Source organism: Pavona decussata, unplaced genomic scaffold (genome assembly GCF_977016875.1).
Source record: "Pavona decussata unplaced genomic scaffold, jaPavDecu1.1 SCAFFOLD_133, whole genome shotgun sequence".
In the NCBI taxonomy this organism is placed as follows: domain Eukaryota; kingdom Metazoa; phylum Cnidaria; class Anthozoa; order Scleractinia; family Agariciidae; genus Pavona; species Pavona decussata.
In genome coordinates, this window is record NW_028145546.1 from 506,011 (window position 1) to 649,639 (window position 143,629).

At 38.9% G+C, this 143,629-nt stretch overlaps 6 protein-coding genes, 3 long non-coding RNA genes and 2 other non-coding genes across 17 annotated transcripts; 5 read left to right on the top strand and 6 right to left on the bottom strand.

Moving 5' to 3' along the window:
• Window positions 1-768: 768 nt before the first annotated feature.
• Window positions 769-35,960, top strand: LOC146468019 (ATP-dependent chromatin remodeler CHD1-like). 3 transcript variants are annotated; one of them, XM_085125055.1, is made up of 34 exons: window positions 769-881; window positions 1,569-1,767; window positions 7,461-7,680; window positions 8,456-8,542; window positions 9,928-10,025; window positions 10,775-11,089; window positions 12,346-12,708; window positions 17,395-17,495; window positions 18,330-18,868; window positions 19,757-19,846; window positions 20,386-20,576; window positions 21,923-22,064; window positions 22,384-22,436; window positions 22,692-22,845; window positions 23,546-23,698; window positions 23,874-23,945; window positions 24,171-24,320; window positions 24,472-24,623; window positions 24,861-24,957; window positions 25,126-25,221; window positions 25,832-26,026; window positions 26,808-27,010; window positions 27,411-27,452; window positions 27,816-27,958; window positions 28,449-28,575; window positions 29,210-29,360; window positions 29,978-30,094; window positions 30,940-31,200; window positions 31,921-32,106; window positions 32,796-32,891; window positions 33,385-33,464; window positions 33,560-33,665; window positions 33,946-34,229; window positions 34,523-35,960. In XM_085125055.1, exons 2-34 carry the CDS (start codon window positions 1,577-1,579, stop codon window positions 34,893-34,895), a joined length of 5,628 nt encoding a protein of 1,875 aa, XP_084981181.1. In that variant the 5' UTR covers window positions 769-881; window positions 1,569-1,576; the 3' UTR covers window positions 34,896-35,960. The 3 variants fall into 3 exon arrangements, with proteins under 3 accessions (XP_084981181.1, XP_084981182.1, XP_084981183.1); XM_085125056.1 differs by having other exon boundaries at window positions 810-881; window positions 1,479-1,767; XM_085125057.1 differs by lacking the exons at window positions 769-881; window positions 1,569-1,767 and adding an exon at window positions 2,234-2,292.
• Window positions 35,961-37,551: 1,591 nt separating this feature from the next.
• On the top strand, window positions 37,552-42,640 carry LOC146468020 (cyclic AMP-responsive element-binding protein 3-like protein 2). 2 transcript variants are annotated; one of them, XM_085125058.1, is made up of 9 exons: window positions 37,552-37,813; window positions 38,819-39,047; window positions 39,507-39,679; window positions 40,121-40,207; window positions 40,452-40,499; window positions 40,585-40,643; window positions 40,824-40,892; window positions 41,299-41,477; window positions 41,978-42,640. In XM_085125058.1, exons 1-9 carry the CDS (start codon window positions 37,694-37,696, stop codon window positions 42,196-42,198), a joined length of 1,185 nt encoding a protein of 394 aa, XP_084981184.1. In that variant the 5' UTR covers window positions 37,552-37,693; the 3' UTR covers window positions 42,199-42,640. The 2 variants fall into 2 exon arrangements, with proteins under 2 accessions (XP_084981184.1, XP_084981185.1); XM_085125059.1 differs by having other exon boundaries at window positions 39,513-39,679.
• Window positions 42,641-44,488: 1,848 nt separating this feature from the next.
• Window positions 44,489-45,596, bottom strand: LOC146468021 (uncharacterized). Its single transcript, XR_014867552.1, has 2 exons — window positions 45,496-45,596; window positions 44,489-45,101 (listed from the first exon to the last, which is right to left on the bottom strand). It is a non-coding gene; the product is annotated as an uncharacterized LOC146468021 (long non-coding RNA).
• Window positions 45,597-50,258: 4,662 nt separating this feature from the next.
• On the top strand, window positions 50,259-57,084 carry LOC146468022 (bcl-2-like protein 2). The gene is made up of 2 exons (XM_085124824.1): window positions 50,259-51,021; window positions 56,110-57,084. The coding sequence occupies exons 1-2, from the start codon at window positions 50,563-50,565 to the stop codon at window positions 56,236-56,238; spliced, it is 588 nt and encodes a 195-aa protein (XP_084980950.1). The 5' UTR covers window positions 50,259-50,562; the 3' UTR covers window positions 56,239-57,084.
• Window positions 57,085-61,624: 4,540 nt separating this feature from the next.
• LOC146468023 (uncharacterized) lies at window positions 61,625-69,042 on the bottom strand. Of its 2 annotated transcripts, XR_014867549.1 has the most exons (3): window positions 68,703-69,026; window positions 64,510-64,634; window positions 61,625-62,393 (listed from the first exon to the last, which is right to left on the bottom strand). It is a non-coding gene; the product is annotated as an uncharacterized LOC146468023 (long non-coding RNA). The 2 variants fall into 2 exon arrangements; XR_014867550.1 differs by lacking the exon at window positions 64,510-64,634 and having other exon boundaries at window positions 68,703-69,042.
• Window positions 69,043-75,562: 6,520 nt separating this feature from the next.
• On the bottom strand, window positions 75,563-89,821 carry LOC146468024 (uncharacterized). The gene is made up of 3 exons (XM_085124939.1): window positions 89,663-89,821; window positions 79,378-80,011; window positions 75,563-77,555 (listed from the first exon to the last, which is right to left on the bottom strand). Exons 2-3 carry the CDS (start codon window positions 79,985-79,987, stop codon window positions 77,152-77,154), a joined length of 1,014 nt encoding a protein of 337 aa, XP_084981065.1. The 5' UTR covers window positions 79,988-80,011; window positions 89,663-89,821; the 3' UTR covers window positions 75,563-77,151.
• LOC146468025 (uncharacterized) lies at window positions 81,131-87,829 on the bottom strand. Its single transcript, XM_085125134.1, has one exon. It carries the CDS (start codon window positions 87,827-87,829, stop codon window positions 81,131-81,133), a length of 6,699 nt encoding a protein of 2,232 aa, XP_084981260.1.
• LOC146468026 (uncharacterized) lies at window positions 88,832-111,293 on the top strand. Of its 3 annotated transcripts, XR_014867579.1 has the most exons (6): window positions 88,832-89,080; window positions 97,197-97,265; window positions 98,477-98,533; window positions 99,578-99,651; window positions 100,107-100,176; window positions 106,603-111,293. It is a non-coding gene; the product is annotated as an uncharacterized LOC146468026 (long non-coding RNA). The 3 variants fall into 3 exon arrangements; XR_014867578.1 differs by lacking the exon at window positions 88,832-89,080 and having other exon boundaries at window positions 95,935-97,265; XR_014867577.1 differs by lacking the exons at window positions 88,832-89,080; window positions 97,197-97,265; window positions 106,603-111,293 and adding an exon at window positions 95,603-95,917.
• On the top strand, window positions 93,789-95,603 carry LOC146468027 (uncharacterized). The gene has a single exon (XM_085124935.1). The coding sequence runs from the start codon at window positions 93,842-93,844 to the stop codon at window positions 94,976-94,978; it is 1,137 nt and encodes a 378-aa protein (XP_084981061.1). The 5' UTR covers window positions 93,789-93,841; the 3' UTR covers window positions 94,979-95,603.
• Window positions 111,294-116,068: 4,775 nt separating the features above from the next.
• On the bottom strand, window positions 116,069-116,141 carry Trnat-ggu (transfer RNA threonine (anticodon GGU)). The gene has a single exon. It is a non-coding gene; the product is annotated as a tRNA-Thr (tRNA).
• Window positions 116,142-116,570: 429 nt separating this feature from the next.
• Trnat-ggu (transfer RNA threonine (anticodon GGU)) lies at window positions 116,571-116,643 on the bottom strand. The gene has a single exon. It is a non-coding gene; the product is annotated as a tRNA-Thr (tRNA).
• Window positions 116,644-143,629: the final 26,986 nt, after the last annotated feature.

Here is a 143,629-nt window from a genome sequence, read left to right on the forward strand (position 1 = left end):
TTTTGGAAGGGGGGCCGGGGGGTAGGTGGGATTGGGCAAATACCAAATGCAAAATATCCTACGCAGTCTTTGTTTTGCAAAAGGAAACATCGTGAATAGCATATCAAAGCAACGAAAACAACTTGCACTCAAAAAATTCTCGCTTTTGGCCACGAAAAAAGAACCTATCTTCCCCACAGAAATAACACGTTCCATCCACTAATGGGATGGTTTTGAGCCACTTGAATTTTGGATCACGCGACATTGTGGAATAAGCCGGACGTGGAACTTTTTCTTATCGGACGGACCTCTTTGTGTATCACCTGTAGGTGAGGGAGCTTTCCGGCTGAAATATTATTATTATTTTGTGAAAAAGGAATCAGATACACGCACTGGACGTCACACAAAGTGAAAGAACACAAATTTAAAAAAAAATATAAGGCCAGTACAACTTTAGAAAACAGGGGAAATTTGTTGCAGGCAAATATTTCGACAAGTCTTGCACAGATCTTCCACAGGGTCAAAAGTAAGAATGAGGAAATATTGGTCAAAATATTGGCCTGCCTTGTGCCCGCTGTATTAGCCTTGTACTTTTGTTTTTGAGCCGTTTTGGTGTGCTTGTCCTGCGTTGGTCCTGCGTTGCGTTGGTCTTGTAAAAGCGGAAAATTTCTTTGTTCACTTATTTCCCTAGATGGAAAAGAAAGAATGAAAAGATCGGGACAGGAAGAAAAGGGAGGGGAACAACAGGAAAAACAATGCACGTGATTGGCTAGAAAGCAAGCGATGACGCAAAGACATGCGCAGTTTGAATGGCAGCCCAGAGTGCATTGCGTCACTAGACAAAGACGAGGAGCGATCAGGGAGCGGCGCGTTTACAAAGATGGAGTCAGAGAGGGAACAAAGTAAGGGTTTTGCTCTTGATAAATTGTTATTTTTGTGCTGTTGATCACGTTTTTACATAAATGGTTTACTTTATCAAGTTTCTGTGTTGTTTAAGTCGAGCCTTGGTGGCGTACAGAGGGCCTTATGTCGCGTGGATTCGCCCTATTTTGTTTCGAACTTCTTCGACAGCCTTTTGTTTCTGGGACTCGGTAGCCATCTTTTCCTTCTCCTTCTATGCTTTTTTGTCGACCTTTTTGGGGGTAAATTCGATTTTTAGCTCGTTGATGTCGTTTAGTCGTTTCTATTGTTCGAGGATCACGCGGGATGGCGATAGAAACATCTGCTGTCGTTTCAAGTTTTAGCTTTCTTCCCGGAAGATTGAAAACGGTGAATTTTCGCTTCTTCGACGATCAAGGCGTTGTACGGGTATTCCCTGACTCCTTTACCCACCCTTTTGAACGGTTTTGGCCTCCTTCGATCGTTTTTTCTTTGATGATGAAACACGTGTTGTAGACATAGACGTCTTTCTCGTCTCTTTGATTCCAAATACGCCCAGTTTTTCCTTTGAGCAATTTTCAAAGCCTTTCTCCTCCATTTAGACTTGTTCCCCATTTTAGCACCCCTTTCGAAATATGGGTACTGCCTTCGAGCAACCAGTGTGTGTTGAGTCGAGTTTATTGGACAAGAATGCTTCGCGTATTTCACAGCAACCTAAATGGCGGATAATGAATCAGATAGCGACGAAGAAGTCGATATCCTTTCAAGTGTAGACGAAGGAAGGGATCCTGTTATGTTTGGAGAGCATTTTTCCCACCATTTTCGACCATCAGCCATTTCCCTTGGCCACATCGGAAGCCTTCATGGATCCACGGGCTTTTCCTTCCCGGAGCAACAACACGTAGCGAGGTAAATTCCTCTTGCAAATTACCCCATATTACATGTCCGCCATATTTTCTTTGTCTTCGTGAAAGAAACATGCAATGTCGCTTGGATTTTACGAGGGAAGGTTCTGTAACTGTACTGCTTTGTATGGGTTGGCTAGGAGGAAAAGTCAAGTAAACAGATGCGAAAGAATCAATCAGGAAGCATTGATCTTAATCCTGTTCGTACCGAGAGGGCACGATCCTTTTATTTCTTCTCGTTTTCGAAGTGTTTACGTGTCGCGTTGTATTGTGTGTTGACGCTATTTTCAGTACTTTCTTCATGCTGAAACATTTTGCTTCCCTTACACATCCAATCAACCGCTTTTCCCATTCTTTTAGCGCCATAGTCTTAAAGAACCGAAACATTAAGAGCTTTCGTGAATTTTTCGCTTGAAATACGTGTTCGAGACAGCGCCCTATTTGCATCGGCTTGTATTTTTTAAACTGTAGTGTTGATTTTCGCCTGGTTCTGTTCGATGTCTCCCCTGAATCAGGAAGTCAAGCAAAGGTAACAATGGGCTAGCGCGAGCTTCTCTAAAATCATCTGTACAAATCTGAACTCGGTCATCATAATATATATTTTTTTTACATCACATGAATTCACATAAGCTTATTCTTGCCATAGGCAGCAGCTGTTGATTTCGACAAGAAATCTATAGATGTGAAATCGACATGTTTCACTGTTGTGTTGTTCGCCCGATATTCGTTCTTTGTGGGTGATTCCCTGGGGTTTTTTTTTTACAAGGAAGAGGGAAGTTGATTCTTTATTTTACTCTCGTATATCTCACTGAAAACATTCCGAGCTACCTTTTCTACATATTACATATTATTTATTGGAGTTTTTATGCCACCTTACAATGTAAATCATGAGCGTGGTGAAACGTGTGGAAATTTTGACCTCCATATCTGCTGATAATCAAATTATCAAAGAAGGAACTACGATTTTTTTCTTTACAATTCGACATTTTGCTGTCATGTTTTGTTTCCTTGCTCCAGGTCATTTTTTGACATCAAAATGGTCTGATGAAAATTGAATATTTTTATTCTGGTTGGCAGAATTAAAAAAAATATATCGCCTGCAAGCATATTAATGGAAAGGCAAAAGTAAAAGGATTTTTCTTCCTTTTTGGCTGAAGGCACTTTTCAAACTAAGGATCACTGGGGAGATATACACTTCAGTGCAGTGCTAAGCATTTGGGAATAGGCTAACAAGATTGATTATTTTGATACTATCAAATATTTTGATTGGTGATGGTGTTACAATTTTATGAATTATAATTCATTTGGGGACCTCAAAATTATTATTATTTTGTGCAGTTAATAAGCGTATGGATGCTAAAATAGAACCACATAGTGCGCGCAGCGTAACCTACGCGATCTTAAGGAACTATAAAAAAGAAAACTGCTGAGTTATTATTATTATTATTATTATTATTATTATTATTATTATTATTATTATTGCTACTACTAGTATTATTATGCATTAGAGCCTGAGTACGAGTTTTGTTCCAAAAACAAAATGTTTCTGATTTTATGTGAACAACAGCAAACCAAAGGAACAAACAACAGGTGTGTGTTCAATTGCAAAGTTTATTTATTCTCAAAGTTACTGTGTTTGTTCAGAGAGAAAATTTTTGGGTTTTCTTTTTTAACTATAGGAATAAACTTTCCAGTAAGATCTAACAAACAAACAAACACAAATTTTGGAAAGGAGAGAATATTTGCCGAGAAATTGCCTTAAAGGTGTTACAGGGCAGAACTTGTTTGTGTGGTGAGGATTTTTTTCAAGTGCTGGTTTTTCAAACTTTAATTTTCACTTGGACGTGACATTTTTAAGAGTTAAAACTCAAAAACGATTTGGCCGTTTTCAGTCAAATTTGGCCAGATGCTAGAAAAAAAAATGTGTTGGGGAATTCGATAATTCTAAAAATTATTTCCTTGAATACCATTCTGTGTGTTCACTCCGCATGTTTTTCTTGCAGTTTTAAAATGTTCTGTAATTAAATTAAGGAACACCCAACACAATCTTTTAGCCTTTGGAATCCTCTTGTGACCTTGAGAAAAAAAAATCCAAAATATAAAAATTGCAATGAGTTATAACTCTAGCACAATGATCTGGCCCTTCAAGTTTTGACTGAGCAGAAATAAAACTCAGGAATTCATTAAAAAAAAAAAAAAAAAACTTTTGGAAAGCGAGATCTGTGTGATATAACCGAGAGGTGCTACATCTGTTAAACTGGTCGAAGGTACACGGTAACCTTATAACATTTATAACAATATCCATTGAAGTCATGTGTTCTCTCTCAGTCATAATAGGTGTGTCTACTAATATGACAACTTAACAGTAAACATGGGAACAAAATTTTGGGACCCTGGTGATTGTCCTTGCAATGAACGGTACCCATTTAATGCAGGTTTGACTGTATCATCCTTCCAATATGCATAAAACATCTTGATGGATAGACAATAATCCAAATGAAAACTCAAAATCCTGTTTACGTGTGTAAACAATCAGGAATTGCATGTACAAGCAAAGGCTGTTTCTGTAAGGTTAAACTACTTTTCCAGATTATTCCTTACTCTCCACAATCAAAACTTTCTAATAAAAATGTTCTTCAAATAGTAAGAACACAGTGTACCTTTCAAGGGTCCAAACAGGTGTGAGCATTTTTTATCTATCTCTCTGGCTCCTCTCTAAAGCTTTAACTCAAAGGAAGTTATCTTCAAAGGTTCTAAATAAAACCTTTAGAGTTGGACTTTTCAGATTTTTAGTTTCAGTAAAGAGATTGATGTTCTAAAATGAGAATGGCTGTACATGAATTTCAGTAAGCATGACAGGCTTGGAAATTTTTGTACTCTCTGACATAGTTTTCTGGTTAAACGTTGCTGTACCAGTCCTTCAAATTCAACTAAAATAAGGGCAGTGGTCAAAACTATTTTAAACTCGAACAGTGCCCAGAAAACAAACAAAATAGATGGTGGTGTCTGCCTGCACCCCTCCCCACTCCCTTCCTCCTTCCTTAACCTCAACAGATGGTGTCTTTATTGCAAAGCCACCCCTCTATCCAGCAGTACAAATGTCAATAAGTCTTAAGATTCAAACCTCACTTTTTTGTTTATCTAGCAATTCTGACTCTTGCTAGCTGAATCTTTCTGTGTCAACACAAATTTTAAAGCCAATAAAATTTTTTTGTAATGTTCACGAGATAGGTGCAGATGTCTTTGATAACCCCTCTACCCCAGATGGGTCCTCTTCAAACAAACTTGTTAGGACCAGTTCAATTCCCTTATCACCCTTGCATTCTAAGTCAATGCCTCTTTCAACTTGAAAATAATATATTTGAGAGTACAGCACAAGACGTCCTATGGTCCTTGGCATTGACGGCTGTATATGTTTGTAAACAGAACATGTGCCAAATTCTTGTTGCGTTTTTCCAGACTACAAGGATACTTCTCCCCCATGGAAGCCGCTGGAAATTCCAAATTAAGACCCTCTCTCCCTCTAGGAATTTCTACTACCTTCCATGGGAGACTTGTGGAAATTTTCTGGATCCATACATCTGCAATGAAATCTTTCCATTGGATTTAATTTCCGTAAATGTTTATCTGATTTTTATAGTGTTTTCTGGTAAGGAGAAAGATGAACCTCATCCTTAAGTAAAAAAAGAAAATAAATGTTTGGCCCTTGAAGGTACATCACATGTTGAAAAAACGCCCTTCCTTCAGTTCTTAATAAAAGTATAATAATTATTACTGGTAACTTGACTGCTTAAATCTCTGGATTAAAATTTTCAGTGATAAAAACCATTAGAAAAAAAATTTGTTTCCACACTTTCTTTTCACAACAGCTTAAGTTATTACTGGTATCTGCAAATGGGGTTGGTGTGCTGGATTTAAAAAAGCTTAAGTTGCGTACTAACTGTGAGGGTCTTTCTTCTTTTTAATCTTTCATCTGCAGTTCAATATATGATGTTTCATTTATTCATATTCATTCAAAAACCATTAGTATTGAGGGACTTGTCAGAAAAATTGGTTAAGATTACTAGTTAATAGTTTACTGGCAAGACTAAAGTTTTCGTGTATCATCATCATCATGACATTCCGGCCCTTTTCCTAGCAAGAATGTGCTTGAGATATTTGTATCCCGGTCTGATCTTTCTTTATTCTTTTCATATTCCTGCCTCACTCTACCTCATGCATATGAATATGTTTCTTGCCTCCTCTGATTTTGCGTCACAGTGAAGTCCTGTAAGTCTACGTCAATGGTAGAATTAGAATTTGGAATCATTTCCGTGATATTGTTACCACTCTAGAACAACCAATGCAACAGATCAGTTACAGAACCTTCATCTTGCTGCCAAATAATAAAATGTAATACTGTTTAGACTTTATTTGCTGGGCCAGCGGTTGGTTACCAGGAGAGACTCTCAGGGTTACCCAACGACAGTTTTCTCTCAGATCCTTTGAAACGCTATTTTAGGCTATCTGGAGTGCCTTTAAAGCTCTGTAGGTTCATTTTAGGCTGTACTATAATAGTTTTATTTGTTCGGTCATTCTAGGGGAACTTGAGTCTTTTCGAAATTACTACGGCATTTTTGTCCATTTCCCAAAAACCTTAGGTCTTATTTCTTTTCCGAAAATCTTAGCTTATGCCTTACCCGGTAAATTTTCCATATCACGAAAGTGCGAGCTGAAAATTCCCCTCAGAAAATTGTAGGGGATTAAGGACCTCATGAACAGATAATTTACCGAAACGTTGGGTGCTCCTGAGACTCTGGGGAAATATTCGAAACAATTTAAATTTTTTGATTGTCTGCGCCATAACGGCTTGCATTGTTTTACTGCACAAATCCTGCGGTAATAAAATTCCAGCTCCCCAGAGTCTCTCCAGACGAGCCTTAGGACTCTGGGTACACGATCGTCCAATCTCCACCTTGAAACCCTATAGCAACAAATGTGTGGTTCCACAAAATATCCATACCCACTTCATGAAATTCTGATAGGACGGGTGTCTGCGTGTAGCACTCTCAAAAGCCAAAATTTTAAAGAAAAATATGACACTAAATTGGAATTTCCAGATTGCTATAAGTGGTTGGTGGAGAGGGGGGTAAAAACCTGTGGGAGGTGGCATGGATTTCTTCTGGTATAGCGCAATGTTAGGCACCCAGCAGTTCATCGTAAATATAGTGTATGCTCAGCCCTGTCCCAGTTGCCCTTGGCACCTGGCCAGTTGAATGTTACATTACCAGTTGAGCTGATGGGGGACAGGCTCATGCTATTGTGTGCAAGCCCATGTAAGGTGGCAATACTAACGTGCTCTTTATTGACAAATTAAAATAATTATCAAACGCATACCTAAACATTGGTAAACAAGTGAATGTCATATTTTAAATTAATAGGTTACCATAGCAACAGTATAACCTGTCAAAACAGCTCTGAATTTAGCTTTAGCTTCAAACTACCTTTCAATAGAAATTATGACTCTGTCCCTGCTCAGAGAGAGCCCCATCTAACCCTCCCCCTCCCCCCTCTGATCTTTGAGATGCCATCCCCCCCCCCCCTCCTCCACCAATCCAACCCCACTTTTGGGAGGTGTGTACGCTACTGCACAGTACACCCAACATCTTCATACTTAACTCTTGGTATATTCTTTCTTTGAAATGTGACCTTTAACAGACAGGACAGTGAGTCAGGATCTGAAGGCTCCGGGAGCAGTCAGTCTGATTCAGAGTCCGATGACGATGGAAATGAGCAGCCTCAGGTGCAGCAGAAACAGCCTCCTCCTTTGTCGCATTACTACCCAGCCATGCAGATGTCATCGCCTCCCGGACACCTCGAACACACGTTTAACAACAATCCCACTACGCCAACACAGAAGAAGAAGTTTGATGAGAGGGTATGTGTAGTGCTAGTGTACATATAATAATAATGATAATACAGTCAACTCTCACCTTGCAGACACCCCGATAATACGGACAGCAACTAAATCCCCAGAAATAAATTCCTGCTATTACAGACTCTTGCTATTATAGACACTAACTCGCGGTCCTGAGGGTGTCTACAATCAAGGGAGTTGACTTTATATATCCAAGTCTTGGTATAATTACTGTTATTATTGTAGTAGCACAGAGATGATCCCAAGGAGCTGACGAGAGTAGCTGGTGTTGACTTGTTATAGGATGGGGCCCTTTTATATGTTTCACATTCAGACCCCAATTTTCTGAATCTTTCTCAAGGTTCCTGCAACTAAGATTTAGCATTGTTTTCTTCAAGTTATTTTACAGAAACAAAATGTTTCAGTCTGGAAATAATTAACTAAAATACATTTATTTATTAAGTTTCTCAGAAGCAAAAAAGGTTTCTGCAATAAGTGTTTGGTGACTGTGCAAATGGGGAACATTATTTTAGGAAACGATGTTTCTATTTCCTCATTTGCAGGGGTCCAGCCTGGGCTTGTAAATTTACTTTCCCTAAAGATAAAGCATGGGTGGAAACAGGGATAACACACAGTATTGACATCATTCACCTGCACTTAATATAATGTTGACTGACTGAGTTTGTTACTCAGGTTCTCCTTCCTCCAAGCATTTTTCTTTGTAATTTGAGCTCTCCACTTTTCCTGGATAACATATTGTTAAATCGTGCTTTTAATTTATTTTGTTTCAATATAGTTTTGGGAAGAAGATCCAGAAACATATGGTGTAAGAAGATCAGGACGATCAAGGAAAGAACCAGAGAGATTTAATGTACTACAAGAGGTAACTTCAATGATTTATTTAGTGTCAGCTGTGTGCGCTGGGTGTTGAGTGCGTTTCATATCTTTAATAACCCTTTACAGTGATCAGCATCAAATTTCTCCTTGTAATATCAATGCTTATTCAACCCCTGGGGTCATGAGAACTAAGGATATAATCACCCTGGGAAGGTGTTTTTCTTTATATTTTAAAAAACTTCTCCCTTGTTCTTTTATAAGATAAGTATGGGGACAAGATAGGAGAATTTGCTATTTGGTATTAGGGGTTAAAAACACACACTCCGGTGAATCATGGTGTCAAGAAATAGGCACTTATAAAATGAACTATTTCTTAGCTAAGTTTTAAGACAAGTCAAAGGCCAGGAAAAGGTCCCAGGTGTAGCATTGTACCTTTTAGGAATTAAAATTTATGGTTTGGGACCAGGGGACCATTTCTTGACTTAAACCTCCAATAACTTACCATGCCTGAAAACCAGAGATTCAGTATTAATAATTATTGATTTTGAAAATAAACTAAATATTTTCAAATTCTTTACAGTGTAATTACTGTACCTTATTCGAGTTTGAATTAATAATTTTAACACCAGTGGATAAAGATCTTGGTTTGTTAAAGTGCACCTAACCCCAAAATGTTTTTTTCTCTTAAATAAATCTTTACACCTGTTCGAAACATATTGCGCTATTTAGCGCCTTTTTTCAACCAAATCTTGACTTTTTATAGGCTGTAAAAGTTACGAAATCTAGCCATCATCTGTCCCATGACCGAGCTAGTAAGGGGCATGGGTCTATTCCTGAATTTACGTCACAAACTGATTTGCATTGTATTAAGTCTTTCTGAAAATGCATGCAAAGCAGTTTGTGACGTAAATTCAGGAATAGACCCATGCCCCTTACTAGCTCGGTCATGGGACAGATGATGGCTAGATTTCGTAACTTTTACAGCCTATAAAAAGTCAATATTTGGTTGAAAAAAGGTGCAAAAAGGCTCAATGTGTTTCGAACAGGTGCAAAGATTTATTTAAGCGAAAAAAAAATTTGGGGGTCAGGTGCACTTTAAGTGACCACTCACTCACTCATTCACTCAGTTTTGGGTGGGTTACTGGTGAATGTATTCTGACTGTCTCAGTACCTTCTTAGTTACAGTGTAAGCTAGGAAAAAAATTGTCAGGAAACACAACTACTTGCTACAACAGGGACCTTTAAGGAGTGCAGACATGTATGAACCACATGCATTTAAGATGTCTTTTTGATGTTCCTTTCAAAATCCCCCCCCCCCCCCCACCCAGGAATACATGTAAGTCTGTGAAGAATACCATTTGTGTAGTTACTGTAATATTTACATGTATAAAAGCTCTGTGTTAAGTCACATCACTTATATACATTTTCAAGGGATCAGGAAGTGAAGATGGTGAGAAACCTGGAGGAATTCAAAGGAAAAAGAAAGCAAACTTGAAAGGAAGGCAAACCAGAAGAATTTCATCCACAAGGTTGGAGGTTATTAACACCTGCTCCTCTTACTTTAAGTTTATTCAGCGAATAAGCCACTTATATTACTCATTCAATGTTTACACAGAGTACATGCAGGTCTGATCTTTTTCAATTTATTCATAATTTCTATTCAAAAACCTGATATTATTTTTCACATTTGAATTTTACATTTTACTTTTAGTTAATAATGCTCTTTCAACTTGATGTAAAGTAAAAAAAGTAATTAAAAGTAATTTATGTGCATGTTATGTCACAGGGAATGCTTGCACAATCTCTTGAGCCAGAGGCTCATGATAAAGTGCTTGACAACAATCCGATCAAATTGGAATTTGGAAATGTTGGTTTTTTGAGGAGAGGGGAAAGCCAGAGTACCTGGAGAAAAACCTCTCAGAGCAAGGACGAGCACCAACAACAAACTCAACCCACTAAATTATGATGCTGAGTGCGGGAATCAAATCCAGGCCACATTCAATTTGGTGGGAGGTGAGCTCTCTCACCGCTGTGCCATCCCTACTCCCCCAGTATTAATTCTGACCAGTTAACTGGTTCTGAAATATGGGATAGGAAATGACAGCGAGGTGTACCCCTCAAGTCTCTCTTTTTTTTAAATCTGTCACATAAATTTTTGGAAGGTTGCATTTTCTTGTTACTTAATAATAATTGACTAATTTTCTTCAAGATTTTAACAACTACTTTCTTAGTCTCATTTTCATGAAATAATTATATGATTGTGTGTTTTCATTTTCAGCGAAGACTGGTCAGCAGTAGATGGTGACCACGGCAGTGAGAGTGACAGCAGTGATAACTACATGCCTGAACATGAGGTGCGGAACAGACCTAGACCTGTGCCACGTGCTAATGCAAGGGTACCACCTGTTGTACCAAAACCAAAAGATCCTATCCCTCGTAAAAAAACTCTGGCTCCCTCACCACAGAAAGTGCCTAGCAGAGTGAAGAAGTTAGAGAGCGAAGAATCCGATGATGATGATGATGATGATGACGATGATGACGATGATGAAAATAGCAGGAACTCTGTCAGAAGGGCCACAGTTAACATTTCAAGGTAGATGAGTTGTTGGTGAGAAGGAATCAATTGTGCAGTTCCAGAAAGAAAGAAAAAACATACCCGGCACCCCATGGAAGGTCATCAAAAATTCCTTGGGGGGGGGAGGGGGGGGGGTCTTTAAGGTCAAACACTCAAAAGCAACACTGAAGCTACACTGGAATTCTGGGGGGACGGGGTGCAAAACAAAAAAAAAACTGTGGGGGAGTATATTGGATATTTTCTGGAACTGCACATTCGTTACAGAAGTGGTTTCCTATTTTTTCCTCTTTTTGCCCTTCACTTCAGAGTTTACTGTAACTTGTTCATCAAATGTTTTTTTTTTTTTTTTTTTCATTTCTGAAAGTAATTTTTGGTTAATTTGGAACCCAAGGAAATCAATATGGACATGAATGCCTCAAAAACTGTGGAAAATTGTTTTTGAGAAGAGTTAATTTGAACCCTGTCTGTGAATCATGTTACATTTACTTGTACATCAACCCAGTGCTCCAAGCTCAATTTTCTTAAAGTAGCCTTTGGGCAACCTTTTATGATAAAAGATTGACAGATATAAAATTGTGGTCACCATCATTGCATGTTAAAAAAATGTAATGGAAAACTGCTGACCCTTTTGAGTCAAAGAAAATCAAGGTCGATATGATGATCATAAATAAATGGACTACAGTATTCTGTTCTACAAATGAAATGCAGGAATTTACATTGCAAATAATTCACAGCCAAAACACTCGCCAAATTGACTATCTTCATAACATTTTTATGTCTGTTGCCATCCTTATTTTCGGAGTTGAAAAAGTATGAAAATTTGCAAACTAGTTTTCCAGACCTGGAAAAGTTTGGAAAATACATAATGTAAAGTCTGAAAAAGAAATGGAAAAAAGTTTGTTTCAACAAGTGCTAATAACAGTAGTTATTGCTAATTGTTATCCTTCTCAGTTTGTCAAATTTCGATCTAAATTTTGTCTTAGCTAAAATGTTCAATCAAAGTATTATGAGAACTCTCTCTTTCCTCAATCCCCAAGCATGACTATCTTCTGTGTGATTTGACTCATAACCTTGAGTCTGGAGAAAGCAAATAATGGCTTACAACACTATGGAAAAAGTCTTGAATTTTGCATGAAAGAATGTGTATGAAACCCGTATCTTCTACTCACTGTGGTGACCAAAATGGTCGCATCTTGGAGCGCTGTGACCAAATAATATTTTTTATCACAGACTTCATGAAAATTATATGACTTCGTGTTCCATTCTTGATACAGTTATAAAGAGGAGAGTGAAGATGGAACAGACTCAGATGAACTCATAGAGCAAAGTCAAGACGCCACAGGAGATTACGTGGAAGACGACAGGGAATGTATCGAGAAAGTACTGTACAGCCGCATAGGTCGACCAGGGGAGATTGGGGCAATAACGACAATCTACGCACCAGATTACGAGGAAATGATGAAGAGGGGGGAGCCTCTACCCGGTGAACCAAGTGAAGTGCAATATCTGATCAAGTGGAAAGGGTGGTCTCATCTTCATAATACGTGGGAAACAGAAAACAGTCTGATAGAGCAGAATGTGAAGGGAATGAAAAAGCTCAGTAACTGCATGAAACGGGAGCAGGACATAGCAACATGGTGAGCTAGGATGCTTTATTAAACTGCCAGTTGGAAACTTATGTGTCTACTGAGAGACATTCAACAGGGCTGTCAACCTCAAATATGGCAAATATCACTTCCTCGGCCAGCAATAACAAAGCGCCTAACACAGAGGCGACGCATCAAGGCCAAATTCACAGGGTTCAGTTGGGGGAGGGGGGGGGGGGGACGTACATTTCACAGTACCAGAAACAACACTAAACATTTCAGATTTTCTTGTCATTAGTCGAGGCATGTACTAAAACCCGAAACGGCGAAACGAAACCACCGAAACAAAACGACTGAAACAACCGAAACAAAACAAAATTACCGAAACGGCTGAAACGAAACGAAACGAAACGACCAAAACAAAACGAAATGACCGAAACGAAACGAAACCGCTGAAATGACTTGAAATACGGTAAAATACGAAAAAAAAATGGCTATCTACACCGCGAAGCCATTGACTAATCAAACTTGGGATAGCATGTGCTATTCAACTTCATTTCGATGAACACGGTGAATAATGGTCAAAAGTAAAACAAAACCCCAAAACAAGGGATCAAAATCAACTTTCTTTTAATGGTATATGGCAATTTCCTTGCATGCGTGAATTCAAGAAAACTGATCTTCGCTTGAACAGCATTACCAAAAAAAAAAATTTATAATAACGGAAACAGATTCAATCAGTTACACCATCTTTACATGGATCGAAATTGATCCATAACTGAATCTTGTCCTCCCTATAATACAGAAATAATTGATAACGAAAAGATCGGTACGTCTTATAACTGTTTCAGCCGCCTAAAAGAAAATCCGTAGCAGATGCAATTAAGTATAGGTATATAATAATAATGTCAACAAGAGATAAAATTGAACTATAAACGTCCAAGACATTCACTGGTTCAGCTCTTTTGATGTGCTACCAGCTCTATTCCGATGTCAAACTAATTGGGAAGAGAAAGACTATCGACGATTTACATGTAGACTTGTTCCTAAACATGACTGACCAACAAATGCTATGGCAGATCTATGGCAGATCGATGGGGAAGTGGATGAAAGAGGCTCTCTTCACTTGTTTTATCATAACAGCACGTCCACTGTGAAACACCTCACATACTGTTCCACAGCTGGCAACTGTACGTATTACCTGTTAGTTTTGAAACGCTGCTTGATTTAAAGATAGCTTTATTTTAAGTTTAGAGAACGTGATTATATGAAACCTTCTAGAAACATTTTGTAGGTTTTTGGCTTATGTCTATTTTTTGCTACTCTTTGTGCGAGTCGTCGACCAAAGTAAGTCTTTCTTTTTTATTCTCAAACTCATTAATAATTCATCAAGAGAAAACAAAGCAAATCACCACTGTGACCGTGGTTTGGATATGTGATCCTAATTACCATAAAATTTTGCCAACTTTAGCCTTGAATATCTCCAAGAATTATTGATCATTTGAGAAGCCATATCAAACACTCGAAAGTGTGTTTCATCAGATATCCAAGACCTCGAAGTCGTTTTAAAAAAACTCGGCTGCGTCTCGTTTTTTCAACCTACTTCTCAGTGTTTGGATATCTGATGAAACACTCTTTCTCGTGTTTGATATATTACTTCTTATATTTATCTAGATTTGGCGAAAATCTCTCTTTTATTCTGCGATTGATGTGGAACATGCCTTCTCATTAAAAACTTTGCTAAATAAAATTTATTTATATAAGAATAAAAAAGAAAGACTTAATTTGGTAGACGACTTGTACAAAGAGTAGCAAAAAATAGTGATCGTAGCAGCAGCAAACATCGTACGATAACAACTTCAATGGTAGCAGAATCAAAATATGTTTTTACCTTTGCTGCGTGTCGTCTTTTTAATTTCAGTATAAGAAAGTATACATGCATTATGCATAGGGCGTTAATAAACGTAAATTTACTCCTACGGAGACCTTACGCGTTTCCTTGCAGAAAGTACTGAGCATGACATAAGCCAAAAACCTACAAAATGTTTTTTTTCGTAATGCTGTTCAAACGAAGGTCAGTTTTCTTGAATTCACGCATGCAAGGAAATTGTCATATGCCATTAAAAGAAAGTTGATTTTGACCCCTTGTTTTGGGGTTTTGTTTTACTTTTGACCATTATTCATCGTGTTCATCGAAATGAAGTTGAATAGCACATGCTATCCCAAGTTTGATTAGTCAATAGGGAGCGGGTGATATAAGAACCAATCTCATTCTCAGAAAAGGTAAAAAAAACAAAAAACACGTGTCATTGTCTTCGCGGTGTAGATAGCCATTTTTTTCGTATTGTACCGTATTTCAAGTCATTTCAGCGGTTTCGTTTCGGTCATTTCGTTTTGTTTTGGTCATTTTTAACTCGTGAATGCGCGCATGCGCAATGAACGAGTTATAGCGATAGCTGACTCTCGACTTGGTCGGTCGATCAGTCGGTTTTGTCGTTAACTTTCGGGCGTGCGCAGTGAATGAGTTTTAAATTCAATTAGTGGAAAAAAACACGGGAACATTTGTTGTTCATGGCGCATCAGGAAATTCTTATTCAATATGTAGAGAATAATTTGACGATCATTTAGTGCAAGAATGGCGATTTTTCGTTCAATCTGAGCAAAGTTTCAAGTTTTTTCAGTTTTTCAGAAAGTCCGGGGTCGTAAACTCAATTAGTGAAAAAAAAAAAACGTGAAAATTTGTTTAACGACGCGTCAGAATTCTCTCATTCATTCTGTAGAGAATAATTTGACAATCATTTTAGTGTAAGAATGGGGATTTTTCGTTGAATCTGAGCAAAGTTATAGGATTTTTTCGTTTTTTTCTATGAAGTGCGGTTTCTTTCAAGAATTAAAAATAATTTAATTTAAAAATAATTTAATTAAAAAATAATTTAATTTGTCAGTTTTCACGCGAAAGCGGAACGTGCCATGTCACGCATCATTGACGTCGTAAACAAAATTATGCAAATTTCTGGTGAAATGAACACTTTTAAGATCTTGTCAGCTTTCATAGAGGTTTCAAAGGGAAAAAATGTTTCATTTTCGAAATTTACAACTGGTAATTTATGGGAAAGCAAAAGGACGCGGTCGATAAATAATTCTTATTTAGCAAGAGCTTGTCATAGTTCATTATTTTTACTTGAGGATTGCGTGGACTGAACTCCAAAGGAAAAATTTCACGCATTTATGTCGGGCATGAATCGTAATGCGATACTTTGTTGAACATATTTCCCTTTGTGAGATCGGCTTGCCCTACAGCAATTTTGTAATTTTAATTCCCAAAAAAACTTCACGTGCCCATCGGGCAAGTGATGGTTAGAATCCACTAGCCCGATCGCGAAATCCAGTAGCTGCGGACTATCACACGAATTTGCATGACGTAGCTGCACATGGCGTGCTCCTATAAACTTTGAATAAAAAAAACACGTGATATTTTTTAATCGGCGCATCAGAATAATCGGCTTATTCAATCTGTACAGAATAATTTGACAATCATTTTAATAGTACAAGAATGGTCATTTTTCGTTACATAATCGGGCAAAGATATAATTTCTTTTAGCTTTTGAGGAAGTTTCCGTAGCCGTCTAAATTGCAATTACTATGTGTCATCTGCATTCACGAGTTGGCTCACAGGAGCCTTTGATTTGTTTCGGTCGTTTCGTTTTGTTTCGGTTGTTTCGGTCGTTTCATTTCGTTTCGGTTGTTTTGGTTGTTTCGGTCGTTTCGTTTCGTTTTGGTTGTTTTTTCGGTCGTTTCGTTTCGTTTCGGTGGTTTCGGTCGTATCGTTATGGTTGTTTCGGCCGTTTCAGTGGTTTCGTTTCGGTGGTTTCGTTTCGCCGTTTCGGGTTTTAGTACATGCCATTAGTCGAGTCTTCGACAAATGGGAAACTTCGTCAATTATCTGGGAGATTACGGACATAAATCTGGAAAGCAGAAAATATGGCTCAAAATCTCGAGATTACAGACACAAATCTGGAGACAGGGAGATACGGCTCAAAATCTGGAGACTCCCGGATTATCCAGCAGAGTTGGCAGCCCTGATTCAATGACTGTTTTACAGTAGGACCCTATTAATATGACCACCTTCAGGCTGAGAAAATGTGGGCATAATAACGAGGTTGTAAAACTTTACTTTTACTTCATGTGGGGCACAAAAAAGTGGTTGTGAGGAGGGTTTCTCTGTAACTTGTCCTGACCCTGTGGAACTTGGAGAATTGAGAAAATAAAGCCACATAAACCACAGATCTAGAATACCTCGGTTTGCGGCCCATAAGTTCTAAAAATTCCCAAACAATGTACATGTATGATGCATAAGAAATTTCATTCTTGCAACAGGATTTTTTTTCCACACACACATATAGTGGTTTATTTACCAGAGGGTTTTTACTAGACGGTACGATTTTTGCTTACGGCTGTCGCATGCAATTTCTAGAGCGCACGCTGCTCGTGTCATGCAAAAAATCACACAACTCTGGTCACTCAACATTGCCTATACCTACGATTCCTACGACATTTTTTTGTGACATACATGACAGTCGTAAGCGAGTTACATAGGCTTTATTTACACGAAACAATTTGTGTTGTAGGCCTGTTGTACAGTAAGCTTGTCGCATGCGACAAAGTAGTACTGTGTAAATCGCCCTTTATGGAGTTATAACCTTTGGAGAAAACTGATTCTCTTCTTCTTTTCAACAGGAAAAAGTTTGCCTTACCGGAAGACATTGAGTATTTCAACATTCAGTTAGAAATGAACTATGATCTTTTTGATGAATACAAAGAAGTGGAGAGAATTATTGGTAAGTATTACAGTTCCTGTGTGTAATAATATTAACAATAATAATGTTGCACAGTTGTGGGTTGGCTCCATTTCTGGAAGATCTCTTGGTGAATCCATTCCAAACGAATGTCTCCCTCTGACCCCAGAAGTTCCTCCCGATTTCTAAAAAAAAATTATGATTATTATCCTTATGATTATTATTATGATTTCATGGGTTAAATAACGTACTTTGAATGTTTATGTTTTTTTAGTTGGATTGTTTTGGTAAAATATAAAGCACTGCTAGCAATAGGCCATTTTACAGTTGTGTGCTCAGTGCAGTGGCCTTGGATTGGAAGCAAGGCTGTGGCTGACCTTGTTTTCATACAAACCTCAGTGCTTTTCCAGGGTTCTCATCAGAAGGTGGGACCCGGGTACCAGTACCAGGATACACAGAGTCAGTACCTGCCTACTTTCAAACTGAACATAAAGAAAGTCACTTCAAGTGTAATTTACTGCCCAGCTACTCTCCTATAGGTGCCCCCCTACTTCAAAGCTTAATGAAATGCCTGCTTTTCATGTATAAATGCAAACTAGTTAACATAAGAGCACCATGATCGATCTACATATGGAAAGCAGTGAGGTTTGTATCAAGACAAGGTCACCCGCAGACTCACTTCCAATCCAAAGCTAGGTCACTAAGCACACTTGTAACTGTAAAATGGGCTTAATTGTCTTAATGTTTACTCTCAGGTGAAACCCATCTTGTAATTGTTACTATAGGATACGAAGAGCTTGTGCATTTATTGTGCAATAGATCAATAGAAAGTATTAGGGCCGGCTTGAAGTAATGATGCATTATTTGATGTTGCAGCTCATACCATGGTTAAAAACCTGGATGAGAAAGGGAACACTGTCAATCAGGTGGACTACTTATGCAAGTGGCAGGGGCTGCCATATGTTGAGAGTACGTGGGAAGATGGAGGACTCATCTCAAGGTTTCATCAGCAGAAAATTGACGCCTATCTCAAGCGACAACAGTCAGAAAGAATTCCACCAAGAAGTGCAAAGGTTCAACGGCAACGACCAAGATTTGTTCCTATAAAAAAACAGCCATCCTTTATTGGTGGCGAAGACCTCATACTTCGGGACTACCAACTGGATGGACTGAATTGGCTTGTTAACTCTTGGTGCAAAGGACATTCAGTCATTCTTGCTGATGAAATGGGTCTTGGGAAAACAATTCAAGTTATCTCTTTTCTGTCATATTTGTATAATGCTCAGGCTCTTTATGGACCTTTCTTGTTGGTTGTACCACTGTCGACACTAGCTGCTTGGCAGAGAGAGTTCAGTCTGTGGAGCAAGGAAATTAATGTTGTGGTTTATCTTGGAGATGTAACAAGTAGAAACAAGGTGAGCTTTGTAATAAAAATATTATTTTTCTGTGCTGATACAGGGATGTCACTAAGAGCCGGCTACCAGCAAACTTCATTGTCTGAAAGGGAACTTATCACAATCGGGAGATGTCTAGAAATCTTCAGGGGCAGCCAACAGAACCGTTCCAGCAACAGTGAAGAGCCTCCAAGGGCTGTGGCATCAAGGCTATATTTAGGGCTTCAATTGGGGGGGGGGGGGGGGGTTCAACCTTCCACCATAATTTTAACATTTCATTAGGTTCAACGGTAAAAAGAAAGCCACAATCTGCGTTCGATCTTATCTAGTGGGAGTGTGACACAAAAAGACAAGGAGGAAGTCTGTTTTATTTTTTACTAAGTATTCGATATTTATAGTGGACGTAAAAAAGCAGGACATTTATGTACCAAAGCGGGAGAGCGGGAGATGAGGCAAAAAAGTGGGAGAGTTGGCATCACTGCTGCTGAGTTTTTTTTCTTAGCTACTTCCCTGCTGATATATATATAAAAAAGGAACAGTCTGACATGTTGATTGTACCCAGGCCAGTGTAGGCACCCTGCATATTGATTGGCATGTATAAACAGTAGAGAAAGGAAAAGGGCCGATGGGTTGAACAGCAACCACCTACAAGAGCTTTTGAGCACAGAACAGGAAGGAAAGCATGCCACACAGCTGAAGCACTCTCAAACATTGGCAAAATGTCTGCTTGGAGAGTGTGCATTACTATTGGTTAAATTGCATTTAATTGTAAATTAAATAAATACAAAGTAGCAAAATAATGGCTTTGCTGACTCATTTAAAATGCAGCGTTACTAGTTAGTATAAAATGTCACCAAGCTGTCGGCTACACACATGCATGACTGACAGGTCTTTTTTTGTAACTTTCAGATTCGGGAATTTGAATGGTATCGTTCCAACAGCAAGTCTATAAAATTCAATGCACTTCTGACAACTTATGAAATCTTGCTAAAAGACAAGGTAGGTCCCAAGTCAAAGATAACATGCATCTATTTTGTGTGCTGGGATTTTATGTAATGTTACGGATTGTACTTCATTTGAGTTTGTATAAGGGAGCAAAAATGCTGTTGGCATTAGAAGATATGTCTTTTTCTTATGATGTCAATCAAGAGTGTGAGTTGTGCTGCCTTGTTAGCCGAGAACCCACTTTACCAGTGAAACGTTTTATGTATGGGAGCCTGTCTTTGCTGGTGTTTGTTTCTGTAAATTCTCTGGGCTGAGACAAAACCTACAACCATGCTATACAGCTGTAGATGATACAAAGTGTCCAAAAGCCGATTGACAAGTACACTTGTCTGTAGAAAACTGCCTCAGTTGTGAAAAATGTTTTATTTTCAATTGTTAATTAATTTTATTAGTTAAATATTGTCAAGAATTTTCCATGGTCGAAATTTCCAAGCTTCTTTGGTTGTTTGATTGTTGTTGTTTTTTTAAATTGTCTTGCCAGCCTATTCCTCTACATTATTTATTTATTTTGTCTGGTTTTGTTTTCTCAAAAGCTTACCTTAGGAACTGTCAACTGGTGCTGTCTTGTGGTGGACGAAGCTCACAGGCTGAAGAATGATGACTCCCTGCTGTACAAAGCTCTTATGGAGTTCAACACCTACCACAGGGTGCTAATAACAGGCACACCCCTGCAGAATTCACTGAAAGAACTGTGGGCATTGTTACATTTTATCATGCCTAACAGGTACATGTAACAGTGTTTTCTTCTTCAGATTACAGTAGTTTGAAGTTGGGGAAAAGTAGACAAACTGCCGGTAATATAATGGAGCAACTGTATGAATGGACTTGAGGGGGTGGGAGGGGAGTAAGTGTTTATATGTGGTTGTCACAGCTAAGTGTTGTTGTTGTTTGTTTGTTTGTTTTTTTTCACACATAGCATGTGAAAGGGTCAGGAAATGTAATTTTTTAGTATTTTACTTTAAAGGCTAGGATTTACCAAAGCATTGATTTGAAACTGTAGCAATTACATCCAACTATTAGAGAAGGTGGCAAAAACTTAGCAGAAATGTTTTTGGTTGTCTTGGGAGATATTTTAAAAGGGTGTATAGTTTTTATGTGCATGTGTGTGGGAAAGGGTAAGGGGCTGTACCTCCTGGGATAAAATCTTATTGAGTAGCCTCCACCCCTCACCCCCTCCCCCCCCCCCCCCCCCCCACACACACACACACACATACGCTACACCTTAGAGTTGGAGTTCCTTAAGGTTGGGTTTTGTAGCTAAGAAGAAGACATACACCTAACCCCAGAGTATTTTGCACCATAATAATTACTTGAGACCAAAAATATATTCATGGTCCCAATCTTCAGTCTAATTACTTACCACAGTGGTCATTTTGCTTATGAACTGTAACCTTTGGTGACTGATTCATGTACAGCATATGCTGTCAGTAGTAAAACATATACTTGTTTGGTTAATTGTTTTCAAGCTGTGACTCACTCTGTTATGTGCAGTACATGTGCAGGCTGTAGTGTTCTTTACTGGTCAATAGAGTTCTATTAACTATTATTAGAACTCTATCCATAGTGTTAATTACTGGACAGAATTTTAATGATTATTATTAGAATTCTGTCCAGTTACGGTGTAACAGGGGTTTCATCAAGGTTTGAAGTAGGGGGGGGGGGGGGGGCACCTAAAGGAGAGTAGGGCAGAAAATTACACTTGAAGTGAATTTCTTTATGTTCAGTTTGAAAGTAGGCAGGTACTGATTCTTGTGTATCCTGGTACTGGTACCCGGGTCCCGCCTTCTAATGAGAACCCTGAGTTATGAACACTAGCCTGTTATTTGAAGGATAATGGCAGAATGACCATGTGACCTTATTTACCCTACATTTGCCTGACTCACCGTTTTCAGTTTCTTAGTAAATTTGAGTAGTTTTACGTTAGCGTCAAAGGTCCTGAAGAATTATTTTCCACTATTCTGACCTCTGTACTAATTTTTTCAAGAAAACATTGAGGCACATCTTATGTTTTCTGTTTGCCGTTTGCCATTTGCGGTAAACGTGATTGTTAATCTCTATTGTTATGGATAGGTTTGACTCATGGGACCTGTTTGACAAGGCCCATGCTACCCAAGAGGAGAAAGATAAAGGATTTTCTACACTTCACAAGGAACTAGAGCCTTTTCTTTTAAGAAGAGTCAAGAAAGATGTTGAGAAGTCCTTGCCGGCTAAGGTACTAATAATGTTATGGTGGAAGCATTTAAGTGGCAGTGCTTTCGTAAAGGGTTGGGGGGGGGGGGGAAGGATATACCTTAACTGTATTGTGTCAGTTTTAGTTCCGCAATTCAAATGTCTTTGTTGACAGTTATGAAACCTGTAGGACAACAGTACAATTGTACATGTACATGTTAAAGCACACACTGTCTTTACTGCTGGCATAATAATATTCATTTCATTTGACATACAATATCACCAGCTCTGAGGTGAATTAACATTCATTTGTTACATTGTATTATTTTATTTTATTTATTTCATTTTTATTGGATGTATAGGTGGAACAGATTCTTAGAGTGGAAATGTCATCAATTCAGAAACAGTATTATAGGTAAGGTACAAATCGAAAATATGGTCATGAAAAATAAGTAAAAAAATAATGCCAAACTTGTCCCATTAACACTGCACAGTAAATAGCAGAATAAAATGGCCAACATATTGGTGGATCAGATAAGGAAAGGTAACTCTAATATACATGTATTATAACATTGCATATAGCTGCAGTGTTTATTGCAGTTTGCTGCTATATGAATTTATTTGTTTTAAAATATTTGTATGACTTGCTGTATTTATTTTAATTTTATAGATGGATCCTCACAAAAAACTTTGCAGCTTTAAACAAGGGTTTAAAGGGAAACACAAACAGCTTCTTGAACATTGTGATGGAGCTAAAGAAATGCTGTAACCATGCTCAGCTGATCAGACCTGACAACTACCAGACAACTACAGACCCACTACAGGTATTAATAAACGTAACGTCTAAGTTCTGCAACCTATTTATTACAGATTCGTTTGCGAAAATGTAATTGTTTCAAGAAAGGTGATTATTGTTTCAGGAAGAAATGCTACAAATGCAGGTAAAAGGAAATGAATTCCATTTTTTCAGCAATGAACAATAAATTTTATTTTTCCTGGAACGTACAGTACTCTTAAATTTAGGTACCCTTTGTAATCTTGTTAAAGGTGTGATGCACTTGTCTGAGTTAAGCCACAGTGGTGGGGCGGGATGGTGGGCAAAGGCAGGACACTTTTACTTACACTGGCGGTGAGATTTTTTATTCGGCTGTCCCAGAACATAATTTGTGGCTGGTCAAAAGAATCAGTAGATATAATTATCTATGAAAAATCATTAGTAGCAAAAATGTTCATAATAATTATGGTCACCATTACGGGCAGATAGTTGCTGTCAAGTCAACTGTCTGTGCCTGCCCCTTTCCCCCCCCCCCCCCCCCCACCCCTTAGCAGCTCATCGTTGATCGGGTGCATAATACTCGAGATCTGTTACATAGAGATTTAACTGGTCCTTATTTGAGAGAAGAGTTAAAATTATTGTAGAGTAGAAGGAGCATGTATCTTTCTTGTGAAATTGTCAGATGCAATCTAGACTAAATTAAACTTGTTGTTCATTTGCCATTTAATTGTTCCTGGTGTTATTTTCAGAACCTTATCAGAGGGAGTGGCAAGCTGTTCCTGCTAGATAAGTTACTGTGCAGATTAAAGGAAACTGGCCACAGGGTTCTTATCTTTTCACAGATGGTTCGAATGCTGGATATCTTAGCAGAGTATCTCCAGCTACGTCGCTTCCAATTTCAAGTAAGTGATCTAAAGCAGACTGTCTTGATCATTACGTGCATGTACATGACTGTATGCTAGCTGCTTTTTTATGCACAACCATCCAAGAGTAGCAGAAGTGTCAATGAGGCTGTGGGGCAGTTACCAAGTCTTAGCGTTAAATGCAATCATCTCTGTCACATGTTTTTCTCTCTAGAGATTGGATGGCTCCATTAAAGGAGACTTGAGAAAACAGGCTTTGGACCACTTCAATGCTGAAGGTTCTGAGGTATGTGCTGTATCCATATTATTGTCCATAACAATATTGGCCATGGTAGTCATGATTGTCTCCAGGTGACCCTGGTTTGTCATGGCTGGCCATGATACAGGGTAGGTCTTTAGGTACCCATGGTTGGCCATGGGTTGGCTGCTAAAGGCTTGTTAAGTTTGAATGTGTTTTTCATTAATTCCTACAGTGTAAATGAACTGACATTGGTTTTCCATTCTCTTACAGGACTTCTGTTTCCTGTTATCTACTCGTGCTGGTGGCCTGGGTATTAATCTGGCCACAGCTGACACAGTGATCATATTCGACTCAGACTGGAACCCCCAGAATGACTTGCAAGCACAGGCTCGCGCCCACAGAATAGGACAGAGGAATCAGGTTGGTGGGTTGGTCCATTTAAAAAATGGAAAATTCTCATACTCACTCTTGTTATTATGATCGCGATGAAAATTAAGGGAAGAAGAAAAAAACATTGTGTACACAGAATTACATCATCATTTATCTGTTTTTGTATTTGTTCTTTTTCAAGGTAAATATTTATCGACTTGTGTCTAAAGGAAGCATCGAAGAGGACATATTAGAGCGAGCAAAGCGCAAGATGGTGCTTGATCATCTCATTATCCAGAGAATGGACACAACTGGTCGCAAGGTGTTGTCCAAGTCATCAGCAGCTCCCTCATCGTAAGCTCTTATAAGCCGATTCTTATTTTAGTCTGATTCAAACTCGTGAAGCAAGTTTAATCACCATCATTTTATGATGCTTTTATTTCTGTTACTGGGAGCTCCAAAATTCTGATATTGATAGCATGCTTGTGTGTTTGTACTCAGTTTAGTAAGGTTCATTTCAGGTCACATTAGGGTAAGGTTGTGTCATTTTACAACCACATTTTGATGAAAATTATTGTCCTTAAATTGCAGGAGCAACCCTTTTAACAAAGAGGAACTTGCAGCAATCTTAAAATTTGGAGCTGAAGAGCTTTTCAAGGAGAGTGATGGAGGAGACACTCAGCTGCAGGTTTGCAACAAAAACCTAATAAATAAACTGAGATGAATATTTGAGTGTCCAGTTAATGATGTGTGATATGATTAATGATTGTGCAGTTCCAGAAAAAATCCACACCCACCCCTTGGAAGGGGTGAATGGCATCCTAAAGTGTTAATTCAAGTTTGGTTTAACTTCCAGGAAATGGACATTGATGACATTTTGCGAGGAGCCGAAACAAGAGAATCTGATGATCATCCACAGACAATTGGGGAAGAACTTCTCTCTCAGTTCAAGGTACAGTAGCATGCACACCACTTTGGCCTGAAATTTTCATTCTATATTGGGGAGTTGCTTATCTATCGGATGCCTGGAAAGTGTTTGCACCTTTACTGCCAAAATACATTTTTGTGACGGCTTGAAACCAGTTCTTTCCCGTCCAATCGATCACATGCCTGCTTTTTAAGTTTTCCACGACTGTAAACCAAAATGTGCCATTCCTTGCTTTATAAAATATACTCCCTGAAAAATTGACCCAGTGCATCTTCCTGTGAGGTTAGCAACGACGATCGATGATGATGATAATGATGATGATGATGATAAGTAATTTGCCTTTGTTGAAGACATGCTAGTAAACAGTTGCCAAAGAAATGCCTACCCTTTTTCCATGAAGTATTGTACATGTAGCCAAACAGTGACATTACTCACGAGATTGTTATAAAATTTCCATAAAGCCAACAGGCATAAAGATTGTTATAATTCACTTGCTTTTGAGACTTTTCCATTTTGGGAGGTTTTCCTTCATTGGAACAATCAGTTCCAGTGTGTTGTTCCAGAAAATATCCATACCTCTTTTGTCCAGAGGTGACCAGTGTTGGTAAATTCCTGATGGACATAATGTTTTTAGGTTGCTAGTATCACAATGGATGCAGATGAAGATGAGGTTAATATTGTGGATCAAGAGATTAAAGCCAAAGATGAAGAGAAAAGCTGGACAGATATCATCCCTGAATCAGAGAGGCAAAAACTTGAGGAAGAGGAGGAGCAAAAGAAACAACTAGAGCTGTATTTACCAAAGCGAAATAGGAAAACTGTGAAAAAGGTACAATATCCCAGTTCCTTTCTTTTGCGTGTTACCTAGGTATAGATTGTTTTGAGTAGCTTTAACGAGAGTTAAACAACTGACAAATTAAACCTGACTGGCACTTGGATATGAATTGTGAAGGCTGTTGAATAGGCTGGAAAATCAAGCCTTCAGTAGAGAGGACTAGGACCAGTAACAAACTGAACCCAACTAAATAAAGGTACAGGAACAGAGTGTCAAACCATGTTTACTCTGGTGGAAGACCCAGGGGAGATGCTCAGGTATAAACGTGACAGGGGGTCAGACATATTTTTTTGGGTCTAAAATTTTCAACTCCAGCCTGTACTTTTTTGGGTTGAAGATTTAACCGCGTATTTTTTGGGTTCAAATTTCCACCAGGCTAATAGTTCTTATGCAATTCAAGCCAAAGTTCCTGCAAGATCCGAAAGCATGGGTCTAAAATTTCTAGTCTTGTGTTTTTTTGGGTGCACAATATAAGGTCCATGTATCTTTTTGGGTGCAAAACATTAGGCTCTGTCGGACCCCCCCCCCGTCACGTTTATATCCGAGTACCCCCACTGGGGTGGAAGACCAGCAAGCTTCACCACAGTATCACAGAACTGTTCCTTCTTTCTTTGCTGCAAAATGAACGATTTTAAGTAAAACATAGAAAGGCACATGAAGTCTTTGTTTTCAGAGGTCGTTCATCAGTTTTGTTGTGAACGGCTAAAGAATTTGGCACCGATTGGTTTTGAAATGTTTAAATCCATTAGTCTTGTCACTATTACTTTATCAACAGATGAATTATGGCAAAGCTGCCAACAGTGACAGTGAACAGGAAGAGAACCACGCGAAGAAAGGAAGAAGTCGAAAGAAGAAGTCTGAGTCTGATAGTGATGAAGATTCTGGAGCAGAAGGCAAGGAAACAAAGAGAAAACGAGGAAGGCCACGTACCATCAAGAGGGAAGATGTGGATGGATTCAACGATGCTGAGATAAGAAGGTTGGGACAGAATGATCATTCGAAGGGGTGTGTGGAAAAAAGCCCTAAGTGACATCTGATCTTACGTCAAGATCTCCTTTGCTCATACAAGGAAGAACAAGGCAATTTACTAGGAGAATTAAGCACTCAATTAGATGTCACTTAAAACTTTTTTCCAGGCACCCCTTCATTTGATGTCATCATTATCATCATCATCATTATTAATATTTAACTGTCCAACCAGCGTAATTTTACACAAATTCGTATAAATTTACATGTAAAACATTACATGTTTGCACAAAATTAACATTAAAAATGACTGGGTGCTCTGAAAAGTAGCACAAATCTCCGCTGGACACTGCTGATTTTACCCTGCACAAGTGAGCTTAGCTTTCTATTTACTCTGTCAAAACATTTGCAGGTTTGTCAAAGGTTACAAGAAGTTTGGGAGACCAAGATCAAGGTAATCTTAATTTTTGTTTGTTTGTTTGTTTGTTCATTTGGTTGTTCATGCAGCCAACCAACCAGGCAGTCAGGTAGTCAATTATTTTTAATTGATATCTTGAACTCGGGTTTTGTTGGCAGAGGCGAATTCATCTGTCAAATGTCACAAAGAACATGTATACTGTAGGTTTAAGTCAAGTTCAAGGCAGACATTTTCTGAACTTTCTTTGAAACTGACATAGTTGCTTTTATTACAGCTATGAGCTCATTGAAGATAACTTGTAATAATTTGTTATTGTTTATATTGCAACACATTGTTTTTAATTTCAGTAGAGGTTTGCAATGTTGTTTAATGTCTGAAACCTTTTTCTCTATCCTTAAGGCTTGATGCTATTGCTGCTGATGCTGAACTGGAAGATAAATCCATTGAGGATCTTTCCAGACTGGCAGATATTCTTCACAACAGTTGTGTGAAAGCTGTGGCAGAGTATGAAGACAAACTAAAGGAGGATCCCAACTTTGATGGTGAGCTGTCTTGCATTCTACTTGTTCAAATTAAATTTGCACTTATTAATGGATGAAGGTACAGATAATACATGGTAACCAGAAAAAAAAAAAACCCATAATATTGTTGTTATGGCGGCTAACCGTTTTTCTTTAATGTGACTTACATGTATGGTATATGCCTGTGGCAATGAAAACTCCACCAGCTACATGAATAAAATCTTGGCTATATTCCTGAAATATTTACATTTTATTGTTACTTGTATTCATTTATTTGTTTAAATTATTATTGTTTGTTATTGGTTCTCGTCCTTACTCTGAGGGTTTTTCTCCATGCAGGTACTCTGGTTTTCCTTCCTACACAAAAACCAACATTTCCAAATTCCAATTTGATCTGGAATGTATAGACATCTTTGAATGAGTTTAGTGGTTAAACAAATTACATTTTTTATAACAATTTATTAACTTGTTAGTTTATCTTTTTATTTAAGTTAATTTTTTTTTTTTTCAGGTAAAAAGCGTGGAGCCACTGTAAGACTCAGCAATGTGACAGTAAATGCACCATCGGTGTTAAAACATGAAGAAGAACTTGAATGTGTTGCTGCCATTATGCCAGATGACCATGAAGCCAGGAGAAAGTGAGTGAAAAATTTGGGATATGGCAGTAAAAGTTCTTTTAGAGTTCTGCCCTGAACTCTCCAGCTTGAATGGGTAATGGTACAACTCCTTGTTGTTTTATGCATGGTACCAGAACTGGAACTGCTGACTTTACTGGTCACCTGCAACTCAGTGCTGGACATTGTCCAACCATATTTCTAAAATATCAGACTTGTTCTTAAGTTTGCTGGGACGCCGTACCCCTGCAACTCAGAATTATTTTGTCTGTAAAAGGTTGTTAACTGGTGGCATTTGATAGTGAAAAGCATTCAAATTGCAAAGTGGCGCATCTCCATCTTATCTTTTACAGTGTCAAACACTATCCCAACCGCGTTTACTTGGGTTAAAAGATGGAAATGTCACTAAGCTCTGTGCAAAGGGCCCTATAGTGCAATGCAAAACCAGGTTCTGCACATCATCATTTATGCCAATGGATCGTGTCTCATGTATATGTCCAATCAAAACACACGCCCTGTCAAGCAAGAAGAAGTATTTCCATCACTAATCACTGAGTGCCATTGCTCCTATCCGTCGCATTTTCTCACACTTAACGTGATAAAGGTTGAGAAACAGGACTATTAAAACTTACAGGTATTTTGTCTGTTTGCTGTGCAGATTTCGCTTGATGGCACCTGCTAAGAGCGTCCACTGGGGGGTACCCTGGGACATTCCTGATGATTCTATGTTACTGGTTGGCATCTTTGAGTGTGGATTAGGCAACTGGGAGGCCATCAAGGCTGATCAGACCCTGTCGCTGTCATCTAAGGTAAGGTCAATAAAGAAAACAAGAACAGCAGGGCCCTAAAGTGAGGATGTCACTAAAACTAAATCTGGGAAATTATGGGAGTAGATATTTGAAAAGAGCATGATGAAAACGCCCACGTACTAAAAATTGGCATGTATTATTACAATTTGCAGACAAGATACTGACACTTCTGCTCTGATGACCCTATACAAATTCTTCTAAATTTGTTTTGGTCCTGATCCAGTTACCTGAGGGAAAAGTAAAAGGGTTTGTATTGAGTCATCCGAGCATAAAGGTCGCAATAAAATTGCTGGTTTGGGCGTCTAGCTCTTTCTAAATAAAATTATCTCAATAAATTCCACAAAGTTCTTTACAAAATAATTTAAATATTAGTTATGTCACACTTTAGGACTCTGTTGAGTAATACTTTTGTGCTGCGCTTCATTCGCTTTCCAATTCTTTGACCCAAATTAGGGTTTCAGAAAATGTGTAAATTATTTATTTACTTATGGCATAACTCCACCAACCTCTTTTTCCAAGTTTAGGGATAAATAGTTATTACAGACATAAACTACTTTTGTTTTTGTTGTTAAGTACTCAATTAATTTAAATCAAGCGTGCTCTTTTTTCCACAAAAGATCCTGCCTCCTGGAAATTTAAAGCCACAAGACAAGCATTTGCAAACAAGAGTGGAATACCTGATTAAACTGCTAAAACAAGCTGAAGTGGAGGACAAAGCAGAACAGCTAAGAAAGGTAAACATTTAACCTGACTTAAACATTTTGGGTCAGTTATTAAAAGACAGTTTAGACGGTGTTTAACAAAACCACGTTCTAAGCCATTTTCAGTTTTGCCAACAATCATATCTAGACATTGTCTACTGCCCACTGTAACAAGAAGGCTTTCATCCCAGGCTAGAAAACTATTTATCTACTTAAAATAAAACACCTATAAACAGATTTGGAGGCCCACTGATTGTTTTAAGCCGGGGCCTAAGTTAGACTCTGGTTAAATAGCTGGCTCTTTGCCTTTTTATTCATCATTTACCTACAAACATGAACTTGACTTTCTCAGTATATAAGGGAGAGAAATAACCTATATACCAGGGCAGCAACAATGCCATCCACATCCTGCAGTCCTGAAATGAAGCATTTTCTGGCAGCATCCGGTTGTCCTTTGGCAATTTCTACTTGATGTTGTGTTTAAGATTGCTGAAAGTAAAAACAATAGGGTAAAATTGTGACTTTTTCTTATCTCCACATTCAAAACAAAAATTCACTGCGTAATATGTAGATCACAGGTAATGTTACAAAATGTTTGGCTGCGGGATGAAGTAAACCATCTGAAAGATGCTGCGGTTAAAATCTAAATTGACTGCAAGTTTCCCAAACTTCAGATTTACAATATCCATTTTTCGTATTGCAGTGGAACCTCAATTTACGAAATGCAAAGGGACTAGGGAAATTGGTTCGTTATAGCGAGGTTCTGTTCCATACATTTTAAAAAGGCCAGGCTGGTGAATGTTGTTTGTCATACCGAGTACTTCGTTATGTAGAGGCTCGTTTAATCGAGGTTCCACTGAATTTTGTCTCCTTCCTAGTCATCGCAAATGCTCAAGTCAAAAATACGCCAACTGAAACGGAAAGAATCTAAAAAGGGAAAGCCACACTCAGACGTGGAATCACTCAACAACAGCGCTGCACCCTCGCCTATGGAGGTGTTGTCCCCCCCTGATGGAGCAGAAAATAAAGAAGATGGAGTCACTGTTGACACAAGTCAGGAGGGGCAGGTGGTACCAGAAGTGAAAAAGAAAAGAAAGGTTTCCAAAAAGAAGGAGAATGGCAAAGAAGAGGGAGAAAAGGTGAGTTTGTTTTTTATGCCCAAAGTGGTCAACAAATGATTTTTCTTTTGATTACGTTGTTACTTGTAGTGAGTCATGCATAGTGGATGCATGATATCTAGGTGTTAGACACGCCATAACCGCCGAGCCCTTGGAAACGTTGCTACGATGTTTTATCCGCGTTTTTGCGCTTCGTTTTGCCCATATTCTTGGCTTCTTATTGCACAGGAAGCCGAGAACAGCGGATAAAACATTGGAGCACGTTTCCTGAAGGAATTCAAGGCCACATGCAAAAATTCCGGTGAATCTGAGCTAAACAACAAAACGCGATCTGAAATGCATTTAGGTCGGTTATGCCCCGAGCTCTTCATTTGTATGTCAGAAATTCATGATTAGGTTTGGGACATTAGAGCGGTTTCCAATTGAGTGTCGTAAAACCAAAACCAAAGTAATAACTCTGGCCAATCTCAACAGATGTAAACAACACAACGAGCCAATCAGAATTCGAAGCAAATACATGAAACTGGCGTCAAGCGCGGGAAAACGCGTGCGGCCAAAACACGATTGGTTTTGGTTTGGATTCCCATTGGTTGAAAAAGTGGCGCGAGTTTTGTTAACCAATCACAGAGCGTAGTAATGCAAAACCAATGCAAACGCGAAATTACTTTCGACACTCAATTGAAAACCGCTCTAACAGAAAACTTTCACCAGTGCTCATGTTCTGGACTGATCTTTGTTTAGCCCAAACGACAAAAGAAAGAGAAAAAGGAAGTGTCCAAAGAAAAGAAGCAGGATGTCAAAGAAGCTGTGGATCATGAAGAACCTGCCTCACCTGCAAAGGAAGACATCAGCAAACCATCTAAAGAAGAAGGCAAGCCTCGGGGCTCCTATGCACTGGCAGACATGGACAAGGCTACATTTGATGAAGTATGTGTAGTGCTTGTAAAATAGTGTCTTGCTATGGACGACCGCTTTGCATTTCTCAATTTTTGTTTTCAAATTTGGCTCAGACAGAAATTGGTGCCACTAACTCTTTGAAAAGATAATTGAGCTGAAGATATCGCAGTCCATCAAGATATGTAAATACGGGCGATGGTGTATCCTCACAAGCTGACAAAATACTGGTAGTAACCTTGTGATGGAGTAACTTCTCGTTTGGGTATATAACGAGCGGCTGTTTTCATTCCTTAGTTAAGATGTATCCTAAGCATTGCTGTAATATAAAAGCCTATTGTCGAAGAGCAATACGTAGGATCACTGATCCAGCCCCTGTACAGTAGTGTTATATGGACTGATGCATTCGCCTTAGGGATCTTTTATTTTTACAGGGGAGGAGGTTTGGTACAATTTTGTCCTTCCAAAATAATTTTACTTAGTCCCCCTCGGAAAGACATTTTTTTCTCAGGCAAGCCCCTCCCCCAAAGAAAACAGAGAAAGAAAAGAAACTTGGGGTACATGTCACATTAAGGTAATAGAGTTTCTTTTTTTGACCGCTGGAAATTGTTTGACGCCCCCTCCCTTGCCCCTTCCTATGAAGCCAATATTTTCCCATGTCCGCCCTTCCAGTTCCAACAGGCCACCCCATCTAACAGTTCCTTGTGTTGTGTATGTTACAGTGCAAAGAAAAGATGCGTCCAGTGAAGCGAGCGCTAAAAATGCTGGAGAGCCCTGAAGACATGAAAGAAACCGATCAAGTGGCGCAGACGAGACAGGTACGACAGAAGAAGAGAAGACAATTTATAAACGGTTACGGAAACTAACTCGGGGGTGAAGATCTGTTAGCCTTATGCGCCAGCCAGCGCTAGAGATGTGGTGAAGTACAGTGGTCGAGTTGGCGTCTTGGGGCATGTTATGAAAAGCCATATACTTGTTTTTGTTAAACTTTTTGGGGAGGTGGAATAACATCTTCCCCTACCAAGTCTAATAACATTTTATAATAATAATTTTGCAGCATTCAAATCGCCAAAAACACGCAGACTTTCTGGCATAATAGATTTTTGCAAAATCAACAACTTTATTAACATAGCATGCGAACAGGCTCCTGAGTGGGGTGTGCTCGCCGAGTTTTCTTATCGCCCTTAACCCAACTTTACTTGAGAGCCTGTTCGTGGACTAAATTAACGTGTCAATAACATCTAGTTTACAATACAACTAGCCTGGCCCCTGCCTTTTTAGTAACTTACCTTATACCATTTGCCATTTCAGTGCTTGTTAAAGATTGGAGATCACATCATGGATATCACTTCTTACTACAGTGACGGCGATGGAGAAGCATTATGGAGAAAGTAAGAACTTTACAGCGCTGAAACATTCCGCTGCTGGAGTTCTTTTGTTTGTGAGTTTCATATATTGACCGTGTATTTTCTTTCTGTTTGTATAGTAACCTTTGGACGTTTGTGTCCAAATTCACGTCATTTGAAGCTAAGAAGCTCTTTAAGCTGTACAAGCATGCGGCCAAGAAAAGAGAAGAATTGAAATCCCAGGAGGTACGTGAAGCTTTAAAAATTGTCTTCTACCATTGTATTTATTTATTTATAAACTGAAAACAACCCACCTTTTGACTGATTGATTGACTCACTTACTGACTGACTGACTGACTGACTGACTGATTGATTGATTGATTGATTGATTCTCATCCCAGCGTAACCCTACCACGTGGTTACCTTAGCTCAATATACAACTGTACCAGCAGGAAACGTAGTCCTTGAGAAATTACGCCTTTATACTTGTAGCCTTTTTGGAGTTAACTCATTTGACTTTTTGCAGCGTGCTCAGCACAAGCCGTCCGTTCAACAACAGCGCTCCCATCAAGACCCCAAGAAACACACAGGAGACCATGCGTCCCAGCGGTCCAGTGACCTTAAAAGACCGCTGGACGGAGGGGGGCCTGGAGGCAAGTTTCCCCGGATGGACCGCACGTATTCAGGCTCTAGTTCTCATAGCGGCGGAAGGCATTCTGGGAGCGGAGATAGCTACGATCCTCGGCGCTCTTCATCCTTCAGTCACTCGGATAGGGCTGGGAGTTCCTCCAAGGACAGATCACGTGACGGGTATGTTTCTCTTTTTGTTGTAGAGTTGCATATCAAAATACACTGCCCCGTCGTAAACTGAAAAAAAATCCACAGTTAAAAACTTGGAACAGGTTCTGTTCTCTTCTTTCAAATCGAAATTAACGTATCTGTAAAGAAGATGATGAGAAAAATAAGGGCCAGCACTGTATAGAAAGCGATTTTAAGCACTTGCGTCGAACAGAGAGATAAGCCACTGGTTTTTGCCATCGAATGTGTCTTTGGATAGACCTCTGATAAAATTCGGTATTTACATCATGATTTTTTTTTTACAGTCACGACCACAGTCACAGATACCACGACTCACATCGCGACAGATCGTCGTACCATTCCTCCGACTACTCCCGACCTCACGACCGCTCTTCGGATCATAGTCGCCCCCACGACCAACACTCGCGATCCTACGAGAGGAGCTCCGACCACCACTCGCGCTCTTACGAGAAGAAAGATCGAAGAGACGACCATCACCGAGGTAGCTCTCGTGATTACTCGTCTGAAAGTCGGCATCACTCGCACCGTGATCGAAACAGCGATTCGGCTTCGCGACACAGTAATCCAACGAGCTCACCCAAGTCTGGTTCTTCGCACGAGAGTAAAAGATACGGAGAAGAAAAGCGAAGCTCGGAGACTGATCGCGAGAAGAGATGACGGCGCGTGATTTTACTTAACTTTAAAGATTTTTTAACACATAACTTGATACAGATATTACAGTGAAACTTGCCGTATTTTTTTCACTCGGAGTTTTCTTGATTACTTTTGACATATTTAACATTTTTTGGGTTGTTGTGATGGTGAGTCCGTTTTCTTTTCTCCTCTGTTTTGGTTTGGTTTTCTTTTTTTATTATTTTCATTTCTCGGCAAATCAAAGCTTCTTTTTTGTGGCAAAGACGTGGAGCTGTCGCTTTGAATTTAAATGTGTGGCTGTTGCCTCTGATTGGTCGAGACGGAAAAACCAACCACTGACGCGTTTCTTCACCTGACGCACGTTAGCTTTCCTCTCCACTCGCGTTTTTTGTTTGTCGTTCTTCTTTAAAGACAAAGAAAGCCGAGTTGCTACTTGAAGACAAACAAATTTTTCAACAGTTAATCTAAATCTCCATCAGTATTCATCCATTCGGCACGTGGCACTGTAAAAAGGGAAGGTTGGAAAACGGTCCGTGTTACGCGAAATAGTGCGGCGTTTGAGGGGTCTAGAGCGAGGGTCAGTTTTGCTGCCTCGCGCCTCTTCCCTCGAACTGAGAGAAGGCGACAGTTTTGCAATCTATCGAAGAAACAATAGCGTATACTTGTAAGTAGATATTTTGTAGTATAGAGCCTATTTATTATCTAAATGAAAGTGAAAATGCCTGCTGAGTGTACGACGTGGTTGAATATGGCAGGCATGTGTAGTGTACAGTATTTTCATGACGGTGTTTCAATCGGGGAATTTAGGTCTGTTGTTTTCAGTTTAAAATAACGGTCAAAGAAATTTGATCACTAAAATGATAGAAGTAAGATTTAACATACATTCGTTTGTAATCGTTTGATCACTGCTGTGCAGGGATGGGAAAATCTAACAATGGAATTCGTTGTGTATGTTTTGTACTCGAGGTGGAATGTATTTTTATGGTATTTTTCCGTGTGTAAAAAAAGGTTTTCTGAAGATATTTAGCTGTACAGTTTGGTGATAACTCCTTTTCTGGAAATGGAATAAAAAAGTGGTTTTGTATTGCATGTTTGCATTTGTGAACGGAAATGTCTGGTTCAAACTGGAGACTTGCGGCTATAAATTGCCATTCCATGTTTCAGTTGTACACTTGTGCCCTGTTCACATAACCCAGACTACTACATAAAACAGAAATGTAGAATAACTTGCAACCTACCAAATATGAACATTACAGGCCGCCTAAAATCTCCTTTCTCGTACGTTTGGTCCACGGACGCCTCTTGCATCCCTACTCGGAAAACTGGGGTAGATAATCGGAGCGGTGGGGGGGGCACTTTTGGAAGTCTGTTGTCGGAGAGGAACAATCCGGGATTGTGGTATGGACGAAAGCAATCAGTGGTCGGAGCGTAACACTTAAGAGACGTCACATGTATTTCTGCCCCAGGTTGTGAATGAATGGTGTAGAAATTCAAGTCTCCATTCAAACAAATCTGTATATGTTTTCAGGGGTTTGATCCGGATAACTAAAACTGTAGTCTGAAATGTCAGCCGTCTCCTCCCCTAACCCACAGGGGGCGCGGGAGAGAGTCTCTCTCTCCCGCGCCCCCTGCGGGTTAGAGGGAGGAGACGGCTTACATTTCAGACTACTAAAACTGCATCAAAAATTGAGGCAAAGGAAAGAAAGTTAAAAATGATGTAAGAAGTAGAACGAAGAGAGCATAAGGGAACTGGTCCAAACAAGTTTGTTCGAAGAGGACCCACCTTGTCTGGGTAGAGGGCTTACCGAAGACCACCTATTTTGTGAACATTGCCAACAAAATTTTATTGGCTTTAAAATTTAAGATTGCTAGATAGACGATCTAGATAAAAGAAGTTAGGTTTGAATCTTTGTCAGAGATAGAGATGGATAGAGGGATGGCTATGCAATAAATACACCATCTTTTGAGGTTGAGGAGGGGGTGTAGGGCGGGGGAAAGGGTAAAGGCCGAGACCACCATCGTTTTTTGTCCTGTTCGAGTACAGTAGTTTTGACGACTTCTCTAAAGAGTTTTTCTTGCACATGTTTCTTCCGGATGACTGAAATTTGAGCGTTTCGCCGTTTTGATGGTTCACTGTTGTTGTTGTTGTTGTTTTGTTTTGTTTTCTTTCATTCCAGAGCGTAGTGTTCAGGTTACTCTTGCAAGAGGGTTCCATGAAAACACTATTAAGCGCCCACCCCTCGCCCCTGTTCTCTAGCTAATATAATTAGTTTACCCGTTTATGTGGGCAATTTTAATTGGCTCACATTATTGCAAAGGGTCGACGGAGGTAGCCTCCTTCGCAGACGCTCTTTTGGCTCGTCACGCAATCTTTCCTCCCCATTGCGTGACGAGCGAAAAGAGAGGCTACGACGGAGGGGGTACTCCTCGGAATTTTTGGTGGATTGGGCGGCACGGTTTTCCAAAACCTGACCCTATTTCAGACCAAAATATGTAATTTCTCCACTCTCATCCACAGAGGCCTCTTTCGCGCTCGAGCTAAGACACACAATATGAGATGAGGAGTGTAGTGGTAGGGCGGACTCGACTGGAGAGAGGCTATCTGAGCCTCGATTTGGTTTTACCCGCGCGAAGCCTGTTTCTAGGATCATCTGCGCGCGCTTGCCACGTCACCATTTCCAACATGTCCGGATTCCAAACATGACGTTTGGTGCTAAAATTAGAATTTTCTAGTTGACAACAACCGAAATACAGTTTCGTTCCACGTATAAACTGTGTGTGTTGGCAGAGGTTTGGTCATTTGATATTCATTGTTTGACAAAATGGTGGTAAATGCGTCGCCTTCCACGGTCTCCTTGGATCATCTGTACGCCAAGAAAGTTGATTTACTCGAAGATGAGTTGTTTTCGAGCTCTGCGGATTTCTTAAACACATGGAGCCAGGTGAGAGGGAGAAAACTTGGCACATATCCATCCGATTCGATTCGTCTTCAAGAGTGCTTATATACAGTTTGTAAATTCCTCTGACGTTTAACAACCAAAAAATTAAACAAGTTACCATTAAGGTTAAGCCCTATATTAAATATTAAGCCTAGTACATGAAGTAAGAACTTTACCATTTAGCAATGGCCAGCCACACTCAACTGCCAACTGAGGCCGCCATTACAGCCCATAAAATTACATTTTGAAATGTGGACGTGTATTCCAATGCTGTAGCGATCTAGCGTTTCACACAGTGTTAGTTTCTGTCGTGGACTGATCGACGTTTTGCCAGTTTGAAGTTTCGTTTTCTTGGTAGCTTAGCATTATAATGAATATCATCTCTTCAATGTGAAAGGATCTGTCATGCAATAATTCCTTTACATGGTAAATTGACTGTAGAACTTCAATGTTTGCACAGTTTTGCAGAAGTTGACCTTCCCAACCTAATCAGACAGTCAGATGTGTCCAGCACATAATGTGTTGAAATTATATAAATGTCCATTGATTGATTATCTTTATGCACCCCTTTCATAACTGGCCTCAGCTGTTCAAAGAGCGGATAACTCTATCCAATGGATAAGTCACTGACCAGTGGATAAAATGAACTCCAACTAATACGTTTTATCAGCTAGATAGCGACTTATCCTCTGGATAAAGTTATCCGCTCTTTGAACAACCAGCACTTGGATGGAAGTTATCACTTAGTACTATTGTCGTATGGTTCGATGTCCATTGCCTGATCTTATTGACCAGGAAAAACAATGAGAAACAAGTAACAATTTCATGTGATCTTTCTGATCTATTCACAGTATAATAAATGTTAATCCAGTTTAAACTTCTCTGTGAGCTCTGATGGTGTTCCAGGTGTGAGGGGGAGTCATTGAATCCTTAGCTTGTCCTATATCTGTTCATTTCCGCTAATATTTTAACCTTAAATATAATAATGATTATTGTTCTTACTCACAGGATAACCTTGGCAACAGTGATGATGATGACATTCTCAATCTCTTGTTTGGACAAGACTTTACAGACTTTGGTGATTTTTCTTCACCGCGCAGTGAGAGCACATCATCCGATTCAGACATGACTCCTAGCCCTGGCACGGTGGATGATGTAGAGCTGAGTGAAATACTTAGCTCAACATCAGCATCACCTGGCCTTGTGCAAACCAGTGAGGACTTCACCATTGATCTTGGTAGGTATTTTGAGCTTGTTTGGTTTCGACAGCAGTGAAGCCACAATGCCTCTTGTTTAGAAGTATTTCTACCAAGGTGGTTGCCCTGCAGTTTTAGGAATAACACATTGATAGTTCATGCATGTTCTATAAAGAATGGTACATGTATATGAAGGGATTCATTGTGTGACCAACACATTTTCATCAAAAAATCTAGTCCTTGTGACCAGTTCTGTCATGTAAACACCACAAGCAACTTGTTCTAGGGACGTGTAGAGTCCTATCCCTTGTCCACTCATGTGTGCTGGCCTTTAAGGGCATTTGCTCAGACCCAAAATGTGGTTAAATAAGTTGTTTTTTTACAGACAACCTGTGTGCAGTGAGAACAGCTGTTACCAATATATTACTATGTACATGTACGCGTAGTCTATGAATAAAATATTAATAATCTAAAACAAATAATTGTTTGTCGATTCATGTGTACAGGTTGGAACATGGATTTTGATTTACCTGACTTGGAAGAAAGCAAGGATGATTCAGAGTTAACGAGTGTCACTGCCAGTCTGCCAACATCAGTATCATCATCAACAGTAACAATCCACAATCAGTCCAGTACAGCACCAGTGCGTCCAACTGTCTCTCGTGCTAACAAAGTATGTTGATGTAGGAGGAACTTTGTGTGCATCTAGTTATCTAAAGCCTCATTAGCACATGCCAATTAATTGAGCCAATTTCGCCCAATTATACAAAGAAAGCAAATAAGTGGATGAAAATCAGTCTGATTTTTAAAAACCTGTGGTAGTGCTACAGATTTTTTTCAATCAGGTAGATTTTCACCCCACATTACAGAACAGAAAATTAAAGAAATTGACTGACAAATTGAACTTACTACATGTGTTTGGTCCAATAAATTGGGTTATTATAAGCAGCCCTAACTGACATCAAGTCTTCATTTAAGTTGTCCGTAGCTGGCATTAATACCAAGTGCATGGAATAAGAAAGTTGTGGAACCGGCCATGTTAATGGGCTTTAGATGCAGAACTGCTCTGTGAGTTGACTGTATGAAATGTAATATTATTTTTATGTTATTTCAGTCAAAGGTTTTGGTTCTTTCAAGTGAGGAACAGAGATTATTGGAATTAGAAGGTGTTTCTCTACCAACAGACATGCCACTCACCAAGGTAAAATAGTAGAGACTTGTCTTTTTGTTTATATTTAATATATCAGCAGATTCTTTCATTTATATAGTAAGAAAAAAAAATGTGTAAAAGAGTTGAAAAAGATTCTTATTTGGAAAATCAGTTAAAATACATGTACCTGAAAAAGAGAGGATAAGATTTCTATTTTAGCTTGTTGTGTTGTCTTCAGCCTGTACATGTATAATATATCTGTTTTGAAGTGTGTTTTTGTATTCTAACTTTTAAGGCTGAAGAAAAAATTTTGAAGAAAGTCAGAAGAAAAATTAAGAACAAGGTGGGTGTGATCTCCATTGCTATGTTAATGCTGTTATAGAAATACACATTAAAACCTGAAGTTTGAATTTGATTTGTCTGTTTAGCAATCAGCACAAGAGAGTAGAAGAAAGAAAAAGGATTATGTGGAAGGATTAGAAGAAAGGTCTGTGGAATGAGTTTCCGATTTACGTTAATATTAACAAAATAATTTATGGACTTAATCAAAGTAGCCTTCCCTTCAAGAGCACAAATTTTCCTATGAATTTCCTTGGATTTTCCAATTTAATTTAAGTACGGTACTAATTATAAATTTATTATTGTTTTTGCTTGATTTCATTATTAGAGTGAAAGCATGTACAGAACTTAATCACAACTTAAGCAAGAAAGTGGTTAGTCTGGAAAAGCAAAACAAGTGAGTTGAACAGTGTAGTATTTGGCATTATTACATTGCATGTAGCTATTAAATTATGCCTTCATGCAGGTTGTCAGTAATTATAATTAAGCTTGATTATTGCATTTTAATTGAACATATATTGCTGACATGAAATCGCCATCCATTTTTTGTGGATAGTTTTTGTAGTCAAGGGCTTTTATATGGTACAGTAATTTCTTTTTTGTCTTTCGAGACTCTTTTTTATTATATAATAATTGTAGTCTTGCTGGAATGTGTAAACTAAATTGCTATGAGAAATACTGTATTAACCATTTGAATTCCTGAAAATAATGCCATTCTGGTAAAATGTTTGTGACTTCTGCACAATGTTATAACACATTTAAACTTGTCACAAGACTGACAGTACATTTAAATGTGCCTCCAGGTCCCTTCTTGACCAGCTAAAAGACCTTCAAGCACTTGTAGCATCCACCCATCCAACTAAGGCTCAAACAGGCACATGTTTGATGGTACTCTTCCTGGCTTTTGGTTTGGTTCTCTTCCCCATTAACAACAACTTTGTAGAACAGAAGAACTCTGCGGCAACTTATGCTCCAGCTATAGGTAAGTTGTAACTTGTTCTCAACTACTGGTAATTACTATAATATAATTATAGTAACTACATGTGGTAACTGTACTTTGTGGGTTGGTGGTTTAAATATTAGGTGGTTGCAGCTGTATTTTTCCACCCAATTGTATAAATGGGAATGAAGTTAACCTTTAGGAAAAGCTGTTTACATCATTCATTAATTTTAAGGGTCAAAGTAAACTTTTGTTAATATCATAATAAAAATAATGATTAAATGATTACTATTTCGTACCCAGCAGTGGACTATCTAGCTTCCCATCTTGGGGAAACTGGTTAATACATTTCAAGAATTGCTGAAAAGGCAATCGGTCATTTTACATTGCTGGTGATGAACGTCTTACAAAACCTGAGTTAACTGAATAAACAGCATTGTTTGTGTGAGAATTACCAGCTGAGGAAAATGCTTGCCTGATTAGGTACCCAATTTACTGTAGTTTCTAAAATTCTTATTATTATATGTTTGTTGTTTGTGCAGTTCGATCACGCACACTTCTTCAAGTACAAGATGATTATGCAGCTGACCCAGAGCCCGATGTTCCTGAAGGAATGCAGTTTACTCTGAACAATTCAGATTATCTCAAGGCAGCTGCTCCAGCTTTAACATCGCAGAGTACTGTGTCACATGAAGTTACAGTTGAAGTTGCCGAGATTGAAAGAAGAGGTCATGAACATAAAATGAAAACTGAAAAGCGGTAACTTATTGAACTAATGCAGAACCGGAACTTTGTAAATAACCATGTTGTTAAGTTGAATTTCTTGTCTCCAATGTGAGCAACAAACATGTTATATTGGGGGGCTAAGTTGCTTCACATGATTTTTTTTTCTTTTGTACAAACCAGTATAGAGCTTCAAAAGCTATCTGAAAGTGTGTCATAGATGTCATAGAAATTCCTTAAAAACTCTTCTTCTTCTTCTTCTTCTTGTTCTTGTTCTCCGTCTTCTTGTCCTCCTCCTCCTCCTTCTTCGTCTTCTTCTTCTTCCCCTTCTTTTCTGTTGCTTTTTCCCTCTTAATTCTTTTGTTTTCGTTTCTTTCTTGTTTTCATGCATTTGCCTCATTGAGGAGGAGACATGGAAATTGTAGAAATTTTAATTCAATTTTTTTATAGAATAATAAACAAATAAAACTATGTAAAAAATATACTGAAAACTGTCAGTGGACTAAATGATTCTCTCGTGTTTGTGAAATACTTGAATTAGTTTACATTTGTGATTTGTGGATTTGTACATTTGATCAACAAAGTTACAATGTAAACTTGCATCAGGAGGTAGAACAAATTTAAAAGAAACGCTTTTGTAAATATGCAGATACTGTTCTATAATTTCACACATTTGTTACAAAGAAACCACCTTTCTAGTTGGGTTGGTTTGTGAAAAAAATTAAAAAAAAAAAAAAAAAAAGGTGAGCTTGTTAATTGTTAAAAAAATCTAAACAAACAAACAAAGAAACAAACACATTAAAAATAATAAAGGGTGAAAAGCTTTGTTAATCAAGTCCAAAATTATTGAACTCCTTAGCTTTTAGGTGCAGTGAAAGCCCCTTCACATCAGGTTAAGAGTCTCTTGGATGAGGTATAACTTACAAGCATAATGTTAAAACATTGACGACACAAAAATACAATTGTAGAGCATTAAGAATAAACCAGATCAAATTCTTTTCAAAATCACACCATTTCTCGCGAAAGGGACTCAAAACTACACCCTTACCTACATGACTAATAAAAGGCAGTACCGCCACTGCCGCCACATTACTTATTTGTTACCTAATTCTAATGAGCTCCAGATACCAATTCTTGCAACTGACTACTAACACGCCATTTGGTTTGGAGGAGTTTGTGTTATCCCAAGTCCTTTTTCAAAGGAATTTGTAGGCTGCTGTCACATATTAACTTCTAATATCAAAGAACAAATTTTCCTTTCTTGTTCTCATACTTGTCTTATAAATGTACTGGGGAGAAGTTATTAAACATTGAGAAAATTCATCTTGCGTGATCATATCCTTAATTCTCATGACCTCAGAGGTAGAATAAGCATTGATATTACAAGGAGAAATTTGATGCTGATCACATGCAACAATAGTTTAGATATGAAAACTTGACATTAGTCTCACCTGACTGTGGAAGTTAATTTTGGATAAATTGCATCGATTTGTTGAACATACTTAGTTTTGTAGTAGTTGGTTTAGCTATGCCTTGTTACCTGGGTGAAAAATAGGGAAATGCATTTTAATAGCTATAAGGCTATGAATGTTTTTAAACACGTCACAAGAGCATCCCCTCCAGGGAGGGGAGCTCTGAATACTCCATTTAGTGGGATTGACCTCCGTGGAGGGAAAGGGTACTCCAAGTGGGAGGTCACCGTCGTAGTATGCAGAAAGTGACCGAGAATTTTAAAAATTTTAGTATTTAAAAGGGTAAAAAAGAAATAGGCTGTGAGCCAAAAGGATAGGAATTAAATCCAAGTATAACAAAGGGCATGGCCAGCCAAAAACTAACCAAAGATTTTAATAAGTTTGCCACCTGCCAAAAATAAGGGTGTGGGGTAGCTTTGGGTAGCTTTGTGTGAAAGGGGTGCCATTTCGGTAAAAACTGGTGTGTGAAAGGAGGTTGAAAATCGGAGCCAAGTATTCCCGTATGAAGTTACATTGAGTAGGGAGGAGAGGGAAAAGCTGCTTTTTTTCTTCTCTGACTTTTTGCCTTACGAATTGGTTTCTAAAGCAAACCGATTGAAACTGACCCTTCAACGATCAACGAACTTCAGTGGGACGTCCTGAAGTTCTCGAATTAGCTGAGAAAACCGAGGGAACGGGAACAATTACCCTTGCCCAGAAAACAATAGTGTTTTGTGATAACCGGGTCCAATGCAATGAGGAGGCTCCAAAGAGCTTCGTGACACAGACGGACGTTTGTCACGCAATCCATGACAGGAAGTGAAAGCAACAGGAAACTCGTGTAAGGAATCATGCTAATACGCATTTCTTTAATTAGCGTACGAGGTAATCTTGCAATAATTTTCAACAAGAAACACGTTTACCAATAAATAAATTTCAGTAATGGAAAAAATATAAAATTGTCCTCTCGTTTTACAGTGTGTACTGAGAATCGGGAAATAGCACTAAGCGTCTTTTTACACGCACGTTCTAGACACGGCCGATTGGAGCTATTAAACTCACAGATAATCAACGGCTTAGCCTAACACTAACAGCGTTGGATGTTCCACGGTCTTGTAAGCCCTCAAGGCGCCCATATTAGCCCCATAACTTTCTCTAAGTTTTCTTTTTTCAATAGCAAAGCTTCTTCAATTCACAGGACATTCTCTTATCCATTACTACGTTGCCGATTGTCCCGCCGATTGTAAACTCAGCGTGCTGTTATAAAGGTCATCCCCAATCGCTCTCAAGGTGCAGCCAATTTCTTTGGATGTTCTTGCCTCAGGGGTCTGCCCTTCTCCTGCACGTGTGGGTCTCAAATAGGTGTCATTGTGAGTGCCTCTCGTCTCTTCCCGAGAAGAACGACTCCGTCTTCTTCGGAAGCTAAATGATCTTCGTCGAGGTTGACTGGGCTGGCTGGGAGTTCTTTTAAAGAGCTTAAAGCCCATAAAGCCTGCGAGATAAAATGAAAAGGAGTAAGTCAAGTTAACGTTGGTGAATATCCTAAAATAACGACTTGTTAATCGTAAAAAAAATGACATCTTCTGGAGACGTGACACAGATGAAATGGATATTTTTTTAGAATGCAAAAACCATCATATAGACCACAAAGCGCCCAACAACAAAATGATTTTGAACATGCACTTGTTTCTCAAAAGGTGTAACTGGAGCAGATAATATTTCTGGTGATTCTGTTCAGTGCAAGGGTGACCGAAATATGATAAGAAATTCAATATCCGTGTTCTTTGGAAACACTTGAGAATGAAAATGCACGTATGGTAATTTCAGCGGATAAGACAACATGTGCGTGACAGAACTAGGGCAACCTTAACCAAATTGGCACTAACCTGAGAAACGGCTTCTCACTTCAGAAGGCTTCAGTTTGCTTCGATCGATGGTTAAATCTCTGTCTTCTTTTGGTTGTTGCTCGTGTGGTGAAATGACTATATATTCGATAAGTTGCGCTCTTATATATATCGTGTTTCTAATATTTCAAAACGGGAAGTCTCAAGTCATCTTCTGTGACGCACGTCCCAGCCCAAGGGAAACCCCTGTGACGTCAATACGGAAATAACGCTATCTGATTGGTTGCTAGAGATTTACAATGATCATACGGTAGGCACTTGATGGGCACTTGGCAAATTGGTCTATCATTTTTAAATTAAACTACCAAAAAGTAAACCTTGAACTTCAGGAAGTTAAATTTTTCTTGGAAAAAACGTGACGTGACCAAAAACAATAGAAAACAACGCTATAAAAAAGCATATTTGTCGCGTACCTGTCGCTTTATTGAACATTCTAGACAGAAGTTTGCTAGCACTCGATAGCACATGATTTCACAAATAATTTCTGACCGAAGTGAGCCTAAATTGGGATAGTGTGTCAACTGTAAAGAATGTTTTATCTAAAACAGTAGAAAAAACATTTAAAAAAAGGCATATTAAAACGTGTCTCGTATCTGTCGCATAATTGAACATTCCGCATCACGTTTATTCCTTTCTAGAGAGGTATTACACAAGTATGCTGGTACATGATTTGACAAAAAAATCCCGTGACCGAAATAAGCCTAAATTGGGAGAGCATTGCTGAGTCCTCACGATCATGAACGAGAACTAAAAATTTTCCCCTAAAACGAAAACTAAATTGGGAGAGCATTGCTGAGTCCTCACGATCATGAACGAGAACTAAAAATTTTCCCCTAAAACGAAAACTGGCAACTGAGTCAGCCAAACTTTTTTCCAGGAAAAGAACAAAAAAAAAAAAAAAGAAAAAAAAATAGAAACTGGTTTCGATTTAGTGGCCTTTGTATGGGGAAAGTCAGTTCGAACTATTCATCAAGAAGGTCAAGGTTCGGTTCCGGACGACTAAATACCGACTGTGAAAATTTGCAAACGATTGTTATCGAGTAGTATTGTTTCTGCGGTGCTGTTTATTACGCTGTGAATAACTGATTCAAACGAAAGTTATCGACAGTACTTCTGCTGTGGTGTCTATTTTACTGAGCAAGGCTGTCTTTCTCAAGTTTCTGTAGACCAGGTCCCCAAGAGTGGGTCGGATTGATGTAAAAACTCAGTACTGAGCGTATTATGATCTTTATTGTTATGCTGATTTGTTGCCAACTCAATTTTTGCAAAGGGGAAATTTTAGAAAAAAAATTCTAGTCGTGGTCTCAGGAGTTATGAGGAGTGAGACGAAACAAGCGGAACTATCTAACTTTGTTTTGTTTTTTTTTTTTTTCCGGCATGCATCTTCTCAGTATCAAACGCGAGAACTGAAGACGTAGTTATTTATTTATTTATTTATTTTTTTTAGTTTTTAAAAAATTGTAGTTAGACACGTGCACGTGTAAGATACGTGCTGGCTTGAGCGCTCGTCAAACAAGTGTAACGAGGGTTCAAATGACGTCACTATTCAGTGTTTAGTACCTCTTAAATGAGACAGGAAAAGCTGTCATCGAACATGCAAATTCGCATTCTCTCTTTGATTTTGAACCATAACTCGGCTCCTCAACTCTCAGTAAGAACTGGATCCTGTTCACATTCGACGAGAGTGAAACTTGTTCTTGGGATTAAAAGAACCCTGAGTACGCTACCGACGGATCCGAACACAACAGAGAGTGATCAGGAGTTGCTTAGGGGTCAGTGGCCTCGGTTGGAGTTTCCAACTCTCTTTTATCGTGGGAATATATACTCTCTCAGCCGTGACTAATCACCCTACAGACGAATAATCCACCACGTTCATTTCCTTTTCCTTTGTTCAGCAGTTGAGGAGCACAGAAGAATAACGCCAACCCCCCGCCAACCACAATATGGCCGATTTTTGATAACCTGCCCAGTCCCCTTCCATTCACCCTCCACTTTCCTCAGCAAGTAACAAACGCCTGATCGAGGCTCTGTTCGCAACTTAGATTTTAGAAAGTACTCTGATACGTGTTCCTTCACGAAAACACCGCATTCGTCCGATTCAGCACCAGCACCAATTGAAGAAACGAGTATTTATGTTTGAAAAATTTATTTTTTCGATGAATTGAGTATTGCCCTTTTTACCCCATCTGGGATACTGTCTTTGTATTGAGTATTAATCAGAGCCGATGGTGAAGGTTTTTTGAAAGATTGTCCCACTGTATCCTATCGAGGAGGAAACTCGCATTAGTGTCATAACTGGATCAGTTCTTCTTCTTATTCCGTTCTTCTTCAGTCTTCTTTTTTCATCTGTCCAATAGGGTCGTCAAAGAACGAGCAAAAGGGAGCTTAAGCAACGACGACGGCAACGGCAACGAAAACGTCACCTGGAAATATAACCTTACTTCATTTGTGCTACTTCGCGATAATTTTAACTCGCTCAACTTTTACAAAAATGGCGAACTATCCAGGAACCAAATTGGTAGGAGTGGCGTACAAGTTAAGAAAGAAAATGAAAAATTCACCGTCGTCCGTTGACGTTCTTCACAAAACCTTAAATTTGGTCATGCCATGTTATTAGGGAGTTTAAGAAACGAGGACGGCAACGGTAACGAGAACGCCACAAAACAATGGGCTTTATGAGCAAAAACAATCGCTTTGCACGTGCGTTTTACACTTCGGTACATGTCTCTGCCGTTCTCTGCAAAACAACAACGTGAAATGACCAAATTTTAGGTTTTCTCGAGGACGGGAGGGTATGACGCAAAATCTTCTTTATTTTCCCTTACTTTGACGTCGTTCATACTAATTTAGTTCCTGGAGAGTTCGCCAGCATTTTCCAAGTTAAACAAATTTAAATGATTGCGAAAGAGTTACAAAAAACGAGAAGTTATATTTTTAAATGACGTTCTCGTTACCGTTGCCGTCCTCGTTTCTTAAGGCTGGTTTCCATATGATCGCAGATCGCAGATCGCAATAAGGTCTGCGATCATCGCAGACGATCGCAGAAGTAGTTTCCATATGATCGCAGACGATCGCAGACCTTATTGCGATCTGCGATCCGCGATCATATGGAAACAAGCCTTTAAACTCCCTGTTGTTTTGCAGAGGACGGCGAAGAAATGTACCAAAATGTAAAACGCACGTGCAGAGCGATTGTTTTTGCTCATTAATCCTATTGTTTTGCGGCGTTGTCGTTGACGTTGCCGTCGTCGTTGCTTAAGCTGCCTAATGACATCACAGTAACTGTATTGAGTGGTGATGTCACAGTATCGTCAAATATCGTGCTAGTATCGGATCGCTTTGGAAACGGATATCGCCTCAGCCTTAAGACGCAGTTACACTGGGTAATTTGTCTTGCAACTTGTCTCGCAATTTCGTGGCGCCGTTGCATCACAAGTTGCACCGAAACGTTGTGTAGTGTAACATGCCCTGAAATGAACTTGCCTCGCAATGATTTTGTTACAGTCACCGTTGCACGAAGTAGAACCGACTTTCGTAACGGTTGAGGCAGCAAAAAAAAAAAATGCAACAAAAGTTCATTTCAGGGCATGTTGCACTAGGCAACTATTCGTGCAACTTGTGCCGCAACAAAATTGCGAGGTAAGTCGAAAGAAACATTGCCTAGTGTAACGGCGCCTTTAGTAACGTTAGGTCAAGTGGTTTGAACGAAGCGATAGGGAAATCCCCGTTGAAAGCAGGTGCATTGAAACGGTAGAATTTCCCAATCGTCTCCCTCGAGTCATGACGAAACTTAAGTAACAGACGTTTTCAGGTGACGGCAACGTCGAAACTGAAGAGAAAAGCCTAGGCAGGGATCGGCGTTGTTCCTGCCAAATTAAAAGCCGTTGTTCGCGTTTGTTTTTACGTATTTCAAGGCCGTTATAGGTCGCAAAGGATTACACTTTCCAACGCAGAAAAACAAATGAACGGGTATATCATGGGTCGAGGGCATTTAACCCGGCTTCGAGGGTCGCGAAAAAAATTGCGCAATTAGTTCGACTGTGCAATTCCTGTGACTAATTTTTAATCGCAGATACAAAGTGTTTATATTTAATTAAAGGTATTTCTGCCGTTAGCAAGATAACTGCCAAGCTCAACCAGAAAATCTCCTTTAATAGTACTATAGAAAAAACGAAAACGAATCTCATTATTCTATAAAATATCAGGCTCTTGAAATGTGCATTAGAAATTTCAAAAACAAATTAGGACAAAAGCATGTGAGCACATCAGTGAAGCCGGCAAACATGGTTATATTACATGCAGTACTTTTTACTAGCAGTATAGTATGGTTGTGCGTGGGATCGAAATAAAACAAGTATCATTTCTCGAACAATTTTGCATGGTGCCAATTTGTCGCCGATTACCGGTTACGTGAGAGTTGCCTCATTGCGTAGGAGTGTATGGGTGGCTTAAAATAATAACTATGGACAGAGCGATGACATTTTCCACTAATTTGAATTTCTTATCTGTTCCTTCAACAGAGAATATTTGCTCGCTACATGGAAAGCTCCAAGGTCATTCCATAAATAGCACAATTTTCCCCTCGGGGAAAAGTAAAGTTTTAATTTCTCTTTTGCCATCCAATCGGGCAGTGCGTGCAATCCACTGGAAGAATTTATTAACGACAATTTAACCATCATACAAGCCAAATGAATGCGACAGCTATGTCACCACGGAAAGTGAATTAATTCTACTTTTCAGTGGTGCATAAAATTAAAACTGCCCACAATGAACACGATTCACGCTTACGACAAGCGTGAACCAATCACCAGCGCCTATTGCACGAGAAGAACCAGTCAAAATCGCGAAACCCATCTAGTGCACGTAACAGGTGGCATTTGAAGGGTTTACCTCGTACACCAATAATTAGCGGCTTTAATCAGAGCCATTTTGAGCGAATACTTACACCATAAACGCACCATCTCTAAAAACAAAAAGAAAATTAAGCTGAACACCCTACCGCACGGCAAAGCAAAATTAGTGGCATATGCTACAGTTGCGCAGCAAGATATGAGTTGTATCCATCCCTCTAGAGTCGTGCAAGAAACTGTTCGTACTTCAAACATGACTGAGGAGACGCGTCGCATTGGTGAAGAAGCTAAGAGCCTCGCACACGATATTGTATCGTATCACATTGGAAAAGTCTCTCCTCCACCGAATCAAACCGCAGCGATTTTGCGAAGACTCACGGACGAGCTCGAAGATCGCCACTCGGCAGTTCTCTCGAACATGTGCAATAGACTTAACGTGGTGAGCGGTTCTGCACAGTCGAAATTTGTGCAAGTTGCAGACGAGGTTTTTCGCGACGGAGTTAACTGGGGACGAATCGTCGCGATCTTCGCGTTTGGAGCAAAACTCGCACAGTATTGTATGCGAAATGGGCTGCAAGAAGACGTGGATGAGATTATATTATGGGTCGGAAATTATATTTCAAGTCTATCTGCGTGGATTCATTCACAAGGCGGCTGGGTAAGTCTGCCAAACCAGGACTGAGACATTTCAGACTCTAAACTTGGCTATCTTTAGCAAGAAATTAAATATTAAAAAACGTTGTTGCAATTTTAAGAGTTATTTGGAAATGATTGAGCGTCTCACTGACAAAGCTTTGTAAAATTTATTATTCCTTTTTTTTATTTCAGTTATTCTTATATCATGTGAAAAAGTCGCTTTTGCTGAATCGACAGTGTGTTTGGGCTCTGCGTAAATCTTCTGCACGGATCTTTAATTACATGTGCATGCAACACCTCACGCTACTACAGAGAAATTCATGCTACACAAAGCAGCTTCAAACTTAACATTGATGCACAAGAATAGAAAAAAATTCACACTTGCAATCGATTTTAAATTAACTTCATGCGCTGCAAAACGTACTCATTTAGGATACCTTTTTTCGCTTATTTGAGATATCCACAAACGAATTTTTGTACTACTATAATGAAGGATAGCTTAAGACTTCCTGTTTGTATTAACTTCACTAAAATATACCTGTTATATTGGTTTTACAAGGAAAATCCTACAAGCACAATTTTAAATGCAAATTAGTTTTCACCTATCAATGGCCTACAAAAAGGTCGTCAATCTTTTTTATGATGATTATTTTTGTTTCATCTTTCGATTCTAGAACACGTTGTATTAAATCCAGTCACAGTTGAGAGAAGAAATGGATTTGCGGGAAAAACAACTTTTTAAACTCACTGCCTGCTGTATCGGGTTCAGTTTAAATGCAACAATTGTTTGTATTTTTTCTGGTAAGGAAATCCGTCGCGGGTTTTTCCAACAGTGCAATTATCTTCTACTTCGAGAAACCGCTTTTCATTCTCCTGGCGGGGGAGGGGGTTGCTAAATTTCTGTAGGTTTTACGACTAAAAGTGAACGAACAGTTTAATTCAATGAAAAATAAACAGAACTAAACAAGACAAGATAAGGAAAATTCCCTAGAAGAATTTGAGAATAAGTTCTGGCTTGCATGGGCCGTCAGCCGTCAGTTATATAAATAGATTCGAAGACAACGTTAATTTATACAAAATGTGTCATTTAAAGTGTGCTATCCAATAAGAAAGCCCAAACAACTTTAGTATTTTCCATAACAAGAGTCTATCGCTCACTTTATCTATATTCCTTTAAGCCAAGAAAAGGCTATGCATGACTAACCATTTCATTGTAATTTAGTGACACGAACGAACCAAGGGTGTATTTCTTTCAATTCCTTTTCATTTTCTAATGAAAGTGCACAGTTGCTCTGTTCTACTGTTGCCAGGTTACGGAAGCTTTGCTCAATGCTGTATCTATGACAAGTTTAAATTTGACGAGTGCACCCGAAATGCTGAAAATTCAAGTTAAGTCTCTCCAAGAATTGTGGCGATTAAATAGTTTCCCAAAAATTGCGCAAAATTGGCGGTGAAATTTTCGCGTGTAATATTTTCGTGAGTTTCCGGCACTTGGTCACGTACAAAAAACTGAGTAAATTACAATACCAATCTGACCATTCATTTTTATTCAAACGAGTGAAAGTTTCTTTTTCTGTGGTCGCGGGTTAAACTGATCCTCGAAAAACTATTGATGCTCTCTCTTTCTGTTGTCGCGCGGGCTAAATCCTCGCTGACATTAAACTGATATGAAAATAAAACCAACTGCGAAGGAACTCAATCATGCACAAAAGATCAACGAAACTGTCTTTGGAAGCATTGCGTAGCACTCAGTGAGCGCCTGCCAAACCAACAAAGCAAAACAAAACAAAACAGTTACTTTAATCAGTAGTTTAAAGTAAAACAAAGAAATTATTCCAGGTTATTGATCTAAGTTTCGTTGCGCGTTTTACATAAGTAACGTTTGTCATTTTTATTCATCTCACGTCTTCCCATTAGGTAAACGCAATTTTGTGTTGTGTGTGCATGGACTATTATTCTTGTATATATATGTAGCCTTGGGCTAAACGCAGAATGGGTTAACCGAGTGTGCCAGTGAAATAAAACGAAAAAAGATAACTAAATATTCTAACGCAACAATCAACTTAAAGGAACCCCTAACGTCTAATTCCAACGATCCAAACGTCTTGGGAAGATTTCTTCCGAATTTAATACAAAAATATATTTTCTTCTCGTGATACAGATTGAACTGTTTCACAATGGAAACATAAATATTGACAGGGATGAAAAGGAGAAGTTAAATGCTTTCATGTCTGACAAACCCGAAGCAAAAATATTTTTGTTTGGGGTTTTTTTCCTCTTTTTTTTTCAGACCGGTACCAAATGAAATTTCCTTTATTGCGCAACGATTTGATATCTGAAAATAAAGGTATTCGGATTTAATTGCGATGACAAGCAAAGGTTGTTTAGTGGATGGAAAATTTGAAGCGTCTTCTATTATTGATTGGATATCAGAAAAATGTCCTTTTGGATTTATAAAAAGTCAGACTATGGAGTATCCTTTTCATAATGTCAACACAAACTAGTAAATTCAGAAACTAATAGCAGTAGATCAAGTTTCCTTAAACTCTTGGCAATTTAAATTTTCGTCTAAACTTCAAAGCAAATGAAGAAGTGTTAGTTACGGTATCAAGGGGGGCAGAAAAATCTTTGATAACAAAGTTCCCGTTGTTGATCTCCCTTCATTATTTTGTGGAAGGCGACTCGCGACAATAATTTCCTTATAAAAAAAATTGACGTGAAGCAATATTCGTAATGGACAGTATGGAGGAAATATGACAACGTGACCAGAATCACTTAGATTAAACAAAAGCAAATATCTTTATTGTCAGAGTAATTTTTCGTGCCTAGAGCTATACAAATAAGGTGTGGCAAATATCGTGATTATTGCCGATTATGCACCAACCTGACGTCTCAGAAACAAATAAATTCATAGCGTTGGAAAATTTATCGCGTTGAGAACGGAAAGTACTTTTTTTGAACTGAGTCTCGTTCACTGATGTGGTTGAGTGTATAGTGTATACCAAACGTCCCTACAGTTGCCTGTCAGCTCCGTTTCGACTCAGTTCCCAATTTCCTTAACCTCGAAAGCAGTCGTTATTCGTATAACCGTCTCCTCTGCCAATAAAAACGCCGAAAGCTCAATAAAATTCCCGGATGTGTCGCTGCATTCTGGGCGATATTTCCCACGTACCTGGTAGCGTCTGTTGGACCCGTAAACTAGGCGAACCAGTGAAAAGCCTGTGATTATTTAAACGCAAGCTACTGGGCTTTCCCGTGCCTCTGTACAGCACACTGGATGTCAGTATCAAACCTGCGCGTGAAATCAATTCAGAACCTGAATTAAACGAAAGCAAATGGAGCTAGATCCTGCTGTTTTGTGCGTCCGGTTTTGGTCTTTCACTTGTCTTTTACATAAGTCTAGCTTAGAACAAAGTTTTTGTATTTTTGTCACTCGTAGGTTGCGTTCGATTGACCGCATTCCGGAATAAGAATTAGCGGAATAGCTGTAAATTTGGGAAGACGTTTCTGCATACATTTGCAGACACATGATAATTTTAGCACCATTTTTGTACTTTAGCAACTCCAAAAACCTCTTACGAGGAATTTCTTGTCATCATTGATGTACTCCTATTCCGGAATAGGGTCAACCGAACGCACCCTAAATGAGGGGCTGGCCAAGGTTAAAACTAGTGAAAACAGAGTACATGCTTTGAATAAACTTAGGCGGCATTCATAGATTGTTTATTAGTAAGAAAGTGAAATGCCATACCTTAAACGTGTCGTATTGATATCTTAGCGATCACGATGAAGTCACGAGCGTGCAAATGAACTTCTCGGCACGTTCAAAGAAGAAAAGAAAGAATGATATGTGACTGACAAAAATTTTAGGTCTTGAACATTTTTCTGGTAGTTTGAAGATGAAAATGACAAATTCAATTTGAATGCAGCAAGTTAAAAAAACATAGGAAAACTGGTAGTGTGGAACGTGCTACAAATTAAAATTTAAAAGATCGGTCAATTAAACTTGTTGAAAATGACGTGTTTACACTCTAGTAAACAACGTCTACTGAAGAGCAAATCTAAAAACCTAATTAAACACGTGCGACTGTTCATGCGACTTGAAACCATCTTTTTCAGGCGTCGTTTACAAACAATTCAAACTTGTAAGAAAAAAGATGCAAAATTCTGGGATAAAAATGCTTAAATGCTTAAAAACTGCAACTTACAAATACACTAGTTTTTAACGAAACCGCTTACAATGTTTTTATCACTTTACAAATACAATTGTTGTTGACAAATGATTTTGAATGAAAAGCACTGAACACTGACAAACCTAAGTAAAGAATGACAAAAAAGAGTCATATAACTGATGTGCAGCTTTACATGTTTGCTTTAAAACAAAGCATCATTAAATAGTGGTCTCAAGTGAAACGGATACAAGACAATAGTATGAAACCGCTGACCTGTTGCATTGCAGTTAACGAAGGACACAAAGCCACACACATGCGCACTAGACCACCAGTTCAAAAAATATTTGAGTGAGGAAAAGTCGAACTGAAACTGATTAGCTAAAGAATAAACAGGTGTTCTTGTTTTTAACTGCAAAAAGCTATATCTTACTGAAAACTAATCTGACATATTAAACAGATTGGCAAGTGATTCACATAAAGATTTTTTTCTCCATAAACTAAATCCAACGATGAATAAGCATACATTAGCTCTGTCATTTTTTAAACTTTACCTTCACGATAAGAAACATGTTGAGAAAGATACCAAATGTATTCTTTATATTTGTTATTTATTAATAATTAACAGTTATAACGTTGTTAAGAGAAACAAACATTTGAAAAAGCAATTTAAGCTGGCCAATCATGATCTCTTTAAGTAAAAATGTTTCTCAAGTTTGAACAAAGTGACTTCGCAAGGCATGTTTCTTCTTATTGATAATATAAGAAGATGTCGGCAATCGCAAATATAATGCGGTTGGTAATAAATATCCTTGTTTTAAAAATTTCCGTATTCTGCATCATTTGCTTGATTGGTAATGATTGTAAGGGCAAATTAGCTCGTTGATCAATCAATCTGAATAAATTGATCTAAAAACTTTTTCCGGTTTCTTTCCCAACAGGAATCGTTTAATCAAACCTTTGGCGAGGCGTTTGAAGCGAGAGAAAAAGAATGGTGGAAAAAACTTTGCCTGGTAGCGGTGGGGGTTGGGGCGATCGCGACGTTAATTTACCATCAATCTATCAACTGACATTTTAACCAAGCTGCAAATATCTTGAAGAGATGGGCCAAAATTTTACAGCTTATTTGAACAATGGAGAAAAGAACGATCAAGGAGTGAGGTTTTCAAAGCCATTAGCTGCGGACAGTGAGGACTCGCTAAGCGATCGTCAAGTTACGTCTGTATTGAAAGACATCTGCATCTGGATGATGGGGTTAACATTGATCCCAATTTGAGTAGTTTGGTAGTTTATAAAGACAAAATCTATCCTTTCGTTTCGTTTCCTTTCGTCATTCGTGGCAAAATGTCAAACCGCTTTTTAAATTCAGTATCAAAATCAAATTCCCTGCTCAATTATTTTCCTTCGTTAATTCTCCTCTACTAACTGAGAGCTTGTTGCGCCAAATGGATGAAAAGCACTCTTTCCATACTGGACACAATGCCGCATCACACACGCGCTAATAAACAATTACATACATACAATGGAATGACAATACTACAACACTATGAGAATTTAGATACAAAATCAAGAAATCTAGGAGTGTCTAATGATCCCGCAAAATTTCTCGAATTGCTCGCAAAATTTCAAAGTGTGCTCGTTTACTCAAGGTGCTTTTGAAAGTGCACGAATCAGCTCAAATTTTCGTAAATAATGTTTCTGCTACAGCCTAATTTTACCTCTGGAAGGTACAGAATATCTGTCGGATTGTATCTAATTCTTTAGACATTAGGGTCGTTGTAAATTGGTTTAAAATGATTTACTATATGAACTTGAAAACTGATACAAGAAAATATTAGTGCTCACTTATGCGTAGATTTTCCAAAGTGCTCTAAACTTGTAACTTGATCAATGGGCGCCATTCTGGTAAAACAAGAGATTATTCGACACCCCTATAGGAGACTAAATCTTTCCACGTTTAATTCAAATCTTTTGTCCTTGTACAGGACCTCTTAAAGTGGCTTTGTCACGTGACATTGAGGAAACTAAAAAAAACCTGTTAGGGTGGAAAAGAGGGGAAGTAGAGAATATCTTCTGTGATGGGCTTTTTCCTTTGCGGATTACAAGTTTTGATTTAAATGGGGGAATTGTAGATTTACTTGATAGAGTTAAATATTGTTTTAATGGTAATCTGACTCATTTATTTCAGGCAAAAGTCAAATATATTTTAATGGACAATTTCAATTTACAAGATATAGCCAATTCAGTATTTTTACCAACAGCTGATGTTTTGACTTCAGTGTTTTTACTAACCGCGTGTGTTTTGACTTACCTAAGTGACAAGAGGTAATGTCCTTAAATTTATAACTGATAACTGTTTTCGACTAGGAAAACCTTTGTTTTTCTAACAGAATTGTTTAACTCTTGCTCCTGAGAAACAAATTCGTACTACTCAGGAAACATGCAAAAGGACAACATAGCGGGAAAATCATTTAAGTAAAACGGGTGTAAGACACCTGGAAGAAATTAAAATATGTATCTTTGGGGGATAGGTAGGTAATTTTGCTTGTAATGGAAAAATCGATTTTTATCAGGTCAGATTAAAATTGTGCAGGGTCCGGCACCTCTGCACGCTATATTTCTACATGGAATTTTATTCCTGATTTTTGTAGTCATAAATACAAACATTATTTATATACAATATGTAGTTATAAAATTCAGCTCAGCAAATTTATGTACATGTAAATAGACGATAAAGAAGAATAAAACTAGTAGTAATCAAAGATTATAGAGTGCGTTCGTCTTTTTATATCTGTACGTAATGTGTAACTACCAAGGTGAAATATTTGCAATAAACGAAGCTGAGTTTAAAATTTCAGCGGCTACGTTGTTGAACTTTAAAAAAAAAAATAGAAAGTATTTTCGGTCCGCCTGTTGCGTGACACCGTTGAAGTTTAAAATAATGCACATCATTTTCGGTATAACGCTTATAATCTTTGAGAAAAACGAAACTTACAGGCCAGCACACTATTTTGGTCTTCTACTCAAAAGGTATTTTACCAAAATGCCGCGAAACTTACGCGACTATAAAACCGTAAAAATGTCGAACTGAAGCGAGCTAATTTGCATACAGTTTTGAAAGACATCTCAGAGCCAAGGTTTATATTCAAAGAGCGGATAACTCTATCCAGTGGATAAAATGTTCTCCAAACCAATAGATTTTATCCGCTGGATAGCGAATTATCCGCTGGATAAAATAATCCGCTCGTTGGAAAACCGGGGCCTGATGTCAGTTTCTAATGTGTGTATATTTCAGATATTTTTGTATTTTGATTTTATACTAACGTAATACGTGACTCGCAAAACCTCGCGAACCTAGGGCTGGGTGAAAAGCTCTCTTTACCTGTTTTGTAGCATCAAATGAGGAGATTAAAAGGTTTCTGAACATAGCAACGATTTTGATGAGCATGGTCTTGTCGTAGTTCCACAGGCTAGTTTGCGGTTGAAATCTATTTCTGAAACGACGAAATGTACAACAGGCGTGCAGCGCTGTCGTGTTCGATGAATTTATTTCCCACGGAAAATTATTTTACCGCGGCCACAAAACGTGTAATTTCTTCAATGCAATCTTTCACAAAAAAGATTTCTGGAAGAAAGGGAAAAGATTCTGTAGAGATATTTCCATCCAGTGAATATTGATGAACATTGCAGTTAAAATGTGATCCCGTACACTGAATGTATAACTTTCCCGATGTATGCAAATTTTGCTCCAACAAACTGCGTCTGTCTTCCAGCCTGTGGCCAAGAAACGTGTAATTTCTTCAATGCAATCTTTCACAAAAAAGATTTCTGGAAGAAAGGGAAAAGATTCTGTAGTCTAGAGATATTTTCATCTAGTGAACATTGATGAACATTGCAGTTGAAATGTGATCCCGTACACTGAATGTAAAACTTTCCCGAGGTATGCAAATTTAGGCTATAGCGCGAAAACGAGGGGGCGACTCTTATACGAAAACGAGACTAAAAAGATGGCTCTAGCGCGAAAACGAGGTCAGATGTCGTCATAAGGTCGCACCAGTTTCTTGACCGACACATGCCCCTGCAAAACTCAAGCGGGGGCGCCATTTGGGTGTCCTTACAGCAATCTCGAAAAATTCTGCATACCCGTACACAGGCACACCAACTCGAAAGACACAGGACGCAAAAACGAAATTAGGCTTGCGTTCTCCTTCGTCGAACGCAATAAGCAAGCACTTAGTTTGCACCTTTGTTCAGTCCGTTTGAAAAGGAAGTTAATTATAATAATAATTTTCAAACTCATTAATCATTTTTGTTTTCCAAATGATTCAGAACACGCCAACTTGATCTGGTCGAGTGCAGCTTAAAACTTCCTGTGAAACGTTGGAGGAAATATGGAATCCACGTGACGGATTTATCTCGATTTAAATGTTCATTACCTAACACCACGCTGAATACAAAAACCTTTATTAACACAATGTGGACAATGCAAAGACTGTTAAGACGTGTTAAGTGAAACGACACTACAAACACCCCCAGCACACATGTTCAGCCATAGCTCTCACAATTTTTTTCGTGGAGACAGAGTTTAAAGGCGCTCTCTTGGGCACCCCTCTTCAGCAAGGGCGGAACAGCTGTTTATGTCATGTACAATAGTAAACCATTAAATTATGTTTACGTTCAAATTCAAATTTTAGAGCCGTTATTTTCTCTCATAGTAACTCTGGCCCTGAAGAAGACTTGTGGTGCTAGTTGAAATGTTCAGTGGCCCAAATAAAGTTAAATTGCCTTGGCTTGCCACAGCGTCAGTCCTGCAATCAGTTTGGTTTCTATACCCCTGATATTCACAGATATTGACTGATATTTACTCGTCCCAGGCACCAACACAATTCATGGAAAGAGCAGGAAACAGTGGTGTAGAGTGTTATGAGAGGAACGCGAAACAATAACAGCCCCACAACACCCTGCGTACCACGTGTCGTTCGAATGAAGAGAGATGCCTGGGGACGAGACAGTAGTACGCATGTGTATGTGCCTCTGGTAAAGCTGTACTGTGTGTTGAGTTGTCCTTTACGTTGCTTGGAAGGTTTAGGCACCTTTTTATGTTTTTTTTACTCAAATTTCTGTAAGGATGATCGGACTGCGTAGAAAACTTAACACGACAGCGACATGATAGAGACCAAACCGAGAATCAACAGAATGGGGCAACCGTGGACAGCTGTTTCAAAGCTGGTTGGCTCTCGTCAGCACGGTGTAGCACAGCAAAAAGTAGAACAACCAACGCGAGTCGAGTGGTCTACCAAATGCACGTGGCAGTGATTTCGGATGGGCCCAAATTCAAACATCCGTCCACGTCATAGCGTATTTCATAGCTTTTTTTTTTCGCGCACCATCATCCCTTGCTGCCATCAATCTGAATGCCTGAAATAGTTTAGTCTGAAAACTCACTCCGTCGGGTTGCTCTCACACAAAGGTCACATCCCATAGGGTATCCCTAAAAGGGTACCAGGGGCCGACCAGATTCACTGACGAGGCTCTCCAAAGTTAAGATGTATATATCCTATTGCTAGTAAGCAATACTTAGGACGAGAATGATGTATTGTTCAGAAAGTGACACAGGCATGCTCGGAAAAAACATCCGAGTGCTCCTATCAGGAGTCGAACCTAAGACCTTCCGATTACTAGTTCGGATGTTCTACCACTGAGCTACAGGAGACCGGTAGGAGCTAAGGCCATTAAACTAGGTTCATGGGACAAATATCCTGCATACTGCTAGGATTTGAAAAAAAATATACCATCACATTTATTTCATATACCACACGTTCGACATTCACTGAATCCTAGCAGTATTCTAGTAATCGGAAGGTCTTAGGTTCGACTCCTGATAGGAGCACTCGGATTTTTTTCCAAGTATGCCTATGTCACTTTCTAGAATAATACATCATTCTCATTCATTCACAAGGCTAAAAATATACCATCACATTTATTTCAAATACTTAGGACACATCTCAACTAAGGAGATCTGACCACAGAATCTTACTTAATTTTGGGGGTTGTTTTAAGTTAGTGAGAGATACCAAACCAAAAGCTCATCAAACAGTTTCCACTTTAATGTGTATTAAATATGTCATAAACCACTCTCGTAGATCGCTACTCTCTTATTCTACGTTATTGGAATCATTTTAAATAGTAAAACAACCTAAGCAGTACCAAAACCATATTTTCACCCATGACGAATATCATTGTCAGTGAGGAATAGAGCGTCTCCAACCACCCCCCCCCCCCCGCTCCATTTTTTTCCTCTACAATGAGTTCCCGTATAATGATTTGGTAATCAGGAAAGCAAGTGGTCTCGCTGAATCTCAGAGGCAGGGCGTTACCCCTCCCTCCCCTCCCTTCGAATTCCCACTTGTGATTTCGTTATTACAGAAGAAAGTCAAGTGAAAGTACAATTGCCTGTTCAGTGGTATAAATTTGATATTTCGTATTTAATTTATAGCAAATATGTACAAGTTAACAATCCAATCGCTTAAAATATCTCATGTAACCTTTGGCTTAGAACAACAGTAAGAGAAAGATACAATCACAATGATTAATGCACACAACTCACAGAGAAAAAAAGTACAACCAGAAGACTTGAAAAATAACGCAAACTGAAGCCCCAAGTAACATTTTTTTTTCACGCATGGTGCCATTTACAAAATTTGATTCAAGTTCATGCTAATAGCTTGTCGTTTAGTATAAAAACTACAACTGAAGTCCATTGTTCTCATTTGAATCAGACAAACGCAACAACATTGTCAATTGTTGTGGTTGTCTGAACTCCATGACAACCAATCGTATGCAAAGCCTTGAAGAAGAATAGAAACGTTTTGTTCAACCGGCTTCATGTACACGACACCAAGCGACGCGCACTTTGTAAACTCCAGTAGAAGACACCGCCATGTTAGATCAGCGAATTCAAGCTTAGTCTACTGTTGTTTAGTTCGTCTCCAATTTTTCTCAACATTGAGCCGATCTCCCTAGACGCACGGTTGTCGTTATTGGCTTGATGAGCGTCCCCTGACCTGTGCTGAACGCTGGTGTTGCTTACTTGAGCGGCGCGGTCTCGTGGCTCGATGCGCTTGAAGCTTTTTCTGCGGCTGCTGTTGCGGCGAAGTATACCTGAAAATCCCATGACGCAGATTGAGCTGGTAAAGTGGCGAATAATCAGCTTTTAATGTAGGACCTGGAAATGAGAGAAAGGCATTTATAATTAAATTTATTAAAATACTTGATAAGCTCTAGGGGTGTACAACCATCTGGGAGAATTTCTCGTAGGTATACTAGACGAAAAACGCACAAATTCACGAAACACAAGCCAACGCGCGAGGGCGCCAAAATGCCTGCTACGCGGAAACTCGAAGCGCGTGCACTTGCCCGTGGTAGGTGATTTTTGCGCGCGCGATTCGCGTTTCTCTTCTGGCTACTAAACTCCTCGTACATTAAGTCAATTGTGTATTTTAAAAAAATACAATACAATAAAATAAGAACCAGATGTAGTCTCGGTTACGTCGGTATAATTACTTTGTGAATACCGCCTGATCACGCGGCAGGGAAGGAATTAATGTGATCAGCTAGAATTAAACTGAATAGGAAATGATTGCCGAAACAAGATTTATCGTCAAAAAAATGTAAAGATTATACAAGAATTTAGTTAAAGGATTATTCTCAAAAATAAGTGGCTACGGACACCACAGAATCGAACTTTGCTATTTAGACTTAGTATCGTTCCTTCTTATTGAGGGCGTTGACCTCGCCTACTTTTAATGTTAGTGAATTTTCGGTCTTGACAGCAAGAGAACTATTTCGACAAAAATTTCGACCAAGTAATAAATTCAGAGGCAATGCGTTGAGCGAATAAAATTGCTTTATGATTGTAAACAAACCACAAATCCAACCAAACAGGAATCAAAAATACACTAAGCTCATTGTGATCGATAACTTCCAACACATAAGCTTATTTTCTGTCGACAACTATTTGTTATCCGGACAGAAGAGATTATATCCATAAACTTGCCATGACCATTCAGTTCCTTTAAAAATGTTGTTATATTATTGTATTTGTTTTCTTTGGGATCCATTTTTCAAACTGCATTTTACATAATCCGATCTTGATTGTCAGCCTTCTACGTAATCGTTTGCGTCAATCGGTTTCGCAGAAATTTGCTGTTTCATTATCACCCAGGGCACTTGCGAGATGTTTACATTGGTTCTATGTATTTTCACAAACAGAAATATAATAATAATAATAACGAAATGTGTTGCAGGTTAGAATTCGAGGCAGAAAGTATAGATCGCGAAGTGTGCAAAAATTATCCGCTATTCAAGATACAAAACTATGATGTAAATCTTCTTTCTAAACCAAGTGTAGACGAAGATTCATTTTACAAAAGCCTTAACTGGACTTTTTATGGCGTCAGTAGCTGGAGGTAGCCAGAGCAAGCAACTCAAGCCGTTTGAGATAGGCTGCCTTCGTTGTAAAAATCTTAAGCCAACTAAATTGTAGTTTTTTTTAGATTCTGTAGAATTTGCGCTGTAAAACTTCGGAGAAATCTTCCTAAACTGCACTAGCGCATGTTAGCAAACCTAACAACGAAAAAGAGGTGTTTTTTCGCTCTTCAGTCGGAGGAGCGAGCTTTCAGCTGGCATGTGAGTTGACGGGCGTTAACCGGCTGCAGCCGACTTGACAAGGCAGGTTATCTCGAATTATTTCCTTTTGTAATTTTTCATCGCATCTTTTCCTCGGAAACATTTGCTGTTAACGACTTGTAAAACCGGAAAGGCTGTTAACAGCTTACAGTGGACTAGTCGAGATGAATCCTTCCTGATCAATAAATTTTAAGACGATTTGCGAACCTCTGGAACTTGACTCAACCAGCTCAGTTTATATTGTGGCGTTTTATTGCTAAAACAACAACTCAGTAAAATCCGCAAAGTTGTGTTTGATTAATCATAGCAATACAGCTGAAACTTGAAAAAGCATATAAACTACACCTTGCTTTTTCTCTTTCAAATCGATAACAGAGCAAAAATTCGTTTTAATGCTTGAATGCAATGGCACGCCTCGAACTTGAAGTAAAACTGCCCAGAGAGTATAAATACCTTAATCTTAATTTAAATTAATGTACTAAATTTTAAAAACAGAGAAAAGAAGTCCAAATGAAAAGTTAAATGTCGGATATATATTAAGCTCTGAAAGACATATCAAATGCGTGGGGAGGTCTTTAAATATCTTCCCCCGCAAAAATCTTTGAGCGAAACGTATTGTTTTTCACGAATTTAATCATGCTTGCAAACCTTACCTCGAAAATGTTGTCGATCCCTCAAACGGCAACTGTTCAACGCTAGCTATAGGACAGTTTCCACTGATATCTGGGACACTGTTTGAGAGCAATATGATGTTCTTTCAACTTGAGTTCAAGGATATCTGAATATTGTGATAAACATATGAGCTTAATAAACCTGTTTATAACATTCTGTGGTTTCCAGCGATGATGTCATGTGATGGGAAAAGAAAAAAAATGCATTCTGACGTGTTTCCGCTGTGAAAGACGTACAATCGTCTCTTTGATGAGAATACACGGGTCGGCTGTTGTGGTAACGAGAAGTGTTTTTTGCGAATACCGCTAAATTAAGAAAATACCCTCCTTAGCGTTTCTTTTGTTCTCGCTAATAGGACCTCATTTTAACACACCGCCGAAAAATCATCATTATTTTTACAGTAAATTTTGCAATGATTAGGTTACATCATGTACAAAGAATTTCAAGCTCGTACATCTGCCTTTACTCCCCTGGGTGCAACTCACTGAGCATGCGTTAACTGCAGCTTTTCGGGTATTTTTGGAAAATAAATGACATGTAAGTACCTTTGTTGAAGACGGGCGCGTGAAGCCATCACCACAGCTACGAATCTGACAGATTTTCATTAAAAGCCTTCTCAGATGAACCCCTATTCAAGAAAGATTGCCTTGACCTTTCAAATTCTCTCCTGAAAGCTGTGTTACTTGGCAACCAATGCAAAGACTTTGTGGTTTTTGCTGGCTATTAAAAGTAACAACGGGGAAGGAAGCTAGGATATTTCATTTCCGGCCAGATACAATGGTTTTGAAAAGAAGGAAGTCCCACCCTCCAAAACAATACAAAAAACAAAGATTTTTCAGTATAGTTTACAGTTTAGTAAACAATATTGCGGATAGTGAAGTACGAAGATTAAAAATTGTGACCGATATTTCGCAGCTGGGGTGGGACAAAGCTGGGAACAGGTCGAAACTCAACCGAAGAGTGCGTGCGTTTTGTCTGTTGGTGTTTTATCAAAAAGAAAAATGCCGGGTTTTTTTAATGTTCGTTTTATTCGCCTAAGCTTGCCTTTCTTCAGTTTCCCTTGCACAGCATTGTGGCGTCGGATGGACGTAAACTCCGGAAAAATGTAAAGCCTGTTCGGATACGACCTGAGTTTTGTCAATCATTAAATTCAGGGAGGTCTTTTACATTAAAAACAGTGAGAAAACCCAGCAACAAAAAGACATCATCGAAAGCGAGCGTAGGTTGCAATCCGTCAAATTTTCAGGGCATTATCGCTCAAATTTTCGAAAGTCTTTTCGAGATAGCTTTTTACGAGACTCGCTTTGTTCTAATCATTCAATAATATACTGAATTCAATTTTTCAGTCGCTAAAGATTAAAGTCAATAAACCGCCACAAATTAAAACTCTTCTAAATTTACAGCTTACGTGTTCTTTCGGGGGAATACCCGCTTAGAAATTACAACATACTGAAAACAGAATAAATTATTGACTGAGTGAATTTTTGTCCGTAAAAGTTCGGCTCTTTTCTGCACGTTTAAATGTTGCTATATTCACGCCAGGATTCTTTCTAAACTCATGTTTCTCAGTTTTTTCTTGGTCCAAAATTGTGTATTTTGACAGAAAAGAAAAGCTGGAAATTTCACGAGAAAATATTTAATGTCGACTAAAGGTTTCGACCCGGGGAAGGTTTTCGTTCCCTGCCAGCATAAATAGATCATTGCTAGAAGCTTAATTATAAAACTATTTCAATCCTCTGTTTATCTTAAATGTCGAGAAAAAGCGACAAATAATATTTTTTACGCACGACCAGCTCTCACAAGGAGTTGCGTTCTTCGCTTGAATCATGATAATGAAAATTCTCTTAAGTTTGCAGAATCTTTGCGTATTGTTCAAGTGAGGCAAGTTAAAGAGATTTTTATCAATTCCAGCTCCCGCAGAAGATTCTAAGCTCAGAAATCGAGACCCTCAGCACACGACAACTTAACCAATTATATAATCCGATCAAAGAAATACTGAATAGATTTCCTTACGTTAACTTCCCGATTAACTTAATGTTTTTTCTTTCCCATTGCATGTGAAATGGATATTTTTCAGAACAACCGCAGCCGTTTTCAGGTTAATTTTCATCAAAGTATATTTGTGCTACCCGTTTCGACTTTCTCTCGCCGAGGCTATCTGTCTCGGGGTCATCATGATGTGTGTTCTTCTCAGTTTGCGTTCAGTTTTCAGCTTATGAGGTTCTGAGACGATTCTTTGGCAATCCGGCGCCCGAAAATCCTATTAAGGACAGAAAGCCGAATACCACTGGAAAGAGAAATGTTTGCACTAAATAGACGCGAAAATGCGACCATCATCAAGGTATTGATAAATTGAATCGATTAAAACTCTTGTTTTAAATTGTAAAGTCTTTCCCCATCGGCGTCTGTTTCTAAAATACCCTGAAAGTGAGGAAGGTCGGGCCTTTCGAAATATTTGAAAAATACATTCTCTGACCGTTAAATCAATCTTGCTCTTTTTTTGCATTATTTAGTCTGAACATCAGATGAAAGCTGCTTTTATTTTTTGGTACCCGAGCAAAAGCTCGACAGCGTCGTTTCCAAACACGGGCACCACGTCAAAGCGTTGTAAGGCTCAGGGACCGGTTCTCGTCAGTTTTGAAGGCGCGACGTACAGAAATATGAAAAGCACGCGCGTGTATATCGGTTCTCGCGCGACAAACAAGCACTTTTCTGGACCAGTGGGAAATCAAGTCATTTGGTAAATTGCGGTCACAAAAAAAATATAAAACTAAAAAGATCGAAATATTTTTCTTTTCCTAGCTGCTGTGACTGGGATATATATTCTTCAATTTTTTAGGTGCACAATTGCAACATTCCTGAACTGAATTTAAATACCACATGGATCGCGTAGTATAACACAGTTAGCCTTGCTATATTCTCTATCAAACCAGAACATTTTTATTTTTTCAAAAATGCCGCCTGTATCACTGATCATCTTTCACAAAAACATTCAGTTTTGAAAAGTATTCCACACCCTAGAAAGTGAAAACCGGACTAAGTATTTCGTCAATATCTTCAATTTTCAACGACGTTGGTCATTCCTAAAACTTACAAGAAAAAAAAAACAACAACAGAACTAAACTGGATATCAAACAAAAAGATTTCGTTTTCCGGATCGAAACTTTATGTTCAAGCACAAGCTTTCGATTCCCTCACGAAATGTTTGTCCATTTTCTCTAATATAACGAATAATTTGCTTTTTTATTAGAGTGAAATGGACTGAATTCAGAAAAGACGCCTTATCGACAGGTTGGCACAAACTTTTAAAATCAACAACAGATCTCTACTCAGTTAGATTTTAGAACTTCGATGACGTGAGACTGAAAGCATCAGCAAATTTCACCTTCATCATTTGTTGTCAGTTGGGGTATAATCAGATAAGGTCATAACTTCGTACAGGCTGAGTAAGGCTGAGTGAGGTCACGTCACCAGAGTCTTTAGTTTAGACAGAAAACTATTAGCGCAAAGAAAACGTTTTTGGCCAGTGAAAACCTTGGCTTAAAAATGCGTCTATCTCGCACCGATGGATAATTTTACTACTTTACTGGATAAATGCAGTATTTTATGTCAAAATGACTGTTAGCTCATAGGTAAGGTAAAATATCTTATTTTGCTTCTTCCTTCGCATAGAGTAACTCATCTTAACTGAATGTGAATTTCCTGAACCTTGTCAGTCTTCCAAAATATTATTTTCAGATGCAGGTGTGTAACTGTGTGTTGCATGGTCATTTTATTACCAAAACTTAAAAATTTCCTAATGAGTTTAACATTTCATCACCGACAGCAGTAACAAGTGTAGAGTTTGAGAATAAACAGCATATAATATCTTAAGGTTATCTGAAATTAGTGTTGTTACATGGTTTCTTTTCCTTAACCAGTTTCTTCGACAGAAAACGTCGTTCACTCCTAATTTATTAATCTATTAGGCATAAGTGTTCCGTATGATGTTCTACAAAAGCCTCGCTAACTATTCAAATTTCTCGATGAAACAAAACTCATTGTCCTTTGTTGATATTATGGCGCGTTTCAAGCGAAAATTTGCATTAGAGCTAGACGAACTGGTCACGTCTAAGTCCTTAGACATAAAACGACAGCTTTTGTAACGATATTGAAATTTAAAATACAAACTTACCGTGCAATACGTTCCGTGCAATATTTTACAGTTCCTCTAGCCAAGATCGTGAAGGAAATGAGCTCAGTTGCGGTCAATCACGCTAATTTATCTGCCTCCTCTAAGTATCATATATGCAGTTGGTGATGTAAGGTTAGAAGAATTGGCAATGTTGATTCGAGTGTGACACGGTATTTATTTCACCCTGATATCACCTCCCCCATTCTTGCCCCGGCGAGCACGAGGAGGGAAAAACCCGACTACGAAATGTTCTCTTTTAGGAAAAAAACATTTTTAATTCTGAATTTTACACGAGATTTCTTGAAAGATCTAGAACAACTTTCACTTTGTCTATGATATGTTTTTTCTTAATTTACTCCCCGTTGTAATTTGCTATTTAACTTCCGCGATGAACGTGACATTTTGTGAGAAAATATTGTAAAAAAATATAGGTCATCGTATAACCGAGCTAGACCCGCGCTCTTCAGGCAATTCTAGATCTAGTTCTGAAAAAAGTAATTTGCCAAAATTGGCGCAAATTTCTCAGTTGTTAAAATAAAACAGCTAAGATTTGAGTATGAATTTCTAATAAGGGGGTTAACCGTACAACGCATTTACATTTTGCCATCGTTAGCACTAAATTGTGCCAAATTCAACACAAATAAAATTTTGCCTTTTTTGGTTGTAAAGCCTTGAGCAGACTTTGGCCCGTGTTTGATGTTGTCAGTTTGGTTGATATGGAGATTTTAGCGGGAAGTAGACAGACCCGTCGGACCAGACATTAAGTCTGTGTCTAGACAAACACAACACTGCATCGCCCGCCGTTAAAACACGGAAACGTACCCATGCAAAAGCCCTAGTTTCTGTTCTATTTCTAGTCGTTTTAAGTCTTGAAACCATAAACTCAAAAATAAGCCGCTCTCTGATTTTCATAATGGTTCCATTGGGAAAAAAATTCATGCACTATTTTTAAATCAAGTAAGACTTATTTTTAACTGAGGTTTCGTGAAATACCGATCATTTTATTTGCAACCGTATCGGAAGTAAATGTTTATGTATAAAATGCCTTTTCCCCTGCTGTTAAAACAAGTGTAATTGTGATCAATTAGCACCCAAGGTTATTCCTTTGTAACAATAAACTAAGTTTAATTTTCAAGGAAAAGTTAAGTTGTTTCCGTTGACCCTGGCCTGGTCATCCAGCTCTACGATTTAAAAACCATTTTTAATTTTTAGGATAGAAATTGAAAAGAAGAAGTACTACCAATATCTAGGTTGCAAATATGTAAGTAAAGGAAAGTTTCCCTTCTCAGATGTGCCACATAAAACTATTAGTATTAGAAAATCCATGATAGGTTCTCGTGACACAAGTGGACACAACACAGCAAGGGTGCGTGACTTGCGTGGTGGTTGCCACACCCTTGTTTGCGGTGATAAACATTTGTTGTTTGTTGAAAGACTTGCAGAAAAACATTAACTTTCATTGTCTTATTTTCTGCCCTCGGGCTTGATTCTCACGTTGTGCAACAATTAATATTACCTGTGTTTTTTGCTATGTATCGCTTCTAATTGACCGACACTCCTTTCACATTTTTTTAAAATATTTTTTCTTTATAGAACTTGGCAGAGGTAAAGTGTTCTTTGATACAAACGTAAACAGAAATCTTAAAGTATGACATTCAGATTAAATCTCCTGAGCAGTATGTTTCTTCATTGCTGTTCACTTGTCAATTTAATTTGTCACAATTAAAGAGTTATGAAAATTTGTAACCAAGTTTGTAACAAAAGAAATCAAACCATGCCAACTCGCGTGCTTAAATTTATTATCTTCTTTCCGATTTTTTTGGTTTATTGCGTGAGAAGTTGCACGAGCTTCTTTCAAACATTCTCTCCCTTCCGGTTGCTCTTTGCAAACAATCTTCTCACGTGGATACAAACTGACAGAGTTCGAAGTATTGTGAAACGCTTCACGCTATTTTTGCTTGACTTTTGATTTCCAGTGCCTCCTACGCGACACACGCACATTAAAAAAAGTCATGCAAACATACTTCAGCACAAGTTCGGGCTTGATAGTCTAGTTAGAGCATCAGGTATGATCGCGGTTTAAGAATAACATTTAATCGTGTTTTACAACACAGAAGTCACTGAATTACAATGGTGGTAACTGTTTTCTTTCATCATCAAACAGTATGAAAAATAAACACAGCCTATGTTATTGTTACAATCGATCACGCAACGAAGAAAGATCAAAGTGTACCACAATCATGTAAAAGAATTTCTTAATTTTTTAAAATTTATTCTTATCTGATTGATATTTGGGTACCCTTCTGCAAACCGCTTTGTGATGTTGCTTCCTCATTAACGATTTATACTTCTTATTTAGCGAACCATGTAACCACCCAATGTTATTTCACGACAAGTCGGTTGGAATATTCATTTCTGACACCAAAACTAGGAAAGGGTTGCAACAGTTCGAACTTGGAGTTTGTGGGAAGGGGTGGGGAGGGATGGTTAGAGATGTTCTTCTCCAGCAATCATATTTTTTAGCAGCAATACTCTGTTTTTAAGAGTGACGCCGAAAGCGTAACACTCACTTGATTTGAGGCGTAACGCGGTATCAACCATCAACCGGTAAGGTAAACCGCGTCCCACGCAGTTAAAAATAGCAGTTTGTTTGAACGAGGAACTGCGGAGGCAAGGGGTGATTAAAAATAGCTCTTCCGTTGCCAATTTTAGCTGATTCGTTCGGTTACGCCCAGTATAGACGCAGTCTTCACTGACAAATGACATAATGTTATTTCACAATTTCAAATTCCTCACAATCTTTTGTCAGTATTCACAGATCATAAGCTGTTTTCACGGTACACCAGTCTGAATACTAACAACAATGGAACCATGCTATAAAACGAAAGAAATCATGGATATCTCGTTTTATTCGCGAACTCGAGAATGGAACTGCGAGCGAGGGAGTAAAAATATCTCAGTTCAATTAATTTCAAAATCGACACCACTAGAAAATAAAGAATTGAACACATAAACGTGGTCCAGAAAAAAAGAATTGAACACATAAACGTGGTCATCCAAGTCATCAAAAATGTTAGCTATATAAAACGGAACACTAGCCAAGTCCTCAATGAATTTAGTATGAGTATAATTCTTATAGCTTCTTACGGTGATATATGTGCAACGCGGCTTGGGCGCTTTCAATTTAAGTGTTACACAAACCAGGCTGTGATCGCTGATTGTTGATGACATTACCTCGCAGGCATTTACGATGTTCTCGTTCGTAGTTAAGACTACATCAATAAGCGTTTTAACCAATTGCGTCAAATTTAAAGTAGAACGTATGTATGTATGTATGTGCCACTAAAACTCTAATTACACCTGTACCTTATAATTGGCCGATAACCTTAGACCCTGACTAAACATATAAGGCGTAGAAATATAGTTCAAGACCTTCACAACACACACAGTATAGTATTTCTAGCCCCTGGTGACCGATAATTTTGTCTACCCGAAATATTGGGCAATGCCATAAAAATACTAGCTGTTCGATCAACCTTTTATCTTTCAAGTTTTTTTATATTTAACAAAGGGACATTATATTTAAGGACGGTGCCTACAAATACCGAAGTATTTTTACGCGATTTATCAGTGACTATGCGGAAAAGGTAGATCTTAGCAAGGGCTATTGAAATCCAAAAAGAAAATTGGGGGTAACCACACATTTTTTAGAGATAACAAGAAGCTGTTATCAGCTTATACTCGGCCATGTTTGACTGCGATCTTTCAGCAATGATAACCTCCAGCATCGCTAATCACCCCCTAATCGATAGATACAGAGATATATAGTGAGGCAATAAGTAACCACCAGATAGAATTGCATTACTTGCAGTCAGAATGAAATACAGGGGAAAAGGACATTTGTCATACGGATGCTTTTTAAAATCCTCGGGCTTTAATCCTTACGTCTTCACCTTTCGATTGGAGACACTGACTATTTGTACAGTCCGGATATGTATCTGTTTGACGCCGCACTGACGGATCGCAATTTCTGGATTACGTTGGCCACGAAGGCTACGTCGTGAAGCGGCCACATTTAAGTGTTCCACGCTTTCTACCAAATCTTGTGGTGATCACTGGCATCGTATTAAAACGCAAACTTTTGCAAGCGTTTTCCGTCATCAGTTTTCAAGTCCGGATATTTACAGGTTTGGACAGAAATGATTGTAGTCATTTTAAAAGAATTTCCGAGATTCTTCTTTATATGAATGCTTAAGTCTTATTTTTAGTCGTTTGTCTTACATCCGCCGTCTTGTAGTCTTGTATGTGACACGTCATTTGGTCATATACAAGGTCTTATGCGTTATCTTTTGGACAATCGCGACGCAAAAAAGAAAAAGAAAAAAGAACGCGACCGAGAACTTAACTCATGGCCTCTCGGCCCGAGTAAAAATGGATGCCACCGTGAATATAACCAATTTTATAACGCTAGAGAACCTGCGTCACATAACCTGTAACGGGCTGTAACGGGGCAACAAAACAACAAAGCGTATAAGGTGACAGGGATTTAACAGTTGGCACATTTTTTTTTTTTTGGAAGGTTGTCTCACACACAGTTTGTAACACAAGTTGAACAATCAGTTGCAATAATTGAAGAAATTTATTAAGCTTACTAATACTTCTAAGCGTTAAAATTCTACCAACAATTATGGCAGTGAAAAAATTTCAGTGGAAACAACAGAAAAATTTAGATGTATACATACTGTAATTAGCTAAAGGGAGAGAGGATAGTAGACACCAAGACACAACATAAGTGTGCTGGGTTATGATGTTTGTAAAGGAAGGACTGGTGCAAATGACCTGACACTCCCTGAGGAAAGCTACAAAACAACAAGGGGCCTTGCAGAAAGCCTCACCACAACATATGGCCAGGATTGGGCATAGCTGACCATGATTTGGCTTGCATTTAAGGTTTTTTTTTTTTTTACATTTAGCGATATGTTAACTTCCAACAATACAACGTGAATAAATAAGTAATGAATGTGTACTGAGCTGGCTGATTCACATTTTTGTTGTGTTAATACAGCTCATTTTTGTTTCATTATCTTCATTGCTTCATTGTTTCTTTATCCATAGAGAGTTGAAGTAACTGATGAGATTCCAGAGGCTACAGAAGATTATTCTAAAGAATTCAGCAAGTTGAGTTCCAAGACGGAAAGTGAAAAGGTCCACCTCTCCTTTAACTTTTAGTTTACTGAATTTATCTACAGTGTGTTGAAAGCTAAGCCCGAAATAATGTTATAAGTATGATACACTTGAGAAAAATTAATTAAGCATAGTTTCTTGTAAGTCAAGTGCAGTAGTTTTCAACTTTCTTCAGTGCATTAGTAGTGGTAGCAGTTTATTTTGATCAACTAATACAAAAGCAATACAATGTTACAATATGGACAGATGGAAGGAGGACTCAGAAACCCTAACAGGCTTTTACTGATTAGTCCCCATAAAATTACTTACTTTAAATTATACAATTTGTATCAGGGTTTGGTACTTGTACGATCATTTTCAAAATGAGTCTTAAGAAACACAGAGAGATCTATGTACTGACAGCATGCAGTTGAATAATTTGTGGTTATTGGAGATCCCAAGGGCAAGAGGGGTCTCAAAAAGACACTTTAACCCTTTAAATACCAGGTGTGTGGTATTTTTTTCAATGACTTTTTGACAATAAATAGTCTGAGCCACTTAATTTCTCCATAAATGGAGATGAAATAAAAATATCTGCGGTCTTAAGAAACTGTGGGCTCAGGCTAAATTGTCACGTGATGCAAGTGACGGTTGTTGTTTGTTTCGAGCGAGTGCACGAGCACGAATCTGGTAAAATCATCGCTTTATAAGTGTTTTTCGAGCCATTTTCCTCTGCAGAAACCCCCATTCTGGCATCATTAAGCTGGAATGTGGGTAGAGGCAATCCTCTGAAAGAAAACAGAGGTGAGAGGTGATTTCATGCTGACTGAGTCGCCAAACATGCTGTGTAGCAGACATGGAGGCCCACGAGTGAAGTTGCCTCTCTGGCCGTTTTGTGGATGGATTCCAGGACCTGCCAAGGCTATTTGGGCGAGTTTGGAGTAGTAAAATATTCAATGGATTCGAAATTTTGCTGGTGGTACTGGGTGGCTCGACACTTATAAAAAAACTATGAAATGGAAAGAGCAGGAGTTCTACGCTCGCGCTATGGCTGAATTACCCAGAATTCTCTTCGGGCGTAAACGAGGCAACGTGAGATACGCAAGACTAGGTCTGATAAAATGGCTGAAGTATAGCCCTCGGAAAGCGTTGAGAGGAAAACTTCCAGTCAGATACCAAGGTCTGACCTTGAGGTTTGCTGTAAATATAGACTTTTCAATTTTGAACAAATTATTTGGATTAAAAATTGACGATAAATAAGTGTAATTTTTGATGTTATTATTTGGCCGAACAATTGGCATTTAGGACTTTGTTGCCAAACGAACGGTGATATGCAGCGAAAATCGGGAGGCGTAGTCGATTTGCTGGGTTTGATGATGGAAATATACATCAGCTGGTGTCATTCACACATTATCATGACGTTGTAGCTTAAGTTAAACAAGAAGCAATTCATAGAAGCCAGAACGGTATTTTCGACGCATATATGCGTTGTTAGTATGCGAAGGGTTAAGGAAGCTAATCAGGGATATCCAGACAAGTGGGATTGCTCAAATCAATGAACTCTTGGTGAAGTAGCCAGATAAACATTTTCAGGAACAACGCAATTCTAAAGATTTTCAAAGATCGATTGAAAGACCTGTGGTGGGTTCTGGTGGATATCCAACTTTATTTTTTAGCAAATAATATTGGAAAATTGCTCTTTATGATTACACTAGTTATGGGTGATGATCACAGAAAGCATGACCAGTAAGAATACTGTACAGTATACTTTTTACAATGAAACCAATGCGTTTATGCTCTGCTATGAAATATCAGAGACCGTGGGGCTGGGGAGGTTCCTGGTCTTCCGTCCCTCCTTCTTGAAGGAACAAAAAAATAGTGTATGTAGGCACTTCAAGAATAAGGTCCCTTTTTTACTGGGCATGCACTCTGCGCATCTCCGGATTGTCCAAGAATCTCTGGCTTCGTAATGACGTTGCCTACTAATTCAAAGGTATTTTTGCGCGGTTTTTTACTATACGGAAAAAGAACATCTTGGCAAGGGCTATTGGAATCAAAAAGAAAATGAGGGGTAACCACACATTTTTCATAGATAAGTAAGCTTCAAATAAAAAAAAATCCATGCATTGTTATGTATTTAAACGCTTTTTAGAATTATTGTTGCCCGGTTATCTCTGAAAAATGCCAATTTTCTTTTTGGATTCCAAAAGCCCTTGCTAGTCTGCTTTTCCCGCATAGTCATAAACTGCGCAAAAATACTTCTGTAGTAGTAGGCACCGTCCTTAAACACAGTTCTTCCCTACTTAAGGTATAGTTCTCCCCCACCCCCACCAGCATAAATTTTCAAAATGCAGTCTGCTATCCATGAATGGCTAGTGTCTTCTGACAGAACCAGTAACTATAACATGGGTGTTTCTCGTTTTCCTGAAGACTGGTACCAAGTTAACCGCTGCACAGAGGTCATTATCAAAGGGAGACAAAACAGGGATGAAGTCAATATCAAGCTTCTTTGGAGGTGGAGCGAAAAAGACCAAGAAAAAATAGCAAGGAGATACTTCTGGCAAAACAGACACTTGAACTTAAACTTGAGGATCACACGGCGGCCATGTTGAGTCTCGGGGAATAAAAAGCTTTGTATTTGCACGGCAAGCTTCGGTCAGACGCGAATTCAGTGCGAGGCTTGCCGTGAAAAAACAAAGCTTTTTGTTTTCCTGAAACTCAAACACCCGGGACACATCGTTAGGCTGTGAATTAAGTATCTATTGATACTTTGTACATATATGTGCGATTTTGGTTTTGTATAAAACAGGTTGTATTTAATAAACTCCTGAGTAAACATGGATATATATATATATATCCCCCCCCCCCCCCCCCACTTTTCTGGATGGTTAATTTACAATAGAAGGCACAAAAATAACTTATAATTTTTATCGAAATCGTTACAAATTAACTTACATAGTTTTAATTACTAAGGCTAGTAGAAATTTAACTGACACGCTCGGACCTCATAGGAAACTGTTCAACGTTTTGATTGGCCCGTTTCGATCCGTCGTTTTGCTGTTTCGTACGGACCGTCAATCGTAAATAACAGTCCGTAAAAGTACGACAGTACTGGACATGGGTGATCTCCTGATATAAGACCATGGTCCTGCTGTGGCTTAAAACATTGAACAAAAACTTCAGGAGGGTGGTACGCCTATGCAAACATTGAAACAAAAAACTCCCTCAAATAACAGCCCCCCCCCCCCCCCGCCCCCAGCGAATCGGAATCGGAATTTTAAGGTAGCTAGTGCCCAGTGCAGCTAATCAGAGTGCAGCATTCGTTGTCGTCATCACCTTTTGCTTTCCACTCATCCCTCGGGCGCCCACTTGTAACTCTGGGATACAAGCGCTGAAAATTTTCATACGCATCCTCGTAACGGCAGTCAGTTTTTGACCAGTCCTTAAATAATTCTTCGACCTGTTTTTTTCCACTTTGCTCGGGAATGCCATCAGGATAAAGCGTGATTTCCTCCTCTTTCCCCATGAACCGGCCTGTTATTGGTTTTCCTTCAGCCTTTGCCTCGTCGTCTGGTGAACCTGCTACGGCCCCAGTACTGGGCGGATCACCATGCTCGTTAGGATGCTCGATAAAGTGACGAAAGGTCAATAACGCAGCAACAGCTTCACGCCTCTCAAGGATGTAATCATCTAGAACAACGAAAATTGCCTAGGTTAACCGGGCTCGATTTTGGGGTGAGACCCACACTAAGCACTTTATTGGCACGGTCTTAAGCAACGAGAAAAGTTCTATCACGTGAGACGAACCTTGTAATACAATCGCCCAGTCGAAGTGATGGCCCTACGAATTGGATGGGTATCAAGAGGAATCCGTCATTTGTGTCCTTAGTACTCTTAATAGTGAACTTTAGTATCTTGTCATTCTACGTAAATCATCAATTTATTTTATCAACTTTATTAAATTTGCTTTTATTTATATTGTATGTCTTAAATTGTTCATTGTAAGAACATTGAGATTTAATGTAATGCACCAGGAATTTAAATTAATTTATAATTATTTCCTGATGATTTCGTCTTCAGTGATGAGCGCTTTTCTTTTCAGACGACTTTCTGAATTGATGGACCAGATAATTAGCTCTGCAGTGTAAGTTAGAGTGCCTCGTGCATGAGATCTCCCATTCTCTTACTAGGGTTAAAGTGCCCCTAACCCTTCAATTTGCGGTTTTCTTTTGGTAGATTTCCATATCTTTCAAGAACTCATTTTCGAAATAAAATTTGAGAAATATTGAATCTTTTTTTTTTTTACGAGCGCTAGAAGTGAAGGCAGTCTTGTCAATATTTTCACCTATCGTTCGCATTAGTCCCCCACTCGGCCAAATGTGACCAAATATGGAGCGTGACGTAAGAAAAGGACATCGTGCAAAACTAGTAGCCGAAGATTCGCGGTAATGCTTCAGTTGTAAACAGAGAAAATGGTTGAAAAATGTGTGGTTTTTGGATGCAGCAAATCTTGAAATGCAGAGAAAGGAATCAGCATGCATAAGATTCCTTCTGAATTCTTTTAAGTCCTTCTGGTGTCCTTTTCTTACGTCACAGCTAAGAAAGTGTCAAATATCGGACGCTTCTCGTTGGCTCGTTCCTAATGATATAAGCCCACGAGACAAAAATTTGTCCAGCGGGGCTTAAAGCGCGCAAAAATTTAAAAATTTCAGTAACTTTTTGAGCTCGTAAAAAAAAGGATTCAATATTTCTAAAAAAAAAATTTCGAAAATGAGTTCTTCACAGATATGGAAATTTACCAAAAGAAAACAAATTGAAGGGTTAGGGGCACTTTAACGCTCAGAGAAATTCACGGGTTCACTACAGAGTTTATTCTCTGGTCTATTATTTGTGCCCTTAGCGCTAGCGGCACAACATTCCCTTAATTCACATTCACATTGCCGTAATAACCAACTGAATAACTCTATCCAGTGGATAAATCGCTATCCAGTGGATAAGATGTACTTTAACTAATACATATTATCTGCTGGGTCGCGTCTTATCTGCTGGATAAAGTTATCCAGTTTTTGAACAACCGAGGCGAGAATGATACCCCCGGGATCATCGAATGAGGTCTTTGCCTAAGTAAGTTTAGTAGAAAGGTTTTACGGGGCTTTTGTGCAAGGTTTAAGCAAAAAACTTAAGCACATCGGACTTTCTCGGGGCATTGTATCTGAGGTTCGGTGGCTCCTAGTAACCTCGTGCTTGGTATCCTGTGATATTCTAGTATACTAGCGGACCCAGCGGGAAGGGGAAGTGAGTAGTTCTACTTCTAGTCACTTAATGCTTGGCATCCTGTGATGGATTAACACCCCGCCTTAAGAACGTGGTAACATACGTGATACTCTAACTTGAATAACCGCACTCTAGGCCGGCAGCACCGGTGACCCACTTGCCTCTTTCAATTTGTTCCATCAGAGGTCAGGTTGCGGAATTAATTATGTTTTTTAAAAGGACAGGAACTTTACGTTACCTTCCAAAAGAACATTGTCTTTAAGACAACATTTCTTCGTAGCCATGACCACAGCGGTCACAATAACCACGACGACAAATACAAGCCACGCCCATAAATGTGATTTGCTTTTGGCATGTGCGAATTCCGCTTCCAATTCTTTGATTTCTGTGACGTTTGTCAGATTTCGCTTCTCGATGTCGGGACCTATTGTTGCACAAACGTAGTACGTGGAGTCTGCAAACGATGCTATCAACCATACGGCTGGCCCAATAAGAGCTTTGACGACGTTTGGACATGCCCGGTAGCAAAATTCCCCTATTCGTCTATACCGCGGTACACAGCACCTATCGGTCAGCTTCCATACCTCACTAAGGACTAGCACATTGATGACAAAAATTATAACGATTGGGGCCAAGAGAAATACAGTTCCATAGAGCGTGTGATCTTTCATGGGGCAATCGAAAACCTCCAAACTCAGCAGTAGCTCCAGACACACAACAACAGCGGAGAGCAGAAGGTTCTTCAAGGTGATGCTGTGGTCGGTCAACAGGCCCATGTATCCTTTTGGTTTGGTGGACTCCGCGGCTTCGGAGAGCACTTTGATGAACAGATTCCTGGCAGCATTCATTACTGTAGCAGTGTTTTGACCAAACTAAAAATAACGACAGAAACATTTTTTAAATGGCCTTTTAACTGGTTCAGATTATCTGTAAAAATTGCGGTTACGTCTCCGATTTTCAGAATTGCAGACGTTAAGAAATAGTGAGGTAAAAATGAACCTAGGCTATTAACACTATCAGTGCCGGCGTTGAGTCAGCTAGCTTAAGGTTTGTTCGTCTGAAAGGACTCTAAATGAACGAGACCATACAAGTACTTATTACGCAAATGCTGAACATGGCGGAAAGCCAGGCAATGTGTCACATTCCTTAATATCCCTTCCAAAATGTTGGCTAGGTGACTGGAAAACTGTACGGTACCATATGCTAGAAAAGTATCCCATGATTAGTACATGGGATTTCCAATACATGTAGATCGGTTTTCAATCGATGATAACGCAATAAGTAAGATAATGGGACAAATAAAAACACACCAAGATGCAATTCGACTTGCTTCATTTTCAAGGCGTTCAAATAGATTTTCTCTAAATTTGGGGAGTGAAATTAGCGATCACCGACAGTCTATGAGGTTTTATTGTGAATTTTCCAGTTAATCATAGCCATTTTCCTACAGGTCCATTAAAGCCACTCCGGCTTGCAGAAGTGAAGTGGCAAGGGCCACGAAGAGACTCACAGGTTTCAATCAGCAATTTATTCACTCAAATCAAGGGATTTGGTAAAATACCTAACAGAGAAAGTACAGGAAACAACTAAGAACGACTATAAAAGGAATAAACGCGAAAATGACAACTGAAACCAAAAAACAGGACGACTGAAAAAACACTTACCAATTGCTGGATTTAGGTGGGTGAGTGATAAAATGAAAGTGTTGAAAATATTATATACCACTGAATTTACATATAGTGCGAAAAATTGTTCGGGAAGGAATGAAGGGTGCAGGACACAATTAACACGGATAAAGATACGGAAAACAAAAACTACATGGAAAAGTGTAAATTAACAAAAACCGCAACATCCTGGGGGGCTTCGCTGAATTTGCGGAAATTCAGCAATAAAAGCGAATCAATTAATCAGTCACTGAAAGTTCTTAGAACTAGCGCATTCAAACTGTCCAAGAGGTTTCTGAGAATAACTGTAGGCGAATGTCAATGTTACTAATCTTCTTCTTCCAGCAATACAAGTTTTGAAATCGGCCTCACGAGCGTTGAATTCTTCGTTTTAACTTCTCCAACTCGGACGCGTTGGTCGTGGCCAGGAAAGATCTTCATAACTCTGCCAAGGAGCCATCTTCCACGAGGGGAATTTTCATCCACAAGCATTACGAGATCATTGACCTTCAAGTTTCCTTTCTCGCGAACCCATTTTTGGCGTTGCTGTAAAGCTGGAACGTATTCTCTTAGCCACCGTTTCCAGAAGCAGTCAGCAAGGAATTGGGCTCTCCTCCATTGTTTTCTTCTGTAAAGATCTTCGCGAACAAACAGACCTGGGGGCAGAGCGAGATTTTCCTGTTGCAGCAGAAGGTGGTTCGGAGTGAGTGGTTCCGGGTCGCTTGGATCATCACTGCTGGGAGTAAGCGGGCGACTGTTGAGAATGGTAACAACCTCTGCGAAGACCGTGCGTAAGGTTTCCAGTCCAACCAACGCATCTGGATTGCCAAGGATCGCCTTCATGGTCTTTCGCACACTTCGAATTAACCGTTCCCAGACCCCATTCATATGGCACACGGCTGGAGGCTGAAATTTCCACTGGAACATTGGGCACAAGGAGTAATTAATCCCGTCCTTAATCAGCTGCTTGTTTAGATCATCCTGATTCCACTGACGAATAGAGTCGCGAATTTCCTTGTCCGCTCCGACGAAATTTGTTCCGTTATCGCTCCAGATTTCTTTGGGACACCCACGATTCGAGATGAATCTGCGGAGGGCTTGAATAAAGGCATCGGACTCTAATGAACTCACGTCTTCTATATGCACGGCGCGACTGGTAAGGCAGGTAAAGAGGCAACCGTACACCTTTTCTGAACTCCGACCACGCTTCACATAGAATGGGCCAAAGAAGTCGACTCCTGTGTAGGTGAACGGCCGATCATAGGGAGTGAGACGTTCCTTTGGCAGGTCAGCCATCAACTGAGTCATGGGGACTTCATTTCGCTTGCGACAATCGATGCATCTTCGTAGAACATGGCGCACGAGTGACCTTGCTTGAATAATCCAGAAATGTTGCCGTATGAAGGAAAGTACGTGCTCTCGACCGGCGTGCCCCAGGATTTCGTGGTAGTAGCGCACGATCAGGGTAGAAACTGGATGATCTTTAGGAAGTATCATCGGATGGGCAGCTTCGAAGGCGATAGGAGCGTGACGAATTCTTCCTCCCACGCGCACGGTTCCTTCTACGAGTACAGGAAGAAGAGTTGCAAGCTTGCTTTGACATTTAACTGGACGGCCTTCGATTAAGGAATCAATCTCTTCGGCAAAGGCTTGGCGTTGTACCAACTGTACAATTTTCTTGGTAGAGCACCGTATCTCTGAAAGGGATATTCCACCTCTCTCAGTAGAAGTTCCTTTGTTCTTAACATGGTTAACGAAACGTAACAACCAGGCGACAAGAGTTAAGAGGCGAGGCCAAGAAGAATAGCGACGGAGAAGCAGGTCCAGTGATGATCCACGGTCAATCACCATGACGGTTCTTTCAACTTGAACTTCACTGTCGTCCTCTGGAATATTGCCAATCCTTCTAACTGGCCAATGTTCTTCGGGCTTCAGGAGGAAGCTTGGGCCAGAGAGCCAGCGGCAATTTGGGTCAAGATCATGTAGCTTCATCCCTCTGGAACCATCGTCAGCTGGGTTCAGTGATGTTGGCACATGTCGCCATTGCTGAGGAGTCGAGGCTTCATGAATTTCGTTCACTCGATTAGCAACGAATGGCTTGAATCGCCTCTTCTCGTTCGTAATGTACTGCAAGGTCGTCAAAGAGTCTGTCCAGAACGTAACACCTTGAAGGGGTATGTCAAGCTCGTCGCGTATCAGTAGATGCAAGCGTGTAGCTACCACTGCTGACTGTAACTCTAAACGTGGTATGGACCACTGTTTCAGCGGGGAATTGCGGGTCTTTCCCATAACAAAGGCGCAATGGACCTTTCCTGTATCATCAACGAGCCTTAAGTAGCCAACTGCAGCGTAACCTTTGTTAGATGCGTCAGAAAAATAGTGCATTTGGACATCGGTGATGACTCGGGTGCTAGAAAATGACTTGAAGCATCGCGGAATCTTGATGTTCGCAACAAGGGGCAGAGACTCTACCCATCCATTCCACTGTGTTAGTAAAGGCTCTGGAATAGGGTCATCCCACTGGACGTCCATTCTCCATAGTTCTTGAAGAATGACTTTGACTGGGAGGAGAAACGGGCCCAAAAAACCAAGTGGATCGAATAGGGAACTAACAGTCGAAAGAATGCCACGTTTAGTTGGAGGCTTGTTCGTGGGAACAACTTTGAATTGCAAGGTATCCGAAGCTGCATCCCAGTGTAATCCAAGTGCGCGGCTGATAGGAAGTTGGCTGAGGTCGAGATTGATAGAAGGATTCGCTCGTTCCTCTAGTGGGAGGGCCTTTAACACCTGCCTACTGTTGCTTGTGAACTTCGTTAGGTGGAAGCCGCCCTCACTCAGTAGCCTGGTCAGCTGGTCTACTAGCCAAATCGCCTTCTCTGTTGTCGGCGCAGATTTCAGTACATCATCAACGTAGAAATTTCTGTGTACGGTCTTGATGACTTCAGGGCTATACCGGCCTTTATTATCGTCTGCCGTCTGTCGAAGTGCCTTGTTGGCACAGCAAGGGGATGAAGTTGCTCCAAATATGTGGACAAGCATCTGATATTCCTTAGGGGGGAGATTTGAAGAAGCATTCCACCACAAGAACCTTAGGGCGTCTGCATCCTCTGGAAGAACTTTGACTTGATGGAACATCGCCTCTACGTCAGCCGTGAACGCAGTTTCTTCTTCTCGAAAGCGAATAAGTACGCCAACTAGATTATTTGTGAGATCTGGGCCATGGTACAACCGATCGTTCAGGGAAGTGCCATCAAATTTAGCGGCAGCATCAAATACCACGCGTACTTTGTTGGGCTTGTTAACGTTCAGCACCGGGTGGTGTGGTAAGTACCAAGTGATCTTGGATCTCTTAGAGGCCTCTTCTTCGTTTAGCTGTCTTGCATATCCTTTAGTAACGTAGTCATCTATGACGGAGCGGTACTTTTCCTCTAGGCCAGGATCCCGGTTAAATCTCCTTTTCAGAGCTTGAAGACGACCTTGTGCCAAGGCTCTGTTGAATGGAAGGTAGGGTACTTCCTGCCTCCAGAGAAGGCCCATCTGGTAATGGCCGTCAACCTTAGAGATTGTGTTCTCTATTATCTTCAGCGCCTTTCGATCCTCAACAGACATTGGCCCAAAGGCTTCTTTCACGGTGCCGTGGGACTCAATTCGCCAGAATTCTTCCAACTGTCGGTTGAGAGAAACATCTTCAGAAGAAGCATGATGCAGGTTAAACTGACGTCTACCGTCTACACTGCCGGAACCGCCAAGGATACTCCAGCCAAGGCAGGATCGTATCGCGAAGGGCTCATTAGGACTTCCTTTTCTAACTTCTAACGGAATAAAGGCTTCCTGGATGTTCGTTCCAATAAGGATAGAAATCTTCTTTCTTTGTACTTCGGGAAAAGGGACTTGACACAAGTGCGACCATTGCTCCATCTTCTTGCGAGCTGTTACATGCTTAAGCGGGATGGTAAGGTCTCGTACAGCCCATGCATTGCGCACAGTAATCTGGTGTGAGTGCTGATCATCAACGGGCGCTATTTTGAAGTCAACCTTTACTCCATTCTCCTGTTTGTCTCTTTGGCTTACTGTGGAAAGGAGGAGTTGTCCATCTTCGCCTTGAATACCAAGCTGATCGACGAGGGATGGGTCAATCATAGTGACGTCGGAGCCGGAGTCGATCAAGCCGTAAGTGGTTGTATATCGTCCATCGTTGGCGATGATCTTGAGGGGCATGATCTGCAGGTAAATCTCAGAGGATTCAGCCAAGGTTGCAGTAGCACACGTGCTCGAGGGAGCATCTTGGTCGCTTGGCAGGACAGTAGGCATGGTTGGGATGACTGTGACTTCAGTGTTGTTAGTGTGATGATCAGCGTTTTCTCGGGATGGACCTGACAGGTGAAGCAAAGTGTGGTGAGACCTTCCACAACCAGGTACCCTACAACGCATTTGCGACTTGCACGAACTGGCCGTGTGTTCTGTAGAGTTGATGCAGTTGAAGCAAATCCGCTTTCTGTTGACTAAGGCCCTCCTCTCCTCGACGGGCTTGGACTTGAATACCCCGCAGCGATAGAGTGGGTGGTACTGGACACACAAGGGGCAGTTGCTGGCTTTAGCGTCTTTATTGATCGCAAGTCTGCTGGCCTCCCTAGAGGTACTTGTGGTAAGAGTGGTAAGGTGACGCAGATGAGACTTGTCTCGATCTTCAATTCGATTGTGTGACTTCACCTCAGAAGAAGTTGTGAAAAACGGATGATTAGCCAAATCAGCTCGGTCATTCAGGAACTCAACAATGTCTTTGAATGTGGGGATAATTCTTCCTTGGCGTTGAAGCTTCTTCAAATGTTCTCGAAACTTGTCTTGGAGCCATTTGGGCAACCTTAGTATCACTTTCTCGAGATTGTCAGTGTTCATTTCTCCTAAACAGTTCATAGATCCGAGGGTATCATACATGACTTGTGCCATATCTGCATAGCGTTGGAGACCATCCTTGTCTTGAGATGCGATGGGGGGACCTTTAGTCAGAGTGTCGACGCAAGCTCTTACGATCTTAAAGGGTTGACCAAAACGACTTTGCAGGACTTCTAACGCCTTGGTTAAACCTCCTGGCAAGGCCTCGTACCTTTGCACAGCTCTAAGAGCAGGGCCCTCGAGAAACTGCAACAGGCGAGCCATCTTAGTCTGTTCATCCAATGCCTTCGATTCTACCATCTGGTGAAACCTCTGTCTGAATAGTGGATATCTCTCAGGGGAGCCATCAAACTTAAGCACTTGTAGTGGAGGTAGACCTTGATCGGCACTAATTCTTTCTATTGTGGTAGCAATAGTTGCAAGGAAGCTTTCACTCATTGGCTGAAGAGAAGGTGGAAGATGTCCTGAAGTTGCGTGATAAGGCAGGCGAACTGGACCATAGGCTTGAGCTGCATGTGTGAATATTGGACCTGCATTGTAGGGCGGCTGGGATGAGAACAGGGAGACACTCGGGTACATGGCAGGAACACACGAGCTAGCGCGCGAAGACTCGGGAACATACGAAGACGGCAACGTTGAGGCAGACATAGCAGGAACCACAGAAGCAGGCGTAGGCATCGGTGGGAAATCAGGTACATACGTGGGGTACGCAGGTAACGTGGAGACGCGCGAGGACACCACAGGAACTGCAGAGGCTTGCAAGGAAGCACACGTAGGCATGGGTGGAAAATCTTTAGGACGCGTAGAGTACGCAGGTAACGAGGAGACGCGCGAGGACACCACGGGAACTGCAGAGGCTTGCAAGGAAGCACACGTAAGCATGGGTGGAACATCTGTAAGACGCGTAGAGAACGCAGGTAACGAGGAGACGCGCGAGGACACCACGGGAACTGGCGAGGCTTGCAAGGAAGCACACGTAGGCATGGGTGGAAAATCTGTAAGACGCGTAGAGTACGCAGGTAACGAGGAGACGCGCGAGGACACCACGGGAACTGCAGGGGCTTGAAAGGACGTGACAGAAAATTCAGGAAAACGTGAAGTGGGCGCAGGCAACGTTGATCCACGCGAGGACGTGTCGGGAAGAACAGAGACACGCGGAGACGTTACGTGGCAGGTCGAGACTCTCGTGGATGAGACGGAACACGTGGTTGGAGAAAATGGCTGCGTGGAGCAAACCTGCGCGATCGACCCTAATTGCGTGGAAACAGCTTGAGGGTAGACAACTTGCGGACCAGCGTCGGATACACTTGTAAAGTTTCTGTCAATGTCAATATTTCTGTTAAAACTACGCCGCTCAGGTGGATTTTCCTCAAACTGCAGACCAGAAAACTCGCGCTCTGCTAACTTGAACTCCAAATCTGCCAACTCTGTCCTTTCCCGAGCTTCCTCTGCCTCTTTCTCGGCGTCGAGCTTCGCTAGTTCTAGTTGATGTTGAAATTCGAATTGCTTTTGTTTCATTTCAAGCTCCAATAACTTGACTTTCATTGCTATTGTCCTCGATCGTTTTTGCTCAGTTTGTTTTTCGACTAGAGCCGCTTTTTCTGCCGCGATTTTGGCTTCGCGAAGTCTCGAGCTCGCTGCACTTAACTTGGAAATTCGACTGCTCTGCGATTTCAACGATCCTCGAGGCGATGAAGTGTCGACACGGGGTAATTCTTCTGACACTTGTTTATTAAAATACGAAGCAGCTTCGATCGCGAAATGTTCGATCCTTTCATCATACAGACGTTTTCTGACCTCTTGAGCCTCGTAAAAGCCCTGGATTTCGTGAAGTTCCACGCTGCTGTCATTGAGAAGAGCTTTGGTCCGCGCGATGTTGTCTCCATAATTCCTAAATGCATCTGACAAGGTGGCTTGCAGATTCCGCACTTGCACCAAGTTAGCAAAGTCCGCGAGTAAATCATCAATTCGAGCGCACACTTTAGACATTGTGGCGACATAGCCTCCTGCAGACCGTTTTAGAACGTTCAGCTTTTCGCGTACAACTCCTTCTTGGTCCTGCAGCGAATTAGGCATTCTACTCCTGGAACTCGCTCGGATGGAACTTGCATTATCAGCTTCGATACCGTCCATGATCTTCTCAATTGGTATTTTACAATGAAGTGGCAAGGGCCACGAAGAGACTCACAGGTTTCAATCAGCAATTTATTCACTCAAATCAAGGGATTTGGTAAAATACCTAACAGAGAAAGTACAGGAAACAACTAAGAACGGCTATAAAAAGAATAAACGCGAAAATGACTACTGAAACCAAAAAACAGGACGACTGAAAAAACACTTACCAATTGCTGGATTTAGGTGGGTGAGTGATAAAATGAAAGTGTTGAAAATATTATATACCACTGAATTTACATATAGTGCGAAAAATTGTTCGGGAAGGAATGAAGGGTGCAGGACACAATTAACACGGATAAAGATACGGAAAACAAAAACTACATGGAAAAGTGTAAATTAACAAAAACCGCAACACCTTCGCAAGAAGATGGAGCAATGGTCGCACTTGTGTCAAGTCCCTTTTCCCGAAGTACAAAGAAAGAAGATTTCTATCCTTATTGGAACGAACATCCAGGAAGCCTTTATTCCGTTAGAAGTTAGAAAAGGAAGTCCTAATGAGCCCTTCGCGATACGATCCTGCCTTGGCTGGAGTATCCTTGGCGGTTCCGGCAGTGTAGACGGTAGACGTCAGTTTAACCTGCATCATGCTTCTTCTGAAGATGTTTCTCTCAACCGACAGTTGGAAGAATTCTGGCGAATTGAGAGTTAGATGCAATTCGACTTGCTTCATTTTCAAGGCGTTCAAATAGATTTTCTCTAAATTTGGGGAGTGAAATTAGCGATCACCGACAGTCTATGAGGTTTTATTGTGAATTTTCCAGTTAATCATAGCCATTTTCCTACAGGTCCATTAAAGCCACTCCGGCTTGCAGAAGAGTGTCAACATACAGCCTTTGTCGGCCACTGCAGTTGGAAACAATTTGTTGTTGTTGTTGTTGTTGTTTTTATTTTATTTAAAAGAGCAATTTATACAACCTCGTTCCCGTGAAGAGGAGAGACCCTGGGAACGAGGTTGCACTTTTCTCAGTTGTGAGTTTCATGCAAAAAATGAAGTTTTTAATTGTATAATAGATAAATACTGGTGCAGTACCGCGGGAGTGTGGAGAAAGCGTAATTCACACCCTGATACAAGATTTGAAGTAAATCCATTTGAGCTCAAGGGGATCTAAGGGAGACAGGCACCTAAATTGTCGTTCCTTCACACACTGGCCTAATGAATGGCGTCGGTTTCAAATCAAAGTCGATCAAATCGTACAGAATAGACACAAGGTATGCTTAATTAGATAGCAGAAAAGAAAGTAATTGCCATTAGTGAACAGTATTCTGTGGCTTCGACAAAGCAGAAGGTCAGAATAGTGTACTTTTTCGTTTGAATCTGATTGGTGCCGTTTTGAAGGGATCGGGAAGGATTCTCGTCCTCCTGTTTTCTTCAACTCTGGTGGAGTGAATGCAGTAAAATGACTCAGATAGCGAATACACACCATGCAAAAGCAAGACCCAACTCCAGGTAACTTTCTGTTACCTTATTTAGTGATTTAAATGACTTATGCGGTTATTTATAACTTCATAATTTTCATTCCAATTTCTCTAGACACATTTTACACTTGGGTCAGTGGACGTTTGATGGATCAGTAGGTGTCTCGATCGAGACTAATTTAATCTATTCAGTGTCTATTATTCCAAACTTCAAATTGCTGCGCAGAAGAGTTTAATGTACTCTTAAGACGAGTTAATATTCCCTAAAAGACTAATTAAAAGCGAATTTGCAACTGAATATGTTAATGTACACCGAAACATTTAACGTTTAGCATCAGTTTTCCACGACATGAAATCTAGTTGTTCATTACTTACCTAGTTTATAAGACACTTTGTTTCCACTCGACACTCAGGCTGAACGATGATGTATATCAAAGTTATCTCAAGTCACAACCCGAACACTAAATCAAGAAGCAATGCCGTCGGCTCTATATAAACCGTTTGTTTGGTTGCGTTCGTGACGAAGTTCACGTTTCGATTTGCATGAACGCAAAGACAGCATTGTCAAGGTCACGCCAAGATCAATATGCACGCTCTGCTTTGCACACACTGCATGGTAAGAATCTTTTTTATATAATATGGTAAATTTGGTTTTAGGTCGCGCACTGATTTCATTACCGTTGATCTTGAACAGAAATCCATTCACCTTAGTGACACAGTAAATCTAGAACTGGCTTGCTTGTAAACGGGGTGGTCAAATTATCACTAAAATTTAAATCAATTCTATTTGACTCGACAACGACTAATAAACCTGTGAAATTTGGATAGAATGGCGGATTTTGTAGACAGGGCCAAACCGGAGTACCAGGAGAAGAAGATCTCGGACAAAAGACGCGAACCAAGAGCTTACCATGCCAGTCGAACCGTTTGTTTGGTTGCGTTCGTGACAAACTTCACGTTGCGATTTGCATGATCTGAACGCACGGACCGAGCCGGCTAAGATCACGCCAAGATCAATATGCACGTTCTGCTTCACACACACTGCAAGGTTAAAATCTCTTCATTGTAATAATTAACCTCATTTCACTTTTTTGGAAGGGGATATTGGGGATGGGGGGAGGAGGGCGTAAATTTGATTTGAATCAGGCACTGATCTCGAATATGCACACTTATTGAACAGAAATCCATTCCCCTTACACAGTAAATCCAGCTGTAAATCTAGTACTGACTACGCTGCAACTTCACTCTAACCAGCGACAGACTATAAAAATTTCTAGTAAACATGTAAACTGACAGGTCAAATTGAAACTAAAAATATACCAGTTTTATTTTACGCGAGGATGACGATTAAAAGCCTGTGGAATTCGGATAGCCTTCTGCTTTCTGAGATTCTTGATGCGAAACACTTCAAAGAAGAGGCTGTTTTCAGCTTATACTCGGGCCATATTTGACCGGCCTACGATCTTTTAGCAGTGATAACTTCCAGCACCGTTAACTCCCAAAAAATCGATAGATTTAGAGATATACACTCAGGAAAAAAATAGTTCAGGCTTCAGAAGTGATTCATCGTTTTATTGCTACAGCTCTGTTTCGTATATGGTCAGGAGCATCACGCAACTTCATCGAATGACCGTAAAGATTCAAAAGCTGGCTATATAAAGTAATCAAAAACTGACGATTTAGGCAAGTAGCTGCTAGGCGATAAAATACAATTCCACGTGCCGTGATAGAATTCACGTGCCATGATACAAACGGTTACGTTACGTTATACAAGTGATTTTTGGTACATATCTATTTATATGAGAGCATGGATTTGTGAAATCATTCGAACTGGTGTTTTAAAACAGGCGTTTGCTGGGCGATAAAATACTTATGCACTTGGCGTGATACAATTTACATGGTACAAACGTACGGTTACTTTACGTTATTCGAGAGGTTTTGAGTACATATCTATTTCTGTGGAGGCTTGAACTTGGGTAATTCATTGCGTTTGTTCAGGCTACTAAGATCTTTTCTACGGAAATAAAATTTTCGTGAAGACATAGGTTACATTTCTTGTTAGTGTTATTATAGGGTTTGCACTTTTTGAGTACTTTCCATTTGATTAGAAATGCTTTGTTTGCGTCCTTCAGGTTCCATATATTGTTCAGATAGTTCCGTTGCATTTCGTCTGTTGGCGTTTCGGAAGAATGTGTGTTTCGGTATCGTTCTTTGGTCTTCTTTCAAGTTTGATGCCAGTCCCACGTACGATTCTGTTGTTGTTACCGTCGTTCGCTTGCAGGCATTTGAAACCATCAAACCATTCTGCTTTCTTCCTGCAGTTGCAGCTCGGGTCATGATTTTGGTTTGGGGTTGTTACTACATTTGAGAGTATCTGGTTTTTTTTTTATGTGATGCGATGATGGTTTTCATGTTTGGCATGCATGAGTAACTGAGGTTTAGTGTGTGTCTATTGAAGATCTTGTTTAATGGGTGGTACTTGGGGAAGCATTTGTCGACGATGGATAAAAATCTCTGTACAATCGACAATTTTTAAATCTCCTATATTTAGCAATATTACACTGACATAAACACTCTAATATCAAGTTATCAATATAGGCTCAATTTCTTTTTCTCACATGTATCAACGATATGAAACATGATTTAGCCTAGCCTGCGTGGCCGGCGTAATCGGGGAGGGGGAAGGGGAGCGAGGGAGGCGAGAAAAAATGAGGGTAGGTCAGTATGAATATAATGTGAACATATCTCAACAACAATTTGTCAGACCACGGACACAACAGTAATATGTTTTGTTTTTTGGACGCAAAATTTGCAAACCTGGGACTGTTGTCGACAAACTTTTAAAAGTAAAAAATTTGTATTGATAAAAAAAAAAGTTCGCGTATAAACATAGACAAAAAACACAGTTACACTGTAAAAAGAGGGTGTGAATGGGGTTAACCGACTAGCGACAAAGGGCGTAAAAAATTACTGACTACCGGCGAAACGGGGAAAAAATTACCGACTAGCGACAAATAAATTCTAACCGACAGCCGACATGGTCAGACGTGATAGGGATGTTTGTATTCAGAAAGAACAGCATTTTGATGATTTCTAGCTCAGAAAATCCTTCTTCACCCGACGTAACCACATTAATTCCAAATTTAGCCGAATTATAGAATTTCTCGTCTTCAAATTACTTTAAATCCACGGGATCCTTCTTTTCGGTGAGCAGCGTGGGCTCATTTCTAGAACAGCGGCTCGTAATCGGGCTGACAAGACGCCCTGCTGTCTCATTTCAAGAACAGCGGATCACAATCGAGCCGGCGAGACGCCCTGCTGTTGTCTTTTTATTGCTCGTTGTTTGTTCATGCGGTCGGGTCATGACCCGGGGGGGGGGTACTCCCCTATATAAGGTATATAGGTATGTGCCGCCCCAAAGGGTATGGTTTTTGAGCCGTTTTGGTCTGAAAACGGGTATAGATTTTGACAATTACGGTCTGAAATCGGGTCGGGTTTTTGGGGTGGGGAACATTCACGAAAGCTTACAAACATATTTTTCTTCTCAGTACGTAACTGGAACGACTAACTGATAGCGAGAAAAAGAAATAGATAAACTATGTCATTCCAGCTTACTTTTACTCCTTGCGTCAACTTCCGTTCGGCACTGATGCATAATTATCAGACCTGAAAACGGGTATGAATTTTAGAGGTCAGGTCTGAAAACGGGTGTGGAAAATGGCATGTTTAGGTCTGAAATAGGGTCGGGATTTGAAGACCCGGGCGGCACACCCCCACCAAGAATTCCGGGGAGTACCCCCCCCCCCCCCCCCGGGGGTCATGACTGGGATTGCTAAAGTCATCGTGAGTTTTTTTCGAAAAGGTGAAGAAGTCGCCATCGAACGTCATCGAAGCAGGGTCCCAGTAGACAAAGAAGCTCATAGAGGAGTATCTGAACTAAAAAAACATCTTACGGAGTTTTTAGGACTAAAGGTGCAGGCACATCAATATGGAATTGGCGGATTTTCGTTTAAGTTATTTCGCCTGGCGAAATCGCCTGCGGGCAAATGCGAAAATTTTGCAATTGTGACGGATGGGCAATGGCAGCTTGAACTTCCAAATTTAATATCGGATGAAAGTAGTAGAGAGCTCAACGGTAAGTGTGGAACGCGTGCAGCGGAGTTTGATGAATCACTTTAGTTCTGTAGTTAAATATTAAGCTCAAATATTAACGTGGTTAAACTCTGGTTCCACCGTTTGTTTGTTTGTTGTTTTGTGGAGCGGAATGTTTTTTTTTTCTTTTTCACCGTCCATTTGAATGCGAAAATTGAGAAGAAAAATATCTACAAAGAAGTAGCGAGTAAATCAGTTTTTAAGCTTCTTTCTGATTAATTGGTGAATGAACAACGGTGTAGCTTAACATATTAAAGACCCCGTTTATTTATATAGGCCCTTAAATTTATTCGTTTCTGAAAACCAGACTTTCAAATAATATTCAATTCTCTCCTCGAGGTAAACCAAGTATGCACCTTGAACGGGAGGGTAGTTTACACGGATACAAAGGCGGGAAAGGTTATGCAATACAACCCTGATGATAAATCGGTTAGGACTTTGGTAGGAAGTGGCCACAACAGTTCTTCCGATGGGACACAAGACTCATGCTCATTCAAACAAATCGAAGGGATATGCTCTGTAGACAAGAACTTGTTTGTTACAGATGTTTCCGCTGAAAAACTGAAGATAGTGACGAGCCTCTCAGAAACGGTATCTTTTCTGGGTATTCTTGGCTCCCTTTACGATACCTTTGGAATTCATTCTAAGGGTATGAAACCAGACGGAGTGTCCTTGAAACAAGCAAAAGAGAACGTGACAAAGATTGACAGCTATGTAAAAGACACTGTGAGTAAGGTGAAAGAACACTACCAGTTGAGCGAGACGTCTGCAACCAGTGGTCCACAGGGAACTGTATCACAGAAGACGCAAGTATCTGTGTCTTTGCTTAAAAAGGGCATAGAAAGGCTATACAAGAACGTGGTGGACATTAACCCCCAATTTGTAGATGATCTGCTGCTCGAAACGTTGCTCACAACAGTAGTGGAAAATTTGCACGCTGTTTCGCACCTTAAACACGAGACATTTACGGTACTTACATATGCCCAGGATTTTGGAACAATTTGCAAGGAATCTCTGAAGCGCACATCTAGATGGGCAGCAAAGTACTACACGCATGACAAATCCTACTATCCGGTACCTCAATCCGCCATGCCCCTTTCTGCTATAGCTACCATGACACCTTTGCCAAGTGAGGACATAACACCAGGGATGGAAGGACAGATCAAAGAGTGGCTAGAGAGTTACAGACCAGTACGCCAACGGACGGTTAGGAGTGAGACCACAAAAGATAAGGCTGGGGCCTTGCCGCCAGCTGTCTACGCCGTTCACCACACCGACGAGTCTAAAGAGAGGCTTCGATATCCTGAAGAAAACACTGTATCGTCAGCAAATGCACAACGCGTTGTCAGCATACAATTTGTGGACGAAGGGGATGTTACTGAGGTGTTTGAGGATCACAGAGAAGTACAAATCGATGAGTATGAGACAGATTCGGATGACGAGGAATCAGATTTTGAAGAACATCCAGAGGTTGTCAACAGAGCGTGTGTTACCCGATCCGGCAGGGCTGTTCGTGCATTTGTGCGTCTCGACATGTAAGAGGTACTAACAGTTACTAAAAATCCATTTAACGGTGCAGATTGATACGTATGACAACCAAATTTTTGGCAAAAAAAAAAGAGAAAAAAAAGAAACCTCGCAGAAAAGCCACGAGAGCCGTTGAATAATAAGTGTAGTGAGTTTTTGTGGACGTCTCAGAAAAAAGACTTCCGTAGCTTACAAATTAAAATTAGTTATCCCAGGGGCTAGAGCGGGTGTTCCATTCTTTGTAGAATTTACCTCTCTTGTAATACTTCGATGCCCCGTAGTTGACAGGAAACCAATTCACATCTATAATAGAAGCTTTGGTGAATTTTATCGGTATACTAGATTTGCAAACCTGATAAGTGGGGTAGATGAGCACGTTGCTAAATTAAAAAACAGCGTTAACGAGGTTTAAGTGAAAACAAATAATGAATTATTACAAGTATTACACTTCGTCTAGAGTTTAAAGTCTTAAAACTGGGCAAATTGCATAATAAATGTGAATAATTAACGTGTATTTTTAATTATTAACTGAGATTTACCGACAACCGACAAAGGTCAAAAATCTTAACCGACAACCGACAAAGTAATGAAATTTTAACCGACAACCGACATTTTGACCCCCCCATTCAGACCCTCTAAAAATGTTACCTAATTCGTCAACAACGCGGACGCAAATTCAAAGCACTTTGCGCGCGCGTATCGCGCAAGCTAGGAACTATTCTGATTGGCTGATTTGGTGCGCGCGCGCTTTTCCTCCTTTGTTACGTTACAAAGGAAAGTTTTCAGTCGCAAAACGAAAATCACTCGCTACAAAATTGCGAAGGGACAAATGTCTGCTTTAAAATTCGAGAATTGAAGCGATGAACGTTCTTTCAAAGAACAGGGACAAGCGATATACACGCCTGTACCGGAGACGGGATTACAGAGAGAACAGAAAAGGGAACTTTAAAGGTGTGTGGAGTCTGATTCTTCTTCAACAATATTTTACGGAGATTTTTTAAATAGAGTCGAAGCTCGAGGTTGGGCACACGGGACCAGGGGATCCCTATATTAGAACCAATGACAGAGTCCTTTAGATTCTAACACAAGTACGACTACCTGTATGAAATTTGACTTCCAGTTTTTAACGAAGTACTAAGAAGAGATATATCCAAGAAAGCTTCATTTCACTCTTTATGATCGACAAACCTGACGCAATTGTTTCTAAATGATGATATTTAAGCCCTTTGTGATGAAAAAAGACGAGATCACCTACGTGTTGATCGAGGACTTGTTTTCGCCACTGCGGCATTCTCGCAAGGCTCGGTAGTAAAATGACGACGGCTCTAACGCTTTCCCGCCAAAATGACACTGGTTCACGCGCGCGTATTCTTTCTCTATTGGAAAACTTGTACTCGTACTAAAATTAAAGGTATCTGATGATGTTTCTGGTACGTAGATGGATAAAAAAATTTTAATTCACTATGGTAAGCGTAGAAAATAGGAATAACGCTCAGTTTTTCTCGGAGTCACGTTGATTAGTCTTATACTCTAGTGTGTTGCAAGTTATCCACTGATTAATTTGTCAAGTTTTGTTTGCAAATACCAGTTAGTGCGCGTGAATACGCCAAAAAACAGCTTGTTAATGTCAAAATGTTCATGTTAGTTTACCGATGCGCAAAATCTATTTTTGATGAGCTTTTCTACCTGGATTTGAATTGCAAATATATGCTAAAATTTATGTCTCACCCTCACATTTGCCGCGTTAACGTGCAAAACAAAACTGATGTCGCTTCGTTAAGTTACTTTCCAAGCTTTGGATCTTTTCTTCGAGGGCAATTTTGAACCCTCCAATTTTGCCAAATTAAAGCGTCGTCGATAGTCTGCGTGCTGATTAAAAACACCAAGAAACTACAGAACCGCCAAACGTTTTCCAAACATCGAAGTAAACTCATGCAGATACTCCGAGCAAGTGGAAGCTGGTTGAAGACGCCGAAGTTCGGACAACTTTGAAGTCAGTGAATTCCGGTCAAAGCAAAGTCGTGTTCTCCAGGTAATTCAATCAAAACATTCTTGCCTTTTTAGTACTTTTTTTTGGTAATGATATGAAATTTAGTCTTACAATGAAATTTGTGATCAGAAGTTTGTGTGATTCTTTGTGGTGAGCCATAACACTAGTTTATCTTATAGGACATTTAGAGCTTAAAGGCGATGAATTATATAGCTAACTAAATGTATTTTTTATCTTAAGGAGGAACGCTAAATACGGCTTGAGTGATAGCACAACGCTAAGAACATGGCAACGCGTTTATAGTTGAAGGTGAGCGTTTTAGTTGGATCAGTCACGAGAACGGTCGCGTCAAATATGATTCCCTATGCAATCTTCAATAGATTAGCTTAGATTTTAAGTGTGCTTTCCTTTCGCCACTGAACTAGCTGGCCAGACCAGCCAGTCTGTCAATTGAATGCGTCATTTTGAATCACTCAGAAGATGTTACGCGCTATTTTGAAGAAATTCGAAGGTCTAAGATAAAACTTGTCCTTAAAATTGGTACAGTCCGTTTACGAACTAGTTCTGACCAATGAAAAGGACCCTTACAATCTTATTCATCCTGGTTATGACTTGTATGCTTAATTTAATGTGATTCAAGCTCCAGCAGAATCTTTATATCTAATTCACCCAGTTATAGTATTACTTATCATTTTTAATTGTCATATGAATTTGTTTTTATGTATTTAGTAGATTGCATTAATTTTAAGTTATGTATTTAGTCTTTTGGAGGACCCTTCTGTAAATAACGTCCAGTGAAGTTGGCACCTCAGTAAAGATTGCTGTGATTGACTCTTTACCCCCAAATATCAAAGAGCAAATTCTCCTATCTTGTCCACGCACTTTTCTTATTAAAGTACTGGGGAGAGTTATTAAAATATCAAGAAAATTCACCTTGGGCGATCATATCCTTAATTCTCATGACCTCAGGGGTAGAATAAGCATTAATAATAAAACGAGAAATTGATGCTGATCACTGTTAGGGCTTAAAAGGTTAATAAAACTTTAGACTTGTAGTTTACACGCTGGGCTGTTGGTTGGACATGCGCGCAACAACAACAACAACAACAACAACAACAAAACTTTATTATATCACACGGCACACAAAAAGAAACTTTCGAAAACGAATTCTAGACTTCTAAAAGTGTTCCGTGTGCTCATTTTCCTCATGAGCGTGTGATAACAAGGTTGTTTGTTACAAGTGTAAGCTAATTAACGTTGGCCCCCATGCAGGTCGATTCCTTTCTGCATAAGTTTGTATAAACTTTAGTTTTGTCAGAACCCGACTGAAAACTAGGCCTCAGTTTTCTTACGGTTTTTTTAAAATTGTTTTTAGGAGCGTTAATACCACTGATCATGTGGAGTTTCTCTACCCTCCCGACCCTTACAGTGTTTTACCCAGCCTAGGCATCTTTATTCAGTTTAAACTCAGGCAGGGTATTCAACGCACCTTTACCCTTATATCTTTTCTCTCTTTTCAGATATAAATGGGAGTATGAACAGACACCATCAACCGTCAAACAGGGAGTGTGAAAGTGGTAAGATTTGAAAAAGCACCTTAGTTATAATGATTGTGATCTAAAACTAGTCGTGTTAGGGGCCAGACTTAATGAGCTAAAGTGTATTGAGTGTATACGTGTAATTAGCGCTGTGCACCTGCGCACTTTCCACCTAAGGATCGCTGATTCACGCACGGTGTTTGTCTGTTGCTGACTTGGACAAGAAACTTTGTTCTAGATGTATAAATTGGCACTAGCAAACAAATTGCTGTGGTAAGCCTGCCGTTGAGATTCCGTTTTCCATCCAGGCGGAATTATAAAACAGTAAAAGCCCGTTTTCATCCTTATTACATTTGTGTTTTTGAACATTCAATCAACCTAAAGTTTAGTTCTCGTCACTGCACGGAAGGAAGGAGCTTAGTCGACGGAGTGAGGTTGTTATAAAATCTGACGTCCATGCAAACGTGGACTCGTTAGAGAGGGAGGCTTAAAAGAGGAAGGAGTAGTGCTTATTCACAAAACGTTTTCCTTGGTAGGGAACTTGTGACAATAAGTTTGTTCGAAAAGGACCCACCTTGTCTGGGGTAGTGAGTTATTCGAGCCACCACCTATCTCATGAAAATTACCAACAAAATGTTACTGGCTTCAACATTTGAGTCGACAAAGAAATATTCAGCTAGCAACTGAGTCAGCATTGCTAGATAAACAAGAAAATTGAGGTTGAATTACATTGTCATCTCTTACTACTGGATGGCCGGGGGTGGCCATGCAATAAAGAGACACCACCTTTTGTGTTTGAGGAAAGGGGTGCTTACAGAGACAACCATCTTGTGTTTTGGTGGTTCCTGTTGGAGTATAATAGTTTTGACCATTTCTCGTACTCCTAGTTGCTTCTTACGGCGAAAGCCGGGTTTCCGTGGTGTTGGCGGCTTGTCACTAGAGCTCTCACAGCCGTTACCTTCACCTACAAAGAGGGCTACGAAAACAACATATATTGTTATTTGGGTGTGGTGCGGCACATTCAAATTAGGGGTGAGTAGTGGGAAAGAGTGATCTTTGATTGATTTTGTATTTTTTATCCAGATAAATGGAAAGCACTTGCGGGATGGGAAAACACTAAACGACATCATCATCCTTAGCAAAGCAGTGAAAAAAAGGTGAGTTGATTAGTTAAAACTGAGATATGTTAAGGCGTAGTTATCCACCACATTACAGTGGGGTCGATAGAAAACAATAGTTACAGATCCGAATCTGCACTTTGTTCGACTTTCAGACCATTCACCTCTCAAAGTACAGTGAATTCATTGCTGCTTCTGTACTTATTATCATTGAGATTTTGGGCATTTTTGGGGGGATTGAATTGCATTGAGTACGACAGTAATACCAAATAGAAATCGGGCTTATGCAGCTTACACATGCATCATACATCTTGCTAACATATCTTGCCATCCTTTACAAAACAAAAACACGAAATCGCCAAATTCTGAATTTTACGTTGAAATCGAAAAGTGTAAAAACTGTAAAAAATTTGACACCCAAACCGTTTCTCAGGAGTAACGTCTATTTGATGTCACTTTCATTTCTAAGTATGTATTTGTTTTATTCTATTCAGGATAGGGAATACTTCCAAATGTCAGAATCAAGCAAGGGACAAAGACAACTGACGTTAGCCAAGAATAGAGGTAGAGAAATTAATTTTTCTTCAAGTAGCGCGTAAAAAAATACAGATGAACCTCTTTATTACGGACACCAAGGGGACAGGAATAAGTGTCCGCATTATAGAGGTGTCCGTTTTAGAGAAGTAGGCTTTATATGGATTTTGGTCTCCCAGAGACCAAGTGAACTGTCCGTAATAGAGAGGTGTCCGTATTAAAGAGGCGTCTGTAAGGAGAGGTTCCACTGTATCGTATTTATCGGTGGTTAGGTCGCACATCTTGGAATTAAGTTTAGAATTCCGCTACCAATTAAAAGCATGTTAAACTTGTTTCGCAAAGAGTCGTAAATGGGCAATACATCATGAAGATTCGTCCGGCCGATTTTGGAAAAGAATCTGCTAAGGTTTCATCTTCGTTACCTTGCCCATTTACGAACTGCTTCTAGGAAGGACACAGAGTGAATTTTAAATTCAAAAGAAAAACTGTCTGCGATCATTTTTTTACTTATAATAGGACAAAACGGGAGCTTTCTCAAAGCGGAGTCCCGGTCAGTTTCTCAAAATGGAAGCCCAGTCTGCGGCCAATAAACTTCCTAATAGTTTCCGTGCAATGTACCAGGAATTTTAAGTAAAAGAGAACATTATTTAGGCTTCCATTGATCACAATGTCACAAATGTGCGGTTTATAAGCAATCGAAAACAGCCGGTTTGGTGTTAGAGTGGACATGCCTTTTAGGTGCAGCTTGTGTGCTGGTATGTAACCTATACATGCCGGCTAAATACGATAGTTTCTTTGTTTTGTTTTTTTTTTTGTTTTTGTTTTTTTGTTTTTTTTTCATTTTTTTTGGCTTTAAAATCCACCAAATTGGAACAATTTTTTTAGGTTCCGTGATACAGTGCAACACCTGATAGATTAAACTTTTATGTGTAACGAGCAAACTTCGGTGCCATTACTGAACCAAAATTGCAATTCGTGTCTACTGCAAACTGGATGACGCAATTCTGTCCGGCAGTGGCATTTTAGTATTACTCAGAATACAAACTAGACAAATATGATTTCACAATCATGACGATAATAAACAAAAACCGTGGGAAAGTACTGCTTAATTTGAATGGTCAGACTTTAGGATTTCATCCACGGACGCTAATGTTAGAACCACCTTGTACAGCACAATAAACAGCAACACAGAAAGTACTCCTCGGTAGCTTTCATTTGAACGGTCACACTTCAGGATTTCGTCCACAGAATGGAAAGTTAGCACCACCTTGGCAGCATGGTAAACAGTAGCATTAGGAATTCATCCGGGGACTCGAAAGCTAGACCACCTTTTGCAGCATAACAAACAGAACCAGAGGAAAGTTCTGCTCAGTAGCTTTCATTTCAATGGTCGCACTTTAGGATTTCATCCACTGACTCAAAAGATAGAACCACCTTGTACGCCATAAAAAGAACCATAGGAAAGTACTGCTCAGTAGCTTTCATTTGGATGATTATAATTCCGCATTACATTCTTAGACTTGGAAGTTAGAATCACTTTGTAGTTCGCCATGATAAACCCAGGAAAGCTTGCTATAGGGAAGGTATTGGCATATTAATATCAGGTGATGTCAGATTCAAAAGTTGAACGCACCATGTTATTATAAGAGAAGTAAAACACGCTAGTACTACTCGTATCTATAGCTTAATTCATTGCAATCTTCACACTTAAGCCACAGGCACAAGTCGAAAGTACCTTGTAGGGCTTAATACGCTGTAAGTAGAGCAAAGCGCTGTTTGGTGCAACTTCTGTTTGAAGTGGTGCACTTGGGATTTCTACCACAACGTCTTGAGGGCATCACTCACAGGTAAACACTGCTTAGTAGCTTTCACCTGAATGGTCATACTTTCTTCCGCAGACTCAAAAGTTAGAACCACCTTGTACATCAGCATAAGAAACAACACCACCCGGAAATACTTCTCAATGAGTTTTGTCTAGTGCCTTAATCTTACAGGTCATATTTTTTTTCATGGACTCGAAAGTTATAACCACCCTGTACAGCACAATAAACAGCACAACTGGAAAGTAGTAATCAAAAGCCGTTTTGTCCAGTGCTCATGTTTATCTTATAGGTCAGATTTCTTTCACTGACTTAAAAGTTGGAACCACCTTGAGAGCATAATTAAGGGCAGGACAGTCAGGATTTCTTCCACCAATTTCTGATTTAAGATTTCTTCCACTGACGGACAGTTTTCAAAAATACAACTATAGAATTGAAAACTTCATGCTAATCTGTAACTTTTTCGTCCCTTAGAAATTAGGGGTTGTTATTAATTTGTAAATATATACAAATGCCAATGGTCACTTTTTGACATATTTTGAAGTTAAAATACACCGTGTCTCAACCAAACCATCAAACAATCCTCTCGTACTTATATTTTGGTGTAATTTTGTTTGTTAACAAACTTCTCAGTTTTAAAAGTTTGGGAGCGTTATTTCAACGGATTTTCTTAGTAATCCGGTTCATGCAGTAAAAGAAAAAATAGTAACCCACAAATCAAATCAATTTTTTTATTTTCTAGTTGTTGCTTTTCTGTACAAAGTCATCATGAAGGATAAGGGCTGGTTTTCGATACAAGCTCAAACATAAGCGCATACAAAAAGTGCATACATGCTCTATGAAAGACAAGCACCAGCACAAGGCTGAACACATTCTATAGCCCACTTTGAAAATGAGTGATGGCCTGGGTCGAGAGTAACTGCCCAAGTGATTGTGGGATTGTTTGGGGGGACGCAAAAATGCGAAGATAATAGCCAACGTCCCCCCAAACCTTCCCACAATCGCTTGGGCAGCTACTCTCGACCCAGGCCATCACTCTTTTTCAAAATGGGCTATTTCTTGCGCTTGCTCTAGACTGTTCACAGTCCCCTATTTTTCCGTGGGATTTTCGAGAATCGTATGCTTCGATCGAACTCCCGCCATCTTGGTTTGTAAAGGCGACCGCAGCCTGAGGAGAGTGCCTAAACTACCAATGGGTCCCTAGTCAGGGTACGCCACTCCCACTCCCCTCAGTAGTTTAAACACTCTCCCCAGGTTGCGCTCGCCGTTATAAACCAAGATGGCGGAAGTTCTATCGAAGCTTAGAGTCTCGAAAATCCCACGTAAAAATAGGGGACTGTGAACAGTCTATGCTTAAACTAGTGTTTCTCATTGCTTGTTTTGTTTGCGTTTGGCCTTGCGTCGTTAGTGGAAGACAAGGCCGAAGATATGACAGACATGATTCCAAAATGACTTTTGCCTGACCAGATTTCCATGAGGTTTTGTCGGTTTCACGATTCTTTTTCGAGATTAAATGTTAGCTATTTATTCATTAATAATTGTCGACAAAGAGAGACGTAACTGAGTGATTTATGGGTGAAAATGTTAGTCTGTTTGGTGGGCTTTACTTAAATTATCGCTTTTCAACAATTTTTGCCAAGAATTCATCCAGTAGTCGAGATTGAGGCATTTCTCAGCGAAGATATTCTGAACTTTTGATTGCTTTCGTTTAAATCTTTCAGTCACTTTTAAGTAAAGAGTGGAGGAAAAATGATGTTCGGTACACATCGGAACCTTGCTTTCACTTTTATAGTCTGCCTGTTACATACAAAAGGCCTATGGTTAAATCAAGATTTCCAAGAAGTGATTTTTCTGGTCAGTTTTTAGATAATAAAAGATTGGGTTTCAAGAAAAAAAAAAGTGTGACATGGCCTAATAGTAAAACGTTTTAATAGGCCATCACGAAAGTCCCCTTTAATTTCAGTAAAAAAAATTGTCAGTTGATACGTACGGTTTCTCAGATTTTGGTTTCAAGTTTAAGATCGAGACATGATTTATGATAATTTTTAGTTCGTGATCGCTAGCCGCTCGATGACAAAAGGCTAGGGAAAAGTATCAGCAGGTCATTTTCCAATTTCAAGCAACAGTTTTTACCTCGAGGGACGAAATTTTGTGAGCAATATTCATACTATTTGATAGCGCTGCTTGTCAGTTTTCAATCAGGTTGAGGCAACATTCCTAATGAAAACTATAAGGGACTACTGGTTTTTGATATTTCATACTATGCTGGTCCATCATTGAAATATTTTCTGCTGGAAAAACATAGTATCAAATAACACGAAGTAAACCAGAACATTACAATTTTAGACTATTGGCAGGAATATTGACTTTTGACACACTTTTCATTGCGTAGGGTTGTTTTTGCTGAAGAATTGAATATTTAATCATGGTTCAGTTTGCTTGTTTTCTTAGTAAAGATCACCTCATTAAAGGTCCATTGGTCTGTTTTTCACGGTCGAACTTTTCTATATGTTTCGTTTACAACTGCATGTCACAGTCTTACATTGTAGTGCCGATATTGTAGCAAAATTGTAGTCTTAATTTTTATAAATTACTAAAACCCGCCAAGATTAGTTAATACCATACGCGGGTTGTGTAAATTGTCTTTGTATATTTGTTGGAAATAATAATAAATTGAATTGAATTGAAAGTTAGGACCAACTTGTACAGCGTAGTAAACAGTAGCACAGGTGTAGCAAGTGGTGAGACATTAGGAATTCATCCGCGGACTCAAACGTTTTCTTGGTTTTCAGCCAGGTTCAGACACTGTCAATATTCTCAATGAAAATGTAAAGAGCTGTTGGTTTTTATTATTTGATACGAATTTTTCTTTACTGCTTGAGCAACATGCCGCCAAATAACACGAAGTTAACCAGTAACATAACAGTAGGCTATTTGGTTCCTTTTAAAAGTGTTTACTGTTCTCACCGAAGATTCATTTACACCCAGCCCAGATCTGAAAATTCTCAGAGAAAATGTGAATGATTATAGGTTGTTCAGTTCTTAGTTTGACTTTTGAGACAATTTTGATAACATAGCGCTTCGATCACTATCTGGCTTTCGAGACAGTTTTGACTTGACGGAAGGCTTAAACAATTGCATCATAGACTATCAATGAAATCGATCTGCAGTCTGAGAAAGTAATAAGTTCTATTTTTCTTATGATTTCAACGAAATCGAATCATGTCTTCTATCCGAAATTTTGATTACGAAAGATGTGCTCCAAGGCTAGAAAAACTGTTGCGAGTCTCCTTAACGTAGAGGTACTCCATCTTGCAGTGAGAATGCTTGTTTCCTATGCGAAATTTTGATTAGGAAAGATGTGCTCCAAGGCTAGAAAAACAGTTGCGAGTCTCCTTAACGTAGAGGTACTCCATCTTGCAGTGAGAATGCTTGTTTCCTATGCGAAATTTTGATTAGGAAAGATGTGCTCCAAGGATAGAAAAACAGTTGCGAGCCTCCTTAACGTAGAGGTACTCCATCTTGCAGTGAGAATGCTTGTTTCCTATGCGAAATTTTGATTAGGAAAGATGTGCTCCAAGGATAGAAAAACAGTTGCGAGCCTCCTTAACCTAGATGTACTCCACCTTGCAGTGAGAATACTTGGCCATTGTCACTTTTCAGCAACGTTTGCAAAGCCTGTTTAGAAGGCAAGAAGTTCTTGTGAAAACTTTTAGGCCCTTTTCAGGTTTTTAGAATTTCAATTGTGTTTGACAAGCTTTCACGAATTATTTTGAGGTCCAAACTTCCTTAATGACCATCAAGTCACGAGTCTAAGAATTTTCAAGTTTACAGCAGCATCAGAGAAACGCCTGTGGTTAAATTCTGCCTGTCTGTTTAGCTCTAAATTCTGCTTAATTTCAGTCAAATTTATGTTTATCAGTATAACATAAGGGCTTTTAGGTTTCAATTGGAAACCATAGATCCATTTGTTTTTATTCATTTTACGGTAAATTGATTGCAATTTTCCCAGTTTTGAGTCAATATTTATGAACGTAAATGTTGGGCCAATTTCTCAGTGAAAAAGCGCTGTTGTTATCTTTCGCTTTGCTTGATAATGGCGTCACATATTTTGCGTTGACAGAATATGTTTGTGAAATTTTACTGTCAGTTCATTGCTTGTTTTCAGTTCACATTTTAGTTATATATCAGCGATTTAAAAATAACCTTTTTATTTCGTATATAACAAGCCGCGTCATCACTCATGTCAGTTCTATCTGTGTTGCACTGTATTAATAAGTAAGGACCAATTTATTCCTCGTATCTCGGTCGCGTAAAATGTTATTCAAGGCCCTGGAAATATTGGCTAAAAAAATCACAGTAAAACAGTCCAATAACCCCTCAATCTACAAGCTATACATACAATTTTGAGAGTTAAACTGTTAACAGTCGACTAGTGTGCAGATTCACTTCTTATTTTTACTTGAATTGTGTTAGCGACCAAAATATTAATGCCGCGTATTGTTTAGGACTAGAGACAAATTTACAAGGTAAAACGTTTGTTTACATTTTATGTAAGACGGTTATTTTAGACATCGTAGATAAATCTCGCTTAACCCATGGTAATGAGTCTTTGTCTTTGCATTGAAATTTGTAGAAAAAATCAAAGACATTGAAGTTGTACTGTAAAAACTGGTCGCGCATTGGCATTGGCAAGGTTTGAACAGCAACGAAACAAATTTTGGAAATCAATGTTATGTTTATCGCCAACAAACAAGACTGGTTTAAGTTTAATCAGTACGGGTAATCTTCATAGTTTCTTTAAATTGGCAAAATATATGAAGTCTAGGTAGATATTTATCGAATCATTGCAAAAATCTATTTGCCAAATAATTATTAAAGCTTGTTTTCCAGAACTAGTATGTATGATTTTTTTTTTGCCTTTATTTGGTTCCATAGTACCGCCCTTCAAGTTGCTTCAATTTTCCCGCCAAAAAACTTAGAAAAAATACGGACGCTCAAAATACGTATGCGCCGATTTTTTTTTAATGTAGAGCGCGAGCAAATAATGGAATATTGTTATGTAATAATATTATTTATATTATATATAATAATTATTTATTTTTTAGTAAAATAAGTTCAAGTTAATAAACAGTGAGATCAAAAGTGTTGTTTCAGTTTCAATTTTTTATTCTCTCTATTAAATGTAATAACAAACATATTTTCCCCTCAAATTAATTAGTTAAGTAAACACGGTTAAGTAATTACAAGGTGTGACAAAAATTTTCCTTGCGTATATACTAAGTCTTTTGGCGGGAAAATTTGAAGCAATTTGCACGGAGTTTCCCCTAAAAACAATTTTGCACAAAAAACTAACGGGGCACCCCTTGAACATTTTTGGATCACAAAATGTTCAAACGGTACACCCTTCAAATTTAATCCCGCTAAAAAATGGCGTACCCCAACTCGCAATGAAACTTTAAAAAATAATGGTCGAGGTTTGGACAATTTCTTAGCTGGAATTTTCAAAAAAAGTATTATCTAAATAAACGTTTCATTTGCGAGTTGAGGCACACGTTAATAATCTAAGAACGCGACATGGCAAGCTATTGAACAGTTTTTAGCACAAAGATAAAGAAATTTGGACTGTAACGAAATAATACTGCTAAATAAAAAACACGACAATAAGACAACAGAATAAAGATTCTAATTTGAAAACTTATGCGATCAAATTGAACGGGTGCAGTTTGCAAAACTGCCCCGCTTGCCATGCCGCCTTCAAAAGACCTTGTTGAACCATTAAAGAACAGCCAGCTCATTCTAAATCTACAGTGTTACAGAGGAGAAATTCGGTGAACGAAAGTATAATTTGCTAAAATCAATCAAGTAAGAAGGTCATGTTTTGAAACGGTGATCTCAATTTTTCTTTGACAATACTTTAAAAGCGGTTTTGTCGATTTTCCAGAACAAATTCTCTTTGCAATTAGTGATATTTGTTTTGTTTAATCCCTCTGTTTCAGAAAAATATTTGTTTGCAAAGATCAGAAGTTAATTTGGGCACTTCTTTGATTGTAGACATAAGATAGCATTTTGGTAAAACTAGAGACAATTCTCAAATTCTTTGGTGTCAATTGTTTCGTCAAGTCTTTAGTTAAAATTGAAAATAAAATGTGCATTTTGATTCGTTTCTCTTGCCCCATGTAACACTGATTCAGTTGAACAAGGTCTTACAATAAATGGAAATAGCCCCAAAACTAGCGTCTGGTTGAAATAATCGAATAAGGAGAAACTCGAAGGCATACTTTCACATCAAAATAAGCCTGAATGCTTTCACGAATTTTATTATAAGTACAAGAAAATTTGTTGAAATTATTTATGTTCGGCAATCCCGATTTCTTATTTTGTTATTGGCAGCTGAGTTAAACAAGCAGGACCACAAAAGACAGTAAACGTTTTCCTAAACACATTTACCAGGTATTTTTGAAGCAATTCATTGTTTACCCCGGCAATTACACTCTGGAATTATTTTAAAACTGGATTCTGTTGCTTTTGAGGTGCGAACTTGAAATCAACGACGTGAAATTTAAAAGTCAATCAGCACTTTCTAACTTTATAGGTGGTTTGCATCGCCGCCATGTTTGTTCACAAAGTTTGCATAAAAATGGCAGGTAACTCCCAGAGGAGAAAAATCTCATTGTTCCTGTCCACCAACGTGGCCGCCATGACGTCACATGCAAACCATCAATACGCAACCGAATTCTTCGCAGGAGGGAAATATAAATTTTTCCTCAATTTCTGGCGTTTCAAAGTTTCAAAAATTCTTATTTGTTTCAGGAAAAACTATCGCAAAAACGTACAATTCATTGCACAGCCCCAATCTGATTTTGATAATGCCAGGAAAAAAAAATCAAAACAAATAAATTGCTGTATTCCCTCGAGCGACAGCCAGCGACGAATATTTATTGTTGTCAATTTATATCTTCAGAAAACAATGAATGACCTGTTTTATAGCAAGCTTAGAGGAATTTAGTGAAATAAATTAAACAATGAAACCTGGAAGTTATAGCATGCCTTCGTTTTCAACGAATAAATTTTTTTAATAACAATTGTACGATTTCTATGGCTACTATTCCAGAATGCGGAATAAAACAAAGTTGAAAATATCTTCGTCTCTTTTTTAGACAGCACACGCATCAGTCTTTTTTGGTCCTACTGAAATGTCTTATAAGGTGTGCGTAAAAAGGTTCCGTGCGTATTATCAGCATCATTCCCACCAGACACTAGTGTTTGTCATTTACTAGAACACGTCAAGAGAACACAAGAAGCGAATCTCCTATTTTCGCCCAATTTATAGGTAATTGATTTTCAAACAACTTGTTAAATCAGTTCAATAAGTAAATTTTGTACTTTGAAATTGTAATAAATTTTAGATTGAAATAATTGGTAATACCTTTTTCAATGGAGATCCTCTTTGAGACCTTATGTTCCCTTGGCAACAGAACATTTTAAGGTCGAAATGTCAAGTGTACATATCCAATTACGCCATATCGTATTTTGATAATTACCACGAATTAACACAGAAAGATCCAAAACTGGAGAAGTAATTTTGGATATTTTCAAAAATCAATCTAAGCGATACTGAAACAAATCATAGATAATTTGGGACTTGAGATGGCAGATGTTTTCAATTCCATCGGTCCTTTTTGAAGTAAACAGTACAACTAGTTAGATTTGAAATCTGAATTCTTCTTTCTTAGTCTCTGAACTTGCCAAACACTTTTTGCAAACGCGTTTTGCAAGTACGAATCCAAACACTTTTTGCAAATATCTGAAAGCAGCTGAGTGGCTCCTGAATTATTATTGTCTTCCTGTGAGTTCTGTGCTAATCTCATTTTTGTCACCCAAAATTCACAAAAATAATTCCATCGCTCAAAATTGTTAATTTTGGCACGTAGATCCTGATTATAAAATTTTGTTCTCTAAAATAAATTTATCCTTGATAAATAGTTGAACATTTTTAAACGGCAAACAATTCTTGTTCATTGCAATATTGCTTTGCTCTTAATGATACGAGTCTTCAAGAAGCAGAGTTTTCTTCGCAAGTCGAATATATTTTCTTCAGTTCTGGATTTCAATTTTTCCTTTTAAAGGTGGCCTGTTTTGCTGGTTTTGAGGACCAACCAACAGAATTTAGTTCAGTTCGATAACTTGCAGTTCCACCTTATTTCATTAAAGTATTATAACTCAGAAAACAAAACGTAACATTGAGCGATCATTGAGTTTTGTAAAATTCTTATCAGACGTTTGCAAACAAAATTGATCCAAATTAAGACAAAAGAAAATATTCATGCATATAACATGGTGATGGGGACAGTGTCAATTGTTCATTGATCGTTCAAAGCAACGTAAAAATGCCTTCATAGATCCTTAGAATTCTAAAATTTACCTTTCTGGAAGATAGTGGTAAGTTTTTTTTCAAAAAGATTGTACATTTTTAGCTGTTTTGTTTAAAAACCGGCAAATTTTTACAGTGTCATTAGTTTTTCCTTAAAAAAAGTTTATTAATTTACTCTGGATACTGCTATGTTTTGAATGCCAGAAACGTTAAAGCTGTGACATATTTGTGAGAAAAGAACCACTTTAAAAATATTGGAAAATTGAATCCTTTAAAATTCAAAATTATATTTACCACCACTATCTTTCAAAGGCATTTTCAATTAAAAAAAAATAATAATAATTCTTATCTTTGTTCCTGTCACTGTGTTCCAATGCTTGTTCCCATTTCATCATGAGTTTCTCTTCTGGCACAGCCTTGTCCACCTCATCGAAATATCCTTTCTGTGAACAAAAACAAACAAGGGTTAAGCTTCTGCTCTTTTGGGATAAAATGCTTTGCCAAGTTCTTATGCGTATGTTTGCACGTCAAAGGCTGTATATAGGCTTTTGTGCTTGCGTGGCAAGTGAAAATCTGGACTCAGCTTTAAATAGATAACAGCACTCAAAATCAAACTCCAAACTATACAATTTTTTTTTAAAGTGATATGAACACCAAACGGCATCAGCGGAATTCAAGGTCGTAAAGGCTGATTTAGACGGTACAACTTCTACTTACGACTGTCGCATGCAATTTCTAGAGCGCGCGCTGCTCGCGTCATGCAAAAAATCGCACAAAACTCTCGTCACACAACATTGCCTATCTCTACGATTGCCGTAGGATCCTACGACATTTTATGTGACGTACACGACAGTCGTAAGCAAGTTGTAGGTTTGGTTTACACGAAACAATTCGTGTCGTGGGCCTGTCGTAAGCTTGTCGCATGCGACAAAGTCGTGCCGTGTAAGTCGTCCTTAAGATTTCATCCGCAGACTCAAAAGAAGGATGAGTAGCTGTACTAAAATGTAAACCTTTTACGTGGCAAAATTAGCAGTAAATCAGTCTTATGGTCGCAAAACAAATAGGATAATTTCTTTGAGAAGAAAATGTCTTAAAGATTGAATATGGTGTGGATTCACTTGTATCGGTAACCTTCAATTGTGAATTGTGCGCATGCCCAACGGGACTGAGACTTGGTACGCCCGGTAAATATCAGCCTAAACTCCATCAAAATGACCCAACTAATTTAAAAAAAAAATTAAGAAAATATTGTGGTTAAAGTGTAAAGTTTTCATGACTACAATTGATATGAAATTTGCTATCATCTTTTAGAACTTTTCAAGGCGAGCGAGATGAACATACAAAATTGTGATCATGAAACGCTGAAACACGTGGCCGCTTCGAGTAATTTAACCGAGAACATCCGCGTATAGTATTAGGATGAAAAATAGGCCGAAAGCAAGCAAGTATAGCACTAGAAAAAAAAACTACTCCGAAAACTAGAGCGTGTAGTATTAGGATGAAAATCAGGCCAAGTACTAGAGTCTATACTATCAGGATGAAAATTTGAAAAAACAAATAGAGTGTATAGCATTACGATGTATTATGAAAGGTGTTCAATGAAAACTAAGCCAAAATATTGTATAGTATTACGATAAAAATTAGACCAAAAACAAGTGTATAGTATTAGGATGAAAACAAGGCTGAAACAAGAGTGAACAGTATAAAAGAAGGAAATTAGGCCAAAAATTAGAATGTATAGTATTATAATGAAAATAAGGACAAAAACTAGAGTGTATAGTATTGGCATGACAATTAGGCCATAAAAAAAGCATAGTGTTAAGATAAAAATAAGCCAAAAAGCCAGAGCGTATAGTATTGGGATGAAAATAAGCCGAACACTAGAGTGTATAGTATTAGTACGAAAATTAAGACTAAAGCGAGAGTTTACAGTGTTAGGATGAAAATTAGGCCAAACCCCAGAGTTAATAGTATTAGGATGAAAATAATTAGACGGAAAATAGAGTGTATAGTATTAGCATGAAAATAAGGCCGAGAACTACAGTGTAAAGCACTAAAATGAAACATTAGTCCAAAAAAAATGAGTGTATAGTATTAGGATGAAAATCAAGAAAAAAACTGTGGATAATATCACAAGGAAAATAACGCCAAAAACAGGAGTGTATGTTGTTAGGATGACAATTATTACTTTAGACTATGGTTTAACGGGTAATGTTCATCCTAATAATATAGAACATGGATTTTGTACTAATTTGCATCCTAATACTATACACCTCGGATTTTGGCCTAATTTCATCCTAATACTATAGACTATGGATTTTGGCCTAAATGTCATCCTAACACTCAAGACTTTGCATTGTGGCCTAATTTTCATCTTAATACCGTAGACTATGGCTTTTGGCCTTATTTACATCAACACAGTATAGTGTATGGATTTTGTCCTAATTTTCATCCTAGTACAATAGACTTTGAACTTCGGCCTACTTTTCATTCTAATACTACAATCTATGGATTTTGGCTTAATTTTCATCCCAATACTATAGACTATGGAATGTTAGCCTAATTATCATCTTAATACTATAATCTATGAATTTCGACCTAATTTTCATCCTAATACTACACACTATGAACTTTGATCTAATTTTAATCCTAATACTATAGACTGTAGATTTCGACCTAATTACTATCCTAATACTATAGGCTATGAAATTTGATCTAATTTCCATCCTAATACTATACACCTTGACTATACACGAAGGATTTCGACCTAATTTTTATCTTAAGACTATAGTTTATGGATTTTGGCCTAACTTTCATCTTACAGTCAGCTTCCTTTATTGCGGACACACTCGGGACCGCGAGTTAGTGTCCTTAATAGCGAGAGTCCACATTAGTGGAAATTTATTTCAGTCAAACGTCTGTACTCTATTTTTACCGGGGATTTAGCTGCTGTCCGTATTATCGGGGTATCCGTAAGAGAGAAGTGTCCGCAAGGCGAGAGTTGACTGTAATACAATAGACTATTGCTTTTGACCTAATTTTCATCCTAATACTATAGACTATGAACTCTCACCTAATTTTAATCCTAATATACTACACTTTATGGATTTTGGCATAATTTTCATCGCAAGACACATAGTCTATGAATTTTGGCCTAATTTTCATCCTAATACTACAAACTATGGATTTCGACCTAATTTGTATCCCAAAACTATGGTCTATGGGTCAAAAATGACCAACTTTTGAAGTCGGCATTTTTCACTCCTTTACGTCCCTAGGGATCTCGGCGTGTCGTAAAACTCAAACAGGAATCATTTTTCAGTGGAAATAACGCCCTGAGAGAGACATTCCTGCTTACCAGTAACCCTATATCTTTGTCCCTGGTCCCTTCGGAGTTTGAGGAGTGTCTCACAGGTCCTTTTCAGACACACTGATGCGATTGGAAGCTTTTAAAAGAATATTTGTATTTCGTCCAAAAATCGACTTTTTTCAAAGGGGTTAGGAGGTTTTTTCGTCAAAAATAACCAAATTTTGAAGTCTGCATTTTTCACTTGTTTATGTCCCTGGGGTTCTTAGAGTGTCGAAAAACGCCCTTGGCAATATTTTTTAAGGGCAAAAAAGGCCATGACAAAAAAAATCTGTTCAACTCTCACCCTGACTTCATCTTTTGTTGGCTATATCTTTGTCCCTGCGGTCGCTTGGGAGGCCTAAAAAGTGTCTCAGGAGACGTTCCTGGAAACACTGATTCGATTGGAAGCTTTTAAAAGAATATTTGTATTTCGTCCAAAAATCGACTTTTTCTGAGGGGTTAGTCCAGGGTTTTTGGTCAAAAAGGGCCAAATTTTGAAGTCTGCATTTTTCACTTGTTTATGTCCCTAGGGATCATTTTTAAATGCAAAAAACACCATGACAAAGAATTTTCTCTTTAACTCTCACCCTGACTTCATCTTTTGTTGGCTATTTCTTTATCCCTGGTCCTTTGGTAGGCCTAAAAAGTGTCTCAGGGAACGTTTCTGGACACACCGATTCAATTGGAAGCTTTCAAAAGAATATTTGTATTTCGTCCAAAAATCGACTTTTTCTAAGGGTTTAGTCCAGGGTTTTTAGTCAAAAATGGCCAAATTTTAAAGTCTGCATTTTTCACTTGTTTATGTCCCTTGGGGATCTCAGAGTGTCGAAAAACGCCCTTGGGAATCATTTTTAAGCGCAAAGAACGCCATAACAAAGAAATTTCTGTCAAACTCTCACCCTGACTTCATCTTTTGTTGGCTATTTCTTTGTCCCTGGTCCCTTGGGAGGCCTAAAAAGTGTCCCAGGGGACGTTACTGGACACACTGATTAAATTGGAAACTTTTAAAAGAACATTTGTATTTCGTCCAAAAATCGACATTTTCATGGAATTTTCTGTTTAACACTGACCCTGACGTCATCGTTTGTTGGCTATTTCTTTGTGCCTGGTCCCTTGGGAGGCCAAAAAAGTAATTCAGGGGACGATTCTGGACACACTGATTTGATTGGAAGCTTTTAAAAGAATATTTGTATTTTGTCCAAAAATCGACTTTTTTCTAAGTTGTTAGTCAAGGTTTTTTGTCAAAAATGGCCAAATTTCGATATCTGTATTTTTCACTTTTTTATGTCTCTAAGTATCTCAGAGTGTCGAAAAACGCCTTTAGGAATCATTTTTAAGTGCAAATAACGCTAGGCAAAGAATTTTCTGTTTAACTCTCACCCTGACTTCATCTTTTGTTGGCTATTTCTTTGTCCCTGGTCCCTTAGGAGAACTAAAAAGTGTCTCAGGGGACGTTTCCTAACACACTGATTCGATTGGAAGCTTTTAAAAAAACATCTGTATTTCGTCCAAAAATCGACTTTTTTCTAAATGGTTAGTCCAAGGTTTTTGGTCAAGAATGGCCAAATTTTGAGGTCTGCATTTTTCACTTGTTTATGTCCCTAGGGATCACAGAGTGTCGAAAAACGCCCTGGGCAATTATTTTTAAGTGCAATTAACGCTATGACAAAGAATTTTTTGTTTAACTCTTTCCCTAACTTCCTCTTTTGTTGGCTATTTTTTTTGTCCCTGGTCACTTGGGAGGCCTAAAAACTGTCTCAGGAGCCGTTTCTGGACACACTGATTCAATTGAAAGCTTTTAAATGAATATTTGTATTTCGTCCAAAAATCGACTTTTTCTAAGGGGTTAGTCCAGGGTTTTTGGTCAAAAATGGCGAAATTTTGAAGTCTGCATTTTTCACTTGTTGATGTCCCTAGGGATCTCAGAGTGTCGCAAAACGCTCTTGGGAATCATTTTTCAGCGCAAAAAACGCCATAACAAAGAAATGTCTACGTGAGAGGAGTGAAACGATGTAAAGTATATGAAATAATTCATATATGAACTGCGGATATAGATGAAAGTGAGAAGTGATCATCGCAGTGAATTTTCCAATTTATGCAATTGGAAATTGGAAGCCTGAAAAAAATTCAGGTTTCAACGGGATTCGAACCCGTGACCTCCGCGTTACCGGTGCGATGCTCTACCAACTGAGCTATGAAGCCACACATTGGGAGCAAGGTCAATTGTAGGTTCCCATTTTCCCGTGAGAGGAGTGAAACGATGTAAAGTATATGAAATAATTCATATATGAACTGCGGATATAGATGAAAGTGAGAAGTGATCATCGCAGTGAATTTTCCAATTTATGCAATTGGAAATTGGAAGCCTGAAAAAAATTCAGGCTTCAACGGGATTCGAACCCGTGACCTCCGCGTTACCGGTGCGATGCTCTACCAACTGAGCTATGAAGCCACACACATTGGGAGCAAGGTCAATTGTAGGTTCCCATTTTCCCGTGAGAGGAGTGAAACGATGTAAAGTATATGAAATAATTCATATATGAACTGCGGATATAGATGAAAGTGAGAAGTGATCATCGCAGTGAATTTTCCAATTTATGCAATTGGAAATTGGAAGCCTGAAAAAAATTCAGGCTTCAACGGGATTCTAACCCGTGACCTCCGCGTTACCGGTGCGATGCTCTACCAACTGAGCTATGAAGCCACACATTGGGAGCAAGGTCAATTGTAGGTTCCCATTTTCCCGTGAGAGGAGTGAAATGATGTAAAGTATATGAAATAATTCATATATGAACTGCGGATATAGATGAAAGTGAGAAGTGATCATCGCAGTGAATTTTCCAATTTATGCAATTGGAAATTGGAAGCCTGAAAAAAATTCAGGCTTCAACGGGATTCGAACCCGTGACCTCCGCGTTACCGGTGCGATGCTCTACCAACTGAGCTATGAAGCCACACATTGGGAGCAAGGTCAATTGTAGGTTCCCATTTTCCCGTGAGAGGAGTGAAACGATGTAAAGTATATGAAATAATTCATATATGAACTGCGGATATAGATGAAAGTGAGAAGTGGTCATCGTTGAAGAAATGTCTGTTGAACTGTCACCCTTACTTAAACTCGTGTTGGCTATTTCTTTGTCCCTGGTCCCTTGACAGGCCTAAAAAGTGTCTTAGGGGACGTTACTGGACACACTGATTCGATTAGAAGCTTTTAAAAGAATATTTGTATTTCGTCCAAAAGTCGACTTTTTCATGTACTTTTCTGTTTAACTCTCACCCTGACGTCATCTTTTGTTGGCTATTTCTTCGTGCCTGGTCCCTTGGTGGGCCTAAAAAGAGTCTCAGGGGACTCTAGACACACTGATTCGTTTGGAAGCTTTTAAAAGAATATTTGTATTTCGTCCAAAAATCGACTTTTTTCTAAGGGGTTAGTCTAGGGTTTTTAGTCAAAAATGGCCAAATTTTAAAGTCTGCATTTTTTACTTGTTTATGTCTCTAGGGACTTCAGAGTGTCAGAAAACATCCTTAAGAATCATTTTTAAGTGCAAATAACGCCATGACAAAGAATTTTCTGTTTAACTCTCACCTTGACTTCATCTTTTGTTGGCTATTTCTTTGTCCCTGGTCACTTGGCAGGCCTAAAAAGTGTCTCAGAGGACGTTTCTGAAAACACTGATTCGATTCGAAGAATTTAAAAGAACATTTGTATTTCGTCCAAAAATCGACTTTTTTCTAAAGGGTTAGTCAACAGTTTTTGGTCAAAAATGGCCAAATTTTGAAGTCTGCATTTTTTACTCTTTTATCTCCCTAGGGATCTCAGAGTGTCCCAAAACGCTCTTGGGAATCATTTTTCAGCGCAAAAAACGCCATAACAAAGAAATGTCTGTTGAAATGGCACCCTTACTTGAACTCGTGTTGGCTATTTCTTTGTCCCTGGTCCCTTGGCAGGCCTAAAAAGTGTCTTAGGGGACGTTACTGGACACACTGATTCGATTAGAAGCTTTTAAAAGAATATTTGTATTTCGTCCAAAAGTCGACTTTTTCATGTACTTTTCTGTTTAACTCTCACCCTGACGTCATCTTTTGTTGGCTATTTCTTCGTGCCTGGTCCCTTGGTGGGCCTAAAAAGAGTCTCAGGGGACTCTAGACACACTGATTCGTTTGGAAGCTTTTAAAAGAATATTTGTATTTCGTCCAAAAATCGACTTTTTTCTAAGGGGTTAGTCTAGGATTTTTAGTCAAAAATGGCCAAATTTTAAAGTCTGCATTTTTTACTTGTTTATGTCTCTAGGGACTTCAGAGTGTCAGAAAACATCCTGTTCTTTGTCCCTGGTCCCTTAGGAGGCCTAAAAAGTGTTCCAGGGGACGTTTCTGGACACACTGATTCGATTGGAAGCTTTTAAAAAAACATCTGTATTTCGTCCAAAAATCGACTTTTTTCTAAATGGTTAGTCCAAGGTTTTTGGTCAAGAATGGCCAAATTTTGAAGTTTGCATTTTTTACTTGTTTCTGTCTTTAAGGATTTCAGAGTGTCAAAAAACACTCTTGGGAATTATTTTTAAGTTCAAATAACGCCATGACAAAGAATTTTCTGTTTAACTCTCACTCTGTCTTTTGTGGCTATTTCTTTGTCCCTGGTCCCTTGGGAGGTCTAAAAAGTGTGTCAGGGGACGTTTCTGGAAAGACTGATTCGATTGACAGATTTTAAAAGAATATTTGTATTTCGTCCAAAAATCGACTTTTTCTAAGGGGTTAGTCTAGGGTTTTTAGTCCAAAATGGCCAATTTTTGAAGTTTGTATTTTTTACTTGTGTTTGTCCCTTAGGATTTCAGAGTGTCGAAAAACGCCCTTGGAAATCATTTTTAAGTGCAAATAACGCCATGACAAAGACGTTTCTTTTTAACTTTCACCCTGACTTCATCTTTTGTTGGCTATTTCTTTGTCCCTGGTCCCTTGGGAGGCCTAAAAAGTGTCTTAGGGGACGTTACTGGACACACTTATTCGATTGGAAGCTTTTAAAAGGATATTTGTATTTCGTCCAAAAATCGAGTTTTTTCTAAGGGGTTAGTCCAGGGTATTTTGTCAAAAATGGTCAAATTTTGAAGTTTGCATTTTTTACTTGTTTCTGTCTTTAAGGATTTCAGAGTGTCAAAAAACACTCTTGGGAATTATTTTTAAGTTCAAATAACGCCATGACAAAGAATTTTATGTTTAACTCTCACCCTGACCTCATCTTTTGTTGGCTATTTCTTTGTCCTTGGTCCCTTGGGAGGCCTAAAAAGTGTCTCAGGGGACGTTTCTTGACACACGGATTCGATTGGAAACTTTTAAAAGAATATCTGTATTTCGTCCAAAAATCGACTTTTTTCCAAGGGGTTAGTCCAGGGTTGTTAATCAAAAATGGTCAAATTTTGAAGTCTTCATTTTTCACTTGTTTATGTCTCTAGGAATCTCAGAGTGTCCAAAAACGCTCTTGCGAATGATTTTTAAGTGCAAATAACGCCATGACAAAGAATGTTCTGTTTAACTCTCACCTTGACTTCATCTTTTGTTGGCTATTTCTTTGTCCCTGGTCCCTTGGGAGGCCTAAAAAGTGTCTCAGGGGACGTTTCTGAAAACACTGATTCGATTCGAAGAATTTAAAAGAACATTTGTATTTCGCCCAAAAATCGACTTTTTTTTAAGGGGTTAGTCAACGCTTTTTGGTCAAAAATGGCCAGATTTTGAAGTCTGCATTTTTCACTTGTTTATGTCTCTAGGAATCTCAGAGTGTCAAAAAAACGCTCTTGGGAATCATTTTTAAGTGCAAATAACGCCATGACAAAGAATTTTCTGTTTAACTCTCACCCTGACTTCATCTTTTGTTGGCTATTTCTTTGTCCTTGGTCCCTTGGGAGGCCTGAAAAGTGTCTCAGGGGACGTTTCCTAAAACACTGATTCGATTAGAAGATTTTAAAAGAATATTTGTATTTCGTCCAAAAATCGACTTTTTTCCGAGACTTAGTCCAGGGTTGTTGGTCAAAATTGGCCAAATTTTGAAGTCTTCATTTTTCTCTTGTTTAGGTTTCTAGGGATCTCAGAGTGTCCAAAAAACGCTCTTGCGAATGATTTTTAAGTGCAAATAACGCCATGACAAAGAATTTTCTGTTTAACTCTCACCCTGTTATAATCTTTTTGTGGCTATTTCTTTGTCCCTGGTCCCTTGGGAGGCCTAAAAAGTGTTTCAGGGGACGTTTCCTAAAACACTGATTCGATTCGAAGAATTTAAAAGAACATTTGTATTTCGTCCAAAAATTGACTTTTTTCCGAGACTTAGTCCAGGGTTGTTGGTCAAAATTGGCCAAATTTTGAGGTCTTCATTTTTCTCTTGTTTAGGTTTCTAGGGATCTCAGAGTGTCAAAAAACGCTCTTGGGAATCATTTTTAAGTGCAGATAGCGCCAGGACAAAGAATTTTCTGTTAAACTTTTACCCTGACTTCATCTTTTGTTGGCTATTTCTTTGTCTCTGGTCCCTTGGGAGGCCTAAAAAGTGTCTCATGGGACGTTTTTGGACACACTGATTCGATTGGAAGGTTTTAACAGAGTATTTGTATTTCGTCCAAAAATTGACTTTTTTCTAAGGAATTATTCCAGGGTTTTTGGTTAAAAATGGCCATATTTTGAAGTCTGCATTTTTCACTTGAACGTTTTTGACAAATTGATTCCATTGAAAACTTTTAAAAGAATTTGTTTTGTCCAAGAATCGACTTTTTGCCAAGGCGTAAGCCCACCGTTTTGGGTAAAAAATAATCAAATAGTCAAAAAGAAATAAGCCACCAAACATTGAGTCAGGATAAGGGTAAAAAAGGAAACTCTTTCATACGGCGTTATTTGCACTTAAAAATGATTCCGAAGGGAGGTTTAAGATAAGCCGAGATCCCTACGGACATAAAGGAGTGAAGAGTGCCGACTGCACAATTTCGTCAGTTTTGACTTCAATCTTAGTCATAAAGTCGTCTTTTGGACGAAGAACAAATATACTTTTAAAAATTTCCAATGGAATCAGTCTGCCCGAAAACGACCCTGAGACATGTCTTAGTCCTCCGTAGACACCAGGAATAAAGAAATAGCTAACAAAAGATTGAGTCAAAATAAGGGTAAAAAAGAAAATTGTCTCTCAGTGCCTTAGCTGTACTTCAAAATGATTCCTAATAATTCCTGGTCATTTTTGACACAAAACCGTGGCCTTACCCTTTGGCAAAAAGTCGATTTTTGGACAAAAACAAATATTCTTTTAAAAGCCTTCAATCGAATCAGCATGTCCGAAAACGTCCCCTCAGATACGTTTTAGCACTCCCAAGGGATCAGGGACAAAAAATAGCCCAAAAAAGATGCAGTCAGGATAAGGGCAAAAGACAAAATTCTTTCAATTCTTTGCTAAAGCGTTTGACTTCAAAATCATTCCTAAGGGAGTTTTACGAAACGCCGAGATCCCTAGGGACATAAAGGAGTGGAAAATGCCGACTTGAAAATTTGGTCATTTTTGACCCCAAACCGTTGGCCTTACCCCTTGGCAAAATGTCGATTTCTGGACAAAAAACAAATATTCTTTTAAAAGCTTCCAATCCAATCAGTAGATCTGAAAACGTCCCCTGAGACACGTTTTAGGTCTCCCAAAAGACTAGCGACAAAGAAATAGCCCAGAAAAGATAAAGTCAGGATAAGGGCAAACAAAAAATTCTTTCAATCCTTTGCCAAGGCGTTATTTGCACTTCAAAATCATTCCTAAGGGAGTTTTACGACACGCCGAAATCCCTAGGGACAAAAAGGAGTGAAAAATGCCGACTTAAAAATTTGGTCATTTTTGACCCAAAACCGTGGGAAAAGTCGATTTTTGTACAAAAAACAAATATTCTTTTACAAACTTCCAATCGAATCAGTAGATCCAAAAACGTCCCCTAAGACACGTTTTAAGTCTCCCAAGGGACCAGGGACAAAGAAATATTCCAGAAAAGATGGAGTCAAGATAAGAGCAAAAAAGAAAATTCTTTCACTTCTCTGCCAAGGCGTTGTTTGGACTTCAAAATCATTCCTGAGGGAGTTTTACGACACCCCGAGATCCATACGGACATAAAGGAGTGAAAAATGCCGACTTGAGAATTTGGTTATTTTTGACCCAAAACCATGGGCTTACCTTTTAGCAAAAAGTCGATTTATGGACAAAAAACAAATACTCTTTTAAAAGCTTCCAATCAAATCAGTAGTTTCGAAAACGTCCAATGAAACACGTTTTAGGTCTCCCAAGGGACCAGGGACAAAGAAATAGCCCAGAAAGAATGGAGTCAGGATAAGGCCAAAAAAGGAGATTTATTCAATTCTTTACCAAGGCGTTATTTGCACTTCAAAATCATTCCTAAGGGAGTTTTACGACATGCCGAGATCCCTAAGGACATAAAGGAGTTAAAAATGCCGACTTGAAAATTTGGTCATTTTTGACCCAAAACCGTTGGAAAAGTCGATTTTTGGACAAAAAACAAACATTCTTTTAAAAGCTTCCAATCCAATCAGTAGATCTGAAAACGTCCCCTGAAACACGTTTCAGGTCTCCCAAAAGACTAGGGACAAAGAAATAGCCCAGAAAAGATGGAGTCAGGATAAGGGCAAACAAGAAAATTCTTTCAATTCTTTACCAAGGCGTTATTTGCACTTCAAAATCATTCCTAAGGGAATTTTACGAGACGACGAGATCCCTAGGGACAAAAAGGGGTGAAAAATGCCGACTTGAAAATTTGGTCATTTTTGACCAAAAACCGTTGGAAAAGTCGCTTTTTTCGCAAAAAACAAATATTCTTTTAAAAGCTTCAAATCGAATCAGTAGATCAGAAAACGTCCCTTGAGACACGTTTTAGGTCTCCCAAGGGACCAGGGACAAAGAAATATCCCAGAAAAGATGGAGTCAGGATAAGGGCAAAAAAGAAAATTCATTCAATTCTTCGCCAAGGCGTTATTTGGATTTCAAAATCTTTCGTAAGGGAGTTTTACGACACGCCGAGATCCCTAAGGGCATAAAGGAGGAAAAAATGCCGACTTAAAAATTTGGTCATTTTTGACCTAAAACCATAGGCTTACCTCTTGGCAAAAAGTCGATTTTTGGACAAAAAACAAGTATTCTTTTAAAAGCTTCCACTCGAATCAGAAGATCCAAAAACGTCCCCTGAGACACGTATTAGGTCTCCCAAGCGACCAGAGACAAATAAATATTCCAGAAAAGATGGGGTCAGGATAAGGGCAAAAAACAAAATATTTTCAATTGTTTGCCAAGGAGTTATTTGCAGGTCAAAATCCACCCTAATGAACTCTTACGACACGCTGAGATCCCTAGGGACATAAAGGAGTGAAAAATACCGACTTGAAAATTTGGTCATTTTTGACCCAAAACCGTGGGCTTACCACTTCGCAAAAAGTCGATTTTTGGACAAAAAACAAATATTCTTTTGGAAGCTTCCAATCGAATCAGTAGATCCGAAAACGTCTCCTGAGACACGTATTAGGTCTCCTAAGGGATCAGGGACAAAGAAATAGCCCAGAGAAGATGGAGTCAGGATAAGGGCAAAAAACAAAATATTTTCAATTCTTTGCCAAAGCGTTATTTGCAGTTGAAATCATTACTAAGGGACTTTTACGACACGCCAAGATCCCCAGTGACATAAAGGAGTAAAAAATCCCAAGTTGAAAATTTGATCTTTTTTGACTCAAAACAGTGGGCTTACCTCTTGGCAAAAAGTCGATTTTTGGACAAAAAACAAATATTCCTTTGACAGCTTCCAATCGAATCAGTAGATCCGAAAACGTCCCCTGAGACACCTATTAGGTTTCCCAAGGGACCAGGGACAAAGAAATATTCCAGAAAAGATGCAGTCAGGATAAGGGTGACAAAGAAAATTCTTTCAATTCTTTCCCAAAGCCTTATTTGCAGTTCAAAATCATTCCTAAGGGAGTTTTACGAAACGCCGAGATCACTAGGGACATAAAAGAGTAAAAAATGCCGACTTGAAAATTTGGTCATTTTTCACCCAAACCTTGGCAAAATGTCGATTTTTGGACAAAAATTAAATACTCTTTTAAAAGCTTCCAATCAAATCAGTAGAGCCGAAAACGTCCCCTGAGACACGTTTTAGGTCTCCCAAAAGACTAGGAACAAAGAAATAGCCCAGAAAAGATGGAGTCAGGATAAGGGCAAACAAGAAAATTCTTTCAATCTATTACCAAGGCGTTATTTGCACTTCAAAATCATTCCTAAGGGAGTTTTACGACACACCGAGATCCCTAGTGACATAAAGGAGTAAAAAATGCCAAGTTGAAAATTTGATCTTTTAAGACCCAAAACCGTAGCCTTACTTCTTGGCAAAAAGTCGATTTTTTGACAAAAAACAAAGTCTTTTAAAAGCTTCTAATCTAATCAGTAGATCCGAAAACGTCCCCTGAGACACCTTTTAGGTCTCCCAAGGGACCAGGGACAAAGAAATAGCCCAGAAAAGATGGAGTCAAGATAAGGGCAAAAAAGAAAACTCTTCCAATTTTTTGCCAAGGCGTTATTTGGACTTCAAAATCATTCCTAAGGAAGTTTTTCGACACGCCGATATCTCTAGGGACATAAAGGAGTGAAAAATGCCGACTTAAAACTTTGTTCATTTTTGACCCAAAACCGTGGGCTTACCCCTTGGCAAAAAGTCGATTTTTGGACAAAAAACAAATATTCCTTTAAAAGCTTCCAATCGAATCAGTAGATCCGAAAACGTCCCCTGAGACATCTATTAGGTTTCCCAAGGGACCAGGGACAAAGAAATATTCCAGAAAAGATGCAGTCAGGATAAGGGCAAAAAAGAAAATTCTTTCAATTCTTTCTCAAAGCCTTATTTGCAGTTCAAAATCATTCCTAAGGGAGTTTTACGAAACGCCGAGATCACTAGGGACATAAAAGAGTGAAAAATGCCGACTTGAAAACTTGTTCATTTTTGACCCAAAACCGTTGGCTTGCCCCTTGGCAAAATGTCGATTTTTGGACAAAAATTAAATACTCTTTTAAAAGCGTCCAATCAAATCAGTAGATCCGAAAACGTCCCATGAGACACGTTTTAGGTCTCCCAAAAGTCTAGGGACAAAGAAATAGCCCAGAAAACATGGAGTCAGGATAAGGGCAAACAAGAAAATTCTTTCAATTCTTTACCAGTTCCTAAGGGAGTTTTACGACACGCCGGAATCCCTAGGGACAAAAAGGAGTGAAAAATGCCGACTTGAAAATTTGGTCATTTTTGACCCAAAACCGTTGGAAAAGTCGATTTTTTGGCAAAAATCAAATATTCTTTTAAAAGCTTCGAATCGAATCAGTAGATCAGAAAACGGCCCTTGATGCACGTTTTAGGTCTCCCAAGGGACCAGGGACAAAGAAATAGCCCAGAAAAGATGAAGTCAGGATAAGGGAAAAAAAGAAACCCTTTCAATTCTTTGCCAAGGGGTTATTTGCACTTCAAAATAATTCCTAAGGGACTTTTACGAAACGCCGAAATCCCTCAGGACATAAAGGAGGGAAAAATGCCGACTTTAAAATTAGTCATTTTTGACCCAAAACCGTTGGCTTACCCCTTGGCAAAATGTCGATTTTTGGACAAAAATTAAATACTCTTTTAAAAGCTTCCAATCAAATCAGTAGAGCCGAAAACGTCCCCTGAGACACGTTTTAGGTCTCCCAAAAGTCTAGGGACAAAGAAATAGCCCAGAAAAGATGGAGTTAGGATAAGGGCAAGCAAGAAAATTCTTTCAATTCTTTACCAATTCCTAAGGGATATTAACGACACGCCGTGATCCCTAGGGACAAAAAGGAGCGAAAAATACTGACTTGAAAATTTCGTCATTTTTGACCCAAAACAGTTGGAAAAGTCGATTTTTTGGCAAAAAACAATTATTCTTTTAAAAGCTTCGAATCGAATCAGTAGATCAGAAAACGGCCCTTGAGACACGTTTTAGGTCTCCCAAGGGACCAGGGACAAAGAAATAGCCCAGAAAAGATAAAGTCAGGATAAGGGAAAAAAAGAAAACTCTTTTAATTCTTTACCAAGGGGTTATTTCTACTTCAAAATAATTCCTAAGGGACTTTTACGACACGCCGAAATCCCTAGGGACATAAAGGAGGGAAAAATGCCAACTTCAAAATTTGGTCATTTTTGAACCAAAACCGTGGGCTTACCCCTTGGCAAAATGTCGATTTTTGGACAAAAAATAAATATTCTTTTGAAAGCTTTGAATCGAATCAGTAGATCAGAAAACGGCCCTTGAGACACGTTTTAGGTCTCCCAAGGGACTTGGGACAAAAAAACAGCCCAGAAAAAATAAAGTCAGATTAAAAAAAATAAAAGAAAACTCTTTCAATTCTTTTCCAAGGGGTTATTTGTACTTCAAAATAATTCCTAAGGGACTTTTACGACACGCTGAAATCCCTATAGACATACCGGAGGGAAAAATGCCGACTTGAAAATTTGGTCATTTTTGACCCAAAAGCGTGGGCTTATTCCTTGGCAAAAAGTCGTTTTTTGGACAAAAAACAAACATTCTTTTGAAAGCTTTGAATCGAATCAGTAGATCAGAAAACAGCGTTTGAGACACGTTTTAGGTCTCCCAAGGGACAAGGGAGAAATAAATAGCCCAGAAAAGGTGAAGTCAGAAAAAAAGAAAAAAAAAACTTTTTTAATTCTTTGCCAAGGGGTTATTTGCACTTCAAATTAATTCCTAAGGGACTTTTACGACACGTCAAAATCCCTAGGGACATAAAGGAGTGAAAAATGCCGACTTGAAAATTTGGTCATTTTTGACCCAAAACCGTGGGCTTACCTCTTGGCAAAAAGTCAAGTTTTGGACAAAAATTAAATACTCTTTTAAAAGCTTCCAATCAAATCAGTAGATCCGAAAACGTCCCCTGAGACACGTTTTAGGTCTCCCAAAAGTCTAGGGACAAAGAAATAGCCCAGAAAAGATGGAGTCAGGATAAGGGCAAACAAGAAAATTCTTTCAATCCTAACAATTCCTAAGGGAGATTAACGACACGCCGAGATCCCTAGGGACAAAAAGGAGCGAAAAATACTGACTTGAAAATTTCGTCATTTTTGACCCAAAACCGTTGGAAAAGTCGATTTTTTGGCAAAAAACAAATATTCTTTTAAAAGCTTCGAATCGAATCAGTAGATCAGAAAACGGCCCTTGAGACACGTTTTAGGTCTCCCAAGGGACCAGGGACAAAGAAATATCCTAGAAAAGATGAAGAAAAAAAACATCGCCGAAATCCCTAGGGACATAAAGGAGGGAAAATGCCGACTTGAAAATTTGGTCTTTTTTGACCCAAAACCGTGGGCTTACCCCTTAGCAAATAGTCAATTGTTGGACAAAAAACAAATATTCTTTTAAAAGCTTTCAATCGATTCAGTAGGTCCAAAAACGTCCCCTGAGACACGTTTAAAGTCTCCCAAGGGACCAGGGACAAAGAAATAGCTCAGAAAAGATGGAGTCAGGATAAGGGCAAACAATTTTTTTTTTTTCATTTCTTTGCCAAGGGGTTATTTGCACTTCAAAATCATTCCTAAGGGAGTTTTACGACACGCCGAGATCCCTAGGAACATAAAAAAGTGAAAAATGCAGACTTGAAAATTAAGTCATTTTTGACCCAAAACCGTCTGGTTACCCTTTGGCAAAAAGTTGATTTTTGGACAAAAAACAATATTCTTTTAAGAGCTACCAATCGAATCAATAGATCAGAGAACGACTTTTGATACTTGTTTTAGGTCTCCAAAGGGACCAGGGACAAACAAATAGCCCAGAAAAAAAGGATTCAGGATAAAAGCAATGACAAAAATTCTTTTAATTCTTTGCCAAGGCGTTATTTGCACTTCAAAATCATTCCTAAGGGAGTTTTACGACACGCCGAGATCTATAGGGACGTAAAGGAGTAAAAAATGTTGACTTGAAAATTTGGTAATTTTTGACCCAAAACCATGGGCTTAACCCTTGGCAAAAACTCCGTTTTTGGACAGAAAACAAATATTCTTTTAAAAGCTTCCAATAGAATCAGTAGATCAGAAAACGTCCCCTGAGACACGTTTTTAGTCTTGCAAGGGACCTGTGACAAAGAAATAGCCCTGAAAATATGGAGTCAGGATAAGGGCAAAAAAGAAAATTGTTTCAATTCTTTCCCAAGGCGTCATTTTTGACCCAAAACCGTGGGCTTACCCCTTTAGCAAATAGTCAATTTTTGGACAAAATCAAATATTCTTTTAAAAGCTTCCAATCGAATTAGTAGATCCGACAACGTCCCCTGAGACACGTTTTAGGTTTCCCAAGGGACAAGGGAGACAGAAATAACCCAGAAAAGATGGAGTCAGGATAAGGGGAAGAAACAAAATTCTTTCAACTCTTTGCCAAGGACTTATTTGCACTTCAAAATCATTCCTAAGGACGTTTTACGACACGCCGAGATCCCTAGGAACATAAAGGAGTGAAAAATGCCGACTTGACAATTTGGTCATTTTTGACCCAAAATTGTGGTCAGTATGTCCGAAAACATTCCCTGAGACACGTTTCAGTCCTCCTAAGGGACCAGGCCCCAGTTGTTCAAAGGGCAGATAATTTTATCCACTGGATAGTTCGCTATCCGGCAAATAGAATGTGTGCAAGATTTTCACGATAGTCCTACAATTTGTTAAGAGAATAGAAGCATATGTCAAATTTAAGAATGAGATTGTGTGGAAAACTTGCCGAAAGCAATGATTGGAGTACATTTGCTCCGCTGGATACCTATTTATCCACTGGATAAAGTTATCCGCTCTTTGAACAACTAGGGCCAGGCACAACGAAATAGCCCACAAAAGATGGGGTCAGGATAAGGGCAAAAAAGAAAATTCTTTCTTAGGGCGTTATTTGCATGCGCGTAGGAGGTGGGGCTCGAGGGGTATGAACGGTCCCTCTTTGAAGATCAACAATGGCGGAAGAAAAACTTTTAAATAAAGTTCCTGTGGTTAAAATACATCAACCAAAGACAAATAGAGATATAGACCCGTTCTTTAGGCCTTTTAGTGCTTCGTCACTAAAAGCATGTGATTCAGACGAGTTCCCCAACCTGTACATGCTCCTGAAAATTGCTGCCACCCTTCACCACTTGTGAATGTGAACGTTCCATAAGCATAATGAGGAGGTTGAACAACTACATGGGGTGTACCATGTGAGAGAGTAGGCTGTCCGCCTACTGTCCGGATCTAATGCATATCAAATATGATATGCCTACCAATCTTGACGAGATAGTCAATTTGTTCGAAGGCCTACACCCGAGAATGATGCAGTTCACCAGCTTAGTGTATGACTATCAGCAGATCGAATAGCTATCAGAACTTGACAGGGCGCGGAATGTACATTGAACTTTCTAGTTTAAGTTAAAATAATTATGCCGTCGAAATGATGTATATAGCTCAAAAATCTGCTGTAAAACAAAGTTGTGATTTGCCTAAAATGGGTCTCAAAATGCAGGAAATGAGGTTTCTGGGAACCTAGATTTTCATAACTTTCCGGGGGGGCATCCCCCCAACCCCCCTAGTAAGAACGCCTGCGGCGCTCACCAAGATTTGGGGCTCACTTAAAAATTATTCCCAAGGGAGTTTTACGACACGCCGAGATGCCTAGGGACATAAAGGAGTGAAAAATGCCGACTTCAAAATTTGGTCATTTTTGACCCAAAACCGTGGGCTTACCCCTTGGCTAAAAGTCGATTTTTGGACGAAAAAAAAATATTCTTGCAAAAAGCTTCCAATCGAAGCAGTATGACCGAAAACCCTCCTTGAGACACGTTTTAGGCCTCCCAAGGGACCAGGGAGAAAGAAATAGTCCACAAAAGATGGAATCAGGATAAGGGTAAAAAAGAGAACTCTTTCAGGGCGTTATTTGCACTTAAAAATTATTTCCAAGGCAGTTTTACTACACGCCGAGAATATTCTTTTAAAAGCTTCCAATCGATTCAGTAGATCCGAAAACGTCCCCTGAGACACGTTTAGGGTCTCCCAAGGGACCAGGGACAAAGAAATAGCCCAGAAAAGATGGAGTGAGGATAAGGGCAAAAAAAAATTTTTTTTTTTATTTCCTTGCCAATGCCTTATTTGCACTTCAAAATCATTCCTAAGGGAGTTTTACGACACGCCGAGATCTCTAGGGACATGAAGGAGTGAAAAATTCCGACTTGAAAATTTGGTCATTTTTGACCCAAGGCCGAGGGCTTACTACTTGGCAAAAAGTTGATTTTTGGACTAAAAACAAATATTCTTTTAACAGCTCCCAATCGAACCAGCAGATCCGAAAACGACCACTGAGACAAGTTTTAGTTCTCCCAAAGGACCAGGGACAAAGAAATAGCTCAGAAAAGATGGATTCAGGATAAATTAAAAAAAGAAGATTTTTTCAATTCTTGCCAAGGCGTTATTTGCACTTTAGATTTATTCCTAAAGGAGTTTTACGACACGCCGAGATCCCTAGGGACATAAAGGAGTGAAAAATGCCGACTTGAAAATTTGGTCATTTTTGACCCAAAACCGTGAGCAAGAAGTCGATTTTTGGGCGAAAAACAAATTTTTTTTAATAGCTTCCAATTGAATCAGTGTGTCCGAAAACGTCCCCGAGACACGTTTTAGGCCTCCCAAGGGACCAGGGACAAAGAAATGGGCAACAAAAGATTGAGTCAGGATAAGGGTAAAAAAGAAAATTCTTTCCCAGAAAGTCGGTGAAGTCAGTATTTTCATTTGTTTATGTCCCTAAGGTTCTCGGCGTGTTGTAAAACTCCCTTGGGAATCATTTTTAAGTGCAAATAACGCCCTTACAAAGAATTTTTTGTTTTACTGTCACCGTGACTCAATCTTTCCTGGGTTTTTTCTTGTCCCTGGTCCGTTGGGATGCCTGAAAAGTGTCTCAGGGGACGTTTTCGAACACATTGATTCGATTGGAAGCTTTTTAAAGAATATTTGTCTTGTTTCTTTCTTCTAAGCGCGTGAAACCCGACCATCCGCCTTTGTTTCTCGACGGTGTTGGTATTAAGCATGTTCCCGTCCATGATCATCTTGGTGTTACATTTTCATCCAACCTCTCGTGGCGTCCTGACAATTTAAAGATCCACCAGAAGGCGTCTAGAAAACTAAATTTACTATTTAAACCTTTGAAGTATAAGATAATTCGTTTTACCCTCTATGTTTTATATAAGGCACTTGTGTGCTCTTCTCTGGAGCATGCTGATGTTGTATGAGACGGCTGTTTGGTTGGTGATGGCGACTTGTTGGAAAGTCTACAACTTGAAGGAGCTCAAGTGGTTACTGGGACTATTAAAGGTACAAGAAGGGATTGCTTATTGCGCGATACTTCTTGGGCTAAGCTTAGTCTTGGACAGAAAATTTACAAGTTGATAATGATGTATAACTTGGTTTACAAGCTAGCTCTTCCTTACTTATCTGATCTTTGTCCTAGCGCAGTTAGCATGAGGTCAAGTTACAGCCTTCGTTCCTCCAGAAATTTAGTTTTGCCCTTTGTACGGACAGAAAAGCATAAGAACTCCTTTCTGTTTTCTGCGACTCAGCTATGAAATAATCTGCCTTTAGAACTTAGACTGTCCTCCTCAGTCGGTAATTTTAAAGGCCGAGTTTCACGGTCAAGCGCATGCGCGAGCAGACCGGCTAAAACATAAATTGTACGGGTCGACACTAAATTCGATGCGAGCTTGTGGTGGAACAATCTGTTGACATCGCGCCCGAATTTGGATCATCCGCTCTTCGTTCTTCACTTTTTATAATCTTTGTTTCCTGTTGTAGATATAAGTTCGATTTTTGTAAGGTTAAAAGTGTTTTAGCATCCGAAAACGACATTTTTGTCGATGGATCGGAAAGGAGACTTCGCAGCCGACCGGCGACGGGATGTTCTGTGGACTCTCTGGAAGCACAGAAGTTAAAGCGGACAGAGTGGAGTGGATGTAGAAATCCTGTGTGGTTAACAAGATACGTCCACCAAACGTGGAAAATTGGTAAAGAGATAAGTCTGTTTAAAATAGACAACGATTTCGTGGCACATCTGCTTTCGCCGGAAATGGCAAAGGTCACCAACTGGCTTTGGATGAACTCGCGAGGATTTTCTAGATGAGATAAACTAACAACCGAGTTAGGAACCGAGTTGGGAACCGAGTTAGGAACCGAGTTAGGAACCGAGTTAGGAACCGAGTTAGGAACCGAGTTGGGAACCGAGTTAGGAACCGAGTTGGGAACCGAGTAAGTAGTTGGTAAGCGAGTTAAACAAACTTTGGGCGATTTGGTTATTGATTTGAGACAAGTTTTTTGTTATTGTTGTTGTTGTTGATTTTAAAAGTAAATCGTCTTTGTATTAGCCTAGCATCAGTTCCGATCAGCACTTTACCTCTAAACTAGGGGTTTCGCCTGGTTAGAAATAGAATCATTATGCCCTATTTGAAGTTGAACCAAGAATTTTGAAGTCAGTCAGGTTATAGTCGGGATGACCACTCATTGCTCAACAACTTTCTTGTAATAACTTTGTTTTAATCGATCTAACAATGAATCAATGAAGCAGTTTACAACAAAACTTAAACCATGTTTTTCTAAGACTAAAGTTCAAATGTGAACGAGCGGGGCACGAGAAAGAGCGGAAAAGATATTGCGAGTCCCGAAAAGAAAAGGACCGCCACGCAGCCTATGTGTAGCCTCTGTTGGCGTTTTCATCCACTCCTGCTCCTCTCTCCTCTCATTTACTCCTTTTCGCACACCATTAGGTTTTGCGCGCCCCACGCTGTCGCGAAAAGAAAGGTTTGCTGAATTTAAAGGAAACAAGCAAGTCATTAAGCGATTTAACGCTATTATGTACTTGAAATCTGGATCGTGGCAAATCTCGGACATCGAAATTAATTTTAAGTCATGCAATGGTCTCAACCGCAGGTTTTCACAGGCTCATGATGTCAGGAAAGATCGAGTGGTTAAATACATAGTTGCTTATCGCCACTTTTAAAAGAGCCGCTGATCAAAAGAAGTATTGCCAAAACGAGCAATTCAATCGCGATTTGGATGATTTTTGGCCGAGATATTGTAGTGCGAAGGTCTTTGATTTCAGCCGTGAATAATTTATTGTATTTTTTCGTGTTTTGGACCACAAGAAAACGCAACTGCCTTTAAAAGCTTGACTTCGGTAGATTGAAAATCGCAGTGAACAAATATGAAGGCGAGATACAAGCCCGAGGCGTTCCTGGAAAGTTGGTTATGCTGTTTTCAGCCTTCGGCCATACTGTCCTGTCGGCGATGAATTACTCCAATCCGTTTTTATCTCCAAAACGTACGCTGTTAATCGGTTTCGATCTACCTGAAAATTGCTGTGTTTCTGAACCACAATGATGACTTTCAGGAATGAGCCTGGCAAAATCAAACAATCACATGGAAGTTTGGCCAGCTGAGGTGAAAGACGGCGACTTAAGGTATTTGCCACATAAAATAGAAGGATTTTTATAATTAGTGAGCTACAGGAGAGCTAAAATCACAGTCTAAAAATGTACGGTGTTTCGTTCTGGCGTAGATATGATATTCATACAGTGGGATTATGGACACTTTTTACTGATGGATTCCGACCTGGCAACTGTTACAGGTACGCAAGAAGTTTTTCTCTCCCCAGATGAAAGAAAAAGCCAATCGGTACAAATATATCTAATCGATATATGGGTTCCCAACTCGGTTCCAACTCGGTTCCCAACTCGGTTCCTAACTCGGTTCCTAACTCGGTTCCCAACTCGGTTCCTAACTCGGTTCCTAACTCGGTTCCTAACTCGAAAGATAGGTATCCTCTTTCTAGATTTCAATCGTACTGTTTGTTCATATGGAAGTCAACTGTCAAAAACGGAGAAATCGACGGACAAACAGCATCAAACATCAGTGTTTTGCTTTGGATGGAAAAAATTGTACAACACTGAGACGCGAAGCGAATAAATATGAGATCAAATGTGCGAGTTAGTTGTTGTCGTCTATTAGCGGGCTCGAATAGCGGGCAGTAGAAAAAAAATCCAAAAGATTTGCGGCAAACTACAAAATCTATTGTAAGGTATTCATTTATTTATAAAGTTATGGTCATTGCGAATGGCAAACGCAGTTTTGATTTGCCACCATGGCAGAGTTTTCTCAAATGCATTCCAGCATCTCCGAAGGACGCTCAGTGTTGTTGTTACTAAACGGTCGCATCGCTTCTTGAAGCTTGCGGATTTCTCGTTCTTCGCCTTCTCGCTGGTCTAATAAAATCAGGCTATCGAGCGTACACACTATAGTAAGTTTATCACTGAATGCTGATGAAATACTGGATTTAAGAACGGAAGTTTGAGGGAGCTTCTCGGCTTTTCGAACCGCGCGTAATAAAAAAAAGGGCGATGCCGCGAGATATCGACATTGTACTAAAATAAAACCGTATACGTTCGCAAAAGTTCTGGCATTTCTTGAATGTCATGGTTCAGAAACGAAGCGGCGCTGCAAAAATCCCCATGTGTTTTACATGGACAGCCTTTTTGTTTCTTTCAGAAACGTGACCGAAACACTGGCCGGTCAGTTTTATTTTTATGCCAGCAAGTTATAAGACTTGCCCGCCGTATCCTGCCGGTGTTGTGTACTCGCTTCTAATTGGTCCAAAAACAATTGGCTTGACAGCGCTTACGTTATCGCTCGCACATGCGCCGAACCGTGAAACTCTCCCTTTAAGCATAATCTTCTTGTATAATTATTTTGGTGTCTCATCTTGTAATCCCCTACATTATGTAGGTAATCGTTTTGATTCTGTTAATCACTCTCGCTTTAGATGTAACAATAATACCCTTAATCACGACCTTTTTATAATAAATTGTGTTGTTTCTCCAGCTTGCCCTCACTGCAACGCACCTGTGGAAGATGTTAAGCACTATTTTTTGTACTGTCCAATCTATGCTTCTCATCGTATTACTTTATTTACCTCTGCTGCCCACATACTGGGAGATAAATGGCTTCTGGCTTCGGACAAGAAAAAGATTGAATGTTTTCTGTTTGGTTCTCCAGTTTTGCAATTTCGAATGTTCGTTTATTTGAGCAAGTTCAGTCATTTATTTCCCATTCATCTCGTTTTTCTTTGTTTAGCTTTGTAGTTTTCTTTTTTTTAACTTATTGTACTTGTATTAGCCCTGTTAATTAGTCCGTCTCTGCCATGTGTTTATGCGGGTTAGTTGATCCGACGTAAGCTCTCTCGATGAGCACTTAGCTACTCAGCATTTTTCACTTGTTTATGTCCTTGGGATCTCGGCGTGTAGTAAGACTTCTTTGGGAATCATTTTTAAGTGCAAATGACGACCTGACATAGAATTTTCCGTTTAACCCAAACCCTGACTTCATCTTTTGTGGGCTATTTCTTTGTCCTTGGTCCCTTGGGAGGCCTAGAAAGTGTCCAGGGGACGTTTCCGGACACACTGATTCGATTGGAAGCTTTTAAAAGAATATTTGTCTTTCGTCCAAAAAGTAGAGACCTAATTATCATCTTAATACTATAGACTATGGATTCGGCCGAATTATTATTCTAAGGCTATAGTCTATGGATTTTGCCCTAATTTTTATCCTAATACTATAGACTATGGATTTTGACCTTATTTCCAACGTTATACTAGGGTCTATGGATTTTGACCTAATTTTGATCCTAATACGTTAGACTATGGATTTGACCTAACTTTCATCCTTACAATATAGACCATGCGCAATTGAAAATTTATATTGATAATTGCACAATGTAAATTAATAAAATTATTATTATTTTATTATTATTATTATTATTATTATTATTATTATTATTATTATTAGTATTATTATTATTATTACTATTATTATTATGGATTTTGACCTTATTTTCTTCCTAATACTAAAGTCTATGGATTTTGGCCTTATTTTCATGCTTATACTATACACTATGGATTTCGACCTAATTTTTATTCTAAGGCTATAGTCTTTGGATTTTGACCTTATTTTCATCCTAATACTATAGACTATTGCTTTTGACCTAATTTTCATCCTAATACTATAGACTATTGCTTTTGACCTAATTTTCATCCTAATACTATAGACTATTGCTTTTGACCTAATTTTCATCCTAATACTATAGACTATGGATTTTGACCTAATTTTCATCCTAATACTATAGACTATGGATTTTGACCTAATTTTCATCCTAATACTATAGACTATGGATTTTGACCTAATTTTAATCCTTACAATATAGACCATGCGCAATTGAAAATTTATATTGATAATTGCGCAATATAAATTAATAAAATTATTATTATTATTATTATTATTATTATTATTATTATTATTATTATTATTATTATTATTATGGATTTTGACCTTATTCCCTTCCTAATACTAAAGTCTATGGATTTCGACCTAAGTTTTATTCTAAGGTCATAGTCTATGGATTTTGACCTAATTTTCATCCTAATACTATAGACTATGGATTTTGACCTAATTTTCATCCTAATACTATAGACTATGGATTTTTACCTTATTTAAATCGTAATACTATAGAGTATGGATTTTAACCTGATTTTCATCCTAAAACTATAGACTATGGATTTCGACCTAAGTTTTATTCTAAGGTCATAGTCTATGGATTTTGACCTAATTTTCATCCTAATACTATAGACTATGGATTTTGACCTAATTTTCATCCTAATACTATAGACTATGGATTTTTACCTTATTTAAATCGTAATACTATAGAGTATGGATTTTAACCTGATTTTCATCCTAAAACTATAGACTATGGATTTCGACCTAAGTTTTATTCTAAGGTCATAGTCTATGGATTTTGACCTAATTTTCATCCTAATACTATAGACTATGGATTTTTACCTTATTTAAATCGTAATACTATAGAGTATGGATTTTAACCTGATTTTCATCCTAAAACTATAGACTATGGATTTCGACCTAAGTTTTACTCTAAGGTCATAGTCTATGGATTTTGACCTAATTTTCATCCTAATACTATAGACTATGGATTTTTACCTTATTTAAATCGTAATACTATAGAGTATGGATTTTAACCTGATTTTCATCCTAAAACTATAGACTATGGATTTCGACCTAAGTTTTATTCTAAGGTCATAGTCTATGGATTTTGACCTAATTTTCATCCTAATACTATAGACTATGGATTTTTACCTTATTTAAATCGTAATACTATAGAGTATGGATTTTAACCTGATTTTCATCCTAAAACTATAGACTATGGATTTCGACCTAAGTTTTATTCTAAGGTCATAGTCTATGGATTTTGACCTAATTTTCATCCTAATACTATAGACTATGGATTTTTACCTTATTTAAATCGTAATACTATAGAGTATGGATTTTAACCTGATTTTCATCCTAAAACTATAGACTATGGATTTCGACCTAAGTTTTATTCTAAGGTCATAGTCTATGGATTTTGACCTAATTTTCATCCTAATACTATAGACTATGGATTTTTACCTTATTTAAATCGTAATACTATAGAGTATGGATTTTAACCTGATTTTCATCCTAAAACTATAGATTATGGATTTCGACCTAACTTTTATTCTAAGGCTATAGTCTATTGATTTTGACCTATTTTTCATCCTTATACTATGGACTATGGATTTTGACCTAATTTTCATCCTAATACTATAGACTATGGATTTTGACCTAATTTCCAACGTTGTACCATAGACTATGGATTTTGACCTAATTTCCATCCTAACACTATAGACTATGGATTTTGACCTAATTTCCAACGTTACTCTAGGGTCTATGGATTTTGACCTGATTTTTATCCTAATACTATAGTCTATTGATTTTGACCTAATTTTGATCCTAATACTTTGGGCTATGGATTTGACCTAATTTTCATCCTTACAATGTAGACTATGGATTTTGACCTTATTTTCTTTCTATTCCTAAAGTCTATGGATTTTGGCCTTATTTTCATGCTAATACTTTATAGACTATGGATTTTTACCTAATTTAAATCGTAATACTATAGAGTATGGATTTTAATCTGATTTTCATCCTAAAACTATAGACTATGGATTTCGACCTAAGTTTTATTCTAAGGTCATAGTCTATGGATTTTGACCTAATTTTCATCCTAATACTATAGACTATGGATTTTTACCTAATTTAAATCGTAATACTATAGAGTATGGATTTTAACCTGATTTTCATCCTAAAACTATAGACTATGAATTTTGACCTAATTTTTATTCTAAGGCTATAGTCTATTGATTTTGACCTATTTTTCATCCCTACAATATAGTCTATGGATTTTGACCTTATTTTCTTCCTAATTCTAAAGTTAAGGATTTTGGTCTAATTTTCAGGCCAATACTATACACTGTGGATTTCGACCTAATTTTCATTCTAAGGCTATAGTTTATGGATTTTGACCTAATTTTCATCCTAATATTTTAGAATATGGGTTTTTATCTTATTTTCATCCTAATACTATAGACTATGCATTTTGGGCTAATTTTCATCCCAATACTATGGTCTATCAATTTTTGACTAATTTTCATCCTAATGGTAAAATCCATGGATTCTAGCTTATCTATGGAGTATGGATTTTGGCGGGTAATTTTCATCCTAATACTATAGTCTATGGATTTTGGCTTAATTTTCATCCCAATACTAGAGAATATGGATTTGGGCCTAATTTTCATCCTAATACTATAGACTAAGGAATTTGGAATAGTTTTAATATTATAGATTATCCATTTTGACCTAATTTTCTTCCTTATTAAATCTATAAAGTAACTATATAACGGCATGTTATTCCAGTTTATAGTTGTTCTTTGGCACTGAGCTGCTACACTGATAATTATTAAAGTTGTGAAATTTGCATGCAGATAGTTTAAATATAACGACTGTTGTGTAATTAAGAAAAAAATGAAGTGTATAAAGTTTTAATCCACTGCCACAAAAAAGACTATAATGGGGCAGGGGCTCTGAGAGGCCAGCAGCACATACCCAGCAAAACTGAACCCAAGTACCCCCTCCGGGTAACAGTTTCGCCTGTGACACCAACAAGAATAAAATCTAATTAAAATGTCAATAAAATTACAGTTTCTGCACACCGGTGATTGCTTTGGTGCTGTCTTCGTATCAAAAAAGTTTATTCAATGAATTAGCTATCTGCGTTTTCGCAATATCTCTCTTGTTCCTCATGATAATCTTGATGAATCTTGAGGCATGGATACTTAATCCACTCCCCTATCAACAGGGATTATTTCTCTCTCTTCGAAACTTCGCGCCTTTGACTTCTTGATTGCTTCAGTTTTGTACGCATGCTCTTTTCTCAAAATTTTGATTGACAAGCCGGCTTCTTTGAAAGTGTCGGCCGACTCGACAAAAATTTGTTGCACTGCAACAGATTTTCTGAATCGGGCCGATTTTCATTTTCACGAGTCGGCCGTAAATCGGATGTCAAAGTCACGTACGATTCGTGCTCCGATACTGTCGGGCCGACAGATCGCAGCGTGTAAACCGGCCTTTAGTGACTTAACCCGACAAATTGTTCTTGAAGTAATTCAAAGGTGCTCTAGTTTGGGATCACTGTGGCTATTCTCATTCCTGTTCAGGAATAACAGAATAGACAAAATAGAGCTGGTCCAAAAAGAACAATTCCTCCTTTTCCATTAAGCTGGAAACTTCCCCAAAATAGCGACTGAAAGTCCTCTTATTCTACAACTAAGCTGTATTCAGCTCATCCCGTTTTCGGGGGTAAACATTACCGGAATACAGCAAACGGAATAGGTCCTACAGGAACATGAAAACAGGTCTATCCTGTTTATTCCTATTCCGGCATACTCACACAACATTAAGGACGGTGCCTACTAATAAAGAAGTATTTTTGTGTGGTTTATGATTATGCGGAGAAAAACGGATATAAGCAAGGGCTATTGAAATCCAAAAAAAAAATTGGGGGTAACCAAGCATTTTTTAGAGATAATTAATTAACAATTGTTCTAAAAAGAAAGAAAAATATAAAGCAATGTATGAGGTTTCTTTTCCAAATTGAAGCGTTATTATCTCTGAAAAATGTACGGTTTCCCCAGATTTTTCTTTTTGGATACCAAGAACAATTGTTAAGTTCTACTTTCTCCGCATAGTTTTAAACCGCGCAAAAATATCCCTGTATTAGTAGGCACAACCCATAGAAAACCAGAGTATCTCGGGATGCGCAGAACGTATGCGCAGTAACGAAAGTAAGCACCGTCCCTAATGCTCTCAGGATATCCCACGATTCCATAGTTTTGGGAGCCACTCTTACGAGACACGACGTTATTAGCAGCCATTTTTAGGAGTTCCCGCATAGTAATAAACCGCGCAAAAATACCTCTACGTTAGTAGGCACCGTCTTGTAGAAACGTCTGTTTGGGTAGCTCTTGAATCGTTCTTGTTCTCCAGAGAAAACAAAGAATGCCCTCGCTCCCCACGAGTCTCCTGTAACTCAGTGGTAGAGCATCCGAACTAGCAATCGGGACGTCGTAGGGTAGACTCCTGTTGGTAGAACTTGGATTTTTTTTTCCGAGTATGCCTGTATCACTTACTGAATAGTACATCTGTCAAAGTTGGGATTGTGTAACAAGTGAAGAAAACAAACACAAATTTCAATAGTTCTTTTTTAATGGACAAAAATTTAGACTCCCAAAATCATTGCCGAAATGGTGGTCCTTTTACATACATAAAACAAAAAGCAAGCCACTTTGCGTCGTCTGCCAGGAATGTCTGCTTAGTTTAATTTCCCATTCTTATACTTGGACTTAATTGCTATACGTGTCGTCCATGCACGGTTAATATAAGGACCTTTAGCAACGACGACGGGGACGGCAACAACAACTCTGCACTACAAGTGAATCACACTTTTTGGTACATTTCTTTTGCCATCACTGCACGACTAGGACGTGAAATTTCCTGATGGGACGTTTTATGGAGTGAGTGCGGTCTCCAAGAATTGAACTACAGGAAATTTCATCTACACTTGACATTTAAAGCGAGTCAGGAATAATCGCGATGAAGTATGAAACGCGAATTGATTTCAATAGTAACGTTCTCGTTGCCGTCACCGTCGTCGTTGCTAAAGATCTTTACTGTCGGAGAGGGACTCGGGTAGTCTCTTTGGTGCACAAGAAATGCTATGTCACGGTGTCCCTCTCCACCCAGAGCTAACTAAATGATGTGGGTGCCGGTCAAACCGCTTGGGGAGAAAACATACAGTGGAACCCGATTAATGCATCAGTCAATTCCAGCTGTGCCCATCAACCCCCGGGCAATAGTGGGGCATTTTCCCTCACTGTCCATCCCGGTGGTCGGGCATTAGCCTTCCACCCAATTACCCCGAGGCATTTGACCATCTCACTTTTTTCACCTTATAACATTTTCGGACCAAGATTACTTTATTGTTCTTGAAACACAACAACGGAATCGAAGTCCTTTCAGCATCAGCCTCCGAGCGAAGGCTGATGCTGAAAGCGGCAAGCCAAGGACGTCAAAGAGGAAGAAGACCGACCACAAGCAATTACTGCAGCAAAAGGCCAAGGAAGGAAGTTATTGAGGACTATAGCCAGGGTCAAAAACCGAAATAAAACAGACTGATCAAACATGTCACGCTAGTTGCTATTGTTTGTTTAGTAATAAAATTGTATTTACCTGTAGAAATCTGTTATTATTTGAACAGGGTACAATGTCTACAATTAGCTCATAATAGTGAAAATGAAAATAGACATTGCGCAGATAGCCAGTGCCCTTAAAGCGGGGTTGACGATGTATGTGAGTTTGTCACACGGGACACAGAAAGGTGTCCGGTGTCCGTATTTAGAGAAAATATATGAGCTCTTCGTCGGGACAAACGAAACTGTTTGTAATATCTGGGTATCCGTATTAAGCGGGGTTCCATTGTAATTGTTGGCGGAGGTTAATCTGATGGACTAACATAAGTAGTAATACCACATTTCAGTGTTCCTTTCGAAAAGCAATATATTTTAGCATGCATAGTGCTACAAAGAATACAACATGTTCACATTGTTCAACATTGATTAATTGATTGGTTGATTCATCCATGATCGATCGGTAGGTCGGAAAGTTGGTCGGTCGGTTGATTGAGTGATTGAGTGTCAAACACACACACACAAAAAAAATATTACTGATAGTGTATTTCTCTCGGTCTTGTAAAGGTGAAAAGTTTGCAAGCTAAAAAACAAACAAACAAAAAACAGAGACAGTAAAACAACTTAGTCACACAAGAGTTATCCATTGGCGTGGGCAATCGCTTCGATAGTTACTTCATGTACGAGAACATTTATTGAACCGGCCATTTGCCATTTACAATACTTTTTCACTGCAGTCACCCACCTGTAATACGTGGGTGCTACAGTTCAGGGAAAGTGAAGGTGGTGGTAGCTACTTTAAGCCATACTTAAAGAGGCTACCACCCACGGCTTATTAACTTAATTTATCGCAGGCTCAGATCATTTGCACCAATTGCACGCGCATTCTGTTTTGAGCGTGACCTTGGTGTTGCTGGGTTCTCGAGACGATTACTAAAGACGATTCTGAAAAATATATATATATACGCATCTGTAGCCTAAAAACCTTAAATAAGTTTCAGGAGAATTTTGATTTTTGAAGTGAATGAAAAAGCATAAATGGTGAAGACATTTCCTGCTCCTAACCTAAGGTTCTCTCTTCGGGTGTGTTCGGGTAAACTTCGGTTACTCTCGGCCATTCGTATTGCATTCGGCATTGTTTGTGCCACCTTGATCCAAACTGTTTGAACTGCAATTAATTTTGACCTTTTAAATAAAAATTTCCTTTAACTGATCATCTCATAAACATTCGCATTTGAACCCTTGAGGCAAATTAATATATAGATAAATCAATATTGTTTTGAAGATTTAAACTAATTTTTATTACTATTTTTTTAACACGCGCGATTTTCAATATCCCCAACTGAAAAAGCATCGTGCTTTGAATTTCAATGAAAGGTTTTCTTTATTTCTTTTTTTTATCATGGAATGCACGAGTTTGCAGGTAACAAGTGTTTTATCTAACACCTCCATAATTCTAATAAGTTTGAAATAAAAGCGAAGCGCCGATGCACAATGCAATGAAGCGCAAGTTTATTAGTATTTGGAATAACTTTGTAACAGATATACCGTGCCAGGTAGTCGCTTTTCGGCAGCCCAGCAAGATAGGATTGAGTTTGATTCTAATTCTAGAAGGACAAAACTTGATCCATAACTAGATAAGAGGTACAATTCACGTCTTTTTAAGAGCTTCTCGCCGCGATATTGCTGCCTTGGAAGCTGAAAGTTTGTATTATTAAAACGCCTACCGAGTCTACCTGATGTCGGCACGTTCAAAGATCGGCGTTTAATAACGAGACAAAACCCGCCGCGCTGCATGCTATAGTCTCAAAGCAGGGCCAAATAAAACTGTCATTCACTTAAGCAAACAAAGAATAAACAAAGAAATTGTCATCGGACAGTATAAAAGTTCTAAAAACAAACTTTCCCGCTGCGAGAAACTGTTAGCCAAGTACGTGTTTACCGATCACTTTGAAATGTCTGAAGTTGTCTACGGCCTTTTGGAAAATGAAAATGAATTAACCATGAACCATAGATCTGTAATGTATGGTTTTTCTCGGCCTGCCGCCGAGCCACAGAGGACAATTTTATTAGCTTTTCTAATAATCAATTTAAACATCCTTATTTTAATTAACGTAGGGTGGTGTAGGTTTTTGGAATTAAAGAGCGCGCCTCATAAAGGGCTCATATTGATTTTTATTAAGTAAATATTTTTCCTTGGAATCCCGCCGACAAACAAA

Bases quoted from the DNA above. Each gene is read 5' to 3' on its own strand.
- LOC146468019 (XM_085125055.1), top strand. From the start codon at position 1,577: ATGGCGGATAATGAATCAGATAGCGACGAAGAAGTCGATATCCTTTCA. The intron at 27,011-27,410 runs GTTGGGACAGAA...AAACATTTGCAG, and splicing joins AACGATGCTGAGATAAGAAG to GTTTGTCAAAGGTTACAAGA. The intron at 30,095-30,939 runs GTAAACATTTAA...TCTCCTTCCTAG, and splicing joins AAGCAGAACAGCTAAGAAAG to TCATCGCAAATGCTCAAGTC.
- LOC146468020 (XM_085125058.1), top strand. From the start codon at position 37,694: ATGGTGGTAAATGCGTCGCCTTCCACGGTCTCCTTGGATCATCTGTAC. The intron at 39,048-39,506 runs GTAGGTATTTTG...GTCGATTCATGT, and splicing joins GGACTTCACCATTGATCTTG to GTACAGGTTGGAACATGGAT. The intron at 40,644-40,823 runs GTCTGTGGAATG...TTTCATTATTAG, and splicing joins GTGGAAGGATTAGAAGAAAG to AGTGAAAGCATGTACAGAAC.
- LOC146468022 (XM_085124824.1), top strand. From the start codon at position 50,563: ATGAGTTGTATCCATCCCTCTAGAGTCGTGCAAGAAACTGTTCGTACT. The intron at 51,022-56,109 runs GTAAGTCTGCCA...CTTTCCCAACAG, and splicing joins TTCATTCACAAGGCGGCTGG to GAATCGTTTAATCAAACCTT.
- LOC146468024 (XM_085124939.1), bottom strand. From the start codon at position 79,987: ATGAATGCTGCCAGGAATCTGTTCATCAAAGTGCTCTCCGAAGCCGCG. The intron at 77,556-79,377 runs GTAACGTAAAGT...TCGTTGTTCTAG, and splicing joins AGACAATGTTCTTTTGGAAG to ATGATTACATCCTTGAGAGG.
- LOC146468025 (XM_085125134.1), bottom strand. From the start codon at position 87,829: ATGGACGGTATCGAAGCTGATAATGCAAGTTCCATCCGAGCGAGTTCC.
- LOC146468027 (XM_085124935.1), top strand. From the start codon at position 93,842: ATGCAATACAACCCTGATGATAAATCGGTTAGGACTTTGGTAGGAAGT.